A 101,116-nucleotide genomic window follows, 5' to 3' on the forward strand; every position below is an offset into this window, starting at 1 on the left:
CCTTTAGCACCTCAACTTTAAGATACATTAAGATAGGACAGCACTTTATTAATCCCCTTGGGGAAATTCAGGAGTAATTTATGGATTGTAACATAAATAACACATAATTATTCCAGTGACTAGCCTACATGGACATGTATACCATATTTCATAAAAACTGCAATTTTAAGGAGCTTACAGTAAACAATGGATTCATTAAGGTAATAAAACAAGTATGAGCATAAGTAATGAAACTTAAGTAAGATTAAAGGTTTTGAAAGTGTTCAGTAAAACAAAACTGACTAAAAATGGGGTATGTAAGTAAAGGTAATGCTCAGAATGAATAAACCTTACAGTAATATGATATGATCTGAGAGCTTTGCTATGCCTTAAAAGCAGGTCAGACAAGTATTCACATACAAGGTCATGGAGAGGACTAAATTAACTTAAGAAATAAAAAAAATAGTAATTTAGAGTTGATTTAAGGTAACATAGAGCAGTTTATAATCTTAGAAACATTGCCAACATTGCCTGATACATTGGTAATTATTTACATTGTCTCTTATTCACTTCCACACCATTGCATATTTTCATGCATACCTGCACACATAGTTAATGTTCAGCAGCACAATATCTCTGCTAGAGACCTAAACCCAGGAGATTTCCTTGGTAGCAGTTAAAAACCTGCACACACAAACATTTTTGCTAGGCTTGTCAGTTGCACACATACAATGCAGTCCCTTTGCATCCTTTTGAATTGACTTAGTTGATTGTTCATGGGCAGTTATAAACTGATGATGATATTAATGACGATGGTGGTGATAACAGTATCATACTATTTGGCAGCAGGCAATAGTTTGTTCAGTTATTTTGAACGCTCTGTTCCCTCCCTCTGGACACCATAATCCCTGGTGAACATCTGCAAAGTACACAGCACATTCTGCACAGTACAGAGATCAGCTTCTCTTCATTCATGATCACAGGACGCACGTTACAGTAACCAGCTACATCATCAACCCGCGCCTGCTGTGTTGCTCGCGCCATTCCTACAAGCGTGTGTTTCTATAGGCAGTGCTATATCAGCCACTGTTACAACCATAGTTTCTGTTTTTCTGCTGTCATTCTTTTAGGTGAGTCCGGTTTCATCTTTCTCTTCTGCAGTGTTCGCTTACTTCTCGGAGGGAAAACGTTATTCAACATCACTGACATTGTCGGCCCTTCGTTTGCATGGAATACTATTAGCTTGCTAACTAGCCAGAAGTTAGCTTGGGTGCTTGGTGGCTGCACGATTTGGAACGCAGTATCGTCCGTTTCTGGAGTTGATGGGCGGATACATATTTTCTCAGTACATGATTCACAGAGAGTGTGTCAGCCAAGCTGCCCAGACTTGACTGCGAATATTTAGGGGGAATTGACACTCAAGTGTGAGGCAAAATAACTTACCGTATTGGTTTCATTGTTGCTCTTCTTGGGGCCCATGCCTTTTAGCTTGTTGTGGTTCACCCCGTGCTTTAAAACGAACTGACACCCTTCGTAGACACGTTTCTTTCCAGACGTGATTGTGCCATGATGTTCAGATCTTTCTTAACATATCACTAAAATTAGAAATATGCGCATGAACGCATACATAGTGTAGAAAGCCTAGTTTGGGGAGAGTTTTTCCCCTAACGACCTCAACCACATCGTGACGTTGTTGTTGGTTGAGCTAACTTACCACTACCAGCATCTAGCTATTTTAGTTAGCTGGCAAAGTTAACGTTATGCTAGCTAATTTGTTCACCTAGCCAGCTTTTGACAGCTAGTTAATGTTAGCGGTTCTTCCACATATTCATGGTGGCCATCGATAACAAGGCCATGGGATTTGTAAAAAATACAAGACAGTAGCCTTTAATATGGACCACAACGTCAGACATTAGATAACATCAGCAAACTGAAGTGTAGACTTTCAGTCCATTAGCACACGTATACACAATAATACTGGATTGTTACCTTATAAGTTAGCAAGCTAGCTTTCACTCAGTCTGCAGTGTACAAGACCTTGTAAGCTAGCGCACAACTTACTGTGATGTAACGATGATTATCAACAGTCAATAAGCAAGTTGCCTGCTTTTGAATTTTCAGCATGCATGGCCTGACTGCATATGACCTGGAGAAAGTGTGTAATGGGGATGGTGGTTGCACCTGTGCACTATGTAATGCATTAATGATACTGTATATACTGTATGGGGCATACGGATGCCATTTGCAGATTTACACACAACAATAACCTATTATTTATTTAGCTCCACCTTAAATCAGTGTTTCTGGCCAGAGTTAAACACAAAGCCAGTTACCCAACACAGTTATTCCAATGAGATGCAATAGCCTATTTATTGGTGACTACATCAGCACTAGCTTAGCTAAACATTAAACTGTCACAACTAGAACAGGAAACTAACATTTTTTCTCCTCTGGTCACAGTGGCTGGAGCATCCCACAATTCAACATGCCATAATCTAGGGCAGAAGTTAACTAACCCATGATGATTATTTACCATTATAGAACATCAGGCTATGGTGTCTTAGAGGTACAGGGCCACTGGACAACCAGCTCAATTCACAAACTACCAAATCTAAATGTTATAGTGATAGTGTGTGAATGCATTATCTGGGTTATCAAGTGGGCACCTTCCTTTACCAATGTCTGCTAACTAGATATAGAATAGGACCTCTCTCTGATGATTGGTTACCTGGCAAAGTGGCTGGTAGACTAGACAAACTTAACCGGCCACTTACCAGCATTTGGCCGGTGGCTGGTGCCAATTTCTCACCCCAATCACAACAGTTATGCTTGTAATATATACCCATTGAAGCTTTGGAATGTAATGGTCGCTAAAGGTTAGTGCAGTGTTAACTGGATGCAGCCCCATACATTGATAGGGACTGTCCTTTCTGAGTGCCTCTGCACTTTGAGCAAAGCACTTAACCCCAGCAACTCAAATCAACATTTTTCTCCTCAACATAGACATCTCTTTTTTCAATCCAAGTTTTAAGACAGTACAGATATCATGATTGTTCACTGAAAGGAACACCGACATGTTATTGGTAATTGCACTGACCAAAAGGATATGTTACAGAAAAACATATAATACAGATCCTTAATATATCCTTAATATCCATCAGAAAGGTATCCCAGACCTGCTTATATCTCACTTTTTAAGATTATTCAATCTCAAAGTGTTTTATATTCAAAAGAAGGGGTCTTAGTCATAAGCTTGATCCATTGTGTAGCCTATATTCTGGTCTGTGTGGAATCCTTGAGCTGCCCAAAATCAGGCTTGTCTAATTAAGGCCAACAGTGTCAACCTAAATTGTCTCGAGTGACACCTTGTGGCAGTATTCTGACAGAGGTTGCTGTATCCACTCTGGGTTTCCAAAAAGGAAGTGCAAAGTACCACATAGCGTTCAAACATGTGATACTTTCTACTTCACATTTCCAACACATACTATTCTGCATTGGAACCTTTTTTTTGTTTTTTTTTAAGATTTATTTTTGGCATTTTATGCTTTATTGGACAGATTCGAACCCGGGTCACTGCGGAAAGGGCTGAGCCTTATGGTACACGCTCTACTCAGTGATCCACCGGGACGCCTCCATTGGAACCATTTTATTAGATTGGAGTCAAACAGTACATTCTTGAAATGAGCCAATTTACTTATTGCATCCCTAATGGCCCAGCCAACCTTAGCAAAAATATCTTAAAATATACTATTAAATAAGTCCTGCACCAAATTATCCCCACTGTTGAGCCCTAATTCCACACATTACATAACTCCTTTGTACTATACTTATACTATACTTATACTTTTGCCCAAACCTGTTGGGAATGCTGTAGTATTGGGTGTCTCTTGTTATCTATCTGTCTCACTTTCCTTGCCTGTGAAATGGTCTCTATTGGTTTAAATGGGACTCTAGGTGACTCCCTATTTTTATCCAACCATGAAGCACTAATCCGTCCTTGCACTTGCCTGCACATGTTTTTATGTGTGTGGACAAGTGCAATTATAGGAGATGATGTTTGTATTTTATGTGTATTTTATACAGCCGGCACTTGTGTTGTGTCCAAGACAAATTTCCTTCGGGACAATAAAGTCTATCTAAGTCTCTTAGGGCATAGCCTAGTCTATATCTTTTTAAGGTTAATTCTTGGCGTTCTCCTATTCCATATCTAATCTTAAATTACTATTTGATTATAGTGTTAAAAAGTCTTTTCTCCTATCACTGGTACCACCAAGTCTGATTGAAAGTATCCGGTAGTTGCCCTAATGCCAGAGCTTCTGTATAGACATTTGTTAGTAAAGGTTCCAGTTTATCATTGTATCAATATCGTATTGTACTGTACTCTGCTGCAAAGCCAACTAATGCTGGTGATTTCCCTACTTTCATTGAGGAGATTGCTTTCTTGACTTCTGGTTCTGTTTCAGCACAAATCCAAATATTCTGTCTGATCAACTGAAAATTTAGGAAGGTCAGTTGTTGAGAAAAAGGCTTCCAGTTCATCTACGTCAAAGTTTATTTCTGACATACAAAGAATAACATAGATGTCGTCAAAAACTTTGCCAGTGTTTCCCGCAGTTTGTGTGGTTACTTCGGCGGAGGCTACTATTCAAACTTTGCTCTATTCAGTTTCTGCCGGCACAGACACAGAGCAACTCGAAGGAAGGAGCACTGACAGTTTGACCATGTTGTGATTAATATGCTGCACCTTAGGCACAATTAATTGTAGTTCACTTCACTAACATTCTTTCAATGCTCGACAACATTAAATCTTTTTTACAAAAAACATTGGGTAACACAATGAGATAACACAATGTTCCCAATTAGATTAGGGAACACATTAACTATTAATAAGTTAATGCAACTTATTAATAGTATGTGTTCCCTAATTTAAAGTGTTACCACACAGGATAAGAAACACTAAGTTTGAGCCTTGAGCCAGCTCAGTGGATCACAGCGCCATGCTCCAGTTGTCTTATCTTGTGATCCTTCGTTTATCTTGAAAAAACCCTTAAGAGCCTTCTGTATTGAACTACAAAACACTGGGTCTTGAAATATTAAAAAAATGTTGAACCTCCATCTACTTTGATGACCCAGTCCAACTCCACCTTCATAATTGTGCTGTACCATGATCTGTGAGCGCCATAGGTTCTATTATATTTTTTGTCACAGATTCAGTAATACCCTCAGAAATTCAGTAATACCCTCAGAAATGAAAAAGTAATCTATTCAAGAGTAAGATGTATGATTTTGTGAATAGAAAATATATTATTTCTCTCTGGGCTTAACCAATCTCCATGCATCAATTACCAAGGTCTGTCATCAGTAAATGTATGGCCCTTCTGTATCTCTCGGTACATTACTGGAGAAAGTGATTTTGTCAGGAATGCCATTTTGAACCTGGTTTAAAATGCCCTGCAATTACTGTGACTATCAACTCCTTCCTCCATAAGCTTATTTATCTCATGGAAAAAAGCTGTCTCTTCCTCATTTGGAATGTGAATATAACTCAAATTAACCTTCCAGTGGTTTTTGCTTTGACACAATATTCTTCCTTCATTGCCCTATTGTTGTTTTAGCATGACAAAATAATACTGCCACCCCTTGCTTCTTACTAGAGAATGAACTATGGAACAGCAATCCCATCTCTCTCTCAGTAAGATGGGTTTCTTAAATAAAAGCCACATCCGTTTGCTGGGACTTAAAGTAGGACAGATATTTCTTTCATTTTACAGGATTTTGAGATCCATTAATGTTCCAAGATATCTATCTTACTTCATTGTCCATAGCCTATTAAATTGTGAGAGAATAGAAAGGGAAAAGAGGAAAAATGGGGTGCTGTCTGACTGTCGAAGCAAGTAAAACACTCAGTAAGTTTAAAAACGAGAAATCCCCTTGACCCACCCCTTTCTCTACCCAAAGAGAATCGTTCCTAATGCTGTCATGAGGTTCTTCAGGTTTTCACCTGCCAAAAAACTAAAACCCCTCCTGAATCTGTGTCGCTACCAACAAAATTTAGACCATTGGAACCTTGGATTGAGCAGCAAATTTCTTTAAAAATGTAAACAAAACCAAACAAATAGCCTACTATTTTTACTGTTTTAACTTTGTATGGAACTCAAAACAAATTATTCTACCATACATTAGGGCCTGAATAGTCGTCTCAGTAGAACTCAATTCAGAGTTACCCAACACATAAACGATCACTAATGACTGAGTCACTGAGTGACTTGGCTCATTTCCAAATGTAGTTTGTTGATCGTGATACATCCCCATGAGGCTAGTCTAATTTCTAGTCTAGTCTAGACTAGTTTATTTATAAAGCTAGCTGTCACAAAACTAGCAAGCATTGTCTGTCCTGGCTGTGCAGCCTCCCTGTTGAGAACATCCGTCAGCTGGGCAAGCAAGAGTGAAACGTATATTCAGTGAATGTAGCCTCATAACCTCAGTAAATTTCTTTCCTCTTCTCCTCTTTCCTTTTCTCTTCTCTGACAACTCCATCTTGTCAGGGAAGAATGAGAGCTTGCACCTCTCCCAGATCAAATCTTCATCCCTCATACTAAAGTCACTGTTGTTAGGACTCTTTCTCGTTCCAAATAACTCAAAAAGTACATGACAAATCTTGGAGGACAATCTTCATCAGGCCTTGGTGCTGGGGTCTGGTGCACTCGTCTCACTGCCTCTGAGATGATTCTTGTCCCACATCCTGTTAGTTTGCCATGCTCCATCATGCTCTTTCTGTCAGGCCAATGAGCTGGAGGTTTTGACACATCAGGGTTTTTTCTGGGTCTTTGAAAGGCTGCGGCGCTAAAGGCCCTGCAAGGAGGAGTTCGGACAAGGGAGGGTTTTGGGGTGTGTCTGTGGTACCAGGCTCAAACTGTGTCACTCACAGGTTAAAATTAGTAAATTTAATCAGAATATTGCCTGCAATGTAGACAGCTATTATTCCTGGGCTCAGTAAAACATAGTTTTACAATTACAATTTCCCATTTGGCAGACGCTTTTATCCAAAGTGAGGTACATATGAGATTTTAATACAACACGAGCAAGGATCTAGTCAGGAGAGAACAACAAGAGTAAGTGCCATAAAGCTAAGTTCTGGTCTGACAGGACATAGGTGCTACAAGGCAGTGCATAGAGGCAGATAAAGAATTTTATTTTATTTTTTTATTAGATTACATAGTCCATCAGGTGAGAAGGTGTTCGCTAAAGAGCTAGGTCTTTAGCCTTTTCTTAAAGTTTGAGAGGGACTCTGCGGATCGAATGGAGTTTGGTAACTCGTTCCACCACAGAGGAACCACAGAAGAGAAGAGTCTGGCTAGAGACTTAGGGCCTTGTTGTGGTGGCAGCACCAGGTACCGTTCCTTGGCAGAGTGTAGTGAGCGGGAGGGAGCGTAGACCTGAATGAAGGGAGTAGGAGCTGTTTTGGTTGCTGCTTTGTAGGCGAGCATCAAGGACTTGAACTTGATGCGGGCAGCAACTGGGAGCCAGTGGAGGGATATGAACAGCGGAGTGACATGTGCTCTTTTGGGCTGGTTGAAGACCAGACACGCCGCCACGTTCTGGATCATCTGCAGAGGTTTGAGCGTACATGCCGGGAGCCCTGCCAGTAAGGAGTTGCAGTAGTCAAGGCATGATATTACAAGAGCCTGTACCAGGAGTTGTGCTGCATGTTCAGACAGGTAGGGTCTGATCTTCCTGATGTTGTACAGAGCAAATTGACACGTGCCCTCTGCTGTTTGTAATATTGCATTGGACAAAAATTCAAACATCCATCCAAACTGACTTTAGTGAAAAGGACTTTAGTGACTTTTTTTTTCTCAATTCTTCAAAATTCCTCATTGGTGGCCCAGAAAATCAGATCGGATCAGCAGCCATCAGAAAATTAAATTATCACATGTCTCGGTAAATCATCATCCTTCATCCTGGATGCACTCAGCTCCTCACCCTTTTGGGCATTCTTATCTGTCTTTTGGTGAAGGTGTAAGTTTTCCAAGTTGAGATATCTTAATTTTTTAGGGTCATGTAGTGAGATTATGGAGCCAACATGTCTGCAACTGAAAGCAGCAAGAGCTGATCCTTATATATTGGCTCCCAGTGGGACCCAGTCTCTTTGCTTGGATCTCGGCATCCTAAAGAGAGATTGTGGGTTTAGGCCTCTGACAGACTAGCAGCCTGAATGACACTCATACACTCAACTCATACTGCGGAAAGATGTACTGTATCCTCCTGCCCTCTTTTTTTGTTGCTGGCACCATGAAGGCTTACTTAGCCTGCCCTATATTTTTTGAAGTTGGCAATGCACCCTCAAGCATTTTACTAGATGTGATAGTAGATACTGAAACAAGACCGCTAATACAATCAACAGAGAATGACTCGTTTTGAGCCTTTTGTGTTATTGAATATTGCTTTTATATGTTGTCCCTGCTCCTATCTGTGGATAGTTTTTGCTGACAATTTAGATTTTCCCATAGCAAGGATTCACTTTAATTTCACTGGACACACACACACACACACACACACACAGAATACTAAATTGTACAGTGAAATATTTGGTTGTAGCCTCTAGATGGCAGCCTTGCTGAATTGATTTCACACTCTCCTGTAAACTCACTGATGAAAGCATGTTCCCATCATGCTACCGCTGTCTAGTTTCACAGATGACAGTGAGATGGCATTATCCTGGCACTGAGATGCTCTGGAGAATCTATTGTTTACTGAGAAGAATTTGGCCTATTTATGAAAAAAGTATAGTGTCTTTTTTAAAACAGCTTGGTGTAGGATTGGTTCTTATAGTTCCTAACTGCAGTATCTTGACATTATTAGTTGACAACCATAAATAATTCATAGCTTTTTAGTTTTCCAAGCTTTTCATCTCATGCTAGTCGAAGACATTCTCTGAAACCATCAGGCATGGTTTCAAAGCTGAAGAAGAGAAGTTGCCTATGTTTTGAAGTGGGAAGAAATGTTAGTTTTCCTGTTCATCAGTTAGCCTATTCTTGAAGAACTCCTCCGGCAATGTTGAAATATAAACCTTTAAGGAAGGATTCATGAACTCAAAGTTTATGCCTGGTTAGGCAGGCAGCAGTTTATTATTCTGTCTGTGAATCATACTTTTGTGAGACAGAGGAAACTGACTCATAGAGGTAGTCCCTTTTGAAACTGAAAACACCTTTGGACTTGTGTTGTGGTGCTTACATTCTATCTGGGACATAGAGCTCTCTGAGCTGCACAGTTTACTCCTTGTGCTTCTATCAGCCAGGTGTGCTCTCTTTTATCAGAATGAGCTGTTCCTTCATCACTTTGGTTGAAGGTGATTTCAGGACTGTGTGATCTATAAAAAGTGCAGGTTGGAGGAGGGAGTGAAGATCCTTTGTTCTGACATTTTTTGTAGTTGTAATTTGTCTGTCCCAGCCTTCAATTGATGTTTTATTATGTTGTTTTTCCCAACAGTACAACTATTTTAAACATGTTTTTCATTCCCTTTTGAAAGATTCAGCCCAACCCAAACTTTTCCCAGCAAGAGTACTGAAACTCTCCTCTTGTCTGCCTCCTCCCCTCCAGGTTATATCCAGCTATGGATATGGACAGTGCCAGTTCGGTGGTGCTGCAGGCCCTGACCCAAGCTACCAGTCAGGACACGGCTGTGCTGAAGCCTGCAGAGGAGCAGCTTCGACAGTGGGAGACCCAGCCAGGCTTCTACTCTGTCCTGCTGGTGAGGGATTAGGCTATATCGCATAATTAGAATACATCTTTTGGAATTAAAACTATTAAAATTTCAGTTAATTGAAAACCTTAATGAATGTGTGTATTTTGCAGCTAGCAGGGTGTCATTGGGTTTTTAATTTGTTTTCAACAAATTATACACACAATAAAAGAAAGACATTAAGATATTTGATTCCATTCCACCTCTCAAAATCTTGGCCTATGTAATTTTCAAATTAAATTCTTCATGTGTTCCTTTATTGTGAGGTTTTGAGTATCTTATGCAACTGGGGACAAGATAGTGTGTCCTCACAAATTAGATAGGACTAATAGGAGGAGGACAATAACAGCTTTGAATTGCATTGGTTACTGAGGTATGACAATGCATGCTGGCAGTTTTACACAATGACTCTGATAACAGCGCACAAGGACCTCTCTCCACAGTAAATATAACACAAGATTGAGAGAGATAGGTAGAGAAATAGAAGGACGCGGAAGGGGTTAGGGTAGTGGAGCATAGGCAGATAGGGATTGGATATAATAACTACGCTTTACCAAAATACTGAGTTGGCTGTATATGTATTTATGTGTCAGTGTCAGGTTTAAAAAAAACAAACAGTTTTTAAAACCGTTATAGTTTCAATGGACTAAAACAATCTCATTGGAGCTTGGGATGCACCGATAAGGTTTTCTGGGGCCAATTCCGATGATTGTGATTGGCCGATCACTGTTCCGATTTCCAATTAAAACAATATATTTCACCCAGACTTTCTACTAACAGCAGCACATCATGTAAAAGTGCACAGCAAGCGTAAATAGTAAAATTCCAATTAAACGTTAGTGTGTGACTGAGGTGCTTACTAAGCCAATGGTAGCACATGATACGTTTTTCATTGCAGCAGCAGCAATTGCAGTTTTAGGTGGGATGCCATTTTGTCCAGGCATGGTGGCCCACCGCTCATATTCAGTGGCTGGAGAAACCCTGCACTGTTTGCTCTGTCGATCTTTTGTCAGCCTGGAAGCTAACCCTGTAGCTCTAGTCAAATCTAATACACTGTTTGATCCCAAAAGGTAGTAGTGTGTTGTGTTGACAGTTGCTGTCTCTTCCCATCACTGCTCTGAAAAGCGTGTGTGCATGCGTATGTGTATATATGTGTGTGTTCGGGTTTATTTCTGTCTGTGTGTAAGCTCTTGTTGTCAAGCCTGTCATTGTCTGTCTCCCTCCTGTCTTGAGAGGAGGAGACAGACTCAGTTCACATATCTGTGCACGTGTGCGTGCATGTGTCTTTTATTCTTGTTTTCCATTGAAAATGTGAGATAAAACCAGAAACTTACTGCAACAACTGAAAAGAATATTGGATCCCCCATACTTTTATGAAATGGTAACAGTTTAAAAAATAAAATAAAATAAAGCAAAAGTAAAACTTAAAACCACATTCATGTTATTCATGTGATCGCACACACAATTTGTCCATACCTCTCTCAAACCTAGAAACCAGAGGGCCAAGATTCCAATCAGTGGTATTACTATGCCACACTTTGTGGATCTACTCCATTTGCAGTGAATAGGAGAATATCTTTGAGAACACTGTGAGAGTACTGATTTTCTAGGCTTACGGCTGCATTTTCTGGTTCACAAATTTTAACACTACCATTATATAAAACTAAATGAGTAAAACGTAGACACTCCAGATCACAAAGTCAGCCTGCCCTGCATTTTTAATGGAGCAGCTCCACAAATCCACAAAAATCACAGGTTAGAGTCACGGTTCTCTGGTCTTCAGCTTTGTGAGAGAGTTGTTCGTATTGACTAGTACAGCCTGAGCTGTCACGGGTCATTAAAATAACAAGTGAGTTCTTAAATTGACTGGTATTACCCCTTTGAGGCTATAATGTTAACTCAACCTATTTTCCCCCTTTCTGTTCCATAGAATATCTTCAATAACCACATGCTGGATGTGAACGTCAGGTGGCTGGCTGTGCTGTACTTCAAAAATGGCATTGACAGATACTGGAGGAGAGTAGCCCCTCAGTAAGTTCTCTCTCTCTCTCCTGCTCTCTTTGTGCCTTCTCTCTCCCTGCTCTCTGCTTCGTTCTCCCCTTCACTTCATTCTCTGTCTCTGTTCGTCAATCTGTGTCTCTGTGTTTGTTTTTGTTGTTTATCATTCCTCTCACATGTCTCTTTCCTCATTGATTTGTTCTCACACTTTCTTTTCCTTTCTCCAGTGTTCAACTTTCCTATTCTCTCTTCTTTATTACCTTCATCTTCCCCATTTTCATTTTCTCTTTTCTCCAATTATAGCTTGCCTCTGCAGTTGTCTGTGTTCACCACTTTCCCCAGCTTTTTTTTCATCCTCCGATTCTTAATATCATTGCGCTCTGATTTTATACTCTTTTATGCTGTTTTTCTTTTGTATCTCATTTTTTTTCTGTATTGAAATATTGGCTTTGAGATGTCTTCAAAGCTATAGGCCGTCCTTGGGTACATGACTAGTTGGCTTGTGTTGGATTTGAATTGAACATTTGCCCTTACACCCACAGGACCAAGGTTGGCCTGAGGTAATCAGTTCTGCCTCAGCACACTGTAACCATTCTTTGACCACTATTGCTGTTCTTTTCTTTCTTTTCCCTTTCTTACTTTAGTTCTGTCTCTTTTTTTTGTCAGTAGTTCAACAGATTATAGCATTTCATTTGCTAGACTGCTGTGCAAGGGGCTTTTGTTCCTTGGGTCCTTTATGTGATTACCTTTGGACCATTGCCTTGGGCCTAGGGTTGGGTGGTGCCTGGGACTGCACAATGCATGTGGCATCACAATATATATGGCATAATAAATAGTATGTTGATTCGACAGTTATTGTGATGATGCTCATTTTATTGCAATTCAGCACTGTAGTTTTAACATTAAAGGAAAAATCCAAGCTAAAACACTTAAACGCTGTTAAAACAGCTATGGGCGATGTACCTTGAATTTCTACGTTCATTTTGATGTTTGGTGTTTTTGTTATTCCTGTGTGTGATGGCACGTCAAGATATTTCCAGTGCAGGTACATAAAAATGTTCAACTACCTAAAATATCAACAGTAAATGTCAGGTTTTGATGTCAGCCCCTCAGAATAAGAGTAAGGGCTACTTTCTAGAATCACACCGACGTTCAACAGTCATACAGGGAGAAATCCATTGTAGAAGAGGAGGAGATATAAATTTCACTAATGACGGTAGCCTCAGTAGTCCAGAATGCAGTGCAGCCACAAGACATCTTGTGTCTTGAGTTAGGGGTTCAACTGATTTTTTCTCTACCAGAAAAAAATCATACTATTGCTATTGCTCTGTCCCCCTACACGTATAACCCACAGCTGAATGGAATAAGCTCAAGCACATTCTCTGGGGGTTGTCAAAAGGCATTCTGGGAAATGTAGGACACCACTAACTGAAGTATGTAGAAGTAGACGAGGCAGGTTGAGTGAAAGTGGGTACAACAAAAAGGTCAATTACAACACTTAATCATGACATGACTCCTGAAATGCATTGAACAACACAGATTGATGGAATGTAATGGGATAAGAGTATCCGAGGGTGGAATTTGGATGACTGTTCATATCTATTCTAGGATGTTACCCTTATCCGATACCAATATGAACTAACAGTGATGAAAAGACGTGTGCAGAGTAACAATAGCAAAACACATCACATTCATTTTTGTACCCACTTGCTTCCCACTTGTTTTGAACACATTTTGGTTACAGTATGTGCCTTTGAGTCTTAACTGATCTGAGGCGTCTCCCCAGCTACCAGTCAAGTTGCCTATTTTGTGTTTTTTTTTCCCACTGCTGTGTCTCATCTTCCATGATAACGCTGGCTCAGCCAAGTTGCAGTGGGTGCTAAAATTATAGAGCTGCAACGATTAATCGATTAATCGATTAGTTGTCAACTATTAAATTAATCGCCAACTATTTTGATAATCGATTAATCGGTTTGAGTAATTTTTTAAGAAAAATAAGTCAAAATTCTCCGATTCCAGCTTCTTAAATGTGAATATTTTCTGGTTTCTTTACTCCTCTATGACAGTAAACTGAATATCTTTGGGTTGTGGACAAAACAAGACATTTGAGGACGTCATCTTGGGCTTTGGGAAACACTGATCGACATTTTTCACCATTTTCAGACATTTTATAGACCAAACAACTAATCGATTAATCGAGAAAATAATCGACAGATTAATCGACAATGAAAATAATCGTTAGTTGCAGCCCTATAAAATTATGACAGCTGTCTCAGGTGAATGATGCAAGACTTACTTATTGTCCTGGTAATGCTGACAAATTCCAATTTGAGTGTTCAAACACAAGTCACATGTAGGTTGCATGCCTTGGGATCTGATTTTGTACCACGTAATCATGTGTTCCAGTTTGGAATTAAAACAGTGCGTAGGTATTGTAAATTTAATGCTCACTCCTACTAATACATTTGAGGTTGTTCTTGCAACCACTCAATGCCGAGAACTTTGCATTGAAACAAAAATAGTTTGGTTTTTCTCTGTCTGTTCTCTGGATGGCGCCACTCTCCATGTTTCCCAAGTTGTCTTTACTTTTCTTTTTTTTTGTCTCACTTGTTTGATCCCCTGATTCTCTGGTTCCTTTAGCTTATGAACAAGGCTCAATCACACTCTTGCTCATGCCGTTATATCTTTCAATCGCTCGACCATTCATTCCATATTTCTTCTCCTCCTCCCTCTTTCTGTTCTATAAACCTTTGCCTCAACTCTGACACTCTGATATCCAAGGACGAGGTGCACGCATAGTAAATCTTGGTTCCCTTATTCACCCTCTTCCCCCATTGCAATTTGTCTTCCTCCCATATCTCCTCTGTCTCTGATCAAGGTTACAGAGTGATTCATTCCTCACTCTTTTCCTCTGGTCCACCACTCCCACTCTCCTCCCTCTCTTGGTCCAGCTTCAGCTGCAGTTGAAGGAGACAGGGCAGGATCAATTTTGGTTTAATATTATTCCTTTCGTACTAATTCACGCTGTCACTCCCTGCAGCACACCCGCCCTTCCTTCCTGCTCTGCTCTGCATGTGGAAGCTCATGCTCACGTTGCAAACTCCCAAGTCTTGAATGCAAGAGAGTAGGGGGCAGAGCATAGCTAAAGTGTGTAGGACTAAATCAGGCAGCAGGCAGGTCCTGTAGTAGAGTGTTATCCAGGGACATAGATTATCCCATAACAACTTGGGATATTCATATCTTCATCATATTAAAGCTTGTGGTCCGCCATGGCTAGAAATTGGATTCAAAGCAGAAGGCGTCTCGTAGGATATGAGCAGCATGCAACCATGCCAGTGCTGCTGGCACCCTGCTGCTATAATGCTATTATGCATTTGCCACCTCTTCATGTGTAGGGTGAACTAAAGGAAATGGAATCATATTCTCGCTCTCTGTTGCTGGAGGAGGAGGTGGTATTTCAGTTTGTTGAGCCAAAGTCTCTCTCTGTCTCCGTGAAGCTTGCGGTTGTTTGGGCAGGACACGCAAGTCATGTGTGCCACATCAGCTGATCGTTAGATGATCCAACAAACTCCAATCACATTTTGACTCTTCAACAATGTGGCCCATGTAACCCCTCAACTCCTTCCCTGCAGTTCCTACCTGCTACTGTTACTGGTTGAGCTGCTTACTCCCTCCACCACCCCGACCTCCTCCTTGTTAATCCATATACTGTGATTGTATGGCGCTGTGGGTTTGTCTGTTGAATTTATCTGTTCAATATCTCGATATATGTCTGCTGGGTGCCGTTCTCTATGCCCTGTGGGGGAAGGTTGATGGTGTTTGAGCAGTAAATGGTTCTGATTTCATGACGAGAGTGTTCCTGACTGAGCTACGTTTATCTCTCTCTTTCTCTCAATGTTTTTCAATCTCTCTCTTTCGGTCTGTCTTTCTCTTTGTCTCTCTGTCTTAATGTGTTTGGATTTGCATCTCCACAGTTGTCTCTTGTTTCGGTGGTAAGATCAAATTCTCTGTCTGTCTCTCTCCTTCTCTCGCTCCTACCCTTCCTACTTCCTTTCAACATTTGTGTTGTTTCTTCACAGTGCTTTGTCTGAGGAGGAGAAGACGTCATTGCGCGCTGGTCTCATCACAAACTTCAATGAGCCTGTCAACCAGGTTAGTGTGAATAAAATAGGATGAAATATTAGTTATGATTATGAATAATAGATATGCTAAATAGTCAATAAATAATTGATGAATGGCCTTCATAATATGTGATGTAATGAAACGTTATAATTCAGTTGAACAGTTTTGAGAAGATTGGAACCAAGCACCATTGAAATCAAGCCAAAACAAATTCTAAATTCTGTTCACATACCTGGCTCTTTGGTCACACAGCTTGTGTTTTTCGGCAATACACCTACATTTTTGTTATCAGTTTTGCCTCACTGACATGTGAGTGATACCACAAAAGGAGCATACTGGTCCTACATTACATAGACACCTGCAATGGTGAATCAGAGTGAAATGTATGCACTCATGGAAATTGTAAGGCACTTTGGTTAAAAGTATCCACCAAATGGCTTGTGTTATATTAGTCACCCACTCCAGCAAGTGGGTAACACGGAGTCCTTTTATGATATGATTCTTTGGGCTGTATAATAATTAGAAGTACCTGTGCACGAAGCATTACATTTACATGGAAAGAGTGTATTATATTTAAATTATATTAACAAATCCCACTGGCATTTAATTTATTGAGTGACTTTCTTCATGTTCAGGGTAAACTTAATTCGGAAGATAAGGGAAATTCCTCGGGTTAACTGTATTATAAAGTAAAGGATTGCCTTTACTGTGATAATAAAGGTTACTTTGAGAATGAATGAAATGACATGACTAGTCAAATGAAGCCACCATCAACCTTTTCATTGGATCAAACATCACATAAGATTTTTTATTTCAGTTTCAATGTACAACATTGAATTTAATTTGAAACCATAGTATTTTTGATAACAAGTAATGCTTGTACTCCAGAGAGAATGACATGGCCTACTACTGCAAGTATTCTAACACTCAAAATTGTTTCCTGAAATGTAAATAAATATAAGATTTAGTAATAAATGGTAAGTAGCGCAATGCAATATGATTTAAAAGGATGCATAAAGACAATATTTGTGCAGATGGGGAAGTTATTGAGAAGATCAAAACGTTTACTGATAAGGCACAGGCCTGTCAGTAAACCAGATAAGTAATTCAAGAATCCAGCTGTTTCTGAAACATCCATCTGTATTTCTGTGGGGACATGGAACATGGCCCTGAGTGGTGGCCATTCATCCTGGTTTCTACAGCTCGGATAGCCCCCGAGGGACAGCCCTCCAACATCAGGACTGATAGGGGCCATATGGAGAGGAATGACTGCCATTTAAACACCATATGTCTCACCTGTCACTGCCTCTCATTGTCAAACCAAACCACCGCAAGGGATTGTGTGGGGAGTTTTACATGAAAATATATCCAGGCAGATCACTGATAACATAGCTGTTTTTGAAAACTAATGATTGAATAATTGATAATAATAATAATAATAATAATAATAACTGAAAATAGTAATTAAAAAAAAAAAAAGTAATTACACACTGATTGCTGATTACTTCCAGATTCATGAGTTGGCTACAGGTATTTTGTAAAAGTCCTTCCTTGGTTTAGGTGATTGTGTGTAGTGCTGTGAAAACATAATAAGGTTATAAGAGCTAAAAGAGGACAAGTGGCCGTTGCTACTCTAACCTAGGTGCTTGACTACGTTTCACACCTCCTCATGCTCCTAAAAGGTGCTCAACTGCTTTGTTGTAGAGGACCAGAGTGGGCAGGCAGTGCTTTGGCTTTCATTTTAGTTTGCTCTTTAAAAAGGCATATTGTACAGGTCTTAAAGACCTCCGGCTAGGTGCCGGATTTCCGGCATATGGACGTTTTAGATTCACAAACTATTTTCGACAAAAAAAACAACTCACTCCACGTGGGTTTTTGTTTTTGAATCGTTTTATCCAATCATATTCAGCGAAGCAAAGCAATATTTTACATTTACCAAAGGAATGCGAGCAAGTTTTTTTTTTTTTATCCGATGAAGAACAAGCTACTTTCTATCACAATGTAGCACCGATTCTGTAGTGTAGCACAGCTGAAATATGGAAACGAAGTTTATGAAAGCTGGTGAAGATACACGCGTCACTGAGACAGGAGTAAAAAACAAACGGCGATAGGTATGGATTGAATAAATGAGTGGAGACGGGAAACCGTTTGACACTTGGTGCGACAAATTAAGGGAACCGGGTGTTTGTTCTGCACTGTGTGCTCAACCAGCAGAAAAAAAGTGCTCTTTCCACATGAGGTAAATCCCAGACACAACGCCGCAATGTGGCACTCCGATATCTGACCACACCGGGAGCGATAGTTACAGCTGCCGCTCCAGCAGCAATGACAGACCTGAACGTGATCTGTCTTTCACAATTTACAATCGTCATTCAGCATAAAAATATGGCATTTCTTTGGCTGTTCTCCACAGAGCTCCCCAGGGGGTCACCTGGTAAGAAAAAAATAATTGATGTGGAAATCCATACGGGCACCGATTGGTAAACCCGCGGATTAGTAGACTGTGCACACGGATTTGTAATATGTAGGCTATATTGATAACGTCAAACAGGGACACCACAGCGGCCCACAGAGTTGCATATAAAATTTAATTAACATGCTTTTTCTACAAGCATGATTTATAGGGAGTAAATGGGTTTCACATTGTCACCAAAACACGCATCAGATCACAACTTAGACCTACTGATGTGATTAATCAATTATTATGGTTCACATATGGTCTAGGTGCCTAATGGCTATTACAGCTCACTATGCCGAGCTGTGTGTAATGGCTCTGGCTCACTGTATATAGGCCTAAAAGTCCCTCTTTGATGTTATCAACGTAGATATTACAAATCTGTGCGCATGGTTTACTAATCCATGGTCACGGTTTAGGAGTAAATTGTATCAAAACTGTGCCCGCTGATTTCCGCATCATTTTTTTTTTTTTGTACCAGATGACCCCTGGGGGGCTCCACAGTTATCCTTATTGCACTAGGTTTATAGATTAATAATGCTGTGTGTTGAATATTCATTCATTCAGCACAGAAATGTGTCAATTGTTTTTGTTGTTCTTGTTATTGCACTAGTTTTATAGAGAAATAGAGAAATAAACGGTGCGCTGGTGCAGTGTGCTGACTGGATGTGTGCAATGGTAACATATAGACATATTACAGCTTTCTCAATTTACCTTTGATATCTTATTCTGAGTTGTTAGTGACTCCTTTTTAAGATGCTCAACTCCAGTTTGCTGTGTGTGTTTGTTTACGAACTGTAACCATTTATCTCCATTCAGACTTGCCAAGACAAATGAGCTGTGTGCTTTATTGCCATATGGACTGTGGTTTCTGTCTGGTGCAGCCATGGAAGTATTATATTAACTGGCACAGCAGCTGTCTCACAGACCTATACAATCTAGTTAGGAGAACATGTGGTGGGAAGCCGTTAGAGAGAGAGAGAGACACACACGCACACACACACGTACATTATATAATTTGTATGTGTGTCACCAAAGCGGGAGAGAGTGCCCTTTCCTCTCCATTGTGATTAAAGGTAGATAGTATTACAGATTGTGTTTACTAACATTTATTTGTCTTGCTAGCTATTTTCACTGGTAATCGTGGACAGTAGGGTTGGGCGGTAATTCGGTAATACGGTATCCCGGGGTATTTGAAAATAGCAACGGTGTCCGTTTCATTACCGTCATGAAAAAAATTCTGCTGCCCAATGTGCGCATATATATAATAAACGCCTTAAGAGTGTTTATCCAGCACCACTGTCTGTGTGGTTGAAGATGCTATGAAAGTGATGACAGAGGGTTAGGGTTAGGGTCAATTTTTGTAAACAATGTAATTTGTCAAATAAATAACCTGTCAAAAAAGACTAACTAGTTAGAAGCGATCATAATTGTGCGTCATGTGACAGGTTCTCCTCAGAAGGGAGAATTAGAAAAAAAAGATGGCGAGCGCAAGCGAGTTGGTCCCTAAAAACAATGCAACTGCTGCAATTTGGCAGCATTTCGGGTTCCGACTAGGGATGGGCATTTCAAGCAAAAATACTAACGTTATTCGATATTCACTGGGACCTATTCGACCATTCTTCGAAGATCAACCCCCCACCTGCACGGACGGTGCAAACTAGGCTAGCGATATTGACGCCAGGCTAACTAGCAAGCTAGGTGGACGTTAGCATAGAGCTAGCAAGCTAAGCCAGCTACCTAGTCCGGCTAAATAGCCCCAAACCGGTCCTTCTCTTGTTTTACGTGCCCATCTCAGAATCAATCACTCACTAACCGCTGCGAGGATGAACATCTCGTCCAGTTCAAAGCCCCCCGCTGCTGCTGCTGCCCAAGCAGGACCATCCACTGTAAATATGTTGTAAATATGTAACGTTTCCTATTCCGTTTCTGATGTTCAGAGAATAAAACTGGAACATGTATCACATTTTTGTCGTTGTGTGAAAATCACAGTTGAAGTGCACTGCAGCCACCTTGTGGCGGGAAACGGTATAGCAGCGACTACATAAATTCATCATTTGGAATTGGCGGCTCCCTCCAAGCCCTACAATGTGATTTTTAATCATTACGGTAATACCGTATACCGCGGGAAAATTTGGGGAAGGTTTAACAGTGTCAAAAATTGGATACCGCCCAACCCTAGTGGACAGCCTGTCTGTAGTTTGACCCCATGTAGATGCAGCAGTGTTTTTCATGCTACCGTCCTGCTTAGTTCTTCACTATACTGTGGGTTATAATATTACTTCTTTCAGTTATTCTTAATTCTGTCACCTTTTGGAATTTTCTTGTTTCGTATATTATGGATTAGGTTGTGGTTATTTTGACAGATTAAATACAAACATATACATCAACATTGATCATCTACATAGACTACCAGACAATAGCATACATCTCAGCTCGGCTATCACAGAAAAGCCAGACTGTTGAACCTAGCTGGCATGTAGGACAGTGCTGTACATCCATGAGTGGCACCGCACTTACATTCACGGTTTAACTGAGTGTTAGGCAATTTTACACATCTCTGACAACTAAAACATGTCAGGTTACTGTCTAGTACACACCAGTACAAATACGTACAAATATGTGCAAGCAGCGTGGTGCATGAAATCACAAGTTTCACACGGGAGGCTCTGACTCATTGGATGAACTCCAACGGGAGCAAAGCTCTTTTTTTTGCGCTGGCACAGCATTAAACCCAAGTAAAACCAAGCGTGGAGATCAGATATGATTTGGGGTCATTACCCATATTAACACTGTAACATTACCCATATTACAAAAGTTACCTTTAAAAAAAGTAGCCAGGTGGAAAGGAGTCAGTTATCAGTTATCTTGTGGAACTTTCAGGAAGGGGGATTTGATTTTAGCCAAATAAACAAAAACGCTGTGATGTAAACGGTGTTTACGCAATGTTGCGCTGTGATGTTAACAACCTTTAAGAACTATATCACTCTGACTTGATTTTCAGCACGTTTTAAACATAGGACATACAAATTACAGAGATATGATATCCTATTAGTCCAAACTGATTGTTTTAAGTCCTGCATTCTAAAATGGTCCTATGTTGTTCAGTGGAAGAATGTATTAGTTTAGTGTCATATCTTGAATGACACTTAGTGTTGTCTTTTAGATCTGCTATAGACACGCCTGAGTTTGATTTGGCATAACCTTCATCTGCTGTGTTCAGGCTGTGCCTCCAGTTAGTTTAAATTTTTTTTTTTTATAAATGCTTTTCCAACAGATAGCAACCCAGATCGCAGTGCTGATAGCCAAGGTGGCCCGTCTGGACTGCCCCAGGCAGTGGCCAGAGCTCATCCCCATCCTGCTGGAGTCAGTGAAGGGTCAGGACGGCCTGCAGCAGCACAGAGCCCTGCTAACCTTCTACCATGTCACCAAGACCCTGGCGTCCAAACGCCTGGCACAGGACAAACGGCTTTTCCAAGACGTAAGTCCACAGTTACTGCCGTTGCTCAGTCTTCCTTTAAAATTTTTTCTTTATATTTCTGTCTCTTTCTACCTCTACATTTTTTTTTAACATGAGTAGTATATACATAGTAAGATTATCTTGAGGGTGACACCATCACACAGTACCAGACTTTGCCTCTAGGAGATGCTGTTTAGCTGCTGTATGAGACTTGTCTCAAATCCTACCTACGGCCGTCAGATTCTGTATGTGTGTGTGTGTGTGCGCACATGTATGTCTGTTGGCATGCATGACTCAAGTATGATTGATGTGTTTGTTTGAGAAAAGACTTGTCTGTGCCATTGTGGGTGAGAGAGAGAAAGACAGAGAGAGAGAGAGAGGGGGTTTGAGTGAGTCACATGGTGTGCACGGGCCTGTGCATGTTTGTTTGTGTGTGATATAATGCATCTTTCAAAGTGGGCGTGAATCAGAGCAGATGCTCAAGTTGTTCTTTTTTTTTTCCTCCCTCCATGGTTTTAAAGAACTTAAGACCCTGGCAGAAAGACAGTCAGAGAGAGAGAGAGGTGCGGGGGGGGTGGGGGGGATGGGGGCAGGAGAGAATCAAACAGACCAACAGAGAGAGGGAGAGACGGACGGATGGACGGACATCAGAAACAGTGACTGAGACCAAAAAGCTTGATGTCAGGCTGCGGCATCCTCTACGCCAAAAAATGTGCCTTTAGGCCATACGAGGAACGGCTCAGTCTGAGCCCCATTAAACAGTGCTGTTGTTTTAAATGATGCAGTGATCATTTTGACATTAAATGGTCCGTGCGCTGCTCTCTCCCCTCTCATGGCTTAGCCAGTTGGGTGGCCTGCACACACACACATAAATACACGCTGTGGAGAGACAAAGGGCAAAGCAGCACTGTAAAATTTAATTCCAGTAACAGACTGCAGCACTCATGAGAAAGATTTTCTCATCATGTTAAAGAGCAAATCGACACTAAATCACATAAGGCAGAAAATTGTTGCACTGCTCTCTATGGGTTTAAATTTCCAAGCATGTTGTACTTCTGGCCACACCCCAGCCAGTGATGTCAAAGTGTGATTAATGGGTTTAAGAATTAGAAAAAAAGATATTAATAAACTTTATAATATCCAAAGTGTTTTAAAGGAAGGTATATAAACAAGAAGAGCAAAAGCAATCTCCTGTTAAAAGGAGGTCATTGTTGTTGTGTAAAACCTTATTGGAATTTCTCAAAAAATGTGTTGTCTAAAAAAGAAAACGAGAATTACGTTTTATAAAACCTTTGACAAAATTGGCAATTTAGAGATTGGCCAATTTAGAGCTATTTATAATGGATAAAATGCAGTGCTTTTATCACAAGATATTTGCTATTTTTCCCTCGTCTTAGTTGTTTTTCAAAGTAAACATTTTGAAATATATTTTGTTTAAATATTACAAGGTACTCCCAGTAAAGAAGAGGGCACCAATTTTAAGCTGTGTTAGCTGTGTGTTATTTTCCGTTTAATTTTACAGACTATTAGCTGGCAGAAGTGTGTTGCTTTGGTTTGTCCATTCTCTTGAATGGGTTGTGATTGACAGAACGCAGAGAACTTTAGCAATTGGTTGACAGTTTTATTTTGGAGAGGAAAGCAGAAATCAGAGAAATGGAAAGCGGAAGTAGGACGCCAACTCTGTCTCATCTCAGCTCTCATGGTGTTCCCAAATGTGCGCATTAATATGAAAGGTTTCTTGAACTTCATTCAAAATGTAAAAGTTTATAGCGTGATATTAGTATTCTGATACAACTTAGCAAAATGCCATTGGCAGGTTCTGCTTCAGTCGGTAAAGGTAATCCATGATTTTGAATGAGAAGTCTCCGGAGTTGTTTTCTATGCTGTTTGGAATTGAATGGGAATGAATGAAGCCTGAGAGGTATGGCAAAACTGATTTAAAAATATATTTAATGGTGGCGCATGCATGTAAAACCTGTCACAGTTAACATTAAAGGCATGGGAAATGTAAAAAATGAGCAAAAATTCAAATCGCGCTAGAATTGTCCTCTAAATCCTTGCTGAGGGTCAAGGAGCTTGGTCTGGTTTTGCTACAGCGCAGCATTAATGCCTAGTGGGACACATGTCCCTGCTTTAGAAAAGCATTGCATGTGGAAGGAATAGAACTAGATTCTGACCTGATTTAGTGGTTGGCCCTCTACAAGGCCCTGTGAGTTCCACTAACAGCAAGCATGGTAATAAATACTGGGATTGCTCCTTGTGCATGTTTCCAATAGAGCTGCAACGATTAATCGATTAGTTGTCAACTATTAAATTAATCGCCAATTATTTTGATAATCGATTAATCGGTTTGAGTAATTTTTTAAGAAAAATAAGTCAAAATTCTCCGATTCCAGCTTCTTAAATGTGAATATTTTCTGGTTTCTTTACTCCTCTATGACATTAAACTGAATATCTTTGGGTTGTGGACAAAACAAGACATTTGAGGATGTCATCTTGGGCTTTGGGAAACACTGATCGACATTTTTCACCATTTTCAGACATTTTATAGACCAAGCAACTAATCGATTAATCGAGAAAATAATCGACAGATTAATCGACAATGAAAATAATCGTTAGTTGCAGCCCTAGTTTCCAATCTTAAGTAGCTCCTAGGCTACAATAGTACCTGAGCTTCATCATTTTAAATAATGCATGACAGTAGACCTATTTTCGTTTTCTATGTATATTTCTCACTTCAACTCAGATGTAGGTGCCGTACCTGTTTGAATTATTGAAACATTGAGCTAGAAAGTGATCATTCACTTTCTCCCAATACTGTACCTCTGTGGCTGTAATGGATGGTCAGTAGGGGTAAAAGTATATGTATTCACTTTGAACAGTTTGGTACAGGGCTTACGGTTCGGCACGCCTTACGAACCAAACAATTGCAGCCTACATTTTGCTAAGCGTGTATGCGGAACTTAAATTAAAAACTCAGAGTTTCACCCGAAACGACTATGGCAAAGTGCTACATGTTGTTTTCTCAGCCAGTACGCTCTAGCCTGAGTCAGCCTAGCCTCATGGTGAACGTAAATGAGAGGCCAGAGATTGAGAACCCTCCTGCATCATGTAGGGCCTGTTTGGGATCATTATGCTTTCCCAATAAATTACAGCAACACACAAATTGGGTATGCCACTGGCTTTCACTTTTTAGTTTTGGAAGTAAACTAAGGCTTCAGCAATACTGATATTTTTTTTTGTTTACTTATGTGTTAATGTTTAGTTTACTTATGTATATGAAAACAATGTGAATATAAGTTAAAAACTGTTGCACTGACTGAATGTGAACGTTGTGCTGTTGTCTCTAATGGTAAACTACTATTTTGAATATGCTGCACTTGTCCGAATGACCATTTGTTTTTGTTTATTTGAGAGCCAGTATATTCACATTGTAGTTTTGAAAGTTAACTACATTTGCAGCAACACTGACATTTCTTTTTTTTTATGTCTTTGTTAGGTTTATATTTATGAAAGTGGGTTTATACATATGCAAGTGTGCCTTATTCTGTTCATAAAGAATTATGGCAGATGGGCCACTGTTTACATTAATCAAAATACAAGAAAATGTTATCTCTTGCATTTCTTGTTTTTTCCTGCTGTACCGAAAACATACCGAACCTTGACTCCAAAACCGAGGTACATAACAAATTGTTTCATATATTGTTACTCCCCTAGTGTGCAGGGGAAACTATTGAAGAAGTTAACTTTTAACAGAAAGCCGGCAGACAGACTCATATCGCTCCATATTTCTGTCCTCTTTTTTTTTTTTTTTTTTTTTTTACTATTTTGAAGCTCACTTTGATTTCTCTTTCACTCTTCATCTCTTGCTCATCACTTCTGTCTCTGTCTCTGTTTTGCTCTCTTCATTTATCCTCTACACTTTGTGTTTTGTAGGTTCGTGGGCACATACGTGCACTAGTACTCTTAAGTGCATACATGCGTGTGTGTGTGTGTGCACTTCTCACTATTGCTTGTCCCAGCTCAAGCAGTTGTAGAGCTTCGTGTAGACGGCAGCACGACAGGACAGATGCACTGACAGCAGCATATTATCTGGCTTTTGGTTTTATTGGCCCACTGGCTGAGGCTTGGGCTGTAAACACTGCGACTTTACCAGACACACAGCTAGACACATAGGGAGGGAGAGAGGCAGGTAGAAGGGCAGGGCATGGGTGTGAGAGGGAGGAAACCAAGGGAAACCAAGGGATGTTGAGAGACAGGAGGAGGGCAGACAGAATAAGGGAGAGATGGAGCGAGTGGGGAAGAAAATAAGGGTAAAGGAAAAGTGGAGGGAGTATTCAAAGAGCAGGAGAAACCAAGGGATGTTGAGATACAGGAGGAGGGCAGACAGAATAAGGGAGAGATGGAGCGAATGGGGAAGAAAATAAGGGTAGAGGAAAAGTAGAGGGACTATTCAAAGAGTGGGAGAATGGAATTAAGTGTTCGCAAATGTATTAATGGACAGAAAGGAGGGGGGAAGTGAGGAGGGGAGCTGGAGAAGAGAAGAATGTTCAATGTCGTCTGCCTTTTTCTGCAAAAATTCCAACATTGGAAAAAAATGCTCAATCAAAGTAAAATTTGGGCCTTTTTTTATTGGTGAACATTCATCATTGCTTTTATTTTTTTTTTCTTGTACTGCACATTATGATGAACAAGTGGAGTGACTAAATGTTGAAGTGCATGGCATCCCATTTGCATTCCCTCCTCTTCAAAAACAAAAATCTAAAAGCCTAAATGTAACACTAGGTACTTAAAATGTTGCATAAACAGTTGTGTCATGTTGACTTAAAACTCACAGAATGAATGTAGACCTAAAACACAGAGAGAACATGAACAAGATAACTTGACCGCGCCATTTAAGTAAGGCTGATGACAAAATGCAAATAACGTCAAAACATTACAACTTGTGAGTAATTTCTGTGCTAACATTTGCACACAAAATATAGAAACCTATGTCAAACAATCAAATGTTGAAAATTTTGCTTATCTTTTCAAGAAAGCCAAGAACGTTAACTTTGTGGAACTTTAAACAATTCTTCAAGCTAACGTCAGGGTCTTCCAACACGTTGTCGTTAGAAGAACTCGTAGCGTTAAAGTAAATAAAATAATTTCCCTGCACAATGTACTGAAAAATAGCAAAAAAGGAGCAGTGTATTTGCTTACTTACCTATACAAACATCATCAGTTTTGAAAATGGATGCACGAGCAGACACCACAAGTAGCCCGTACTTGTAAAATCTCCACTGTGTTTAATAGGCCATGCCTGGGTGGCAATGTTTCATAATGCAATTGCACAATTGAAAATGATATCAGGGATAGCTTATTACTCACTAATTGGGGCAATTAGTGCATATGATTGTGCAGGCTCGTTTCTATAATGCAGCTATGATGATATTGCTCAGAGCAATAACATGGTTCAGACGAGACGAGATGATATGCATATCAAATAGGATCCAACTTATAGGCGTGTCAAGCCTGATCCCAGTGGCTGAAGCCAGGTGTCATCATTCAAACGCATCGTTAACAGGGCCAGACATCACAGTGACAGTGATGCCAGCTGGCCGTTGAATAAGTAGATATAGCATCAAGTTTTTGCCAAGCATGATCATATATTGCTCAGAATTTAAGTGGATGACTGGGTGGAAGTTTGTAGAACTTGAGCTTCGTTTTCACAGTGAAGTTTTGAGAGTCTGCAGATGGTTTTAGACTTGATTTCTGGCAATATCCTTTAGAAGCTAAAGGAAGATTTAGTTATGAGGGTCACAAAAAGCAGTGGTTGGTTCAGGCCAATTCTGCACCATAGCTTGCCTGGCCTATGTAACCTATGGCCTATGTTTTCTGGCGCTGCACAGTGGCGACGGGTGTCTGTGGCACGTCAGATATGTTCGTTTGTTTGCTTGTTTTTCTTTGTTTTTGTGCGTTTTGTCGCTTGTAATCAAAGTGTGACACCAACTGCTGGTCGTGGATTATCTGATGCCTGAAATACATGGAAGGCACTAAAGATTCTCTGTTAAACAAATCCTGATGATATGAGGTGTGTGTCACTTGCATCTTGTTGTACTTAATTCTTGATTGTTGGTGATGTTGACATGGAGCACTTTGTTGTTAAATGTCTGTCTTTAATTGTAATGTCCTTTCTGTTGTGGTTGTATTTGTCTGACAGTTGCCACAGACACAAAGAGAATTTCCGAAAGGATAATAAACGAAACTAACTACCTAATTACTACTGCAGGCCATAGATGTCACATAAAAATCCATGCTCTCACAAACACATGTACAAAGACATAGACGCACACACACGCACACACACGCACATGCACAGAATGTTCAAAAATACGTAGCAATGTATTTGTGACTTTGTGAGAACTTTTTCTTTTTTCGTTTTTGCCACTGAGGATATAGTCATCTTTTCACCGAATGAATTAGTTTTTAGGCCATATGCACCCAAATTCTTTAACATGTCATTGTAATTTTAGACTGCACAATGTTTTCTCTAAGAAACAAGAGATGCTTCATTGAAGTTCCTATTCTTTCTGAAAATGCAGTAAAGTTTTAGTGGTCCTGGGGCTGTTCATGGAATTGAATCACTACAAATAGTCAATTTTTTTCTTAAATCTTTTACTAGAGCATTTCAGCTTCAATTTAAAACTCCATGACTCATTGGTGTGGAAAGCACAGAATGGTGATGTTTCATAAGTGGTTGAATACATGCTGTGTTGCAAGTCCCGCTTTTTATATGACTGCTGAGCTGGAATGGTGAAGTTGCGTTGAGCTTGTTTTTAGTTTGTGCCTCTCAAACATGCAATGAGACGAGAGAGAGGAATGGGACAGATGATAACCCCCTGGCTTTGTGCTTTTGAATAGCAATAGAATGGCAATATCCCACAGGATGGCTTTTCATAAACAAAGAAATTGTCAGACGAAATGAACTGCACTTTTCTTGGATGGCTTTGGTTTGTGAGGTTTCCCTACTGGAATGGGGAATCAACATGCAGATGGAGGAAATTGTTTGCTTTCATTGAACTGTGCTACTCTGTCCTCTCCTTCTGCAATTTGAAAAGGGGCAGAGAGACACAAACACACACACACCTTGTAACTCTAAGGAAACAAAGAGCTTTCCAGAACACACATGCACACCTGTAATGAGCCCATGTATTCCATGCCACACACCCTTTTGAAACTGTGTTATTACATATTTCAGATGTTTATAAGGATGACCTCTCTACTCTTTTTCAAATTTTGAAGAATGCTATACAACTACCATACAATGGCAATGCAATATAGCAGCCACAGCCCCCACCCCAACCAACTGTGTTCTTCAGTGTGTGTTCACTAGAGATACTGTAGTTTGCCACCTCCGTCATTCAGCTAGTGAGCGGGACATTTAATGATTCTCTTTTCGCTCTCAAATTTGTCACGCGATCAAGAACTACTGTGAATAATGATAGACCAGTGATAATGGAGTGGCCAGTTGCTCTCTGCACAGTTCTTTTCTGGCTGTTCAAAGCACTTTACCAGGTATCTGATTGCAAGTCACGGTTAAGCCTTTACATGTCATTTTGAAGGAGTATTATTTTTCAGATCCATCTCTCTATCACTATTGAAGAGGGAAGTTTCTGTTCCTACACTGCCAGCTTCAGTCTTCAATCTTGGGGGTTTAAGTAAGCTACAGTCAGTGCGTTTACCAAGTCCATTAGAAGATATGGTGATGGGGAGAGACGCAGACATGAATGCATGGGCGATATATTGAGGTGAGGGAATATGACATATGATAGGCTAGAGCTCGAGGCTAGAGCTAATTGGATTATTATTGGATGCTAGGCGGCATTTTGGGGGGCTTCTGCACAGTATTTGGAATGTATTTCTGTGCACTTTGTGCCCCTGTTTCAAATCACCGAAGTGAAAACGTCCAAGCAGTCGAATTGTGATTTAGCCTGTCTCAGAGTGTCTGAATAGGATTGCTGCAATCACCCCTCTGTCCTCCTGGTGCCATTTCTGATGACTTAACACAGGTTTGGTGCAGACCATGAGCATCCAATCCAGAGGAAAAGAAATTTACTGAGAAAACTCGCCATTCAAGCTGTCCAGAATGGTCATTCCTATGTAGCTGTGAGACAGCAAGTCATGGCTAAATGAAACATTGCCCCGCTTTATCCTACTCTCTCAAGTCCTATGGCCCACATTTTGACCCAATACAATCACTATTTAGCACTTTATGGTATGGGACTGCTGGGATAAATGAGCCTCTCAGGGATTAAGGACACAGATGACAGCCACTAAAGAAAAAACATTGAATCATCAATCTGAACTTGGCACCATTGTTGTCTCACAGCTCCTTTAAGTATTCCCTTTTTATGAAGTATTCAAGTTAATCATCTTAATGGGATTATTTTGCTGTTGGAGAAAGGATCGCAAGTTACTAATCAACTGGGTTGAAGGTAGAACATTATAGATAAATTCTAATAAGCTATTTAAATATGTTTTTGAAGACTGGAACAGTTTCATTTCGGAAGTTATTCAAAAGAACTAGTGTCGGCCTTGAGCTATAATTGCAGTCTCTGGTTGGATATGATTGTAATTTTTCATGACACCTTCATTTCACATTTAAATGATTGTGGCACTCAACAGTACAGTAATTGAGCGCTTTCATTAGGCTATATATATTTGCGTTTAGACTACCAGCATGAAAGAGTGGCAATTGCCACATGGTGTGACAGGGGAAGCATTAGGGAGGTGAAGACTCTAATTCATTTAGATAATAGCTACGCACTCCCTGTTTCCTCCTCCGCCATCTACCCCCACATCCGCCCCCACACCACCTGTCTCTCCCTGTGTCCCCATGTCATACACACACATATGCACACATACTGTATATGTATATACTGTATACACAAAAGAAATGTCCTTGGCATGATTGGAATGGGTTACACTGCAGAGTTGAGTTCATGAGAACGTTGCTATTTTTTCGATTCAGATGCCAGTTTTACTATTTGTGCAAGAGGTCCTGGGAGCAGATGAGGTCTGCAAGTAACGCTTTCTTCAGAGCGGGCATCATTTGAATAATTCTTACCTTCAGAGGAGCAGAGAGATGGACCAATTTCATTTAATACTCTCTTGTTATTGCACAGGCCCGTCTCTATTCAAATTCAGGTATAACAGAGACTACACTTAAATCTATTTCTTTCTTGCTTTTATTCTTTTCGTGCCACTTTTTGTCCTTTCGTTACCTCAAACCTCTGCTTTTTCCTCCTGTCTCCAATTCTCCCATTCTTGCACCTCTTCGTCGTTCTTCCTTTAGCTAATCCTTTAAGGCAATATGAGGTGATTAGTGAGGTATATTAAAAAAGGAAAGGCACTCTCCTCTTTCTCTCCAAAAGGTGTCCATCTCCTCTCTCCTTTCTCTCTTTACCACTTTATGTCTCTTTCTGTCTCATGTCTTAAGGCTTAATGGGGTGAAGGAATGAACTTGGATGAATAAACATATGGAGAACACTGTATCCAGGGCACCAGACTGTCATTTCTGATGCACATGTGTCTGATTATTTGATCAGATCAATTTTGGGCTGTACAGATTTTAGTTGTTTTAGCCAGGTTTTAGGCACACACACACACACACACACACACACACACACACACACACACACACACACACACACACACACACACACACACACACACACACACACACACACACACACACACACACACACACACACACACACACACACACACACACACACACACACACACACACACACACACACACACACACACACACGCCACCTATGATAGATATGCCATACCTGGTTGCCTGGAAACAGAACGTAGCCAGAAGAGCGGAAAGGAAATAAATTCCATGCGTTGGATTAATCTGAGATCTGAGGAATGGAAAGTGGCAAGTCTTGCCTAAGAGAAAATTCTTGCCAGCCTTGCAGTTTACTGTATACAGAATCTATCAAAGCCCACACTGCTGTGAAAGTAGGGATTCCTCTTTGAGTTATAAACTTTTCCTGATTTTTACCATCCAGACATCCAAGTGTTTCCCACATTGAACAAACAAATTGGTCTCAAAGAGTTTTGCTTAATAGGATACAGTCTCAATATGTTAAGGGCATGAATCCCCCTTAACACCTGCACTTTTCATGTAGGGATCTGAAGATATAGTGGCTTAATTAGGCTGTTTATGGCAGTTTAAACTGTCTTGTTGCAGTGTGAAACAGAATAGAATAAAGCTACAAAGCAGATGGTATTCTCCAAGCTGCTAGATTTATAGTGAAATGCATTTATCCTATAGGCAAAGTTTAATCAGAGAACTGGAGAACTGAAAACACAGTGAAAAGTCCTCAAAACAGTAAATGGTACAGAGGGTGCTTGGGAGATATAAAATGCTGCAAGTGTTGTATGGAACAGAAGAATTAAATGAAGTTGGATCCTTTATCACTGGATCTTTGTGTTAGATGCTGCTTGTTTGTAATGTACTTTATCACAAACCATACTGCTGGGTATAAATATATACATATGTGATCTGTTGAGCCAAACTTTATCATACACAGACTTTTAGTTTTCTAGACCTCAGAACGTGGATGAGAGAAAACAAACATGAAGGCCATCACAAATTTGGTATGCTGTGTTGTTTTGACACATGCATGAATTATGGAAACGGCGGAGCCCTCTCTCTGATGGTTTCAGCCATAGCCATATCATTGATAAAGACAAAAAATCATAAATAAAGCTGAGATCCCATGAATCAAAATCATCTCTCTGAAAGAGGGGGAACTGTTTTAAGAACAAACATGAGTTAAATGTAATTGAATTCACACATACTCCAGCAAAAAGCTTCAGCATGAGCATATCTCCCACAGCAGGGTGATGGGGAAGATGGGTGCTGTTATATTTGATGCCGGGCTACAATATTCTGTGATGACCCAACAGCTAGAAAAATTTAAATAAAATAAAAAATAAAAAAATAATCTCATTTTTTTTTCTCAGTTGGCCCCACAAAAAATACAATTGACATTTCTATACAACAGCATAATTGTCTCGATATCATAATATAAATATTCAAAAGAGCCATTCTTTAATCGCAGTGAAACTAGGTGTCCAAGCTAAATTTATTAATTAAAGGCAGAACATTCGGTCTCTGCTTTACTTTGAACATGTTACATGTAAGATTTCCATATTTATATATCACTCAAATTTTATTGTCAACACAATCTGATGCAAGCAAAAAACACACAAACTTGCCACCCTTGCAGACAGTAGTCTGTAATGCTTGAGCTTTGGTCCAGTTTAGGAAGTCTTGGCCTCAATTCCCCACACAATCCTTTGCAGTAGCCTGGCAGGTCAGGCATGAAAAAGTACTGAAATATTCTGGTTGAATGTCATCACAGCGACTATAGAGCATAGAAATGTTGGTCCATATCATAAAGATAAATTTGGATAAAGTATTTACCTTTTTAAAGCTGCACATTGTGATGAAATCTTACACTTGTTTTAAAGAGATCCATCTTCCTTGAGTTTTTTGGATTGTTTGCTTTGCCAAATAGTGGGCCAGAATAAAAAATAAGAATGCTATTGAAATTGTGTACATGATCGTTTGAAAATGTATACTGTAAAACTTTGCATCGTCACGTAAGAAGAGGAAGCAATTAGCTGTTTAGGACATTTAAATGCTGGGCAAAGTCCAAAATACGTTAACCTGGGGAAAATGTTTTCATCATCTTGAACCAGTATGTTGTGAATTTTTAATTAAGTTCTTAATGAAGAACTTTTATTGACCTTTATATTCCTTACTAAAAGGCCTACCTGAGCTCAATCCAAAGCACATTATTGTGCCATGGCACGTTTGTTCCGCGCTACTGAGCTAGCGTATAGACTATTTACTTGATGGGACACAGAGTATTTTTGTCTACCTTCCAGAATGTTGTTTTGCCATTACAGGAGAATGCCTTTATGGGATGCGACGCTTAATTGGTTTGGGCCCAAGTAATGTGATGGCAGAGAATATAACAGGCAGTTCATTTAGAGCCAAATTATACCTGTGACTCAGAGGTCCCTGTTTGCTCCTGGAGTGTGTGTGTGTGTGTCTGCGTGTGTTGTATGAGTGTATTATGCATTTGTGTTTCCATAGGTATCAGTGTAATTCTGTTTGAGTCTGTGATGTGTACAGATGTACTTCACGTGCACACATGTAAATCTTTTGTGTATATAGATAGATAGTATTCTGTTTGATTTGTTGCATATGTGTTCTGCTGAATGTCATTTAAAGTCTGCGTGTGTGTGTGTGTGTGTGGGGCGTGGGTGCATGTGATCACTGATCCAGAATTATTTTATCTGTGTGATTGACTGTGCTATGTGTCTGTGTGTGTGTTGGCAGCTGGCGTCGGGCATCTACAGCTTTGCCTGCTCCCTGTGGAGTCACCACACCGACTGCTTCCTCCAGCAGATCTACGCCAGAGATGAAGCTGCGGCGCTCAGCTCACTGGAGAGGACGCTGCTCTCTCTCAAAGGTAGCAGAATTCATGGCTGCACACTCGCACACATGTGCACACACACGTGCACTGGTATATACTGTAACACCACACAAACACACAGACAGATGTGTGTGCGCGTATACACATTATTACAGTTACAACACAGAGACGCAATGTGCAAATATACTGGCTTTCAATGGAACTTGTGCATAGAAATTCATAAATAGAGACAGCTGTTCAACAACCATCCACCTATTCACTGTGTGCACAGCATGCTAGAGCTGCCGCGGTATAGATTTTTTCCTTACCGCACAAATTAGTGAAGCCATTCAAACCGCCATAAAAAAAAAAACTTTAAACCTCAGAACAGTGTTACAGTTGTTGTAAGTGCTCGCCACTTGTTACTGTCCCGGTTGTATTTAGTAACTCTGGCAAATGCCTCGGAGACTCCTAACTGAGGTAGTGGCAAGCCGGTACCTCCCGAGGTAGATGGGGTGCCTTTCATTGCATCGTATAATGTGCGATGAGTGGTCCTAATGCGTTGCTAGAATTGTCGTGTTTCCTCGCATGACGTTGATTTTCTTGCTGCAAATGCGGCACACTGCCTCATCCAAATTCTTTGGCTTTCTCTCTTCATCGGGCTCAAAGCCAAAATGTCAGCCAAAAACAGGAGAAGTAACTTTGGGTTTCGCTACGAGATCCATGTTTTTAGCCTAATTTGAAGTGAAAACTTTCCGTAGCCAACAGTTGCAAAGCACGTTCTGGGTGGCACGTTCTCCGATCAGAACGTTAACTGCGCAACTGTGAGTGGAAACTTCGAACACATGGCGTGAAGAAAATAGGCTACACAATTATAATAATAATTATTATTATTTAAAAAATAGTATTGCATTTATTTCAGATCACATAACTTTTACAAGCAAAAATTGGAACATAAACAATAGGCCTAAAATAAATGTAAAAAAACCCAGCGGTGAAGCGGTGATCGTGGTAACCGCGGCAGCTCCACGACATGCGCACACACACCATACGTGCACACACACACACACAAATGCATTTTTATGTATAGAGGTGCAAGGATCTGATACTACGGATTGGTATCAGACTGGTCCTAAAATACCTGGCTGGATATTGAAAAATATGAATGTTATTGAAGTACATTGAAATACACTGGTTCAGCTGTGAGCTTGAGTTTAAATATTCATATGTGCTGCTAAAAGTGAAACAGTAATTAGAGTAAACTGGTCTTACTGAAATTCAGTCATGTTGGCTTTTTTTTTGAGAAATGCTTTCAGAACTTTTTTTACTACCTCTGTCACAGTGCTCCACATTAATATTAATTCACCATATAATGAGTGACAATATTGCATGCCACCTGTGTAAAATTTGTTTCTCTCTTCTCCTCAGTTCTTCGCAAATTGACAGTCCACGGATTTCAAGAGCCACAACAGAATATGGAAGTGATGGTGAGTCTAGAGGGAAAAAAGGCTAATACTAACAAGTTATTTTAGCTACGGCTGGTATAGAACCACCCATATTTTCATAAAAAGCTAATATTTTTCTATTGGTGTTTTGAGTTGAAAATGACTCCAGTCATACTGTGCAAATTGTGGATGGCGGTTATGATTGAAAGTGCCTTAAGACTTGTCTCGGTTCATAGAGTCAGGACTTCTCTCTGAGCTCTTCTCCCAGCCTTCAGGGTGAAGAAAGTCCAAATCCATGGAACAGTTAATTCAATTCAGTCTAAATCTCCCCAGAAGAAAAAAATAAAAAATATCAGGGTGTGTCCGGGGAGGGTTTTGGTTCCCCCATGGCTCAGAGTTAATGGAATCATTTGCACAAAACGCCCCAGTCCTTTGAACTCGAGCTGCAGATTCTCACTACCTCCCGCTTTCCCCGGTCATGAGTAAGTGGTTTGTTGAAAGGACTGTGGTGACTGTTCTTGAGGAAACCTCTTGTTCTCTTGTGTGGAAGACCATAAAAAGTGAAAACTACGTCAGTGGAGAGCGGAGGCCCAGGATGACTATGAAGTGGTAATTTGAAGCACACGTTTTGTTTTTTTTAAATGCCACAAACACATCGCATTTTTCTTGTCTTTTTTTTCAAAATTTCCAGAAAGCATAACCAACGTTGAAATTGTTTGATCAGATGGGCTGAGTAGATTTTGACTCAGTTGACCTAGCCAGAAGAGAGGAACTTATTCTTCTACATATAAAATTGCTCATTGCTGATCATTACACACACTGTTTTTGTCCTTTGGTCTTTAACCTTAATTTGTCATAAAAGATAAATGTATCAATTACACAGAACAACAGAGCCCCTATGATCCCCACTGACAGATTTATATAGAATCTTGTCAAGTCAAGTTTACTTCACAGTTACAGTCCCAAAGGGCTTCATAATGCCCACCTTATGAAACGATAAATTAATATGACACCTTCCAACTTTAGACCCTCAGTGAAAACAAGGAAACAGTTGGAGTTGAAGGCCACAACACATGGCAATACTGTCCGCTGCGAACACACAAACTAAATTCCCATCGGCAGGAACCTTAATTAGTGCTGACTAATCTAATCTTGCTCTATAAAGAGACTGAGTCACTTCCAGTAATAGGTTTCAAACCTGGATTTAAAGGCATCTTTAAATCCAGGTTTATAAACGCTACTACCTACAGTTTTCTTTTTGACTGCTGGGATAGATAAAAAACTGTCATGCGATTGGAGGATGTGTGGCAGCATATATGGTGCAATGTGGTCTGATAAATGGGATTAGTGCAAGCCCACATAACATTTAATGTTAGCAGAAGTACCTCAAAGTCACATCTGGCATGCCTTGGGAGCCAGTGTAGGGAGGATGGGATAGGTGTTATGTGGTCAGATTTTCTTGTTTTGGTCAAGATTCTGGCAGCAGCATTTTGTATAAACTGAAAATTTTAGTGCTAGTACTAGGTAAACCAGAGAATAGGACGTTGCAGTAATCAAGTCTTGACGATACAGACGCATGTTTCCGCGTCTGCTCTTGTTAATAGGTTGTTAATAAGTCTGAATTTTTGAAATATTGCAAAGATGAAAAGGTTTTATTGCTATCTTTGATGTACAGCTCGAACAAGAGAGTAGGATTGAGTGCAACACAAATATTTCTGACAGCAGCCACTTATAAACATTTAGGGCTCCACTGAATTTTGTCTTTAGTCTAGGACTAGGCTTAATCCCTGTCTGTGAAACCAGCCCTTAGTATCCTACTTAAGCTCTAGCTGGTCCAATAACTAACTAAGTTTAGGGGCATTCCTCATTTGACTTGGGTTAAGCTGCTTTTAGGAATTTGAGTTGCTTAGGAACTATGAGCAGCCTGTGGAAGGCTAGCATGTGCCGCAACGCGTCGCAATTTTTAATCTGTATACATTAGCCGCTAAAATAAGGGCTTTGAAACTTTTTTTCTAACAGAAGAGTGCCTTGGATTTGTTTCTCTTCACTGTCTGAACACCCCAACTTCCAGTGAGCACCTCTCTACAACACATTAAAGCCAACAACACAATGCCAGTAGAAAGTGACAAATTGATAATATTAAGCATTATGGGTCCTAGAATTGGAAAAGATTCTCTGAAACATTTTGCAGGGAGAGAGTCAAGCATGCAGGTTGTGGGTTTTAGGCCACTACTAACCTGGAAACTAATTTGAACTGTGAAAGTACACAAACAGCCTGAGAAACAGGGGGGCGACAGCACCCTGATTGGAGAGTATACTAGTGATGTCATCTCAAATCAGAGCGGATGTACGAGTGAAAAAAATCCATGAAGTCATTGGCGGAGAACAGAGAGCCATTGGTAGGGGAATGTTTTTGAGAGTTTGAAACTGTGTCAGATAGAAACTTCAGGTTCTTTTTATTGGCATTGATTAGCCTAGAGAAATGTGCAGCCATAGATGACCAACATGACGTTCTTTCTTCATCTTTCTTTCTTGGCAGGCCCTTTTGCTTGATAAGCCTGTTCAGTCAGTTGCTGTTGTGCTCGCTCCTTCTGTCTCTCTTTCTCTGTCCTTCTTTCTCTGTCTCTCTTTGTCTGTCTCTCTCTCATACTTGTTTCTTGTTATTTTAGTTCTTCATGTTTTGTTGTTTCTCTCTCTCTCTTCCTTTCTCATTCTTGTTCTCTGTCAACAGAGAGATGGTAAGGACAAATTAATGATTGATAGAATCCTGTTTACTGTGCTCTATTATACCACTAATGAGACAGCTTTTGGCTGGCAGGCTAAAGGTTATATGATGGTAAGAATTCACACATTAAAAAGACATTAGCCCTGAGTTGTCGCTGGTTATGCCAGCTCAACGAGCAGAAGTAATGTGCCAGAGTTAATATTTCATGTTTAGATGTAAATGCTGTTATTCTATCTGAGAGTCACTGCTTCCTGCCAGGGCTTTTAGCTTGCCCATACCATTTTTCACCCTTTTATTATTCTACTGGTGGTGTGTTTACAGAATGAGAAATACTCTTACTCTAAACCTCCCTCCCTTCCCCACCAGTCAGGTCATGGCTTATGCCTTATACTAACTATCTTAAAATCAACAAAACATTTTTTTTTGTTGAGATCAATTTCACTGCTTATTTCTGTATATATAGCAGCAGGTGGTGTAATCTTTGAAACACAGCCAAGGTGGTGTTGACTCTTCCCTTATCGGCAGGACTGTGGCCATTCATATCCTTACTTAGTGTGGTTGAATTGAGGTTGCACACAGATAAACAGTTGAACGGCATCATGCCCCACCAGCATCCAATTACTCACACCTCTCTCTCTCTCTCTCTGTCTCTCGCACACACACACACACACACACACACACACACAAATACAAATACACATGCACGGCACGCACACACGCACCCACACAAAGAGCATCATTAGTATCTAATCATATACAGTATTCAAATTTCTACCTGGACGCCTCCGACCGTCAGCTTTCCGCGACCTGGAACAAATTACACTGTGGCGCGAAGGAAGTTAATCGCTGTTAATAGGGACAGGTGAGGTGACTCAGAGTAGGATGATGGCATTTAAATTAATGAGCTGCAGTGATTGATTAAGCCCAAATGAACTCTGCTCCTGAATAAGAAATCTCTGATTTACACATTAATTAATCTGATTATTCACTAGACTTTAATTGTGCAATTAGGTGGTAATCTTGCTACAGATTAAGCTATTTTTTCAATCTGGTATAGGGAATACTCAGTCAGATCATTTTGCATATTATTAACTACTTCTTCAGCTTGGTATTCAGTTGATTTGTACAGATAAAAAAAAAAAAAAAACGTTTCATTTTTTTCTTTATTTGACATTTTCATGATTTAACTGATGATTAAAAATGCGTCACACTCTTTTTATTTGACATATTGATTGTGTCATCAATATGTTGATGGCTGTCATCTCTCATCTTTCACTTCCGTTGATGATGGGAGTGATGCTGACAGAGCTGTGAATGTCTTATTACACTAATTAATTTTTTAATCTGTTTCAAGTTCATAATTGTGCCAGGGACTGAAGTAGCAAAGAGTCTGTCTCTGAGTTACCTGACAACATAAATTTGCCAACCTGAGGAAAACTTAGAAGAGTTAGACCCGTTGAAAAAGAGTTATGATTAAGTCAGTCATCATGTGCAGCCTACAGCACAGCAGCCCTGAACTATAACGATGCTTCTTGATAATAAACCTGTCCCGTATCTGCTAGTTTTGCATGATGTGCCACAGTAATCTTGCTATGAGCAAGCGTATACCTTGTTAAAAACTTAATCTGACGTTTTTGTATACCGTCATCCCCTTTGGCCCCAGAGCCCCAGAGGAATGCACTTGCATGCATGCAACATTAGAACAAAAAGTCGGAAAGCCTACTAATCCCCCAAAACAAGTTGGTTATTTACTCCTGAGAGGAGGTCTGACTCCGTTACAGCTCGCTGCTGTTTTAACAGTATTTTTTTTTTTTTTATGTGGGATATTCTCCTAAGTCTGATTGCAGTATTGATCTTAGGAGCCTTGTTGTCATGCATCAGGTAGAAGACCCATCGCCACACTTGGTTTTAGTGCTGTACCAGCGCAGGAGAAAGGAGCTTTGGCCCTGTTGCATCACATCCAGTTCAACAGAGCCTCCTATTATGAAAACAAAAGTGAAACTTATGATTCTATGCTCCAGACTGCTTGCATGTGTTTCTAATGGAGTATGCTACACAGTAACTTGATACTTTTTAGTTTGTCAGAGATGTTTACAGTTAAAATTGCCTCACAATTTGCATATTGCCCCTACTTGCCACACTGTGGTACAGTTGGCAAAGATGATTAACTAATCAATAACTCACGACAGGCTGTGGTATATTGAAATTAATTCACAGTTTAAGTGTGTTGCCTGCTTGACGCGCATATTGTCAGCCTTTTGTTTAGTTTTTACATATGATGTCAACTGTATACGACTAATAATCTCAAATCTCTCAAATAGTTCAGTTAGATACACTTTTTGAGGTAAACACATTAAATTATGCAGTAAGTAAGACATATATTTAATGGAATCAAGGTGTCAGATTGCATGACAAGACACCAAAGTGGAGATTGTTCATCAAAACTTCTACCCGGCAGAGTGTGACCCTGGACCCCACTTGCCGGCTGCCTTTTCTCTTTGGTTGGCTGGAGGAAAACAATAGTACACCTAAGAACTGAGAAGGACTGTCCAATAGTTAGCAAGCATCTTCGTGTCACCTCCACTGCAGATTATATTTGGGGATAAATCTTGCCAGTAGCAGTTTGATGATGAAAGGGATGCATTATGGAGTTTTGTGTTGAATAATTTATTTATTGTTCTGACAGTAGCTGGGAGGAGAGAGCCATGCAGAATGGCCCATTAATTTGAGACAGGAATGTTTATACCATGGTGAAAAGGTGTAACATTGGATTTGGATCATTTTTAAAATTAATATAGCCTCTGTGCCTTTTAACACGCACCATCATTTGGTTTTAAACCTCCACTTTATTTCATTGGTGAAAGAATGGTATGGTCTCATCCATGGCCTCTGGTGGATAGAAATTCATATCCAGTTAGTTTATATAGGTTAAGAGAATTGTACACTACTATGTGTGTGTATGTGTAAATGTCTGTCTGTTGGCAAGCATTTGTGTGTATAGATGTTAGCTTATGCATCATGAGCTGAGCCAGGGTAATACAGCTATAATCTTTTGAGCCTGTTGCAGGTCTGACTGCACAAATATACACAAACACGCACAGCAAACATGTTCATCAAATTCTTCTTAAACTGCGATCAGCTTCTCCTCACTCAACTCCAGTCTCATGTTGAACTTGCTTGCCCTGTTGTCACACGCCTCTCCCTTCACAAACCACTTTTCACCCTACTGCTGACGGGCCCATTTGATGCCCACCGCTCTGTCTCCATTTTTATTTCAATCCTTTTCTCACCATCTCACTCCATTCTGCTGTCATTTATTCGCTTCTCAGTTTGTCCTCACTTGTCCCTCCCCAACAGTTCTGTGATCTTCCCCTATCTTGCTCTTTGGTTATTGACCCTTTCTTTGTCATGACTGATGCTCTATAGCTTTTTTGACCTCCCTCCCTTTTGCATTAGTTCTTTGTAACTTCCTGTCCTTTCTATTTTGAATCCTGCCCCTCCTGTTTTTGCTTCTCTTGTTTTTCAACCACTTTGCCTCCCCACCATCCTCCTTTTTCTCATCCTCACCCTTAACCAATCCCTGTCTTGAACTTTGCTCCCCATCCTCTCCCACCTCCTGTGCTGCTCTTGTGACCCCCTCTGCCTTGTCTAACTCTGTCAGGAGCCGTAGTTGCTGTCTGACCATGGACCAGGTTGACTGGATGTGATTAATGATGCTGCTGTTGACCTCATGGCTGAACACTCATGCAGAACTAAACAAACTGCATCTCCATCTATCATCTAATTTCCCAAGCAAAGCTCCAGCTATACCAAGCTACACAAAATTGATTCTCTTTCATACTGTGCAGTTGGCACTTTTATTTATGTACCTGATTACGGAGGCAAGTGTGCCCACGCACACAAGCACACACATACGTGCGCACACACACACACACACACACACACACACACACACACACACAGACACACAATTAGTTATTCCCTTGTTAATGTTTCTGCTTCTGGGCAACACTGATGAGGCAATCATGAGTGATGCGACTTCAAAAATGTCAAAGAGATTAAACTCTCTCTCACCCTCTCTCCTCATCTTCTCCTTTCCAGGGCTTCCTGAATGCGGTGTTTGAAAGACTAAAACAGTTCCTGGAATGCTGTGAGTACTTGTCTCTTTCTCTCTGTCCTCAATTGTTGATCCTGTGCTCCTCCTTTCAGGTTAGGTTACTAGCGCTTGATCTAATGCACATAGACCCACTCAAAATTCATAGATACATGATACTTTTCATTTGCAAAACTGCCAAAAGTCTAGGCATCTGAACAATGGTCTCAGTTGGATTCATCTGGTATAATTTAGCTGTCACATCAAAAGATCAGCCTGAATCATAATAAGGGGCCGTCAGTTTTTGATTATGGTTTCTTATTTTTCTCTGTTAAACCATGTTAAAACAATGACAACCTCCAAGAGGAACAGCTTTAGCTCACTGTCCCAGTACTTAGCCAAATGTGTTTGACTCTAGAATCTTTCTACTTGTTGAAGAGATTTTGACTCAAAGCCTGTCATTGATAACTTTAACCAGACATATTCTACACAGTCTAGACGCAACAGCTAGTGAAAGAGCCGTTGATAAGAGTTGGCCATATTGTATGGATGGCATTCTCCTGCACTTGCTTGAACTAAGAGGAGGTGGTTCTCCAAAATAAACTCTCCAAACTCTCCAAAGGCCAGCTGGAATAGAACCATATGTTACTTTGTCACACCCTTTGAGCCAACATGGCTGCCACTGAAAATGGCAGTTGCCAAATTCACTGTCAGCTGCTCTACCTAGTAGTGTAACCTGAACCAGAAATGTGCAAGCTTTGACAAAGACAACGATGTTGAAACACGTAAGCTTGTTATAGTCTTTAACAACAAAGTGAACATTATGCATTCAAGGAATATTGTTGCAGTCCATTCTTGGGAGTTGCTCTCTCCCTACAATGTTGAATTCTTTTCTCAAGTAGTTTAACTTGACTTTGTCCATAGAACTTTGTCACAACAACACCCAGTGAGTGGGGGATACGTCTCAGACAAGCACCCTGAGCTGCTGCAGCAGCAGACAGAGGCAAAAATATCATTGGAGATATCAGCCACAACTATCACTTCCAATATGCACTCTGCTGATGGCAGGGGAGACGGGGTCAGGGTCCTGTTGGTATTTTGGGGCTGGCAGATAGCAGAACAGGGAGGCAGGCAGCTCACAGGCGAGCAAGGGAGAAATATCAGCTCTGCGCAAGCCTGATAAGGTCAACTAAATAAGCTGGCGTTTTTGGGTCTGGTCTCTGTTGTCCATTCAGATGTCTGGCTCGTCCTGTGAGATGATAGTCCTCCAATGGAGGTCACTTGTCGGTTTCTCTCTGGCTGTCAGTCACTGGGTTGTTGAAAACAGAAGTGGATATATATCTGTCAGAGATGATGAATATCCTTTAGTTATAATATAGCTGTATAGTCAGTCCATGTATTAGGTTGGAGTTAAAGTGTAGCTAGGCCTTTTTAAAATATCCCATACACAATGACTTATGTCTGTTATCTCTTCATGTGGAGAAGTGCTTGTTTATTTTTCTGTCTTTTTTTCTTTCTGTCTCTCTTTCTGTTTTCAATCACATGTGCCCCACTCCCCAGACACCCCCATTCACACACAAGCACACATGCACGCACGCACACATGCACAAACACACATACACACACATGCACACACACACACACACACACACACACACACACACACACACACACACACACGCACATACACACCAATCTAGCCCTAATTCGCTGGGTCCACAGGTCTGATTGAAGGTATGGATTCCACAAGGTGCCTGTCGGCCCAGATCTATGGTCTCAGTCACTTTGATCACTTCACACATCTGTTTACATTACTAGCTGTCACACACCTGCAAAGAGGGAAAGACAGGAAAGGACACAAAGTCAATGTAATGTAATGGTATTTTGATGGGCCAAATCCCTGATCTGTATAAGATCAGTTAGCCTTTTTAATCAATCCGGCCTCACATTAGATCTGTGATTACTGGCAGAAAGATGTGTGGATAAGGGTAAAGGAATGATGACCCTGGTTGGAAGCATGCCAGGGACTGTTATTGTCTCTGTTGGTTTCATCAAGGAGGCTGATGAGGAAGTAAACCATATGGGACGTCTTTATTGATCCTAGCATCTTGAGTGGTTTTATGGAGACAAAATTTACATTTGAGAGTGTGAGTCATTCATGGTCACTACTTCTTTTATTACTGTACTTTATTAGATATACAAAGGCCTGTCATGGTCCTTCGGGACTCTCAGGAGGGAGGGGGGAGGGGGGAGGGGTGGACAGTTGACCTCCCACACTCAAAGGAAGAAAGATAGAAAGTTTGTTGTAGTAAATCAGGCCGAATCAGCATTTCAAGGGTAGTTCATATCCATTCTGGAGAATCTTGTGAGTTCAGTGAATCTCTCTCACGCAGTTTTCCCACTCTCTCTTACTGTCTCTCGCTCTTTCTGTCAGTCTCGCTCTTGCTCATTCATGCTTTAGTTTCTTTCTAGCCTTCTGCATAAGCTCCATCACGATTCCATTACTCAGACAAGATCGGGTGCCACTTAAGATAATTTCCTCTCCAATCTGCCATGGCATGCAGGCCTGCTGGAGAGGCTTCCTCCGAGTATATTGCGACACATTTTTTGGTTGGGCGAGTGAGCTTGCTCTCTTTATCAACAGTTGATGCAGTCGCTTGTATGTGGGTTTCTTGCAGCGTACCTTGATGAACTCTCAGGCTAAATGGTTCAGGAAAGGAAGGTTCAGAGTTTCAATACATCGTGCTACAGGCCTTTCAAAGCTTGTTCACCCTGGATCAGTGTTGGCATGCTATTCCTATTCCTTCGACAGATCAGCCCTGATTTATGAAGATAAAACAGTTTCTCTTAATTAGTTATAACCTAGCACATCTACTCCGCATAGTGACTTTCCTCGGGATATGGGCACATTTTGGGTTTAATTTTCTGTTAGTTTTACAACAAATTTAAGCTCATCGCATGTAAAAGCTTAAACGCAAATCAACTTCAGGATTTGTCTTGATGATGTCAGGTTAGAGCCAAGTACTGATTGAATTGTCAACAGCCATAGGAAGAACATACTAACTTAGTTTTTTAGTCAGGCTGCACTTCTAGGGTTTAAATGATAATTCTAATTATTTTGCTCAATATTGCGATCACGGTTATTAATCATGATTATTTGTCTTGATCTTGGGAACAAAATTGTTTTATTCTGATTTAATCTTAAATAAACATATTGACTAAATTAAATGACGAAATGCTACATTACATTAATATAAACAATGTTAAACCTGCAGGTCGGCAGGTTGGTCCAGACAGCACATGCAGAGAGAAGCTGGAGAAGACGATCATCCTGTACACTAAAGCGGTAAGTTGGCATGCACACTATGCATAATGCAGTGGTGGGACAACAATACATCACATGATTTTATGTACAAAAGTCTGTTACATCATCAAGTACATATTTAGCAGATTTTGCATTAAGGGCATTGCAGACCAAATATGGCCTCTTACTGACTTTCACCACCTTGAATCCGCCTTTCTCTCTCCTTCTGGTCCGTCTCTTTCCCACTATCGCTCCTCTTCTGTATTTTTCTCTCCTCCCATCCCTGCAGTTGTTGGACTTCCTGGAGTACCATCCATGTGCGTTTATCCCCCTGATTCAGCGTTCTCTGGAGTTTGCCGTCAGCTATGTGTTCACACCAGCTGGGGAGGGAGTGACCTTTGAGCGCTTCATTGTCCAGTGCATGAACCTCATCAAGATGATTGTCAAGAACGATGCCTACAAACCTTCCAAGAACATAGACGGTAGGAAGCGAGGGATGGGGGAATTAAAGGAGCAGTGGGGGGGGAAGGTAAAAGAAGAATGGAGAGATGGAAATTTAACAAATGGAAGTAGCGAGATAGAAGGCGAGAAAGGTGTAGATAATTGAGAGGAATCTAAGTCGATGAGGCAAAGTAGATTGAATAGAAAACTAGACAATCAAATCTAAGTTTTGGATCTATGATATAGAGGCCAACACAAACCACCATTAGCCCATCAAAGAAGATCGCCAAGAGTGTTTTAGCTGTGTCACATGAGCCCCTTTCATATACACAGCCTGTTCCGTAAATGTGACGGCATGCCGTCATGTGTGAACAGCAGCCAGTGTGGAAATGCCAGTATATCAACTAGGCCTACTGTCCGTGTATTTTTGGTCATTCTATTTTCTTTTCACAAACAGAAATTAAAAAATTAAAAAGAATGGTGATTTGATTTTCATTTAAAACTCCACAACTGAAAAACGGAAATAGAAGGTATTTTTCATTTTCCTGGTCAGAAACGGCAGAATTAACATTTATAAAGGACTTGATTTTCCTTTTCTTCTTTGTAAAACAGAAAATAAAAACAATAAAGAAAGAAAACGGTAACGAAAAAGTCAGTTTTGGGTCTGAGAGAGAAGCTGCTGCTGTGCGTCTTTCAGGAGAGAGAGAGAGAGAGAGAGCGAGAGAGAGAGAGAGAGAGAGAGCTCCAGGATATTAGAATATCACGCATATCAGATCATAATTAGACCTATCGTGTGTGATCAATCAACAGGTTATTATTATTAACGAGTCTGATTTTTCTGGCAAAATACATGAAATAATGAAATAAAGTTTATTACTGAATTGAACAACGATCCGTGTTTTACAAAGGAGAAAAGGAAAATCAAGTCCTTTATGTTTTATCTGGCGTTTCTGACCAGGAAAACGAGAAATGTCTTATTTAATTTGTAGATTTTTAAATGAAAATTAATCACCATTCGTTTTTCATTTTTTTAAATTTCTGTTTATGAAAAGAAAATAGAATGACCAAAAAAATACACGGACCGAACAAGCACAACGTTAGGACTGTAGTAGGAGGGGAATACAAACCATCAGACAACAGGCTGGAGCTTTACTTTTTTTGAGGAAAATATGGACTTGGACAGACGGTGAAATCAGAGAGATCCTGGGAGTCGGGCGGACGGAGAGATTAACCCGCCGTGTTTTCAAACTGCAGAGACTCCGCGGTTAAACGTAATTTCCGGGAAATGACAACAGTGGAATGTAACAGTATTACCAGTGCTGTGTGAATGGCAGCCTTACGTTACAAAGACGGAACAGCATGTCTTGTGTGAATAACACAAACTGGCACTTTGACGGGTTTCATGTGTGAAAGGGGCTATGGTTTCTGCAAAACTAGAAAGCCACAAAACTAGAGAGCCTTAATACCATCACGGTCATCTCACTTCACCACTACTCATGTTTATTTGAAGCCATCAGAGGCCTCCAGTGCTTCGTTAACGGTGCCACACAGCACTCAGCCTTTGTTCTGCCAGCAAGCAGGTTGTTTGGCGTCCCGCAGTCAAGGTCTTTCTGCTAAGCAATCGGTAGCCTGCAGAGAACATAGAGACATTTTCTGGGGCTCTTGTGCTAATGCCTTTGTTTCAGAATTGAATCTGTCTTTAAGTTTGCATTAGTTGTCCTCTTTTCAAGTGTGCTAGTCTTTTGAGTGCAAGGTTACACAGCTAAAGGGAAGTTCATTCTTGACTCAGACATCCCGGTGCAGAGTAGCCGTCTGAATTATTTAGTAGTGCCACGCCATCAGTCAGACAGACTGACAGGAAGACCTGTGTCCCTGGGACTGTTAGAACAGTGCTGTTAGCATTGTATCAATAATGAGACAGGTGGGTGAAGGGTCACAGGTGGAGTGGGGATTAACAGTGGAAACTATTAGCTTAGTTGGGTTGGGTATTGGTTAGGACTTTATTTTATTGTTAGGACAATTTTGTTTCAAAATTTGGTTCTGCATAAAGATACTGTTCTTAATTTTCTTAGTAATTGTATATAGGGCTGCAACTAACGATTATTTTCATTGTCGATTAATCTGTCGATTATTTTCTCGATTAATCGATTAGTTGTTTGGTCTATAAAATGTCAGAAAATGGTGAAAAATGTCGATCAGTGTTTCCCAAAGCCCAAGATGACGTCCTCAAATGTCTTGTTTTGTCCAGAGAATTTGGACTTATTTTTCTTAAAAAATTACTCAAACCGATTAATCGATTATCAAAATAGTTGGCGATTAATTTAATAGTTGACAACTAATCGATTAATCGATTAATAGTTGCAGCTCTAATTGTATAATAGCAAAAGAGTAGAAAAATAGATGTTTTTTTTTTTTCTGAAATGATTTCTGCCTTTTGGATCTAATGGGAGTATCCTCCCATTAGCCACATTTTGGCATATAAAATCAAGATATGCAGCTGAGATTGCTTGCAACAAACTATCCTTCAAAGCATATTTGCAGAAACATAACATGCTTAATGTATTGTATATTGGTAAATGAAATTCTCTGTCATGTTGCTGTCAATTACACTATAGTGAATTGAATCTGCAGATGAAGAAATGGTGGAAGTAGATACAGTTAAGGTTGATAATATGACTATACTGTTTCTCTCTTTCTTTCTCTCTTTCTCCCCTGCTTCCTTCCTTCCTTTCTTCCTTCCTTCCTTCCTCCCTTCAGACAGTAAACCAGAGAGTCTGGAGGCTCACAAGATCAAGACGGCATTCTTCACGCACCCCACACTGACAGAGATCGGACGCCGCCTCGTTTCACACTACTTCCTCCTCACAGAGGAAGAGCTGGCGATGTGGGAAGAGGACCCAGAGAGCTTTGGTATGAGCACATCCTGAGGCACAGACACCCACACACATAAACATGTAAAGGAAACATGCAGACAGACATGCACAGACAAGATGTACAGCGCTTCTGCTGAGCACCCCCAGCAATAAGCTTCACACCAGCGACAACATTTTTCATCTCCCTACCACACAATCTACTAATTTGACACTATTGGCTAACTTTCCTTTTCATTTTTATTAATGTTTTCTACTGCACCTATTTATATTGCAAAAAATCCCAAATTAGAGGTGAAATCATAAGATGCCAGTGCATTTTTTTAGATGCATTATACCAGAAATAGCCCCTCACCAATTGGTCAGTTCTTTATTGAAGTATAGATGCTTTGGTGCTATTTTATTTGACTCCCCTGTTGCCTCTTGCATGTTCTGTTCATATTTCACCAAAGGTTTTATGTTGCCACGAGGGATCCATATAGCTGATTCAGGGCAGTGAGATATTGATACTGTGAATCTTAACTCACTGTTGTAGACCTGCTTTACCACCTACACTGGCATTTATGATCAATTTTATAGTATATGCAATTACTTTTCCACCTTTTTTTTGTGAATGCTTAAGTATAATGGCAAAAGTCAGACTTTAAGGGCCATGTACAATACATTCATCTTGAGGAGTGTCACAGGGCTGCCCTGTAGTGTAAGATGAATGCATACACACTTGCATGGACGTTCTTTTATGTATTACGACCTGCTGGCATTTTTATTAATTGCTCCCTGTGTATTGCCTAAGTATAATGCCAAAAGTCTGATTTTAAGCAGCATGTACAATACAAAGCTTTATTAGTTTAGTTAGAATTTACATTGGGGGCTATAGCTTCTCTTCTCTTCTCTTCTCTTCTCTTCTCTTCTCTTCTCTTCTCTTCTCTTCTCTTCTCTTCTCTTCTCTTCTCTTCTCTTCTCTTCTCTTCTCTTCTCTTCCTCAGTTGCCTTTTAATCTAATTTCATCTCCCTCAATTGTTGCCTTCTCAACAGCTGTTGAAGAAACAGGTGGTGACTCCTGGAAATACAGTCTACGGGTGAGTGAACACACACAGCTACACACACACACACACACACACACACACACACACACACAGACACGCATACATTAATGAATGGTCCTGATTTTCATCTCAACTACCTGAGAGGTGTACTACGTGTGTACGTTGTAGAGGCAGCACTCCCTGTGTAATGACTGGCTTCACAAACACATTGCAAACACTTTCTGCAGATTTGACCACTTGATCAACTGCCTAATGTAATTTCTGTCCTTCTGATTCCATGCATCTAGCACGTTTCTTACATAGATTCTGAGGCCAAGACTCAAGTGCAGCTCAAGTGCAGCACATGAGTTGTACAAGATGGGTCTTGAATGAGAGAAAAATGCAACAAAAAAACAACAAATCAAAATCCACTTTATACCATTACCACCATTTTATATCTGTGTAATTCAACTTTAAAGCTTTCCATTGATACAGATATAGGAATTCTATGAACAAAAGAAGCACATATATCAACTCAAGTACTTATGTGCCCTGTATTTGTGCAGACAGCCCAGGGTGTCTTGGGGGCTCAGTGGTGTTTGTACACAGAGTCCTTTTATGATGTATGGTCTTAGTACGACAGCCCTGCTCTCTGTTGCCTGGTCGTATCTGTCACTATCACAATAGGAACAATAAATCCCCAACCGCCCCAAAAATCCAGTGGCAACTACACATTGGTGCCCTTAGCTTGACAGCATCTCAGAAAAATGAGAGGAGGAATGCCTCTTTTGTTTTGAGAAAATCAGTCTGTCCCCTGTGTTCAAAACACAGTAAAGCTTAATGTCCTGTTTACCAAGGTTAGAGGCTGAGTTTTAGAAGAAAAAAAAAATGACGCCTCAAGCAAAGTTTGTGAACATGAACAACTTAAATCTGAAAAAATCTAGAGCCATAATTTTGTGATTTACAGTGTATATGTATATGTATATATGTATGTGTGTGTGTCCCATGCATCTAGCACATTTCTTACATAGATTCTGACGCCAAGTCATTACATATATATATATATGTGTGTACTATACTATATATTTATACTATATAAACAAACAAACTGCACTGAATACATTTTTTTTTTTTTTTTTTTTTTTTTTTCAGTAGAAGATTTTCATTTTTTAGTCCACATACCACTATAGAGGGTCATGAACAGATAACCTCCAAACCTTGGAGACCCTAGTTACCATCCTTCCCCCATTTTGAACCCTAGTTTAAACTAGAAGGGCACTCGGAGAGTGCAGCCCTCCTTGGCCCCATGCTACACCCTTCCACGAAGTTTCATGGAAATCGGGCCAGTAGTTTTTCCATAATCCTGCTGACAAACAGACAAACAAACAACGGCACGAATACATAACCTCCTTGCCGGAGGTAAAATAAAATCTACCACATCTGCAAACTAGGAAGAATTGAGGGAAAAGTAATGTGACTTCATTTCTGTTTTCTAGATAATACATTTCAATATGATATGACAATCTTACATCTGCATTAGTGATATATTAGGCCTATAGTAGCCCACAATCCACACGTAGTTTGCACTATAGCTGTTTACATTTCATTACTTTCTCCCAACTATTCGCACAGCAATTCACTGTGTACTTTCCCACTAACCTGAAAGCTTAGAATTGCGTCGCTCTGCATCTCTTTCAAGTGCAGCGTTGAGAACAGCTAAATGGAAAGACTTATTCTACCTTCAAGCACTGTTGAAAATATTTTATGAGTTTTGTTCACATGAATAACCCAGCAGAGTGCTATGACTGAGTATGACTGCAAAATCAGGATTTTTAATATTCTATTCTATTCTATTCTATTCTATTTAGAATGCAAAAATGATACAACTTCACAATTTTCAGTATCCCTTTTCAGTATCCCACCTTGGTACTGTTAGTCTGTTTATTGTCACTGGAGCAGTATGCAAAAGGTATTGCTCGATGACATTGCAGATTAGAGTCTCCGGACTTTCCTCTGAGCTGTACGACATCATAGCAATAACCTACGTGAATTCTAGGTGCATTTATGTTTTAATAACCCCAACAGGAGACAGGAGGTGTGTATAGAAGCTGTTACCCTCAATAGAGTGGTAAAAAGTACCAGATGACACATTTGAATGGAGTTGGTATTATACTAATTGTAGCAGATAATATTTCTCACTGGGGGCCTAAAATATGTTTTATATTATAAAATATTATATTATGTGGTGGCAATTGGCAGTGTGTATTCAGTGCAGCACTCTAAAACAGTCGGTGGTCCCCAGGGCTTTAGAGCTGGTCTCTGTGGCTCTGTCTGGTTAGTCAGCAGTGGCTTATCTTTGGCTGTTGTTGTTTTTTGACTCGCTATATAATCTCTCTTCCACTGTCTTATTTTCTGTTTCTCATTGTGTGTCAACCCCTCCTCTCTCTTTCTCTCCCTCCCCTCCCTAATCATCTCTCTGTTTGTGTTAAGCCCCACTCTGCTTACTTTCATCACTTGGCTTCAGATGACAAATTCTGCTCTGCTGTTTGCTCTTTGAAGTACAGTAGAGCACTCATCTGTCGGGCCTCCCAAGTTCATGCTGTAAAGTGCCTACGCATTTTGAAGCACACTCCAGCAGAACTCGTAAAACTTACATCAAATATTTTTATTACTTATTCGGGATTTCTGCTTGCTTCGTCCTCTATGTGTTTGTTTTGTGCTCAAGTTCATGATGTGACTGGAGTTCATAATGCGAAGATTAATGCAGCCCCCTCTAATTCTGCCAACACAGCCTAAATCAGTTCTTCTCCTCACTGGTGCAGAGATCTGGGTGCAAACAGCAAAATTCTAAAGCACATCAAATTATAAATTACTTGGAAATGTTACACAAAATATAATTAAAATTATATAAAAGGGTCAGCAAACACAGTGACTTGCCAAACATAAATGTAACTCTTTTCTTTGAGGTTGAGTTTATTAACATCTGAGTAAAATCCCAAAGACAAACCTGATCTCACTCCTTGGCATCCACAACTCGAGAACCACAGGCTGAAATCATTTTTGCCACGTTTGTAGGGATTACATGTATAGCATCTGAATACACACACTCCTGTGTGCGAAAGTATTACTCATGATGATTCAGATGATTTGTAGTCTGTTCTGTTCCTGTATTTGCTTTCATCGTAGTCTGTCTGACACCATTTGTTTTTATCTGTGCTGCTGCCGATCTTGGCCAGGTCTCCCTTGAAAAAGAGGTTTTTAATCTTAATGGGACTTCCAGGTTAAATAAAGGTTGAATAAAAAATAAAAAAGAGACATGTCCCGTTTCACCACAGTGTACGCCCTCCTTTGACCTTATGTTAACACAGCATGGAGAGGTGAGTAGCTCATGATGGTTCATGGGTGAAATGTCAGTGTTGATCCATTGACTCCATGGCCACCAATTCTAACCCCTGATTATAGTGGACATCCCCTATCAATACCGCTTCCCCTCTATATTTTCCCAATAGAACAAGGCCTTTGTGTTTGTCTTAATCTCATAAAGCTGGATTGGTTTGGTGAAAGTGTCAGCTGACCTCTGACCTTTTGTCACCGGGGCTGAAAGGTTAGATCCTTATTCTGTGACATGTCAAAGACATGCATACATGCAGATACACACCAGGGGCATAAAGGACTTGGTCAAAATCCATGTAAAACTTGTTTTTAGCAGTCATATAGAATACAAGTAATATAGATAGAAGCCATACAATGTTTCTATATTAGCAATACATTTAATACAATTTATTAAATCCACGTTATGTAACTAATGTCTTTATGATATGCAATGCGATTTGATGCTAAATGAGATGGGTGATATTAGACAAAACCTTATCCTTTATTGCCCTCTTGGCCAGGTCTCCCTTGTAAAGGAGATCTTTGATCTCAATGGGACTAACCTGGTTAAATAAATGCTAAATAAATAAAATAAAATGATGCTCATGTCTCATGTCACTGAATGTCCTGTGGTTTTGTATATATTTTAAATTCTTACAGGTATTGCCTTTTTTAACATTGTGGCCAGGGACTGCAGATGAAAATTAGCCAATCTTGATTAACTCTGACACATTTACATTTTAGTTGATGTTGATTAATGTACAATATCCCTGTCAAATAAACAAATACAATAAACAACTAAATAAATAATTAGAAATATGCTGACAGCCTTTATATCAAACACTTGGACAGTAGAAAAAAAAATCTTTAATTTGCTCTTGATGTAAAGAGCAAAAGCCCATGGGGCGAGAGTGTTTCAACCTGACATGCCATTCTGCAGTTAGTGATCGGGCTCTTAAATGTTGGCTCAATGTGCTGCGATGCGTTCCATGTACTCATGAATGCATGTGTTCTAATCCCTTGGCTCATTCTTTGCTGTCACATCGCTTGCTCCTTTATTTCGTATTGATTTATTTTCATTGTGACATCTAAAAACCAATAAACAGCTGAAGGAGGGTGCACTTCGAATTTTCCTTTTTGAAAAGAAAATAATCACACTCATGCGCACACACACACACACACACACCACACACACATACAGATCCCCTGCCAATACCACATTGACTTTGTTGAACTGAGTGCTTGAGGCTGTTTGCCAGTTAATGACATTCTGCGTGTGTGTGTGTGCATTTGTGCACACCTCTTTGTATACGTCTTAATTTGTTTCATTTTTTCATTTTTAATTCCCTTTGTATTTATTCCCTCCACTAACTCTATTCCATCCCCACTCTCTTTCTCTTCTTTCTCTTCTCATCTCTTTCCCTCCCTCTAGCCTTGTACAGAAGTATTGTTCCTGGATATCTTCCACAACTACAGCCAAACCCTGACGCCAGTACTACTGGAGATGGTTCAGAATCTCCAAGGTCAGTTCGTTGTCCATTAAACCGTTATTACATACAAAAAGAAAGATGGTCTGCTCTCAAAGCACCAATAAAACCTAATTGTGGGCTCATTTTATTTCAGTGTTTTTTTTTAATGCAGGGAAAACACAAGAATCATAACTCTTCCAGCATAATTCACATGCACTATCACACACATATGCCTCAGTTTCCCTGTGACACATAATGCCCCTCAGGCTTCAAACCCTATTTCACTTCATGTTGCCCTATAGCAGAAGTCCTCAGAGAGACTAATACATATTTGTGTCACGGAGAACACAGGAAAACACATAGTCTTATTCCTTTTACCTCTAGCAGTCCTAGCCGCTCTCAAGCGTCTATATGTGTAGTATGCAATCTATAGGCTTTGATAGCAGCATCTAGTCCCCCGGTGACAACCACCACCATTACGTCTACATCTCCACTCTCTCACACATACAGTACATCCACACACTGCCTCCGGTCTCCCGGCGGGTGGCGTGTAGTTGTGTTGTTGCTGAATTAGTGCTCAAACAGAGGGGGAATTACAGGGTTTGCTCCCGGCCTGTCTTCTAAGCTGCCTCCGCTTTCAAGTGACCAGAGTGGAAATGGGTTCTGCTGGAGCGAGGAAGACGCCAGATTGGATAATTCTGTGGTTGAAGAGAGGCCCGTATCGATTTTGAGTCCAGAGTACACAACAATAAAGAATAATAGAGAGGGAGAGAGAGGTCCGGTAAAATGACTGAGACAAGATGGTGATATAGTGGAGTCCAGTCCTTTTGAGATCCTTGTTAAGAAAGCTGTTACTTATAGTGTTTTGACTCAGTCGCTGTGTCCATAAAGTCCTACAGATCCCCTTTAGTCGTTAAAAAAAAGTTTAAACACTTGGTTTTATCTTTAGTGTACACATTACTAGACAACAAGATTACTTCCAAATGTAGTCTAGCTTTTCTTTGCATACAATGTATACGTGTCTTTGCAGGCCCAACCAATGTGGAGGACCCAGTTCAGTTGCTGATGAAGGATGCAGGTGAGTCAAAGACTATAGTTATACTTGACAGCTCATTGTGACTTTTGTCATCCGGCAATGTTAGGCACATTAAGTGATAGGTCTGGACTCACAAAAATGAGATTTTGCTAATGTTTCTATTTAATCTTTAAAAAAAGATATGCAGGTGGTCAAACTTGCATTTGAATTCTACATAGTACAGTCCAGCCAAAAGCAAAAAGCAATGCAAAGAGATGGAGTGGGGGAGCAGGAAAAAGCAATGCAAACATAGAATTAAATATAAAAACATCCACAGGAGACGCATAACAGCTATTTTCAGGTCAAGTGGGGACACTACAGTGATGTGATCTAGACTCTTGCACTACTGCTCTCTCTTGCCGTCTCTCACTCACTCTTTCACTCCTATCTCTCTCGACATATTTTTTCCCCTCTGTGTTCTTCCTTTCTCTCTCCCTCTCTCTCTTTTTTCCCCCTCTCTCTCCAGCTCCTTCCAGTATTTATAACTCTCTGGCAGGTCAGGGCTACCACTCGGGTGATTTGTGGCTTAGACAACTAAATCATAGAGTGTTGTCATAGCCTGCTAAGAGGGGCTCTGTTAAAGGCAGATGCCCATAGAGTTCTCAGCTGTCTATTGCCAGTGTTGGTAAAACAGCAGACATCACTGGATGATGAGGCAATACTATGGTAGCAGTAATGACAGAAACACTTTGTCATCTATCCCACAGCTGTCCTTTTTAGTGCTGCACTGGCCGTTACTTCAGCCTCTTCTTTCTCAAATGTTGTGAATGAGAACAGAATGGGTGTGTTCTAATACAAACTTGCCTCTCTCAAATTAGTGGTTTAGAGACTTTGGACCTTTGAACCATTGAAAACAAAATAGGAAACTTATATATTTCCTTTTGGGGGTTGATTAAAGTGCAGCAGCAATGCAGGGCAATTAGTAAAAAGGTAGGACTACTGCGATGGCTGCATCTAGATAGATGGATACATACATTATAAATTACAGTAGAAACAACCTTAAGATACAATTAACAAAGCAAAATAAAAAGCTAAGAAGAATTGAAGAATGAAGAATTAAGAAAGCTGAGAACCCGAGAACTGCAGAGAATGCATATATTCTATCACCTTCTAGCACCTATCGGCTATATAGGCTATATGTAAAAATTTTGGCTCCTCAAAGCTTTGGCTTTCCTGGTAAGAACCACCCCCACTGCTACAGGACCACCCATCCATCCATCCATCCATCTTTTCTGTCTCTATCTATCTATTCCTTCATCTATTTGTCAGGGTAAATGAGAGGGAATATGTATGAGAGGCATTCAGCTGCTCTGTAAGTTGTTGGATCACTCCCCTGAGAGACACCTAGAATACTGTACATCTATCTACATCTCTCTCTCTCTCTCTCTCTCTCTCTCTCTCTCTCTCTCTCTCTCTCTCTCTCTCTCTCTCTCTCTCTCTCTCTCTCTCTCTCTCTCTCTCTCTCTCTCTCTCTCTCTCTCGCACATACACACTAGCCCACCTAGTCCTCTGTTCTGTTTTTCCTCTACTTACCTGTCCTCATACGGCCTTTACCGCCAGTGTCCTCTACTCTGTTCTCTTCTGTTCCTCTGTTCTTTAGGTGTGCTGGCTAGCTAACTATAACTCTACAAAGCCTGTCTTCTACCTCTTTCTTCTCTCTGCTTCTCACTCTCACCTTTCGTCCCCTCTCTCCAACTCAATTTATTTATTTTTAATTCAGTTTGCTTTATTGCCATGAATGTTAGATGAACCCTTTACCAAAGCATCTAAATGCTGTTGAATAAAAATGTAATTAAATAGTTAGGACCTAACGATAAACATCTGTTCCACTTGTATGACTGTGTTTGTGTTCTCCTGTCTCCATCTCCTCCCTGTGTTTCGCTCTTTCCTCTGACATTGTCTCCGCTCTCTATCTGTTTCATTCTTTCTCTTTCATTTTTGATTTCTGTGCCCTTCACTCTTTACTGTTTTACATTTCACCCACCATGAAACTCATATTTGCTTGAAAGTGCACCTTTTAGTGCAGTTACACTGCAAAATGTATTGATTAGAATTACAGTGTTCAATATATTGCCGAGAATGTGTTCCTGTTCCTGATATACTCACCAGCTACATTGACAATCTTGCTTTTATGTTGAGTCATTGGCAACATTGGGCTTTCATGTTTGAAGGTCAGAACTATAACTGATTCTATTTAGCTCATTGTGGGTCTGCCACTAACTCAGCAGCAGGTCCCCATATTAAATGGAAATGGCACAACCTTTTACAAGGTGTCATTTAGCAACCTAATAGAAATAAGTGCAGTCTGTCTTATTCTGAATCGAGCCAAAGAATGTCATCCCTTTTATTACAGGTGGCTGTTAATGTGTTTGTTTTGTGCACCGCACTTTGAAAATTTAAGAAAAAATGTTTAACACTCTTATTCTTATTGCAAATGCTATGGCCAAGTGGTAATAGTTTTGTAGTCGTGATTGTTGTTGTTTTTGTTCACAGTATATAATGCAGTGGGACTGGCAGCCTATGAGCTGTTTGACAACGTGGACTTTGACCAGTGGTTCAAGAATCAGCTTCTGGGGGAGCTGCAAGTCAGCCATCACAGGTATTCTCTTAGCAGTGTTATACTTCTTCTGCAAGAGGCTCTCATTGCCAAAATGTACTTGAACTGTACTGGAGCTTCGAAAATGCCGATTGTTTTCAATATCTTTATTTCATTTCCATTCATGTGCTGGCATGATATTTTATAGAATGGATCATGAAACATTTTCTATACAAGGAACAATATCAGTTGTACATTTTCAGATATGATACATCACCATGCCACATTTTACCACACCAACAAATACAATCCAACAGTAATACAATGATGGTTACAGCAGCGATGCAGTGCTGTTGACATAGCTAATTATTGACTGTATGTGAGCTCTGAGGAAACATAACCCCATTTTCAGTCATTAGTGATGTTTCATCCATTGCTCAATTAGCATTTCCTTCAGTGTAAGTCACACCAATTGACATGTTATTAACCTCTGTCCAGCAATCGATTGCTGCCCGTCAACAGCACAGTCAATGCGTGCCAACGGCTCATAAGCTGCCAACTGGTGCTTGGAGTCGAATTCCCATGGTCATATTAGCAACTGCTACTTTATTTTCACAGTCACACTTCTAACCCGCTAAGAAAAAAGCAAACTTGTTATGACATCATGTTACATGCTGTAACAGGCTAACACAGCTAGAGAAACAGTAATACATATCTAGAAGGAACGTGAAACAGAACACTACAGACAGTCTGATGCAATGAACAATGAACAATGAGCTGAAAGATGAGTGTGTTTGAAAAATGGGAGAGAGGTAGACGGGCTAGAGGTGGTGTGACTGATGTGGGGAACAAAGAAGTATCCTCCCCCACACTCACACACACACACACACACACACACACCCACACACCCACACACCAAGAACATCAAAACAAAGAACCGCTAGCACTCAAAAAGGTCAGCCACTCCGGAAATGGTGGTGACGTGAGTGCAGGCGTAATGATGTCACTGCGGCTTTGCTCTTGTCCAACGCTGTGCAGGTGTGAAGAACACTATTTTCTGCCCGGATCCTCATTCCATTGTTCCATCTTTTTTTTTTTTCTATGTGGGTCTGTGAGGAGAGAAGGATATGTCCTATGCCAGATCAAAAAACCCTCATTGACTTGCACTACGTGGGCTCCTGTCTTTTCTTTTCATAATCAAAGTTTTACTTGCTTTTTCCATTTGAACAAACTGAACTCGCTGAGGATATGACATGACATGACACCAAAGGAGCAGACAGCACAGGGATGCATCCAGATACCACCTCTCTCTCTCTCTGTCTCTCTCTCACTCACTCACTCACACACACACACACACACACACACACACTCACACACACACACACACTGCCAGTCAAAAGTACTATGTTTTTCATTATCTTAAAGGCATTTTGATTTAAAGGCTTATGCTTAAATGCTTGAAATTCGTTTTTTAGATAAATATAAATAGTGAAATTGATGCCTATGTATGAATTTCTTTCCAAACCCTTTGTCTTTCCATCAAGGCAAAGAGTGGCTACTTTAAATAATCTAAAATATAAGATAGTTTTGATTAATTAGAAGTGAACTGCTGGCCTCCTTTCTTAAATTGATAGGTTGGGGTGCTAGTCTCAGGATAAAGTTATAGACATGCGTAAGATTGCCTGCAACTCCCAACAAAATGGTCCACCACTTATGGAATTTAGATGTTTATTTATTTTGCAGAGCAATGCTTATGCATTTCGACTATGTCTTCCTCAGAGCATGAGATAAGATACTTTTGATTTGTTTAACACTTTTTTGGTCACTGCATAATTCCATTTGTGTTATTTAATAGTTTTGATGTCTTTACGATCTAAAATGTGAAAAATATACTGAACAAAAATATAAAGGCAACACTTTTGTTTTTGCTCCCATTTTTCATGAGTTGAAATAAAAGATCTAAGACTTTTTCTATGCACACAGAAGGCTTATTTCTCTCAAATTTTGTTCACAAATTTGTTTAAATCCGTGTTAGTGAGCACTTCTCCTTTGCCAAGATAATCCATCCACCTGTCAGGTGTGGCATATCAAGATGCTGATTAAACAGCATGATTATTGCACAGGTGTGCCTTGGGCTGGTCACAATAAAAGGCCACTATAAAATGTGCAGTTTCATCTCTCATCTCCCTCTCTCTCTCGTCTTTCTTGTTTCTCGCTATTGTTAAAGGTGCATTTAGTTTTACTTAAAGTGGATACAGACAACTTTTCAGCGTTCCCCCTGTTGTCCCCCCCTAGCGTTTCCAAGTGGTATTGTTGTTTGTGCCGCTGTCGCAAAAACAACCGGATCGCTTTCCATTATAGCCTAGCTCCGTGCAATAGAACAAACCATCTGTCTGCTTATCAACTCCTTGATCATAACACAATATAGTAACTTTCACCACTGCTCATTTTAGAAAGGCCACTGCAAGAAAACGTGTTCTTTGTTTAGATTATCATGGGCGGCTGTGGCTCAGGAGGTAGAGCGGGTCGTCCACTAATCAGAAGGTTGGTGGTTCGATCCCCGGCTCCTCCAGTCCGCATGTCGAAGTGCCCTTGGGCAAGATACTGAACCCCAAATTGCTCCCGATGGTTGCGCCAGCACCCTGCGGTAGCTTGCCACCATCGGTGTATGAATGGGTGAATGTAGGCATTGTAAAGCGCTTTGGATAAAAGCGCTATATAAATGCAGTCCATTTACCATTTACCATTATCAAACGGACAATGGATCATTTGTTTGTTTCTGGCTGCTAGCGTTAGCTAGCGTTAGCAACACAACTAACGTTGCTATAACGCTAGCTACGCTAGCTAACGCTAGCAGCCAGAAACAAACATAGTTAGATGTTTGTTTCTTTTGATCCAGAAACAAACATAGATGTTTGTTTCTGGCTGGTCCTGGTCTCCTTGTAGCTCCTGGTTCGTTTTCTGGCTGCTAGCGGTAGCGTTAGCAACATGGCTAACGCTACTGCTACCAATAGCTACTGGGGAAAACCTATCCTATTCCTCTCTTGGTTGCGCAATGGATGACGCACTTCATTTGTGCCATAAGTCGAGCCTTCATTTTCCCGGGAGATCGTACCCAGTGGCAGACAGAATTGCATAGTGAAAGCGAGGCTTATAGGGAAGCAATGTAAATGCCGATGGTTTCATTATCCTATAGCCATTACACTGTGCAATCAACATTTACTTCATAATGATAAGTTAAAGCAAAAAATTGTCTATAGGGTCTTTAATCACTTTACTTTTGTTCCATGGTACAAAATGACCATAATATTTCTGTAGGGGTTTGATAGGGTTGTTGATCAATACCAGTGACTCTTTCAAAACTAATTTTCCACCTGTACTTTTTTGGACCTCCCCCATTGCATTGTCAACTGCTCAAAGGTGGAGAACAGTGCTAAGAGCCAGCAACACAGTTTGTTCTCGAGCCAGAAAAATAAATTGACAAAATAATGTTATTTTGGATAGGGATATATTGATATTTCTGTTGGATCATTGGTCTGATTAGCTATCTTACTTGGTCTATTGTAAAATGTGACTTGATTATTTATGTCTATTACAGACCTTTTGATTGTTGCAATTCCTTGGTTGCACATAAAAGTCGATATATTATTATAAATGACTTATAAATTATTTACATAGTAATGCCCCTTTAACTATTAAATACACCCTTTAAAAATAACACAGAACAATACTATTTTTTTGTGCTATATGAAAGGATCTTTTTTTTTATTGCTAGTCCCCTCAAAGATCAAAGCCAAGGTTAGTTATATAAATGCCAAACGATAAACTTTTCAACTCCCTTTGATTTGTCTGGGCTGCTGAATCAGGCTGTGTTTCTGTCAGATGGCAGATATCCCCACAGTCTTTTGAAGAGCCTTGCACAATGGGAGTGTAGATCCAGTGTGGATATGAGAGCATGGACGTCTTTGATAATCTCTCTCATTGAGTGGCATTTCTCCCATCTCTAGCAATCTGAGCACTGTGTTTGTCTTTTGTTTGTGTGTGTGTGAGCATGTGAGCATTGGCAGGGATGCGTGCATACACCTTTGCCTGTGCATGCTTGTCCTCACACAATCACAATGTCCTCATATTGTACATTCAGTCACAAAATCTCTCCTATCATAGAGCCGCATATCTCAACTCCCACTGCAGTGTGAGTCAAAAGCAACTAACCGAAAGGTATGTAGACCTATCTCACACAGAAATGATAAATATGTCATTCTGATTTATGGCTTTGTATGTTGCGCATAGCCTTGTTGTCGTCACATATCACATCCACTGGCCTTTGAGTTTGCATTTGTGTGTGTACTGATCTGTTCTGCCTTGGTTTTTCGCCAAATGTGGTAGCGTGTTGGGCTGAAGTCCCTGTTGGGAGAGTTGAGCTGAAATCTGTCCGTGGATTGTTTGTCCACGCTCTCTCTACTTTGTATGGAGAATTTGTGTGTGTTTTGTCTGGGGAAATATAGGCCTAATCCATTTGGCTGGAGCCATGCCGTTGCATTATCCCTGTTCTCCACATCCCACAGACACACACATACAGTATATACACATACACACATACACACACACCTCCAGATGATGAGTAAGAGGGGGGTGTTAAAGGAAAAATCTCTGGAAATGACATTCTTCTTTCTTTGTTTGGACTACACAACTGGTGGCCCACATACTTCTCCCCTCACCAATCGCAATTTCCATAATTTGGAAATTAACATAAATCTTTAAGCAGTTGAATGCCATTGTTGAAGGTTATATGGTTCAGTCTTAACTTGAGCAAGTGCCTCATCAAGTGAGGGACAAAAACTCCAGAGACACTAACCTGTGCCGTTATCTAAAGACACAGACTGGTGCTGCTCCATTGACAAAGAATGAACAACCAGCTTTGCGGACACCAAGGGTGATTTTCCATGGGTACGTTTCCTCATTCAAGTACTGTAAGCATTACTATAAAATAAAGCTCATGTAGCTGTAAAAATACTAACAACCATTCCATGAATTATGAGCCTTGGCTCTGATATTTCTCAGGGGGCTCTTGTTTCTAGCTTTAAGAGAGACTTGTTTGTTTGTCATGTTTTCAAATCTGCTCTGATCTGTCCAAGATCATAGGAATACCAAATATAAAGTCCTTTTTTAGGGTTGTTTTTTGCCCTTGAGTTTTACTTTTGTGACACCTGGACAAATGGTGAGGGTTGCTAGAACAATGGAGCGAAGTGGCTAAAATGCATGTACTGATTATACCATCTGGCACGGGCTCAGAGATTGTCACTTGGGAGACAGAAGGACAGCCCCTCTGTTGCCAGGAGCAGTATTCAAAGCAGTTTGTCTGACCCACACACTCGCCCAGTGCACGTTTCTCACTGCCACCAGAGCCTTCCCACGCCACGTTACACTGCCTGCCTTTATAGGCCCTCTGGATAATTGCTGATGTTGGTTGTTGGAATTAAGACAGCTTGGTGTCATCTTATAAGGGCCACAGCTTGAGACGCATCACAAAGAGCGACGACATGCTCAACATGGGGCCCACCTGTTCTCAGATGGAGTGAGGGGATGGAATGACAAGAAAGCAAAAGATGGAGAGAACGGATGCCAGACAAGGAGAGGTATAATGAAAGAGTTGAGCAAAATGGTTTTGTCTGCTCCTGTGGAGAAACCCTTGCCATCGGAGCGGCAGCAGCGGTGTTGCCCTTGACAGGCTGTGGGGTCGGGACAACCAGTGAGACAAGAGATGGGAGGAATGTACTTCCTGATGGGGAGCCAGGCGCACAACACGGCTAGTCATCAGCTCTCTGTGGAGCTTTTTGTTGACAGGCTGGTTGATGTCCGGGTGTCCTTGCTCTGTCCTCTAGGGTAGTGACTGGACGATGGACTTCAAATGCTGTTTGATCCATGTGGTGCAGTTAAGTGCCATGTTAGAGTCACGTTGATGCATGCTCAGTAGCATTAATCTTGCTTGTGCTTTCTTGTGTCTGTGTTTTTTTTGAAAGGTCACTGGTGTCCAAGTAGTTTTAACATTCACTTGCGTGGTTAGTAATCTTTTTTCTGCTGGTCTGGGATGCGTCATTGTGCCCTTGTATGTTTCAGTGATGTGAGGTTAAGCCTTGGTAATGATTACCCGTCTGTCTGTATCGCTCCATGGGAAGCAGAGGCAGTTTTAAATATTAATAATCACATCAGTCAGCTAAACTGAAGTGTGTGACTTATACCTGTGGCTGAGCCTCAGGCCCCCGATAAGCTCCCTTACTCAAGAGGGTTTTCACTTGTGGGCATGTTGGCTACACAAACACACATGCACGCTCAAGCACATGCACACACTCATACTCACGCACTCATAGGCACACACACGCACACACACTTGTACAGACCCACAGATTTTGAATCACTGTCAAACCCTGCCTCCCTCCTCTGCCTCAACCAAAGCAACTGTCATACCTGTGATGAGTCATGTCTGGATGAGAGTGGACCACGCATACACACATGCACTCAAACGCAGACACACACACACACGCGCATACACACAACCCCCCATTCACACACTTCCACTATCATACCGCATTGACATCTTGGTATAGCCGGAAGGAGCTTTTAGTGTCTCCCAGACAGACGGTGAGAGAGAGATCATTGACTGTGTTCCATCATTCTGCAGCCAGATTCTGCTAGCATAGGACACTGTGAAACACTCTGACATTTTGACATTGTCTTATGTGGCTTGACCTTTCTTGTGGAGTTTTGTCAGAAAAGTCACTCCATCTCCTGGGGAACAAAAAATGCTGTGAACGGGTGCTGTGTCTTGGTTCTCTTTAACTTCAGTTCCCCCTCTTTCTATTTGCCGCTGCTTAGGGATTTGGTGAGCGACTTTTAAGCCGTCTTTCCCGAGAGTATTTAAGGCTACACAGAAGCATCCAAAAAGTGACAGGGATATCTAACCAGCCATCAAAACGTTATGCCCGTTCTGGAAGACCTTTTGACTCAGAAGACTGCAGACTGCAGAAAGCTTGTTCTAAAGTGACACATTTTTGGTGTTAAGTAAACTACTGGTAACACGAATGCCTTGATGACCATGAAGTGCAACCAGTGAAGGTGCCTGACGTGGGTCATAGGACTGAGGCTGATTGTGTTTGCCTCTTCTGGTGTAAATTATCTACCATTTGAAAGCGAGACAGTGTGTGAGAGTCTTCACTTCCTCAGTGTTACAAGTATCTTCACATTTCACCTGTCTTCAAACAGGTGCAGTCAGGTGCTCAGAGGCTTTTCAATTTGTGAGCAACTTTCGAAGCACCATATTCCATCTATATACTGCAATTGCTAATAATACTAATGCTAATACTACTTCTACTACTACTACTACCAATATTATTGTTATTATTATTGGTAGTATAAAACATAAGAAACAACACAAAACTGAAGACTCACACCATTTCCAACTACCTCTCAAAAAGTATTTCTGTGTATTGGGCAAAATAATTAGAAAATGTCAGCAGAATAGAAGCAAAGAGGATTTGTCTGTCTACAGTTTAAGGGTAATGTGGAAATGATATTCTACTTTCCATTTTGCCTACATCAGTTATCCTGCACATCCACCCCTGTTGTAACACACAAGAGGAGAGGAGATGAGGGGTAGGAGGATGAGAGGAGTGACTGACAGAGGTTTGAAATTTCGTAGCAGAGAGGTTTTGAGGGAATGAGTCATCTCTCACTTTTGTGAATCTCCTCTGTTAACTGACAAATACTGACAAATACCTGTCCCCGTCACTCGGCCTGTCCGTCTGTCTGTCTTTCTGTCTTTTTCTTCCTCTTTGCCAGCATGCTATGAATAAACACTACCAACTGTAGTCACCCCAGCTCAAGCAGATATTCTATATTTGTCGGTTACAGATTTACATGCCCAACTCCGCATTCTTATATTGTATGCAGAGTTGGGAACACTAATCTTTTAGTCACTTCAACAGATGCCATGAATGAATAATAATCAGAATATGGATTATGATGTTGTCAAAAATAACACTGACAGTTGTCAGGATTTATTTTGTGGATGCTCAAGTCTAAAATGGCATATATGCTCATACATTTGCCAGTGGTTATCCACTGCACTATGCATAAAAAGGACTTGTCTTGTGGAATGCACCAAAATGCAGCAGCGTCCTAGAATAACCCTTACAGGTGTTTGTTTAACAACAGATAATCATCTGTAATTTGATTATTCATTTGTGATGTCACCGTGGGCTGTTATCAGAGTGCGAGTGTGCTGTCGCCAAGCTGTTGTTTGGAACTTGATCACAGAGGGAGCTCTGGGCATGTGCCCACAGCCATTGTCCACTGGCACTCAAAAGCCCATTGGCACTGCCATACCTGCTCTATCAAGTTGGAACCTTCCCATATGCTATTGCGTACATAAAAGCTTGTAGTACATCAGATTGTTTTGTCTGCCTTTGTTTGCCTTTGAAAGTAATTGGATCCTGCCTTATTCTCTTTGCATGCTCCGCTGCTTCTAAGCAGTTCAGCCCAGGAGTGCGTTAGTGCCGTTGTATGCTTTTAAGATGATGAGAAATCAGGTCCAAGTGGCATTTAGCCCTTATTTAGTTCTTAGTGATGGTAATCTTGCCTAAATTTTAGTTTTAGAACTGCTTTTGGCAAAGATTGATTTTAAATCTTGTCGGACATCAATTTAGAGTGCTAAGGGCACTGATTTGAATCTGTATAGAATTTATATGAAAGGAAGCGATATGCACAAGACAAAACGCGCAGATACAAGCTCTCTTTTCCCGCGCACACACACACACACACACATACACACACACACACACACACACACACACACACACACACACACACACACAAACAAACATCGTTGCCTATCTATGACTCCTGAGTCATGCTGTTGTTTGGTATCTTCTGGCTTGTGGCCCAGACCTTGGTCTGTGGCTCCCTGTAGAGTTTTGACAAGTGTCATCCCTGATCCTTTATCCTCACATCTCTCCATTCCTCCGTTCCTCCATCCCTCCATCCACTCATTTCTGTCGAGGCGGTCCTCAGACACAGTTTCTGCCTCAGGTACAAACAAGGACAGATGCTGGGGCATGTACATTTCTTGCCTGCTGAAAACAACTGTTGAAAAACCGCCAGTCCCCGACATACGGGGCTTTATGTGTGGCGCTGGCACTGTTTAGCACTTTAATTCATATCATGGCTCCTCAGACCCACTCATAGTTTTTTCTTCATTCTACTTAGGCTATAACTAGGCTATTCTCCTTTTTTCTTTTTCTGTCATTGGGCCTATATCCCTAAGGCTTTCTGTCTTTTGCTGGCATACATACAGGCAAACATAGAGAGGCACAAATATATTCTCCAACTAGCTCTCTCACTATCTTTTCTTTGTCTTTGTCCCTTGGGTTGTATTTTGAGCCAATTTGATGTGTAAAGGATCATTCCACTGTAGTTTCCAATATCCTGTGTAATAGTGTCACTATCTCTGCCTCTCTGGGGACTCTAATCTGGTGGCACACACACATACTCAGAGACGTGCACACACACACATCGGGAGTGCAGGTTAGATTAGCCTTAGTCTTGTGGAGTTAGCTAAGTGTAATAGGGGGGCAGTGATATGGTTTTCTCTCCCTCAGAGCACAAATTATTCTGCAGTGTCCAGCAGACTCAGACCATTGATAAAGGAGAAGATGGTGAGCAACACGCAAGGACAGTGCTGATTTCCTCATCTGAAAAGCCAGGCCCAGTCAGTCATTTTTAATGGATCCCTAAGTAGCTACGTTCATTGTGGAGATGATGATTAGAGAGCCAGCTGGTTCATTCCTCCACATTAAGATAGGGATGAAGAATCAGAATCAGAATGAAGTTTATTGCCAAGTAAGTTTTCACAGTACAAGGAATTTGCTTTGGCATGGAGGTGCATACAATAACATAAAAATAATAAAATAAAATAAAATAAAAATAATAATAATACAATTAAAAATGTAATAAAAAATATAATAAGAAATAAGAAATAAAAATATGTACAAATATATATGTGCAACATAACAATATAACTGTTTTTTTTTTTTCCAAGTGAATGAAATGTACAGTTTGTACAGGTATGTGCAAAATTTTTCCAAGAATGTGCAAAGGTATGGGGGGGGGGATAAGGGACTGTGTCAGTGGGGGTCCCGGGCCTTGTTGATGAGGCCAGCTGCAGACGGGAAGAAACTGTTCTTGTGGCGTGAGGTTTTGGTCCTGATGGACCGCAGCCTCCTACCAGAGGGGAGTGTTTCAAATAGTTTGTGTCCAGGGTGAGAGGGGTCGGCCACAATCTTTCTTGCTCGCCTCAGGGTCCTGGAGGCGTACAGGTCCTGGAGGGAAGGAAGATTGCAGCCAATCACCTTCTCAGCAGAGCGAATGATACGCTGCAGTCTGCCCTTGTCCTTGGCAGTGGCAGCAGCGTACCAGATGGTGATGGAGGAGGTGAGGATGGACTCAATGATGGAGGTGTAGAAGTGCACCATCATCGTCTTCGGCAGGTTGAACTTCCTCAGCTGCCGCAGGAAGTACATCCTCTGCTGCGCTTTTTTGGTGAGGGAGCTGATGTTCAGCTCCCACTTGAGGTCCTGGGTGATGATGGAGCCCAGGAAGCGGAAGGACTCCACAGTGTCGACTGGGGAGTCTCTCAGGGTGATGGGGGTGAGTGGGGCTGGGTTCTTCCTGTAGTCCACAACCATCTCCACTGTCTTCACAGCGTTGAGCTCCAGGTTGTTCAGTGCGCACCAGGACACCAGGCGGTCGATCTCCTGCCTGTAGGCTGACTCATCCCCACCAGAGATGAGCCCAATGAGGGTGGTGTCGTCCGCGAACTTCAGGAGCTTGACAGACTGGTGACTAGAGGTGCAGCTGTTGGTGTACAGGGAGAAGAGTAGAGGGGAAAGAACGCAGCCTTGGGGGGAACCGGTGCTGATGATCCGGGAGTCAGAGACATGTTTTCCCAGCTTCACGTGCTGCTTTCTGTCCGACAGAAAGTCTGTGATCCACCTGCAGGTGGAGTCAGGCACACTCGGCTGGGAGAGCTTGTCCTGTAGCAGAGCCGGGATGATTGTGTTAAAGGCAGAGCTGAAGTCCACAAACAGGATCCTGGCGTAGGTTCCTGAGGAGTCCAGGTGCTGGAGGATGAAGTGGAGGGCCATGTTTATTGCGTCGTCTACAGACCTGTTGGCTCTGTAGGCGAACTGCAGGGGGTCCAGGATGGGGTCAGTGAAGTTTTTGAGGTGTGACAGCACAAGGCGTTCAAAAGACTTCATCACCACAGAGGTCAGGGCGACGGGTCTGTAGTCATTAAGTCCTGTGGTCCTTGGCTTTTTGGGGACAGGGATGATGGTGGAGGTCTTGAAGCAGGCTGGAACGTGGCATGTCTCCAGTGAGGTGTTGAAAATGTCTGTGAACACCGGAGACAGCTGATCGGCACAGTGCTTCAGGGTGGATGGAGAGACAGAGTCTGGCCCGGCTGCTTTGCGGGGGTTCTGTCTCTTGAAAACATGGAGGACGATTGATTTCTCTGTACCCAGAACTAACACATGCTCTTTCCCCTTTTTTCCTTTCTCTCCTCTCCTCTCCTCTCCAGGTACAAGCTGATTCGCCGAAGGGTCATCTGGCTGATAGGGCAGTGGATCTCTGTCAAGTTCAAATCCGACCTTCGACCTTTACTCTATGAGGTCATCCTCAGCCTCATGCAGGACCCTGACCTAGTGGTAAGTAAGCCACAGATCATGCACAGCAGTGTTTCCCACAGAACTCATTTTCTCATCATCTCTTCTTTTGTTTAAGTAAAGGGTGTAAACATACAGCAAAAAATAGGGTGTAAGCATGCAGCTAAAAATAAATAAATTTAATAAATATAAGTCGCATGAACGTTGGGATACAGTCACGTTGCATTTTCACTCATACTGCGATTCGATAGAGGGTTTGGAGAATTAATTAGTTCACTGCAGTGACGGAGCTGCTGCTGAGGAACCGATGACAAAAGTCCAGAGGACCCCGGCGCTATTTACAAAGACCGTCGCCTCTAAAAATGTTGAAAAGAAACATGACATACCGGTCGGAATTGGAAGAGCTCTGGGGATTAGCAGTAAGGCAGTTTACTGACCTGGAAGCTAGTTAACTCGCTAACTTTTGCTAGCTAAACAAAATAGCACCATGTCTTGGCCAACCTGACCGCAAATCCGCTATTATCCTATGTTTTTATAATATGGCCGGGCGGTAACAACATGTGTCCCTCCAGTATCCTGTTTATCCTCGGTGACGTTCAGGTGTTTCTCTCAACATGGGCTACAGGAGACTTTACTCTTTGATCCACAGTAGACGTGGTGTGCGTAGTCTCCTACTGGTAAAAAAATGAATAGCTTCACTTAGTGGCCATTAGTGCAATTAGCTCTCATATAAACAGAGCACAATAATGTAATGAAAGCTCCGTATAAGAGCATTATTGATTCTGCTGGCTCCTCTCTCTTTTCCAGCAATTCATGAACCAAAATCCATCGGCTCTGTCGTTATTTACTTTAGAGAGCAAATAAAATAAAAGCATGTTGATAAAGCTCCATTGTTTTCTCTGAATATTTGGCACCAATATCGTTGTAGTGTGAACGCTTGAGCAACAGCATATCATTATAGTTTATAGTTATCTTTATAGTTGTCACTCTTTGTGTGAATGGGCCTGCTACAAATGCGTTCCAGGTTGTGGCTTGTGCTTCGTTGAGAGACGTCCGCAGTATCACGTAGTGTGTGTGCGCATGCGTGTATGCATGTGTTTGCGTCTCATCTCACACATATTGGGATGAGGGTGTGTTTAGCAGCACCTGCCAAAGCAGGGGGGAGGGACAGCCACTTGAGAGGAGACTGAGTTTTATGAAGGCAAAGACCGCAAAAACAATAGTAAAACTACTAATACCAACGGCAACATTTTCTTTCTCAGCGACGTGAAACTGTGGCGGCAGAAATTAAACTGTGGCGGTGCGTCACAGTTTAATACATTAATGGGAAACCCGAAAACAGCCAAATAATAAAAAAAATCTCTCGTCCTAAACAAACTGCTCGTAATGACTGCAGAGTGCCTACTTTCCCTGAAAACACTGTATCCGTAATGACTGAAATGGGCTATTAGTTAGTGTAAAGTGCACAATCAGCTGCACAAACAGTGTTCTCTGCTCAACAGTATGGGTCCAGAGCTGTAATGCTACCAGCCAGCAAGTCTGGTTTCCACAACAGGGCCACACAGTTAGCCAGGGCTTACTTAATTTTTGTCAACTGATTTCTCTCAACATACTATTTTTTCTATTTTCGTTTTCGTATTTTTGCTAGGCGTATAATTTCTTAGTTAGGGGTTAAATAGGGCTTTTATTTACCTGTTGACATTACTAGTTGGCCCAGGCCATGGTAAATTCTACGTGGTCCTACTTTGGGAAAGTGGATGTTGTGCCACAGTCATTTTCACTTTAAATTACATTTCGCTAAGCTTTCTTGCCTCATGAGCCATGCACTTGTTTGATAAGTAGAACATTCTTCTAATATAATTTAGGAAACAGAATTTAAATGGCCGTGTAAATAATTCTGTATTCTACATTGTTTACAGTTTAAGTCAAGGTAATCTCTACATTAGAAAAATAACCTTGTGAATTACTGGACGTTTAGCTTCACTCTCTGCGTCTCATTGTCTCTCTTACTTTATAGTCCATCTTTGGAAAATCCTTTAAAGTTTGTGGTTCCGAGAAAAATAAAATTAGGCCTTAAATGATTTTGAAAATTAATGGATGGGATTGTAAGTACTTGATATATATATATATTTTATTTTTTTTATTTTTTTTATTTTTTTTTTATTTTTAAGTAGCACCCAGTTTCATCAATATGCCTCAGCTCTCTGGAACCCTCCCTGTCCTAGCATACTTTTTGTTGATAATGCAGCAGTTTTACCATGATTTCTTGACTAAATCATGAGTAAAAATAAGGCCTCGATGATAATTTTGACAGATGTCATGCCAATTTTGAATCTTTTGAATTTTACTAAACAAGACATTGAAAGTCATTGAAAAGTCATTGAATTAGATTAGAAATGAGTATGGGAACACTGACATGTAAATGGTGTCTGTTTTCTGTGGTAATGTTAACCAATGTCTAGCCCAGGAGCTTTGTATGTGAGATTCACACACCTGGGGGTTATGCATATAACCAGTGTTCCCTGAGGGAGGGAAACGAGGTACAACACATTAGTATGGGGATTGTGTCCTCGTGAGACCAACCTGAAGAACCTTTCTCAAAACGCCTGTCAAGGCCAATGAGACTGAAGCAGGCAAGGGGAGTCCCGCCTTCCCCTGGGGCTACAAAAGACCCTGCACAGTCTCTGCTCCTCAATCTAACCGCACTTCACCAAGTCAGATAATAGGCGGTGAGGGGCTAACTTGTGTTGTATCTCGTTTCCCTCCCTCAGGGAACATTGGTTATATGCATAACCCCCAGTTCCCTTTTGGTCGGTACAACACATTAGTATGGGGACATAGCAATGCGCCCCGAAAAACACCCTTGCAGATAGACTGAGATGAACTGGCCCTGATACAGCAGCCGTGATGACGTCAGCTACATCACCTTCCTGCTGAGAGCACAGACTGAGTGGCATCCTGAGCTGTCACATCCAGGCAATAAAACTTCATCAATGTATGTGTAGAAGCCCAGCTCGCAGCAGAGCACACATCCTCCACCGACATCCCTTTAAAAAGGGCCCAAGATGCGGCCATACCTCTGGTGGGCACGCTACCGGGCATCTGTGCACCCTTGCAGGCATAAGCACGCGAAATGGTCTCCTCTATCCAGTGAGAAAGGCGTTGCTTGGAAAGTGCCTTCCCTTTAAGTGGGTTAGCAAAACAGACAAAAAGCTGGTCAGTTGTGCATATTTCCCTCGTATGCTCGACATACACGCGCAACGCACGTACCGGGCATAGGTTATGCAGATGCCGTTGCTCGGTTGTTGCAAATGGGGGTGGTGAAAAGGACGTGAGCTCAAAAGATAATGCCCTGTATGACAAAGCAGGTACTTTAGGGATGTACGCAGGTATCACCTTAGAGCTGTCCAGCGCAAACTGTTAACATGAAGGATGAACAGAGAGCGCATGGATGTCTCCCACGCGTTTCGCTGAGCACAGTGCCAATAAGAATGCTGTCTTATATGAAAGCACATCAATGCCCACAGACTATAATGGCTCAAAAGGCGCATCGCACAGTGCATCTAGAACCAGAGCAAGGTCCCACTGGGGATCATGGTTTTGCGCATCGGCCTCTTACGCTGTACACCCTTCATAAAATGCATCACCAGAGGATGGGAGCCAGGAGATTTTCTGTCAAATCCCACATGGCAGGCAGAAATAGCCAACAGATAGACCTTAATAGTGGAAAAGGAAAGGCCTCTTTCCAATAATTCTTGGAGAAATGTCAAAATATCCACCACAGAGCTTTGGAACGGAATAATATTCCTTTCGTGACACCAAGCATCGAATAAACGCTACTTGAGCGTATATAACCCCTGCGTGGACACTGCTCTGGCACTCTGTATTGTGTCAATGATGTTAGCAGGCAACCTTGTTGCTGTCAGTTTCTCCCTTTCAGGGGCCAGGCTCACAGATCCCAAATTTCGGGCGTGGGTGCCAAATCTGGCCCTGGGCCTGCGACAGCAGGTCTCTGCGCATGGGGAGGCGCCACGGTCTCCCGTTCAGAAGAGAAATGATCTCCACGAACCATGCTTTCTTGGGCCAACGTGGGGCGATCAGAATCATAGTTAATCTCCCTATGCGCACATGCTCCAGTGTGGTCTGGATTAGCGCCACCGGAGGAAACACGTACAGGAGTGTCTGAGGCCACTGATGAGCCAGCGCATCTAACCCGAGGGGCACGCTCCCGTCCTGTAGCAAGAAGAACATAGGACAGTGTGTGTTTTCTCTCGAGGCGAACAGATTGACGGTGGCTCTGCCAAACCGACCCCATATCTGTTCCACTACCTCGGGGTGCAGTCTCCATTCTCTCGCCAGTGGAAAATTGTCTTAGTGACAGATACACAGCATAGTCCAGCAGATTGATATGCCATGACCTCTCCTCGTCTGTCCAGGTCCCATTCACATGCAAGTTCCTGCAGAGGCCTCCCCAGCCCCATTTGGATGCATCCGTGGTGACCAGAACGCGTGAGAGAACCCAGCCCAGAGAGGCTCCCTTGCTCAAACGTGCTGGATCTCTCCATGGGAGCAGAGCCCTCAGGCACGATGGTGTGACCCGCATCCTCTCCTCTCTCCGACGAGAGGAAAATACCTTTCTGGCCTGCACCCAGCGCTGGAATTTTCTCATCATCAGCAAGCCCAGAGGCACCGCTGGAATCATAGAGGCCATCAATCCCAGCAGACGCTGGCACTGACGGAGACGCACAGTGTGATGCGGCTGGAACAGAGACAGACATCGGTTGAAAGCGGCCACTCTCGGGGATGATAACCGGGCTTGATTGTCTATAGAATCCAAATCCAGACTGAGAAAACAAATTTTCTGGCTGGGAGTAAGACAGCTCTTTTTCCGGTTTATGACAAATCCCAGAGACTGTAGGTGAGTCACCAGCTGGGACGTGTGGGTCTCGGCCTGATACTCCGAATCCGACAGAATCAGTAAATCGTCCCGGTAGCCGAGGGTTCGAATCCCCTGGCCTCTGATCGGTGCCAGCGCTGCTTTGAGGCATTTGGTGAAAATGCGAGGAGCGAGGGATAAGCCGAATGGCAGAACTTGGTATTCGTACGCTGTGCAGTCGTAGGCAAAGCGCAGAAACTGTCTGTGTCTTGGTAATATTGGCACGTGAAAATAGGCATCCTTTAGGTCCACCGTAGTGAACCAAACCCCCGGTCGAACCGACTGCATTACCTGGCGTAATGTCAGCATTTTGAACTTGAACTTTCTCAGGTATTTGTTTAGTACCCTCAGGTCCAAAATAGGATGGAGGCCTCCATCCTTTTTCGGTACCACAAAGTAACGGCTGTAAAATCCGCCCTGAGCTTTGTTCATGGGGACCCTGCTTATAGCCTGTTTCTCCAGCAGAGAGTGGATTTCCTGTCTTAATATTGGGGCGCAGGATGGATGCACTTTTGACATTACGATGCCTCTGAATAGTGGGGGACGCTTCCTGAATTGGAGCCTGTAGCCCTGAACTACATTTCCCATGATCCACTGCGACGCTCCTCATGCCTGCCAAGAGGTTTCTCTCGCAGCTAGTCTGCCGAGCATTCGTGGTACAGCAGAGCCCTCTGCTGGTGGGCTGGAGCAATGACCAGGACAGCTCTGAGAGGCTAGGTTTGGGAGCGGACGAGGGGCTATTTCCTTGTTTATTTCCGCTATCTGAGGATATATTGTGGAGCAGGAAAGGCCCTTTATTGACACACAGGTTTTGTGAACATTGTGAACTTTCAGACCTGGTGAAGGGGGAGTGAGTGTGGGGGCTGTGCTTGAGTGCAACTGTTTGCTTAACCGAGGTTTCTTTAACACCAGTGCAAACTGAAAAGGAGGGATCTCTCTTTTTAGCCCTGTGGGTCGAGAGCCTGTGGTATAAGGGGAGACCGTGAGCGCCCCCGGCTTGACCGTCCCCCTGCTTGACCGTCCCCCTGCTTGACTGTCCCCCGGCTTGACCGTCCCCCCTGCTCCCCCCGGGAGAGCTAGGCGGAAGACTGCTTCCTCCCTCTCACTGTGGAGGATCAGTTAGAGGCTGCCACTTGTCGTTGGACAAAACAATGTTTACCCCATGTGGACTGTTTCGGCTGGGATTGGGGCCACTGCTAAGGTATGGGTGCCGCTAGCTGGTGAGAGTAGTCCTCCGGGGAGGGTCTCTTCTGGGATGTACGCCGCGGGAGGGAGTTGGAGTATGCACGGGAGTGCAGACGGGCGTGTCCCTGGCTGCTGGGAGGCTTCGGCTGTGCGTAACAACGCCTGGGCATACTCATACGCAGCGCTTCCTCGTGCTTCTTCCTCTGATCGCAGCGGGTCTGGATTTTCTCCAAAGCCTGTCCGAATAAGCCAGCGGGCTCAACAGCTTGGTGGAGAAACTCAGCGCACTGCGTTTCTGGCAGCTCCGTGAATGTCAACCACAGGTGAAGCTGGGCGACCACCGTCTCAGTCATGCCTTTCCCCGGAGCGACGGCCGCTGTGCTGGAGAGCCGGAGGATAAAATCCGCCGTCCTGTGTGCTTCATCCAGTAGCTTGGCGGGATTCTCCTCCTTTGCCAAGGCCTCGTGGAGATCCCGCAGCTTCTCCACTTGATAAGCCTGCAACATTGAGGCCGTGTTAAGCGCGTGAGTGGTCAGCCCCTGTGCACGGTATATTTTCTCGAGCTGAGTCTGGATTTTCTCCAAAGCCTGTCTGAATAAGCCAGCGGGCTCAACGGCTTGGTGGAGAAATTCAGTGCACTGCGTTTCTGGCAGCTCCGTGAGTGTCAACCACAGGTGACGCTGGGCGACCACTGTCTTAGTCAGCCGGAGGATAAAATCCGCCGTCCTGCGTGCTTCATCCAGTAGCTTGGTGGGATTCTCCTCCTTTGCCAAGGCCTCGGGAGATCCCGCAGCTTCTCCGCTTGATAAGCCTGCAACATTGAGGCCGCGTTAAGCGCGCGAGTGGTCAGCCCCTGTGCACGGTATATTTTCTCGAGCTGAGAGGTGGAGAATCTGCACTGCTTACTGGGGAGAGTGGGTTTGCTGCTTGCGGTGTTAGGCTTCGGTGCCAAGTGGACAGCCAGCGTCTCATCCATCGGAGGAATGTTAGCTAGCCCCGCAGCCTCCATATCCTCCAAGTCCAAGAATTGGGTAAATGGCAGTGACAGCGGAGCATTAGGGGATGCCCAGGACTGTGTGAGCTCGTACACAAAGTCGGGGAAAACAGGTAATTTGTGTCTCACTACTGCGAGCTGCTGCGTGAGAAAATAATTTCCTGCAAGCCTAGTTTGCTGTTGGCGAGGAGGTGTAGCCGACCACGGCACTTCAAGGCGCTCAGCCGCGCGGCGGCACAAGTCGATCATTGGCCGGGGTGGTGCCGTCGGTCTTGGTTGGAAGATCTCCAGCACCGAGGACCTGGGAAGACTCCTCTTCGTCTCCTCCACCTCTGACTTCGGCCTCCTCCTCCGAGAGGCCGCCTGAAGCGGCGAGGGAAAGCTCGTCCTCAGACAGCATGCCCAGTTGTACTTTGTCGATGGAGTCCTCCTCCATACCCACGTACACAGTAACGTTAGTATCTGGGAGGATATCATCCATGTGATCGCCCCATGACTGTCCTACTCCCTCATCGAAGTCCCCGCCTTCGGGTTCGAGCTCCACGGAGGACTCGACGGCTTCAGACAGCAGAGGATCTCCGTGTGCGGCTGAGCTTCCCAGCACCCTCGACAGGAACGCCACATGTTTTTCCAGTGTCATCCTCCAGAGTCGGCAACAGGGCGCACAGGTCTCCGGATTAGCAAGTGCCGCTTTAGCATGCAACATGCCGAAACACACCGGGCAGGCGTTGTGGGTATCCGTCTCAGAGAGAGAAAACCTGCAAGCACTGGGGCACGCACGATTTCTTGCCTTCACAGCTTTGTTAGCTTTGCTAGACCCGCTGGAAGAGCTTTTCTTTCTATTTTAATTCGTGCCATTCCACTGGCAAGTTAGCTTGCTAAACAAATTGTTAGCTTGCTAAACTGGTGTGGAAAAGGCAGTTCTGTTAGCGAGGCTAAACAGGTGCATGTTAGCTGGGCTAAACGCAGTAAAGCAGCTAGTTAGCGAGCTAAACAAGCGCTGTGTAGAGAGCCTTGGTAGCGACGCCTTGGGCAGGGAGCTAACCCACCTCCAAGCAGACAGTTAAATCGCTAGCAAGGGTCCTACGAGAGTCAGGTTATGCGAGGTGAAGTGCAAAAAGATTGAGGAGCAGAGACTGTGCAGGGTCTTTTGTAGCCCCAGGGGAAGGCGGGACTCCCCTTGCCTGCTTCAGTCTTCAGGTTCTTCAGGTTGGTCTCGCGAGGACGCAATCCCCATACTAATGTGTTGTACCGAGTGTACCGACCGAAAGAGAGCCAACAGTTTCTTGGCATTTACCAATGATATTCATGAGCTGAGTCACAGATCACAGATGCCTGTCACTAGCGGCCTGCCATTGTGCCATTTTCTCCAACACAGTCTCCTTTTCACTACTGTTTTTTTTTTTTTTATTCCTCCATGTTTACCCACAGCTTCTAAAGGGAGGAGGCTAAAATATTTGTGGTGACATGTTTAACTCCTTCTGTTTTCAGGACTTTTGCATCCCCAGTAGGAGGGAAGAAGGTTTTCTAGAATATACTGTTAAGCCAGCTTTGACAGTGTCATGCTGTGACATTCCTTAGCCAACACTTTGCCCCACTTTTGCTCACTTCTTCCTCGACTGCAGTCAGGCTCCGTCTCATGCCAGATGAGGCAGGAGTGAGATGTGTACTGAAAGGCTTTGAGGCATCTTAAAAAAGGTGTTTATATGCTGCATTAACCAGGCTTTGTGATCATAATCCGCACTCGGTCATGTTTTTAGTTACCGTATGAGTGACGTCAGTTTTGCACCACAGGGTGTTATAGAAATTGAAGCTTTTAAGCTGATGGCATCAGATGGAGAGATCAATGGCTAAGATGCAGGACTTTTAAATTGTAATTTGTCTTTGTTAAGATTCAGTATTTGCACAGTAACTTAACAGTAAGTCATGAGTTTTAAATGCAAACAATTTCTACCACCATGCCCTAAAGTATGGTGACAGTCCTGTGACAAACCACACTTTACACCTTGCATTAATGTGTGACTCCTATTCAGATTGTATCCAGATGAGAGTTATCCTCATACCTGGCATTAAGAATTTGTCTCAGGTATCAATATGTTAAAATTGCCCCTCCCCTTGCAAAATGCTAATTATTTGTCATCAGCATGACAGATGTTTTCACAGTCAATGTAAAATTCTTAATCTTGTGTTTTAACATGATCTCACAGGCACTGGGGAGGTCACACCACTGCATTAACTTTTTCTTTCACTTTAAAACTTGGCCTCTTGGCATGCCACAGGAGAGAGCTCTCTCGTCTTCAAAGCCACCACTGATAAGGACGATATATTGATAACTCCTGCACATTATTGTTTTTGTGCTCTCCTTTTTTCACTGTAAATGTGAGGACAAATGTAAAAAAAATCATCAATACAGCTGAGTGTACAACAAAAGACTATTTGTGAGTGTTTCTTCTTATGTATTGCTATTGCCATTACATTTAGTTTCAGGGTCATAATTAATCCTTGACCACCTCCAGCGTTGGTTTGGATGATGCTATTTGTCTTGAATGAATCTAAGGAGCTGTTATACATTTCATTGCCCATGACAAGTGCTAGTTGAATTATTTATAGTTAAGTGTGTTGCATGTGTGTGCATGTGTGCAGTTTGACTGGATCCAGCCCCCTAAATTGACTTATGTGCTGCGTCTGCGCTATGCCCACTTCAAATTAAAATTTCCACGCAATTCATTGATCTGGTATTGCTTTTCACTGAGGGGGTTTCCTGTTGAACCATTTCATTAGCCCTTAGAGAAACAGTGAGTTAGGTCAACTTAATTGTTAACCGATTAAAATTCCAATCACTGACTGGTGTCAGTGTGGATGGCCTATATTTTGTTTGAGACAAAAATTGTAATTTTGACTGAATATCAGTGTCAGACTTTATGTGTGCGTGTGCTTGTGTGTGTGTTTCATCAGGCAAACTATTTACCCTCTACATTCTGCAGTAGAAATTAAATGGTTTGTTTTCGTTCATCAGTGTTTGAATTGCAACACGACCCGTGCTGATGACATTTGATGGGCCTCGTTCATCGTAATGCTTTGTTGCTTGTATATTTATGCAGGATTACTAACACGTCACTCTGTATTTTATAATCTAATGTCAATTTGACAAACATGAGATTAAAATTTCAAAACATTTTAAAAAACCTTCCTGGGTGGGAATAAATCATCCTGGGCGGGCTGCCCAGGTAAAGCCTACGTAAGGGAAACCTTGAAATTTTTTCATTTGGTCTCAAGATCCTAAAATTAAATCACCACTTCAGCTCTGAAGGAGGGAAGAGAATGCTGCTATTGCAAGCTTTAAATATTGATGATATTCATTCCTTTGACTGAACAAAACCATTGCACAACAACACTGCTTGTTTTGGATAAATACTTCTTGACAACCTCAGGAGCTGCTTGCTTTTCAGTGGTTAATAAACAAACAAGAACAAATAAAAGGTATTGTCAACTAGGGCTGGACCCGAATATTCGACTATTCGGATATTCGTTCGTTGGGTAGGTATTCGGTTTTCAATTTTGGGATTCGGATATTCGTTTTTTTAAATTTAATTTTATATGTAATCCGTAAACCGGTTGCCATTGACGCTACGAAGCAGTTTCTTTTTTTTTTTTACCTTCATTCAAATGTCAGTCACATTTGCTGATCGCCATGGTGGCACAGAGAAAAACGTACGACCTGAAATTCAAGCGATCAGTTTCAAATTTGCTGAACAAAACTCAGGAGAAGCAGCAGCAAGACATTTCTCCATTGATCTTTTTTTTTTTTTTAATCTTTTTTCTAAGGTAGGCTACCGGTATTTTGATACGGGGCTCTCCCTCTCTCTCTCTCTGCGCTTTAGAACGTAACCGCTGTGAAACAATCAGAAAATAACATTTTAATTCTCTGATTCAACGGCTTTCTCTGTCTTGTTGTATCTCTCTCCATCTATATCTCTCCATCTCTATCTCTGTTTTTCTACATTTCGGTCTCTCCATTCCCCCCTCCCTGTCTGTCTGTCTGCCTGTCTCTCTCTCTCTCTCTCTCTCTCTCCTAATTGAAGTTATATGTATGTTAAGTATGTTTTCAGCGCTGTGTTTTTGTGAGGAGGAACTGTGACTATGTGTGAACTTTGTCGGGTGAACTGTTACCCGTGTATGGAAAGCCAAGCAGTTTGAAGGTGCGTGACTCTTAACCCCCCCCCCCCCCCGCTGCGGCCGAAGCTTCGAATATTCGCTGTTGATTACTACCGAAGCTCCGAAGTCCAAAAAATGGTATTCGGGACAGCCCTATTGTCAACATATATTTTAACTTATTGTCTAATACTAATAGTATTTGTTAGCAAATTTTATATAATCCATTTAATCAACAAATCGGTATATTGTCCTATAAATGAAGGCAGTCATGCAAAATGACAGCTGTTAATCTAGTGTTTAGCAAAATTAAATGCATGTGAAAGACGTGTGAAAATGCCTGCACATAGAGAAAACTAGAGGAAACTAGGAGGGATTTGATTTGTTTCAGTAAAGATTGTTTCCAATCTTCTTCACTGCAAGATGAGGTATGCTGTAAGACTAATAGGTTTGTATAAAATATAAATTAAAACAGTGTTTGTTAGTGTCCACTCTGGACAGCTCATAGAGGAGCACAGATTGGTAGTATGACACCTGATTATTTTCAAAATGTAGTTGCTCTCATCAGAAGAATCAATCCCTCATTACTCTACACTGACTTGTTCAAGTTAATTGGTCTGACTCCTCACTGACTACCTCAAAGTAGGGTCCCGAACTCACTTAACTTGACAGACTCGAACAAAGCTGTTTCACTTGAAAGCATCAGGTAAAGGCCGGGGTACGATGTGAAATATAGACTGAAGGAACAATGTAGGGAAATAAGGAAAGGAAGAAGAAAAGGGGGAACAGAAAGGGAAAGTCAAATGTACAGGAAGGTGAACGCTGCTTTAGAGGACTGTTTCTCTGTTTGTTTTTGTCAACTTTTTCATTGAGTCAACAAAAGATATTTTGAGGACTCATTTTTTATTTTTTATTTATTTATTTATTTACCAGAAATACAGTGCAGAGAGGCAAAACAAGCACGAACAAAACAAGCTTTCATATATCTTGCTTGGATGTCATACTGTTACTACCTTTGTCAGGAACACTTGAAGGGAAATCACATACTCACAGAAACGCACAGTCATGAAGCCAAACAGACCTGCAGGTGGACTCATGCCTGTTGCTCTCTAATTGTGTTGTCAAACGGAGACTAAGCACGGCCTGTAATTGAGTTCTCAGTCCCTCACCTTTCTCTGCTCTTGTTTACCTTCCTTTCACTCCGCTCTCCTCCATCTGATCACTTGTTCCCTGGTGGACTTTCTAACTCCATCACTCTGACACTGCTAGATTAAACTCAGAGTAAATGAGAGGAGGGGCTGCTGCATTCCATAACACAAGACAGCTTGCATTTTGCTAATTTATTGCAGACACGCACACACGCACAGAGTAAAAAAAAAAAGCAGTGTTCAGTTACATAAAGCTTTACTTTGGGTGAGAGCTAGTTGTAGTCTTTCTGAGCCTGTCGTTAATGCAAAATATAATTATGGTACATTTTCTGCGGTTTGATTATGCAGCTACATCTGCAGCTGGAGCTGTCTTTTTCTGTTTATTTTTCTCTTTCTCTTTCTGTTACTTTCTCATTCTTAGTATCTTTTTGTTAGTTTGGAGTTTCTCTCTCCTCCGCTTTTGATTAGTCAAGAAGTCCTGGTAGACTGATGGAAATAAACAGAAAAAGGTAGTAGCTGCACACTTATAACTCCGATGCAGAGGGTAGGCTTATTTTATTCACCAACGTTTCGACATCAGGCTGTCTTCATGGCTGATGGAAATAACAAAAAACTGTGATGCCTAGAGTCAGGAATGCTTTTCACTTAGTGTATGTTTCTCTTTTTTATCTTCCCATAGGTGCGGATTGAGACAGCTACAACTCTGAAGCTCAATATCCTCCCCATACCTGTATTATTCCTAAATTCAGCATAACAAATAAGTTAATCATGCTTTTCTTATGCTTGGTATCTAAGCCTTACTGCATCTGCAAGAATAGGAGCGCTGTCAGTCCCTAATAATAACTAATAATGTTTAGAGTATGTGGCTGACCTGCTCACAAACCTCTCCTAGGGAATATATTCAGTTTGATTTCCTCCTTAACTCATCGCCACCCGTTGACGACTTTGAGTTCCGGACGGAACAATTCCTCCCGGTGAGTACACGTCTCAGTTTTGGTGGGAATTACAGAGGTCTTAGGGGGCTTTTGATATTTTGTGAAGATTGAAACCATGCTTGAGAAATTAGCCTTAAGTAAGGGATTTATCCTCAAGAATTCAGCTGAATCAAATTAATAAATCACTTTCTCTATACAGTACCTTGAGTCTATCTTCGGGCTGCTCTTCCAGTTGTTGCAGCAGGTGACAGAGTGTGACACTAAAATGCAGGTGCTCCATGTCATCTCCTGCGTCATCGAGAGAGTAAACATCCAGGTGAGAGGTCGAATATGAAACAAACTGATGCTATTGAGACATAGGTGATAGGTGTCAGATTTAAAGATGAAGTTGCGCTAAACTCAGATGTTTTTGAGGGAATCTGTGTTTTGGATAGCTGGGGTGACACATTTTGCTGCTGCTTGATGAAGAATAGCATTCCATAAGGTTGAAGCTAAACAGCATTCATTGACTCTGGCTCCTTGGGGGACATGCAAAGCTGTTAAACATTGTGACACCGATACAAAACATCTCTCGCCCTGTACTAGCCCCAGACCACCAAGGTAAAATAACCATCTATCCTGGAAATATAGCTAGACATTAGTGATTTTTCACTTCCTCAGACAATAGCACCGGTGGAACGATTGTGAATCCCATTCCTGACAGACTGTTTGTAAATCACAGGGCCTCAGGCGACCCTTGCTCTGATGTCTGCTCTCATTTACCATGATGATGCAATTTCTCCTCTGCCACTGCGATGCTTTTGTGGCTGTATGGATCTTTTTTTTGCCTGTGTTCAATAACTCATTCTAATCCACTTAACTGCCAACCCTTAAAATTGACCTTCCTCTTGACCCCCCAGGCTCTTTTCAGAGCAGTTTTAAACCCCTTCCCTTAAATGATCCCTTGACTTAAATCTGTCACAGAGATGGCTTTCATCCTTGTGAACTGTCAGTCTGGTTAAGTCTTCTCCAGTCATTGGCCCTGTGTAAACTTCCAGAGTGAGTGGAAGTCCCATGAATAGTCCATCCCTTCTCACACGGGATTTTTGAACCCACGAAAAGAGGCAGCAGCAGAGAAAATGGGGCAGATGATGATAGATATGATTAGATTTTGCTCCCATCAGTCTTACAAATGAGGTTCTACACTGGCTCTGTGGGTCTCATTTACCTTAAAGACTAGATGCAGAGCTTTTTGTCTTCTCCTCAAGGCTGTATGTTGTGTTTCTTTTTACTATTCTCTCTCAGCTCCTTTTTTTTTTTAAAAGGGTTTAGTCGAGCAAAAAATCCCAATGCGGGGTCCGCGGCCCTGCCAGAGAGCCGATGAAAGGAGCGAGAGGGGTGAGCACAAGTCAGCACAAGAAAAATGACAGAAAACCTCTTCAAAGTCCATAATTCGGTGTCATTCTCAAGCGTCTGGGGAGTCTTACAGTTGGCCAGCTGCACCGGAGAACTTAAATCACACTGTGTGCCATCGTATTTCCCAATTTCACAGAGGAATGAGAGCGATGGTATCCATTCCGGGTCAGCTAGTTCTGCTAGTTGTAAGATACTTGACCCTGGCAAAACAGACATCAGGTCTCTTGTTCTGTACAGAGCAAGTGGCATTGCTCTAGAGCACATCATATTTTATCCCCTACCTTCACCTGATAATGGCAATATCAGGTAGCTTTAAAATGGCTGTGAATGCGCTAAAAGACAAAGTTCACAGAGCTCTCTGCAATAAAAAGAAAATGGTATTTATATTAAAATCGGTGCCAATTGTTTGATGCAGTCCAGTCTCGTCACCTCATCTCGTATTCATAGTATACACTGAGTTATCATGCAAGCCACATATTAATATATTTCAAGGGCGCATTACCAGCTGCTCAATGGGTCTTTAAGAGAGTTTAGTCATCTGATGAATATACATAATAGTGTGCTGAGGAGGCAACAATTCATGGAGAAGAGCAATCTACAATACTGGAAAGAATGAGGCTCGTCCCTAGCCTCCGGTGATGGGTAAAGTGGTTTTTAGCTCCAAAATGACACCCGTTTTAATTTCCACATTGTCTGCAGTAGGCCATAACTTACTGTATGTGTTTCACAAGAGTAAGAGGTATCAGTTGTTGAAGGTGGTGCATGGTGTTGTATTACCTTGAGTTTTGTCCTTTGTTTTCCTCAGATCCGGCCATACGTGGGCTGTCTGGTTCAGTACCTGCCTCTTCTTTGGAAGCAATCTGAGGAACACAACATGCTGCGATGTGCCATACTCACCACTCTCATCCACCTGGTACAGGTACGGCATGCAGTCACACACAGGCACAAAGTCGCACACACAGGCACATATGGGTAGATATGCATGCACACAATGGTACACACAACACACACACACAAACACACACACACACACACACAGCAGATGCCAGTGTCAGAGCCAGCATGTGCAAGAAAACACTTATTCACCATATTACATCCTCTTCTCGCCTCTGAGGTGTGTTTAGGACAGTGTGGATCATTTTAGTGTAAGAGTCTCAACCTCTTCTGTAGCCGTCTGTTCTCTAGTCTTCCCTCTCTGCACGTTGTGTGTGTGTGTGTGTGTGTGTGCAGTCCTATATTGCAGAAAACATCTCCAGAAACGGCTGACAGCCTGATCATTCAAACTGAATTAACGAAAGGATTTTAGTTTGTTTGTGTCTAATTAATTACACTACCAGTCAAAAGTTTGGACACCTGATTGAATGTACTATGTTATTCATTATCTTAAAGACATTTGATCTGTTTTTTAGACAAATCTAAATCGTGAAGTTGATGCCTATGTATGAATTGATGCCTATGTTTGTGTGTTCTGAAGTTCAGACAACCAGAACATAACCAATATCCGCCAGCCTAGACCAGAGTCGACTGGACTGTTGTGGCCCAAACACTGGTGTCTGTCTGTATGGTTGCCACCAGAGGTATTAATGGGAATCTACAATACCAGCTGCCACCCCAGCCTCACCACTCTCATGACTCTGATACAGGGCCCAAACCTGGCTGGCTTTCCACAGCACTGCAGCCAGCCAGATTTCCTCACTTTCACACCTGAGGAATAGCTGGCTCCTGTCTCTCTCCCAGGATCACAGAAGAAGAGCTCATGAACTAAATTATATGAAGTAAAATGAGGATAAATGAAAAAAAAAAGGAGATAAGGAGGAAAGTAACATGGAGCCATTGCGGCGAAGTTTTATTGGAGTTTGTTTATGATTCTTTAGGTTTGATGGCTCCTTAGTCGGAAGTTTAATATGTTTGTTCATAGTGAGTGGAGCTAACAGCTGCTGCAGTGTGACAGGTGGTGCTGCTCAGTGGATCTGGCTGGAAGTGTGGTTTTATGTGTCTGGCCACATGTTGAATGAAGACTGGGCTCCCATGTGTCTCGCAGAGATGCCTGGGTCAGGTGCCTGGACCCAGAATGGCTGGCTTCCTGTGGCACTGAATAGCGTTTTCTCACCATACTCTCGCCCAAAAGAATTGGGGAGTGAGTCGGGCCAAGGCAAGCTGGAAAGAGACTCAGTCTGTTGTCTTTCCTCCTTTATTTCTCAACACAGTCACTTGCTCACACAAATACAATATGCTTCACACAAGGGATTGAAAGGTATAATCACCACAATAGTTCTCAGTATAATCATATTATTTTGGAAAAACTCAATAAACCAGTCTACATTACATTACTGCTCATTCTCCTGTTTAGGTGGTGAAACAGCATTTTATCATTCAGTTTTAGCAAATGCACACCTGTCAGACTAATCAAAAACCGAGACAAAAGCCCAGTCTGGGCTTAGAGATGGCAGCAGCATCAGCAACCAGCTGTCAGTGTGGCATTCACTGGCAGGTGGACAGAATACGCCAGACCCAGAAAAACTCTCAGCATTATTTAGGGCTGCTATTCAGGAGTATAAAAAACAAAGTGACACGTGACTATCATATTTCTGTGGCAACATGTTGAATATTTTAGATTTAGTCATTTGCACCAATATCACTGAGGTGTGCCACTAACTGATGTTAAGAAGAAAATGGCCTGAGGCGGCAGCTCCGTTCCTTTCCCCACCGCACTGACGCAGCCTCTCGTCAGGCATCACAGAGATTTGGACTCCTGTGTGGCTGCTGCTACATTACTCCCCAGTGGGAGATGGAAAGCTCAGTGATAGACGCACTCCGATTGAGAGAGTTACACAAGTGCACATCTGGCAGACTGTGGGGGGCAGTAATGTTGTACAGCTGAAGGGGCCTGAAATAGCAAATCCTGTCACAACATACGAGTTGGATTTAAATAAAATACTGCACTTCTATTATTATAAGTTAAAAAACTAATACTGATCTTTTAGTTAGTGTTGGTGGACAAGTTTTGTAGCCTTTTCCTTTTGATAGTTTCAGCAGGCATTATAGTCAAGTCACCTCAGACAGTTATGCCCGTTTATCAAATAAATAAAAAGTAAGCTCAGCAAGAAAATTAATTTCTTTCTCCATTCACCAGAGTCTTGTGGATTCCAGGGCTTACCAGCCACTTACATTATTTTACAAGAGTTTAGTGCCTCACAACACCAGAAATAAATATAAAACATAAATTTACTTGGGCGACTGTTATTTTACCTTGGCAAGCCCCCAAATATAATCAATATATGAAAAAGATGGAATAACAAAGGCAATACAGCGACACTATTTTTCATTGTTCAGTCGTATTGCCTTTTTTATTGCATCTTTCTAGTTACAAGTGATTAATGTGGATAGCATTAATTAATAACAGATTACTAACAAATTGTTAACTAAGACAATCACAAATCATTGATTTGATTCCTTAACCGTTATGATTCAGTGCATAAATTATTAATTAATATGTCATTAATGATTAAATAATGTACAATTTATGATGTACTGTTACTTAGTAAACAATATAGTAAGATAACTAACCACCAATATTTACCCATTAAATGATGATTAATTGATAGTAAATAATAATTTAGAAATTCATCTCCGCACTAATGACTGATATGAGCACACTGGTTGTTAGCTGGAGTAGTAGTAGGCATTGCATATAGCAGCACTAATACATGATTGGCTGTTGAAAGGCAGCATTTCCCAGAAGTTAAACTGCCAAAATACTTTTCGTTACTGGCAAACAGAGAAACAACTGCAAAGAGCTGGCCCACTGGCTTGCCTTTATTTTCTAACTTAGAAAATGAATTTTGTCTACTAGAGACCAGTTACTTGTTACTTGTGATGGGGACGCTGGGACGTGCCAAGGCAGACTGGAGCTTGGCTCTCTCTTTCACTCTCACATAGATGCAGGAGGGAGCATATTTGGACTGAAATAGTGTCATGGCATCAGTGAAACAATGTTGGCAATTCTGAAACACTGCTCTGAATGCGCTGTGATTTCAGACAAACAGAACCCCCCCCCCCCACACACACACACACACACACAAACACACACACACACCACTAGCACCAGTTTGTGCCCCCGTCATCCACATTTCTCTCATTTAAATTCTGTATGACTTCAAAGTGGTTGAGTAAAACTTGAGGAGATTGGTGCTTCTAAAGGGCAGAGAGTCAGACAGAGGTTAAGTCTTCATTGACAGACAGAGCTGCAGGGTACGTGTGAAAAAGATGGAAGTGATGTTTGAAGGGGAAAGAGTATTTTAGAGGGCAGAATGCAGAGGTTGGGCAGAGGAGACTGGCTGAACATGTTTATCTGTGCTGCAGTCATTGGCTTAGATGTGAATGTTTGAGCTCATGTGTGTACAGAGTTGTGTGTGTGTGTGTGTTTTCAGTAGTTGACAGTGTTGACTGTGTTGACAGTAGTGCCCTAGGGTAGGTCTCCTTTGCCTTCTTTGTGTAGTTATTAGTGCCTCTCGCCCCCATTCATAGAACTGGCATACTTGCATACTCCATACCTTGCTTTTTTCAGCATGAAATCAATCATCACGCCTGCAACATGATCACATTTTTAATGATACAAACAGAATAAAATCAACAACTGATCAAGAAAGTGGTTTCAAAAGTCTTCAAAAATCAGTTGGAAAAATGACAACGGATTAAGGAAAACAATCACAGCAACAATGACTGAACTAATATGCTGAGGAAATAAGTAGAATTAAAATGAGACACATTCTCAGTTTTACAGAAAATTGATTGGATCAATTTAGACACTTCTATTGACTTGGATTGAAAATGTCATAACTGATGGTAATATGTTTCATTATTTTCTATATAATTAAGTGTATAGACTCTAATTATCCCACATTTGACTGACAACTTTCACTGAGATCCCCAGCAATGGATGCCAAATGCTTTCTTAACAAAACTTCTTGCACAGCCTTAAACCACAGAAATATATCTAAATATAAAATATATCTCTTCAAAGTTTTATTTTTGCTATGGGGAATTTCAAAGGTCTTTGAGCCATTGAGATGTCGAATAACAAACAAATTTACACCAGATTTGCCCATGGAAAACCTGATGGTCAGGACCGATAGTCCATCTGTAAACCCCTCACTGGTAGAGTGAGGTCCTCTGCTGTGTGGGGATCAGAGGTTCTTTCCAAGAGAGGAGACCGCCAATAACCAATTAGAGTGGAGTTTACTGTGAGGTGAGGTGGAAGTGAATATGAGGATTTGAGTCTGGCTGTGCGCCGCCATTGTTGTTTTGATTGGTTTTGATTTGGTTGGATTGTGTGAGTTCCTGTGAGATTAGAGGTCCTGACGTCAGTGATGTGTCTGGAGTCAGCAGGATAAACGATTTTATATCGTTAATTGTGTGGTAACACTCCTTACCTAATCGTCTAGAGTGAGCATATTTATATTTATGACTGAGAGAAATCTGTGAAATCTGTTGTCATGTGTGATGCATTGTATTTGTATGAGCCACTTGAAATTCTGCCCGTTGCTGACAGCTTTGTGCACCTTCCCCACTTAGCCGCTCAAGTTTGTACGGCCAGGAAACACAGCGAGTTAGCTACTGCAGTTCCTTCTCAGCCTTTTCCCAAACAATAGAATTAAATGGCCCAAAAGCGAACATAAACATTCCCTAAATAACTCATGCAGCCTTTTCCAAGCGTTTAGTTGCCAAACAATTGAACTCCGTCCAAAAAGCCTGTATTTGGTGCACACACCCTATAGCGCAGTCGCTGTGCTGCATGCACTGTCCCTCTTTGGAGACACAAAGCACACTCCAACACCAGTATAGGAGCTTGGGGGCAGTGTGCTCAGGGCTGCATGAGGAGGAGGGCTTGTGGCATGTAGTGACGTAGTGTGCGGTGTAGGAGTGAAATGGAGCAGGTCAGAGTGGTGATATTTTAAACTTTTATATATGCAGCACCTCACCTTCAGGGAAATATATGGCCGCTGAACTTCCGCTCCACTCTGCTCACATGCTCTACCAGGAGCACCGGTTAGTTTAAAACATGAAGAGCAGCTTTCAAGCCCCCTATCTGCATTCTCTGTAGTGTTGTCGTGATGTTACGTTAACTTTCTATGCTTCTGTCATATCACAGGGCCTGGGGGCAGAGAGTAAGAACCTGTATCCTTTCCTCCTTCCTGTCATCCAGCTGAGCACCGACGTTTCCCAGCCGCCACATGTCTATCTGCTGGAGGACGGACTGGAGCTTTGGTAGGTACATGGACACACACACACACACACACACACACACACACACACACACACATTCCATATGCACGTACACTGGAAGAGGATGAAGCAATTACTGTCAAACCAAAAAAGGGCAAACATTTTTTTAAACATGTTCTGTTGACATGGCATTCCATGCAATATAGAGGAGGAAAAACAGAATGGCACATATCAGGGCTAGTCAGCCAGTTGATGCTAACATTCTCTGTCACACTCCCCAAGGCAGACGTTTATCAAGCACTTACTGCTCTCACCTCCTCCCTCGCACTGCAGAGAGCACACACACATACACACATATGCACACACACTTCAACTGTCTTTATCACTCTTCTTCTCTCCTCCTTCTCCCTCTGTCCTTCCATTCACTCATGATTTAAGTTTTGTTAGATTACTCATCACCCTCATTTACTGACTCATTGATTGCATAGTGTGTAAGCATGTATTGTATGGGAACCAAACTGAAACACTCGGTGCACAGATAACATAGTGATAAATGGGCTGACCATGTCCCTGTCTTTGCGTTGCCATTTTACCAGGCAAGGTCTCCGGTTAATGGAGCCGTAGGTATGTGGCCCGCTAACTTAGGTTAACAGTGGTTCTCAATCCTGGTCCCCAAATACCACAGTCCTGCTCATTTTCTATCCTACCAGCTAGTTAATTACATTCACCTGGTGTAATCGGGGTGAATGAGACCTGGGATGTAATCAACTAACAGGTAAAATACACAACCAGTAGAGCTGCGGTACTCAAGGGCCAGGATTGAGAACCACTGCACACCACTACATGTTAGATGACCACATGGCCATCTTGGTAGGAAAATAACAGGTGATTGTAATAAATTAGGTGATTATAATCAAATGACAGCCACAGCCAATGAGCTGTGTATATGGTAAAGCACCATACTGGTAGGAGATGCAGGTGACATCATGGGAATACTGTGAGTTTTTTCCATGTACAGAAATGTCAATGTACAGAAATTCATCTAAATCGATCTCTAATGCACCTGATGTGCGCATCACGTCATGTTCGTCATTTGGAGATGCACAGCAGATCAGCAGCATTGTACTCAATCCAACAGAGACTGTTGGATTGAGTACAATGCTGCTGATCTGCTGTCTCAGTCTGTCTCAGTCACAGTCTCGCTGTGAAAATGAAAGTGAAACTTAATATTACACAATTTGCTCGTTTGTGCAAGTAATGGTATTTGTAAATAGTAACTTGATAACACGTCTTCTACTGCCCTACAAACTTTAACAGTAGGTAACATTATTACCTTTTGGTTAGTGAAGTTAGGTAATTTAACTGATAACCGTGTCGCAGTGCTTCAGTGCATAGAATTTAATTAATCATGTACAGGATCTGCGCTTGTTTTATAATCATTCCACAATTCACTGACAGGCACGCTGTGATCAACTGGTAGATCACGAACACCAGGATGTCCACCGCAAGGTTACACTAGATTGATAAACCGTGAGGACGGATCTAAATAGGAAGCCATAGGCAACACTATACTTTTACATAATATTCCAAGAACACAAATTATATGTACTAATACACAAGCTGGTCAATCACATGGGATTTCATGTTCAAAGTTGGACACATAAACATATTGACACAGAACCACACACACTCTCATGGGGGCATATTATGTGCGTAGCGCATGACAGTGATCCCATAGCTTTTTTTCTATAAAACGTATAAACTTATATTCTACAGGAGATAAGGAATTCATCAAACTGAATTCTTACACTCACCCACCATCTGTTGCACTAGCACATGCTGTCACACGTATAAACACAAATACACTGTATGTGCACTCATATTTGTGCATCCACACGCAAACAGTAGGCCACAATAGAAGTTAATCTGCTGAGGTAAACCAAGGTAACCTTTTGTTTTTCTGCTGTCATCTCTTTGCTCTCCCATCTCTCTCTTTCATCTCTCCTTTCTTGTCTGTCCCTCCCTGTGGTGAGCTATAGCGCTCAGCGTGCTGTGTGTACTTATAGCGTAAAGCCACGCTGACTTATGTCTCTGCCCTGTCTTCTATCCTCTCTGATAAACAGTTTTGACCTAAGTACTTGTTTGCCTTGTTTACAGAGTCATTTGTGTCATTTCCCCTTGCTTTTCTCCTTTGTCATTTGGTTTTTCCCTCTCTGACTCCCTCTCACATCTCTCTCTCTTGCTCTTTCTCCCTGAGTTTGTGCAACATAAAATCAATCATTCATGTCTCATTCATGTGAGAGGCACTATCTGCAGAGGCAAAATCCACCAGCTGTCATCTGGTATTTTTTGACTTCTGCTGAAGTGTTTCTTATGTGCGTTAAATGTAACATCTCAAAAAAAAAGTTTTACCCAGTTTGCAGAGACGTACTGTTAGTAGTCAAATTCATTTTATTCCATGTCTTATTTAATAAATACTTTGACAGTCCACTTCCATGTGCTGGGTAGAGATAAGGATGTGACATCTAAGAGAGCTCTTGTGAAGAGTCATTTCATTAACCATAGTGTCATGTAGATGTGCAGTTTTGCAATAGACTTTAAATGGTTTCTGAGTGACCGTGGGTAAAAGCGCAATGACAGTGTGACTTGGAGCTTGATTGTACTGTAGCATGCTTCTTTGTATCACAGATTCATCTTGACACTGAGCAAACCACTGACATTGTCTCTATCTTTACCTCCCTTCCCTCTTTTCTTTCATTCCCACATCTCCTTGCATCTTTTTTCACTTTTCTGTTGCCTTTGTTTTCTTCTCCCTATCTCTTCTTCTCCCTCTACATCTCCTGTTTTTCCTATTTGCCACGTCTCATCTATTACTTATACACACTCCTTCCTCACATCCTCCCCCATTTTCGCTTTTCTTCTGTCCTTTGCTCTTTCTCTCTCTTGGCCCTCCTCTCTCCTTTCATCTCTGTCTGCTCTCTTCCTTCCCTCCCTCTTTTCATTCAGGTTGGTGACATTGGAGAACAGCCCAGCCATCACCCCCGAGCTGCTCAGAATTTTCCAGAACATGTCACCTTTGCTGGGTGAGCTCAGGAGATTTCTCTGTTTGCTTGTGGATGTGTGTGTGTGTGTGCACATGCGGTTGTACGTGTGTGCTTGTTTACATGTGTATGCCATGTATGTGCAAATGATTTTGGCTTTTTTGGTTTTTCTGTTTTTTTGCCCTCTCAAGGAACTCCATGGCCTTTTGACACTAACATATACAGTGAATGAGGGGTAACCTAAGGAGGGTGTCACAGTAGCATCACTCTTGATGTACCTAAGGCAGCAGGCTTAATTAGCTTGGGGCAACATTCTGATTGACTGGCAGTGACTGTGACTTGATGGGTATAGAAAAGAGCCAAACATAGAAGCGTGAACAGAGTGGACAGTGTGTAGAAGAGACATGCACAAAAAAGAAATGATGGCAAAATATTTAACATCAAAACCAATGCAACAAGGCTGCACACAACAGACAAGCTACCACATGTGTGATATATGATCAAATATTTATAAATCGAAGAGGAAAATAAGTCGATGTAATCAATGGGCATGCCACACCATTGGCACACATGTTGCGTGTAATCATATTTTGTTTTACTTCAGGCTACAGTAGCCTGTATAGGTCACAGTTGTGGTTTTGCAATAGCCTCAAGGCTGCAGAGCTACTGCCCCGGGTTTGTAGGCAGTACCCATTGGTGGCTGATTGAATGCAACTGACGGGGTGATTTATTACAGGCCTGGAACAATGGGACACTGCCCTCGCTGTAGTGTATAAAGGTGTGTGTGTGTGCGGCTGTACATGTGTGTATCTGTGCGTGTGTGCGTCGCCTTTTGTGTATTGATTTGGTGCTCCTGTACGCAGTGAGGGAGTCAAACCAACGTGGACAATAGTGTAGCCTGAGTGGCTTAGTTGAGCAGTTCATCACACATCTAGTCTGGATGGGGAATCTAAGGGACAGAGCGGAGCCAGGGACTCGGATAGAGAGTCATGGATGAACGGAATGGAGTAGGGAGGAATTTAGAGGATCAAGAAAAGGTAGAGATTGTGAAAGACAAAATGGAGTGGTGGATGAATGACTGGACGGAAATTAATGAGTTAAGGAGTGCTGGCAGGGTGGATGGATGGAGAAGGAGTAACATAAGAGAAAAGGGAGGGTTAAACAGATGGATGAGTAAGGAGCTTGAGTATGGATGTCTGGAAAGAGAGCAGAGGGGTTGCGATTGAGTGATAGAAAGGTGTCTCAATTTCATTTGATGTAGTGCATAGGATAGGCTAAAATAGTTTTTTCCATATAGGGCATCTCTATAGCAAGATGTAAAAGAAGATCACATGGAATTGAAGAATGCATTATGGATGGGTAATAAAATAAGCAAATGTTCTTGTATTTGCTTGCTGGGATCGTTTTCAGCACACACTGAATATTCGAACATTCGTTTACACCATGCACTGAGTAGCTGACCATGATAAAATGGACTTGTGCACGTCCCTAGAATAAGTAATGGCTAGCACCATATGACCCCATAGTGGACACCATACTATCTCTTTGGAGATTTATGAGCTACAAAACACTTCAAACATGACAACAAAAATGATCTAAATCCTTAGGTCATGGACATGCTTGCCTAATCAGTCAAGGGGAAGACATGGAACCCTGCAGTCTTGTTGGCGCCTGTAAGAAATAACTGGAAAGAGAAAAGGGAAAGTTAGGTGGAGGATGAAATGAGAGAGATAGAGATAAATGGATGGATCGATGGGTGACCCTAACAGAGAAAGATAATGAAGCTAGGGGGAGGGATAGACAGATGGAGGACTTGAGGGAGTGATGGATGGAAGGATGTATAGAAAAGAGGAGTGAAGATGGGGTGGATGCTTTGATTGTTGTATCAGCTCAGTGGCATCACCTAAAGATAAAACAAACTAATTTGTCTACACTGTATATCTGACAAACCTCTGCTGTACAGACCAACTGATATGGGCTCAGATGTGGAACGAGTGTCTGTAATGTGTTTGAAGATGTGGGAACTCGGAAGCCATCTTTCCTCTCAGTGAACCACATACAGCCCCATGTTTTATGAGCGTCAGTCTGTAAAAGCAACTGTTCTCGCTTGTCAAACCTGGCAACAAGCACAGACTGCCAATATAGAAGCTATCCTGTTGTGTCTCTCTCCATTTTGGTCATGGATATAGGCTCATTATAGCCTAGAGTAACCCCTTTTTGTTTACTATTATTATCATTTCCTCTGTTTACTTTGGAAACTTGTCACATTTCAATCCTTTTTCAATATTTGGTTCTCTAGAGATGAGTGCTGTATTGTGAAGGCTTGGACATGCCTATTGAAGCAAAGAAAAGGAAAGTGCTTTCACACCTTTCCAGGTGGAAGCTAACAGCATTAGATTAGTAAAGTAAAAATACCCAATGGTAAATGGAAATGCATTGTGCAGGTGTTTTTTTTTACCCCACGCTCTGTGCTGTAGTCACATAAATATCATACATTTGCGAGAAAAATGTGAGGTCCATTGAAGCAGTTCCAACATCTTCTCTTGCATGCTCTGTTGCTGCTCCTAGATCGTGTTCACCTACTGTAATATTCCCATGAAATGCATCTTTACTTCCTTGATTTGATGCACTTTCTGTTGAAACAGGATATTGGGGCAGGACATAATGCAGTGAGGAATCATTCAAAAGTCTAAAACCAATGGAATATGAGTCAGGGAGAGAAAGGCAATTTTATTTGATGGGAGGGGTGCAGAGAGGGATTGTTAAAAAATCTGATGATTTTATTGGTTAGAAATGTATATGTACCCCGCTAGTCCACCATGAGGTTACCATTAAAGATACTCTGTTTCCCAGGCAGTAAAAGTAATTGGAGCTCATTTCAGGGGGACTTTAAGCTCATTAATGCCCCTTAAGGGCTGGTTCACATGCCGTGTCTTTTGTGCGCTCAGATCCATTCATTTCAATGGGGGCGCGTGGCCGATGCAGTTGCGACGCGCACGTGTTTCAACGTGCCTTTTTTTCGACCGCGACCATGACGCACTGAGATAAAAACATCTCAACTTTTTGGAACGCTGCTAGTGCACCGCATGTCACATAGCCTGAAAGCGAAAGAGAGAGGGATGTATTCATGGCGAGATCTTTCTGCTCCACATGTAGATCAAGAAGTAAAGCTACTACGACAGTTTTACTGCGATGGTAATCCATTATTTCAGGTAACTACTAACAAACGTGTGACGTTGTTGTCTTTGGTTGCTTGGCAACGCCAGGCGCACCCGTAGCGCAACCGTCCAAGCGCACTTGATAAACGTTCTGTGTTCACTGTCCACTCAGCGCGCCTCGCGTTTTCCAAGTGTTTTAGAGCGCTGCATATGAATCGGCCCTAAGTCTCCTTCGTAGGTCAGACACCTTTAACGACTTGACTAACAGAAATCATTGAGTCCTTACCTCCTCTTTCCCTGTTTCACACTGCAACACATTTGTGCCATCACTTCTATAATGACACCCCAGTAATGAGTTGACTTAATGAGCCCAAGCCCTTGTTCTTGTTCTTGTTCTTGTTCTGATCTCTAAAGAAACCCTGCCAGAGTGAGTGTGGTATCATGCTTCCATCTTTCACTTGTTCTTGCTTTTCATTCCTCCTTTTCAACGTCCTTCTTTTCCACCCCTCAATGGCATTTCGCTCTGGTGGCAGTAATTGCACTAAAGAACACCCTCTTGTGTAATATTGCTTAAACAAATTTCACAACTTCAGATAGGCCACCATCTTTTATTATATGCCGGTGCAGCACATACACTTGGGATAAGTGGGCAGCTTTTTGAGCTGTTAATAGGCTCTGTTTGCATATACATGTGAATTAATAGAAGATTTTTATTGTGTTTTTTACATGTCTGCTGTACTCTGTACTGTAGTGGCAGTAATGGGAACAAATTAATCTTTTTCCTAAGAGACAGTGCTCATGTTTTCTGTCAGCGTATTAGCATTAAACACTGTTGTTTTAGAACCCCACATATCTCTCTCTCTCTCTCACTCTCTCGCATAAATGTTTCAATGCAACACCGGTAACGTAACGTGTTTTTGATTTTCTTGCAGTATACTCATGTCATATAACGCCAGTAGATGAATTGCATTGAATGTAATTACGGTTTTCCATGCATGTCCTCTGGCGGAAATTCAAAGCCGTTCTCATGCAAGACGATAACTCAAGACGTATGGTCGCTGGTCAGAACACATTAACACACAGTGTCAAAGCATTCGCCCCTCTCATTGTTTACTGTGAACATGAAAACGAGTAGAGCAACATTTTCCAATCCATACTCATACATTTATTTATATACATCTATAATTCAACACAGAGGAAATTCACTTGGCTTTTATTATTTTCTCTCTGTTTTTCTTCATAGTCATTAACTGGTTTTCATCAGAGCTTCCTCTGGCTCATGTATTTAGTCTTTGGAGGGCAGTGAAGGGATGTGGGCCATTGAGAGAGAGCCTGGCTGGGTATGGTGTTGCTGTCTGCCAGGTGTGTGGGCTGGCCTGCCTGATAAAGAGCCCTGCTCCATCACTGCTAAACTGGAGCAGCAAATTCTCTAATTAGAATGTCAGAGCCTTGCCTTGGCTAAGTTGTTAGATTGCCGCTACGCTCTGTATTACTGCCACCACACTCTGAACTAGGGCACGTTTCAGCTCCGTGTGATGCTCTGACTAGTGATGATGGCGAGGTGTGTACAGTAGTGTGTCTCCTCTTTGGCGCTACACCGATCAGTGTGAACATGTGATACAGCTAAAGTGCCATTCATGTGTTCATGTGTTTAGCCAGAACTGGGGGTTGGTGAAAGTTCATAAACTCAACTAGAAACCAACTAGATTTGTATTTTACATTTCCCACCACATTTCACATTAAAGGTTTCAGAAGCTCAAGTAAGATCCAAGGAAATTCCAGTTGTATCATGTACTAGCAGTTTGTTTGCTACTCTAAAGTAACAGCGGAAGTGAATCAGGCAGAGCAAGAAGTGTGTTCTCATCAATTAGCAATTACTGGTGTAGCCAGAGACATGACAGAACACCCTCTCAGAGATCAATGATATTTGTGAGAGCTTTCCACCTCATCTCCTGCCTCTGGCAGCCCTGTGAGAGATTCACTCAGGTTTCTAAGAATCTAGTCTCACAGCTAACTGCCCAACCAACGTACTCCAAGGATCAATCCAAGCATCCAAGTCAGAAGACAACCTGTTTGTTGCAGGCTTGTCAACTAGAGAAAAGGTCTTTGTTTCTAAGTATTTTCATCACAATTGCTAGCCATTGTACATATTGTAGCCAGGGATGGAATGGAGAAAGGACCCCAGATATTTGGATAGCAAAGCATAATCTCAGAGATTGTGGTATCTGTAGCCCATTCATTGTACATCACTCTCTATGCAGCCATCTCATGCAGCCCCAGCATGCTGATTTTTTCAACTTTGATACTACAAGGATCCATGCTCATTATTTCTTTTTGGCTTTGTAGTGTTGTGTAAACCTCTTGGGATTTTTTTGCCCCCACAATCAATTGCAAAGAGCTGCTATTACATCAACTAAAGTGAGGTGTTGTTTCAGACTTTTTACTGGGTAGGTTGTTGAGAGTTTTCTGCTTTCTCATCATTGCTGTCGTCCTGGTACATGGGGTCTCCCTATAAACCAGATTTTTACCACTTCATCGAATCCCATGCTGAGCCATGCTTTTCTCGTCTCTCAAGACATGATTACTCATCCATGACTTTTCAAAGTCTTATTCAGTGTAGCACCACAGGGAGTCAGCTACTCATCTTGCTAGCTCAGGCTCCTTTTGGCCATGTTGTTTTTCATGTTTTGCAGTGGGTCGTTTCTGTACAGTAATACCCGGCAAAGTAAGCTTTCTCTGTAGAGCTGCAGGGCTACTTTTGCACTGCTAAGAAAGATGGCCTTGAGGAAACCTTCTTAATTCAGTCTTCAAGGGGTTTAGCTTTAACAAGGTAGCTATGTAGCAAGGCACCATGAGCTGTCTCTGAAATGACTGTAATTGCCACAACACATGGTCTCAGCTTCTCTTCAGAGGTTGTCATGCTGACTGAAAGTTGTATTAACTTGTTTTAGAAAATAATAAAGTCCTTAAACTTAAATTTACAATCACTTTTTTCAGAGTCGCTTTTTCATAATTTTTTCTTTATTATTATTATTATCATCATTATTATTATTATTATATTTAATGTTTTTTTTTTTTTTTTTAGAGTTCAGTGTTTTCTTCCACAATCTAATGCACAATTAGCCTAAATCTAATACTGTGAATATTTGTCTTGGTATTTGATTGCTGGCTATGAAATCCCAACAACAACCCTCAACTCTTTTGTAGCTTGCTGGCTTGAATGCTTTGTCTAAGCAAACAGTCTGTTCTTTCAGCCTAACAGTTGAGATGTTGGCATCACTTTTTTATCTGTCTGTTAAATTTCCTCACTTAGCAAACATTGTCAACCCCATCACGTACTGTAGAGCAAAAACTGGGTTGGGAGATGACTAAAATCCTAGCAGTGTCCCCAACAACCATTAGAGGCTCTTCAGAAGCAGTTATCACAGTCAGATGTGGGGCTCATTTTCACATTAATGCTGATAACCCAAGCGGACTGTGTAGCATATGCCCTGGGCAGTGAAGGATGTATGGAGTAAAGCTTTATCAATGCTTTTGCAGCTGTGTTTGTGAGCATTTGATCAAATACATTATAACAAGTGATCTCTTTTGTGTGAGAGAGAGAGAGAGAGAGAGAGAGAGAGAGAGA

At 41.7% G+C, this 101,116-nt stretch overlaps 1 protein-coding gene across 1 annotated transcript; it reads left to right on the plus strand.

Annotated features, from left to right (window-relative positions):
* Positions 1 to 1,018: 1,018 nt before the first annotated feature.
* ipo11 (importin 11) lies at positions 1,019 to 94,372 on the plus strand (the record flags this gene model as incomplete). Its single annotated transcript, XM_071518323.1, has 22 exons — positions 1,019 to 1,109; positions 9,580 to 9,730; positions 11,652 to 11,752; positions 15,799 to 15,871; positions 21,574 to 21,777; positions 34,172 to 34,304; positions 35,676 to 35,734; positions 42,519 to 42,567; positions 45,786 to 45,856; positions 46,104 to 46,296; positions 49,013 to 49,165; positions 50,161 to 50,204; positions 54,955 to 55,045; positions 56,022 to 56,069; positions 58,560 to 58,665; positions 70,235 to 70,361; positions 83,414 to 83,447; positions 83,668 to 83,708; positions 83,869 to 83,985; positions 85,870 to 85,983; positions 91,216 to 91,331; positions 94,296 to 94,372. Coding segments are annotated over exons 2-22 (2,089 nt in total), but the record flags the coding sequence as incomplete, so codon positions are not given.
* Between the last annotated feature and the right edge of the window lie 6,744 nt (positions 94,373 to 101,116).

The sequence above is a fragment of the Centroberyx affinis genome, unplaced genomic scaffold, assembly GCF_046629955.1.
Source record: "Centroberyx affinis isolate AG114_WGS23_722 - 3 ecotype Tasmania unplaced genomic scaffold, CSIRO-AGI_Caff_v1 ptg000563l_1, whole genome shotgun sequence".
Lineage (NCBI taxonomy): Eukaryota > Metazoa > Chordata > Actinopteri > Beryciformes > Berycidae > Centroberyx > Centroberyx affinis.